This window comes from Zingiber officinale, chromosome 5A, assembly GCF_018446385.1.
Source record: "Zingiber officinale cultivar Zhangliang chromosome 5A, Zo_v1.1, whole genome shotgun sequence".
NCBI lineage: Eukaryota > Viridiplantae > Streptophyta > Magnoliopsida > Zingiberales > Zingiberaceae > Zingiber > Zingiber officinale.
In genome coordinates this window covers 45,139,100-45,283,278 of record NC_055994.1, presented here as the reverse complement: position 1 = coordinate 45,283,278, position 144,179 = coordinate 45,139,100, and the positions used below count along the sequence as shown (strand labels likewise).

Genomic DNA, 144,179 nt, shown 5'->3' with positions numbered 1-144,179 from the left:
GTTCGTATTGATTACATCAATCAATTTGGGACCATTGAGTGCTTGCGATGATTAGCTACCAATCGATTGATAAACACATCAACTGATTTCAATTAATTACCTCATGCCAGAAATCTCCTATTCCCTTGACTTTATACATGGAGTTTCCTCATCTTCGAGTTTTCATCTACCCTAGAACCCAATATGCTCGGGTTCCTATTATTTTTCAAGAATCTGGTCCTTGATCTTCTTGGACTTCTCTTGCCTTGCATTTAGTCTTCCAACCTGCAAGGACTTCATCTTGCCAAGGTCCTTGACCTTCTTAGACTTCTCTTACCTTACATCTCGTTTTCTAATCTATAAGGACATCGTCTTGCCAAGAATCTAGCCCTTGACCTTCTTGGGCTTCTCTTATCCTATAAACTTATAACTCAGGTTAAATCCTAGATCTACATCCAACACGTAATTTCAAACCCCAAGAATCACTCATCTTTTTCTCCTTCTTCTTCCTCAAGATCTACCTCTTTTAATAAGATCTCTCCTCCTTTTTCTTCAATCAATCACTTTCCCACACTTATCTTGCCATCATGTCTCATCTTTTGAAAAGAATCTGACGAGGAAGTGGCAGATCTCACAGAGGAAAAGAATTGGGAGGGGATAAAGGCAAAGGAAAAACTTCATCAAAGGGCAAAGGCATGAGGATTACACGCGACGAAGGTCACGATAATAAGTATTATATTATTTTTTGAAATAAAGAGCATAAATCTAGATATAATTCTCTTATTGTTAGAAAAATTGTGTGCACTAAATATATGAATCCAACTACCATGGATATTTTAGATATTAGGGATGATATAAATTGGATGATTGACGCTCTTGATTGGAATGATATGATGTACACACATCTACCAGCATATTCTCACCTTGTCCTTGAGTTTTTAAGTTCAATTGATGTCCACTTCTCTTTTGAAGATGATTATATTGACAATATCAACTTTAGACTAATGAACAAAGAATTTCAATAGATATTTAGTGAGTTTAATAATTATTTTGGCTTATCTACCGGTGGTGCTCGAAGATTTAATCCAAATTTTAATTGGAATGGGGTTTGGACATCTATTATTTGATCAAAGAATCGTTTGAGCCCTTTGAGATAAACCTTCCCACATGTAAAACCCCATATTCAGATACCTACACCGTGTTATGAGTAAAATTATTTTTGATAGAAGGGATAGTGATGGGGTAGTTAGAAAGATGGAACTTTACTCTCTTTGGGCTATGCTCAATAAAGTTGATTTTGATTCTAATTTCTATTTTTTGCAAAACCTTGTGAGAGTCGGGAAAGCATCCTCGGGGTTGATTATTTTTGGCAGCTTGATCACCCAAATATCTATAAATCTAGGTTGTGAACTTGATGAGTTAGAAGTCATTTATGGCAAAAACATGATCGATATCGATGCTTGTCTTGCCATAAAGATGATTTACCAGGATGAGAATGAGTTTGTCTTTCCTAGAAAGGATGGTTTTTCGATACCTCTACCTTATCTTGAGCGTACCTCAATTTGCAACCTCGCTAATTGGGTTATTACTGACGTAGCTCTTGAGTTTGTTCCCCCATTGGTAGAAGACACCGAGCTCCACCTTGAGCCCTCATCATCTAGACACCCGCAGTCATTCGAATATCTAGAACCTGCTAGATATTCTTTTGCTTATAGTACGGGTCCTTCCAGATTTGACTTTTTTAACTTTCTTGCCTCTTTGTATTCGCTTCATGAGAAGCATAGTGTCCAATAACATAGGTTGGAGGGTCGCTTCAAATTTTTCAGATGACTAGTTTCAAGAGGTACGTGACCATTTCCAATTCACGAGGAACTTCCAAGGTCAGGTGGCCAAGTTTGTTCAGGATTATTATATTGACCAGGCAGGAATTAGAGAGTTTATGGACATTACTAGACAGGTAGACACTCTTTTCCACTACCATGAGTACCTTGGCCAGATCCCTGGTTTCCCTTCTAGGCGACTAGGGTGAGGATCTCTCTTTCCCCCACCTCCTCTACCATATTGATTTCATCAGGATAATGAAAATTTTAAGTTTGGGGGGGGGGGGGTTGCACATCCTGAGTCCTTTGCATTTTCCTTCCTTTTTCAGTCCTATGCTACACCTTTACTTACCTTCTTGTATTGCTTGCTTTGCTTATCTTTATTCATTTGTTTTGATCATCGCTTTGACTATCTTTTAAATTATTTTGTGACATATTAAGAACATCATTCCTTACTTACTACCAACTTGTCTAATAGTAAAATGGTTAGCACGTTCATATCTTGATTCATGTTGTTGTGGATATAGTGCTAGTATATTTAGTGTATCTCTTTTCTCTATCTCTAGTAGTATGAAATGAGCTAAGTATATTGTACGGAGATAAGTTTAAGTTTTGGCCTAACCTTAAGGATCTTACCTTCACTTTACTTAAGCTTGAATAATAGATATCATTGGAATAGTCATGATTCATCCTATTTGTTTAGTACTTTGGTTTCTATGGTGATTTCTTGGATTGCATTTTGGTTACTGGATGACCTCGGATCATGTCAACTCATTTGAAAAAAATTAAAATCCCAACATTTGTATTATACTTGTATTTGTGTTAGTGCTACACCTTTAAATCCTCACAAAAAATATATATGAATAAGGGATAAAAAAATAGTTGTCGTGAGTGGAAACTAATAATTTGCCCCTTTGAGACCGAGTTAGGTTACTAAAAAAATAAATGTTATGTTTCACTTGATTCCAAGTAGTCCTTCGAAACCTTGTGTGATTTAAGGAATATGAACTAAGTGTGTGGCAGGTAAGTGTCTATCACGGGGAATATTAGGAACTCAATTGGATATAACTTGACTAGGATAAGGATTGATGCTTGAAGAGTTTAAGTCATTTATTGCAATGTGCACAAGAACTTATGCTTAGGACATACTTAGTTTACTCCACAATCATGATCACCAATAAAACTAATTGATAAAGTCAGAAAAGTGCACTAAGGATTATGATACACTATAGGAGCACATGAATATAGATTGCGACATTTTACTTGAGGACAAGCAAAGATTCAAGTCTAGTGGTGCGATGTGCATAGATTATATATACTTTTATGCATGCTTTGACGCACATTCACGTACTTTACTTATGTTTGATCTGTGTATTTTTACACCTCTTATCATGTTTTCAGTATAATTACTCTTCTTTGTCGGAGATCTACTCTTTGTGTGTTTTTCTACTTACAGGAGTTATTTTGGTGGCAAAAACTGTGCTTGTAGATGATCTGGAGAGCAAGTGAAGGTAAAAGACACTGGTCGTGTGAATCCACATGATGTGTCAAAGAAATAGAGGAGAAGATGGTCATGGCCGTGTGGCCTAACCAGAGAAGAAGTAGATCATGGACATGTGAGTCCACACGATTGTGCATCCGTCCAGAGACAAAGAAGAACACAGTCGTGTGGAACCATACGACCGTGCATCAGTCTAGAGACAAAGAAGAACATGGTCGTGTGGAACCACACGACCGTGTCACTTGACCGATAGCTAAGAAGAAGCTGGCCATGTGGATTTCACAAGGTCGTGGTATGGGTCATGTTAGGCTCGTGCCCTGCACTATATAAGGGGATCTTTCCCCCTTTTTAAAGAGAGTAATGTTCATGGAAGGTTCCTTCGGGAGCTTGGAAAGCGCCTTTAGTCGAATAAATTAGAAGACTTCAGCGATGATAAGAAGCTAAAATTGTGGGATAACTTTTGGGGTTAAAGGCGCCTTCGGTGCTATGAAAGGCACCTTCAACATTCAATAAAAGAGCATCTCGACCAACATCTCAGACACAACTCTTCTACCATCATCTATGTGTCTGTTTGACGTTCCGACTACTCTAGCTTCGTGTTGCAGCTCTGCTATGACACTACTACACCTGACTACTATTGAGGAGGTCCAATATCAAGTCTGATTCGAATATCTTCGAAGGTGTTGGGTAACAAAGTTCTTTTTTGAACTTAATTTCTACAGAGAAGGAAAGTATAATGTGTTACGCTTGTCCTAATTTTTTATTGTATTCGATTCACTCTTTTGACGATTTCAGAAGAGGTTATTAGTGGATTACTCATCGATAGGTTCGCGGGACCTGAGTCTTGGAGTAGGAGTCGCTGAAGGCTCCGAACCAAGTAAAACTGACCAAGTTTTTTTTTCGTGCTTAATTTTCCTCTCCACACCTTATCTTTATAAAATTAAAAAAAAAAGATGTTTTTAAAACCACGTGATTCACCCCCCCCCCCTCACACGTACTTCTCGATCTAACAAGAGTGCCCCGAGTGGGTGCTTGACAAGGCACCCGAACGGTCCAATGCTCGGAGTTGCTCTAGGCGCCTGGACCAGCCAAAATCAATCTTCTTCCTACGGTGGTATGCTTCAACTAGCTGACCCACGTCACTAGTCCAGATGACCGGACCAGTCCGGGCGCCCAAAGATGGATCAATTTCACCAAATAAAGTTTTGACAAGGCACTACCATGTCAGCCCTATGGGGGCATCCGAGAGGGGATCCAAGCACCCGGAGTGAGCTATAAATACTTGTTAGGATGTATACTAAAATCCTAAGCTTTTGGTATAAACATTTATCTAGAAATAAGAATCACATTGGTCAAATATCTACATTTATGATAAATGTAGTTGTTCAATTAATTTATATTGTAGATAACATGGTGTGTGGTGTCATACACAGAGGATCATGTTATCAGTACCTTATAAATTATAAATAGTAGTTCACGATCAAGATGGAAAGGAACAAACCATTGGAAGATCGTAGTATAATAAGATATTAGTTTGTCTTAACTATATAATTACACTAGTACACTTAGAGTGTATTGAGTAGGACTATTAGAGGTCGTCTCTTTTATACTGACTTTATAAAGGGACAAAGACCTCAGTTATTATGGAAGTGTGTGCTTTTAATCCTAATATAATAACAAGCACATATATTTGATATTTATTTCTTTAATTTATCAATGGGTGAGATTTAGTTTGATAAATCAATAAGCCTGATAAGTTGGGAAATGATATCACTTATAGTATGTGTTGTTGATTATAGAAGGAAACTGTGTCCTAGTAATTTAGATTGATAATGTCCCCAAGAGGAGCTCATAAGGATTGTTATGTTAAACCCTACAGGTGGACTTAGTCCGACATGACGATGATATTGAGTGGTACTACTCTTGGACTAAGATATTAATTAAGTGAGTTGTCAGTAACTCATTTAATTAGTGGACATTCGACATCTTAAACACAGGGAGACTGACACACTCATAATAAGAAGGAGCCAAAAATATAATTTGGGATTGATGCAATAGTTCAATAATAGTTCTTTAGTGGAATAAATTATTATTGATGAAATTAAGTTGTGTGTTCGGGGCGAACACGGGAAGCTTAATTTCATCGGGAGACCAAAACCAATTCCTCCTCTCAGTCCCTATCATAGCCTCTTGTATATAGAGATTTATACCCACCACATACCCACCTTCTTACCCATCCAATGGGGCCAACCAAACTAGCTTGGAACCCAAGCTAGGGCCGGCCAAGACCAAGTGGATGAGCCAAGTTGGTGGCCGGCCAAAGCTTGGGTTCCAAGCTTAGGTGGCTGGCCACTAGAATATTAAAAAAAAAATTTATTAAAATTATTTCTTATGTGGATATCATGTTTTTAAAAGAGAGTTTAAAAAATTAAAAATTTTCTTTTATAGCTTTCTACAAAAGATTAAGAGAAGAGATTAATCTCTTTCCTTATTTGTAGATTAAAAGGATGGTTTTAATTTTTTGGTAAAAACTTTCCTTATTTGTAAATTATCCACATGTTTAAAAGAGAGTTTAAAATTTGAAATCTTTCCTTATTTGTTGAAAAGGTGGATTTTAAATTTTAAGAAAACTTTCCTTTTTTAACCATGTTCATGATTTAAAAGAGAGTTTAAAAAATTAAATATTCTCTTTTATAAGTTTCTACAAAAGATTAAGAAAAGATTTGATATCTTTCCTTATTTGTAGATTAAAAGAGATTTTAATTTTTAGAGATAACTTTCTTTTTATCCACATGTTAAAAGAAAAGATTTTAATTTATAAAATTTCCTTTTTAACCAATCATGAAGGGATGAAAATTATTGGAGAAATTTTTTAAATTTCCGGAAGTTTTAATTAATTAAAACTCTCCTTGTTTGTAGCTTTAATATGGTCGGCCAATATAATTGATGAGAAGAAAATTGTTTTTAATTAAATAAAATTTTCTTTTCAATGGCAAAAGAATTAAGGAAGTTTTTATTAAATTTTCTTTATTTGCCAAGACCAAAGATTATAAAAGAGGGGGTAGAGGAGGCTTCATGGCTAACGACTCTATTCTATTTTCTCCCTCTTTTCTTCCTTGGTGTGGCCGGCCCTTCTCCTTTTCTCTCTTCCTCTTGTGTGGCCGAAATCCTTTATCTCTTGGAGCTTGGAGGAGGTGGCTGGATCTAGCTTGAGGAAGAAGGAGAGAAAGCTTGCATCCCTTGGAGCTTGGTTGGTGAAAAAAAAGTTCTTCATCCTTTAGAAGATATGCTTGGCCGAAACTTGAAGGAAGGAAGAAGAAGGTGCCTTGGTGGTTCTCGTCTCGGAAGATCGTTGCCCACACAACGTCCGGGATAAGAAGAGGAATACGGTAGAAGACCTAGAGGTTTTTGTTTGCAAAAGAAAAGGTATACTAGTATTTAATTTCCGCATCATACTAGTTTTATTTCTTTGTAAAAATACTAAATACAAGAGGCATGCGATTCTAGTATTTCGAATTAGTTTTCGATGTTGTGTTCTTTTATTTTTCTTTTCCTTGTGATTTGATTGTTCTTTTTGGTTGACCTAAAGTTATTTAAGGAAATTAAATATTAGCTTTCCTTAAAAGGCTTTGTCTAGGCGGTGGTGGTTGTTCCCATATCCAAGAAGGTCATGTGCCTCGTCATGCAGTCCTAGAAGCCAATTTTGAAAATTAATATTTAATGGAATTAATAACCTAGGTGATTTGGATCGAACGTGTTAAGTTTCACAGGAGATCCAAGTCTAAACCTAAAAGAACAAATAAATTAAACTTTGGATCAAACGTGTTAAGTTTCACAGGCGATCCAAGTTTAATTTAAAAGAACACATGGTAGCTAGGAAAAGGTTCAGACCTTTGTATAAAATTTTTGTACAGTAGAACCATTAGGTTTTCCGAGTAGCAACCAACAATTGGTATCAGAGCTAGGGTTTTGCCTCTGTGTATTTGGTATTAGTTTAATTATGCACATGTCATATATAATTTAGGCAGGATAATAGTAGGATGTGCTAACTTTGTGGATGCAGGATCCAACTATTATGGCTTATAGATATTGTGTGTGTGATTGGACCCTTGGACATGTCAAGGGCATTTTATTGTGTGTGCATGATTGTATTATAAAATACAGCAGGAGCTGTATTTAGTTTTATTAAGATTTTATTTTTTGATCTAGTTACATGTACATTCCTTTTATGGAATATAGGATCGATGGATGTAAATTTTATTTTATGTTTGATCTAGTTTACATGTACATTCCTTCGAGGAATATAGGATCAAAAAATGTAAAATTCTATTTATGTCGCGGATCGAATCTTGCAAGGCGTGGAACCTTTTGAGGACCAGAGGCACAGCGGAACAAGGAGCAAGATGGATTCGATAACTAGACCCGGTGGCGGTGGCCAAAGATGGCAGCATCTAGGGTTGGCGACACACGGAGGATAGCAATAGATAAAAGTCATAATAGTTGAAAATTAGTTTTTCTATTTATTGCTTTTTATGCTGTGCTGCGTATGCTTGTTAGTATGCATGTTAAGTAGGCTAGCATAGTCAAAATTCCTCACTTTAAATAACTAAGAGGGAGAGGGATTTATTTTTAAATAAATTCCACGGTCTCCATTACTGGTTTATAAGTGATGCAATAAGCTTGCGCGTTGGCTCTGAGTGCCTTCCTCCATATCGGATGAGCTTGTTTGCGGATCACTAGATTAAACTTCCATTTTGGATGACTATAGGAAGTTAATTTAAGAGCGTGTGATCTTCCCCATCGGAAGGGGCACAATCTTATTAATGGACTTAGTGTCAAGTAATGGTATACACTTAGGCACGTCTAATAGTATCCTCCCCATCGGAGTCACTGCTATTATTTGTGTGACCGAAGAAAACCAACTATTAATTTGTCAAATAAATAGGTTGACAAGATAATAAAATTAAAAACTCCTCTTACAAATGTTTGATTTTGTATACATCCACACTATCGTGGCATACAAAATTCACGGTGTTTGAGGTAATTTTATTTTGTCATAAAAATTTATTGACAAGATAATTAATGGGTAAAACCCTCCTCTTACAAATGTTTAAATTTTATATACGTCCACACTATCGTGGCATGCAAAGTTCATGGTGTTTGAGGTGTTGGTGAATTTAAATAATATTGTTTGAGGAATCAATGTTATTTTAAATTCAAAAGTTTTGACCAAATATTTGATTAAAGACAGATCAACTATTAATTTTATTCGTCATAAAGTAAAGTTGACGAGATAATAAAATTAATGGATAAAATCTCCTTTCTGATTTTATATACGTCCACACTATCGTGGCATACAAAATTCATGGGGATTTTAAGAAATTGATCTTGACCAAATATTTTTGTGATTCTTAGGATTTAAAATGTTTGTCAATTCCCTAGTTGTTATACTATAGAAAAGACTTAGTAGTCCCAATTGTAATGATTGGAAATAGGACTTGGACATTAAGGTAGATTGTCTTCATAGAACTAAGAACAATATAGGTGTATTTAATTCATTAGTTGAAACATGTTTATTGGTGTTATCTACCAGAACTTGGAGTGTAGATACAGATGTCATTAATCATGTCCGCAATTCATTGCAGGGTTCCAGGAAACCCGACAACTAAATGAAAATAAAAACACCGTCCACATGGGCACTACTATAAAAGTGGCAACTTTTGCAGTGGGAGATGTTTATCCTTTGATAAGAATAAAATATGGATTTTAAGTAATTTTCTTTACGTACCAAGTTTAGAAAGAACTAGTTTTCAGTTTCTAAAATATTCAAAGAACTTGATATTCTACCTCTTTTAAAGTTGTTATTAAGAAAAATAGAGAAGTTATCTATTCTGGTACGTTGGTTGGAAATTTATAAATCCAATAACTCCCACGATGCAACAAATGGAAATTAGTAACACATCTTCTAACTTTAAGAGAAAACAACCTTCGAAAATGAACCAATTATATCTTTGGCATCTAAGGCTAGGTTATATTAACTTGAGTAGGATTCATTGGTAGCTGATGAACTTTTGGGTTCATTAGTAGTGGAAATCTTTCAAACCTGCGAGTCTTACTTGGAATGAAAAATAACCAAGAAGTTTTTAAGTCTAAGGGGTATGGAGCCAAAGATATGTTGGAATTGATTCATTCTGATTTATGTGATCCTATGACTATCCAGACAAGAGGTAGTATCGAATATTTCGTCTATTTTATAGACAACTATTCAAGATACAAATACATTTACTTAATGTGCCGCAAGACTAAGTGCTTTGATAAGTTCACAGAGTACAAGGCTGATGCGGAGAAACGTTAAAGTAAAAGTATCAAGTCACTATGGTAAGATCGTAGTGGCAAGTACCTCTTGGGACAATTTGGGAGTTACTTATCAAAAGTAGGGATTCAATCTCAACTAACTACACCTGGTACACCCCAACAGAATGGTGTAGTAGAAAGAAGGTATATGACTCTTATGGAAATAATTAGATTGATGATGAGTTATTCAGAAAATTACCAAGTTCGTTTTAAGGATATACTCTGAAAAAGAAAGTGAACATAGTACCTTCCAAAGTTAGAACTCTCTACTCATATAGAATTACTGAATAGGTGTAAGCCTATTTTGAAGCATATTCGGATTCGGGTAGTTCAGCACATATGCTGAAGAGAGACAATGATAAGTTGGATAGGAATTCACTTGTTTAGAGAAACGAAAGTATGTTTATAGTCTTAAAAATCAGAAGGTCATTGTTAGCACCAATGACTGATTTTTAGAAAAGGATTATATAATGAACCACAAGCCCATAAGTAAGTTTGTTCTTAATAAAGCACACGTCTAATCTAGTACCAACTGTACAAGATGAAATATCACAAGAAATTGTAACACGTATCACAATTGATACACAATTATAGACAGTGCATAATCGTAGTGGGAGGGTTGTCAAACAACCTAAAACATTCATGTTTTGGGAGAGTCTTTTGGACTTGATCCCAAATAAACATGAGCCTGATCCCGGACATATGATAAAGCACTCCAAGATAAAGATGCAGCATCTTGGCAAAGAGTAATGAATAACAGAATTAGAATATATGTATTCTAATAAAATCTGGAAGCTTGTAGAACCACCAGATGGTGTAAAAGTCATTGGGTGTAAAAAGGTCTATAATAGGAAAAGAGGGATAGACAGGAAGGTAGAAACTTTCAAAGCAAGGCTTGTTGAAAAATGAAACCTTTTCACCGGTAGCCATGCTTAAGTCTATCCGGATTCTTTTATCTATTTGGCAAGTGGATGTCAAGACAGCATTCCTAAATGAAAGTCTTGAAGAAAGCATCCATATAAAGCAACCAGAAGGGTTCATTGCAAAGGGCAAAGAACATCTTGTATGCAAGCTCAATCAGTCTATGGACTGAGGCAAAGCTTCAAGGTCTTGGAACATCCGGTTCATCAAAGTAATCCAGACCTATGGATTTATTTAGTAATCAGATAAGTCTTGTGTATACAAAAAGTGTGATGAAAACGTGGTGGTACTTCTTGTACTATACGTAGATAACATTTTTGGTAGTTGGAAACAATATCAAAGTGTTATCAGAAGTAGGGGTATGGTTGTCCAAACAATTTGATATGAAGGACTTGGGAGAATGTATATATTCTTGGGATCAAAGTAATAAGGGATCGCAAGAAAAGAATATTTTACTTATCCCAAGCTTCATATATCGAAAAAATCCTTGCTCGTTTTAAGCATGCAAAACTCCAAGAAAGGTTTCTTACCTTTTTAGCATGGAGTAACTTTATCTAAAGAGATGTCTTCGTAGACATCAAAGTAGATAGAGGAAATGAAGGCAGTTCTTTATGCTTCGGCTGTCGGAAGCCTAATGTATGCTATGCACGAGATCAGAAATCTGTTTTGCCAAGGGCATAGTTAGCAGATATCAAAGTAACCCTGGACGAGAACATTGGACTGCAGTAAAGCATATATTGAAGTACCTTAGAAGCACTAGAGATTGTATGCTAGCTTACAAGGCAGTTAATTTGGTCCATGTGGGTTGCACGGATTTTGACTTCCAATCGGATAGGGACAATAGTAAGTCAACCTCAGGGTTTTATATTTACTTTAGGAGGTAAAGTCATAACTATGGAAGAGTGATAAGCATAGGTGTTTTCTGGACTCCACCATAGAAGCTGAGTATATGGCAAGCCTCTGAGGTAATCATAAAAGCTGAATGACTCAATAACCTCAAGATGGACTTAGATATGATTTCTGGTTTATCCAAAGATTATTACAATTTTTTGTAATAATAGTGGTGCAGTTGCAAACTCGAAGAAACCATGAGTCCATAAGGCAAGTAAAACACAATAGAGCACAAGTACTACCCAATACGAGAAATCGTATAACGAGGAGAAGTTGTTGCTTCTTAGATTGCATCAAGTGATAACCTGGAAGATCCTTTCACTAAGGCTCTTAAGGCAAGAGTTTTTGATAGGTGTGTTGAAGGGTTGAATCAGATGTATGGTAGCAGATAAGGCAGCTTAGTCTTTTAGTATAAGTGGGAGATTGTTAGGATGTATACTAAAAGCCTAAGCTTTTGGTATAAACATTTATCTAGAAATAAGAATCACATTGGTCAAATATCTACATTTATGATAAATGTAGTTGTTCAATTAATTTATATTGTAGATAACATAGTGTGTGGCGTCACACACAAAGGATCATGTTATCAGTACCTTATAAATTATAAACAGTAGCTCACGATCAAGATGGAAAGGAACAAACCATTGGAAGATCGTAGTGTAATTAGGTATTAGTTTGTCTTAACTATATAATTACACTAGTACACTTAGAGTATATTGAGTAGGACCATTAGAGGTCATCTCTTTTATACTGACTTTATAAAGGGACAAAGACCTCAGTTATTATGGAAGTGTGTGCTTTTAATCCTAATATAATAACAAGCACATATATTTGATATTTATTTCTTTAATTTATCAATAGGTGAGATTTAGTTCGATAAATCAATAAGCCCGATAAGTTGGGAAATGATATCACTTATAGTGTGTGTTGTTGATTATAGAAGGAAACAGTATCTTAGTAATCTAGGTTGATAATGTCCCCAAGAGGAGCTCATAAGGATTGTTATGTTAAACCCTACAGGTGGACTTAATCCGACATGACGATGATGTTGAGTGGTACTACTCTTGGACTAAGATATTAATTAAGTGAGTTGTCAGTAACTCATTTAATTAGTGGACATTCGACATCTTAAACACAGGGAGGCTGACACACTCATAATAAGAAGGATCCCAAAATGTAATTTGGAATTGGTGCGGTAGTTCAATAATAGTTCTTTAGTGGAATAAATTATTATTGATGAAATTAAGTTATGTGTTCGGGGCGAACACGAGAAGCTTAATTTCATCGGGAGACCAAAACCAATTCCTCCTCTCGGTCCTTATCGTAGCCTCTTGTATATAGAGATTTATACCCACCACATACCCACCTTCTTACCCATCCAATGGGGCCGACCAAACTAGCTTGGAACCCAAGCTAGGGCCGGCCAAGACCAAGTGGATGAGCCAAGTTGGTGGCCGGCCAAAGCTTGGGTTCCAAGCTTAGGTGGCTGGCCACTAGAATATTAAAAAAGATTTTTATTAAAATTATTTCTTATGTGGATATCATGTTTTTAAAAGAGAGTTTAAAAAATTAAAAATTTCCTTTTATATCTTTCTACAAAAGATTAAGAGAAGAGATTAATCTCTTTCCTTATTTGTAGATTAAAAGGATGGTTTTAATTTTTTGGTAAAAACTTTCCTTATTTGTAAATTATCCACATGTTTAAAAGAGAGTTTAAAATTTGAAATCTTTCCTTATATGCTGAAAAGGTGGATTTTAAATTTTAAGAAAACTTTCCTTTTTTAACCATGTTCATGATTTAAAATAGAGTTTAAAAAATTAAATATTCTCTTTTATAAGTTTCTACAAAAGATTAAGAAAAGATTTGATATCTTTCCTTATTTGTAGATTAAAAGAGATTTTAATTTTTAGAGATAACTTTCTGTTGGAACTCCAAGGTTGTTTTGGTGTGATCAACAAGTTAAGTTAGGTCCTGTTTGTTTCTAACCTTGTGTCTAAGTGTGCAGGAGCTTAGGAACACAGGTAGTCGAGCGGAAAACGCAGCTAGCGAGAAGGACGGCAGTCCGAGGGACGAGGTGCTGCGGAAGAGTACCCCGGCGGACGAGAAGGAAGCGTGCGGTGGTTCCGAGGGTCGAAAGCCGGAGCGGAAGATTGCTCGGGGAGAAAGAGACGCAGCTAGTTAGAAGGTCGGCACGCGGTGCGACTGAGGGACGAAGACTGCGGATGAGTACGCTAGTGGACGAGAAGGAAACACGCAGCGATTCCGAGGGACAAGAAGCCGGAGCGGAAGGCTGCTCGAGAAGACCGGAAGTTGGGTTCGGGTGAGCCCTTTTCCGGATGGCAGAGATCACCCAAGTGAGCGGATCCGGAGGAGAAGAACCGAACCGAGGCGGGACTGAACCAGAGAAGAAGTCCCGGACGAAAAAGTCAACAACTGTTGACTTTGGGCTCCGGGGCGCCCGGAGCAGTCCGGGGCGCCCGAAACCCTCCGGGGCGCCCTGAGCAGTAAAATTGACCAGATCGAGTTTTGACTCTATCTGAACATTAGGGGATAAGTTTTATCCCCCCCAGGGCGCCCGGAACCCTTCCAGGCGCCCCGACCAAGGCTATAAATATAGCCTTGGTCCAGAAGCTTAAAAATCAACTCAGTAATTAGCATTCCAAACACTTGTGTGATCGCTGTTCTAGTTTAACTTCTATTTTTGTGCTTTCACCGGTGTAAGAGGCTTCTCCGCCCGAAGGAGTTTTTAGTGTGATCACTTTCCTTGGATTAACAACCTCCCCGGTTGTAACCAAGTCAAACACGGTGCCTCGTTTCTTTCTTGTATTTCTGCTTAGCTAATTTTATACATGTGTTAGTTTAAGAGTTTGAGAAGGGTTGCATTTGTTTTTTTTATAGGGCTATTAAACCCCCCTTCTAGTCGGCCCAACGGTCCTACAAGTGGTATCAGAGCCAAGGCGCTTCAGGAGGACTAACCGCCGAACGAAGCAACGAGATGGCCGGACCAAGCATTCACCCGCCGAAATTCGAAGGGGATTTTGCCACTTAGAAAAAACATATGCAGGTATTTCTTACAACAGATATTGAATTATTTTTAACAATGAAACTTGGCTTTCAAGCTCCAGAGGACAAGGAAATAGATAAATGGACAAAAAAAGGAGCAGGCCGACTTCGTGGCGAACGACAAAGCAGAGTACCATCTGCTAAGCGTTCTTCCGCCTCAAGAAGTCAACAGGATCGGTAAATACAACTCTGCAAAGGAACTTTGGGAGAAGTTCCTCGAGCTGCACGAAGGAACGTCCGAAGCCAAGCTCGCCAGAAGAGATCTGCTTAGCAATCAGCTCACTAGCCTGCGACTTGGGGAAGACGAGTCAGTCGCGCATATGCACTCGAGAATAAAAGAAATCATCATTGGACTTTCGAATCTCGGAGAAAAGGTAAGTAACCGAGATTCGCTCAGGTACGCTTTAAATTCCTTTCCTAGAAATACTAAATGGGCATCATTAGTAGATGCATTTTACATTTCTAAAGATTTAGAAAAGATTTCATTAGAAGAATTCTTTTCAACATTTGAAGTGCATGAGTCAAGATGTGCAGGAATAAAGGAGCCTAAAAACAACGTCGCCCTCAAAGCCTCGAGAGATGAACCAGAATCGGAATCCTCTCTCGACGACGAGGAAATGGTAATGATGGTAAGAAGATTCAAGAAACTTTGTAAATCTAGATCTACTAACCATCTGCAGGGGAAAAAGAAAAGGACAATCCGCTGCTACCACTGCGACGAAGAAGGGCATGTCAAGGACAACTGCCCCAAGCTGAAGAACAAAGACAAGGATAAGGGTAAGAAGCCTATCCAAAAACGAAAGGCCCTGAAGGTGACATGGGACGATACGTCGTCCGAATCGGAAGTCGAAGCATTCTCCGGACTCGCACTAATGGCGAGTCATCAAGACGACGACGATTCAACCTCTTCCGAAATGAGCATCGAGAGCATCGATGAAGGGGGAGACACGTCAGAAGAAAGCAGCAACTCAGGGGGAGAAACGGACAACGAGATCGACAAGGTAAGTCAGGTACGATCTCTTCCTCCCGTTAAAATGTTTAAATTCGTTAAACTTTTAACAAAAGATTGCTGTAAATTAGAAAGTGAAAATAAAAATTTAAAAGTAATTCTAGCTAAGTCTTGTCCCTTAGAAGAATTAGATAAATTAAAACTAGCAAATGAAAATTTGAAACTTGAAAATGATGATTTGAAAATTCAAGTAGATAACTTGAAAAACTATGCATGTTCATCTAAAACCAATTTTAGAAGATTTAATAATTTAAATTGGTACTTTAAATATCACTCGGGACAAATTAAGAACATTTCAAGAAAATATGTCCCTAAAAATTTTTTGGTTAATCCAGTAGGCTGGAACCTATATTGGGTTCTGAAGTCATGCTTAAATTAATTTTAAAATTAAAATTAGCGCTTTAAGTGAGAAAATTAAACAAAGAATTTTTTTATGAGGCTTTGTCTAAGGAAGTGGTTGTTGCTCCAATAACCAAGAAGGCCTAGTGCCTCGCCACGACCTAGAAGCCAAAATAATTGAAATAAATATTTAATTAACTTACTAATGAAGCATTAATACAAGAATTAATTAGTGTTTTAAAAAGGGTTATTCAAAACATTTTATTTCAATTTAGAAATCTACTTACTTAGAAATTTTTAATTGACTAAGTCATTTGTATTAAAAATGTGCTTAAGAAATTCTTAAAAATCATTCTTTCTTAAGTTAAAAGATTTTCTGAAATTAGAAATTTATGCTCAAATTACTTAGAAATTTTTTTTCCTAAGTCAGATTTTTTTTAAAACTTTACTTAGAAATTTTTTTAGAAATATTTCTCAAAATAATTCTTGCAAAAACTTAAAATAGTTTTTATGAATTTCTTTTAAATATTTTTTCAAATTTACTAAATCTTTAACCCTTAGATTTGTTTTTTTGGAACCCCATTTTTTTGTGATCAAAGGGGGAGAAGGGAAAATATAAGTCTAGGGGGAGGTAGATAGATTTAATTTGATTTTATCTTTTCTATCTTTTTGCACTTAAATTAAAAATTAAGTTAATTTACTTAATGTTATTTAATGTCCATTTTAACCCTAGCTTAATTTGGGTTGATCACACCAAAAAGGGGGAGATTGTTGGAACCCCAAGGTTATTTTGGTGTGATCAACAAGTTAAGTTAGGTCCTGTTTGTTTCTAACCTTGTGTCTAAGTGTGCAGGAGCTTAGGAACACAGGTAGTCGAGCGGAAGACGCAACTAGCGAGAAGGAAGGCGGTCCGAGGGACGAGGTGCTGCGGAAGAGTACCCCGGCGGATGAGAAGGAAGCGTGCGGTGGTTCCGAGGGTCGAAAGCCTGAGCGGAAGATTGCTCGGGGAGCAAGAGACGCAGCTAGCGAGAAGGTCGGCACGCGGTGCGACCGAGGGACGAAGACTGCGGATGAGTACGCTGGTGGACGAAAAGGAAACACGCAGCGATTCCGAGGGACGAGAAGCCGGAGCGGAAGGCTGCTCGAGAAGACCGGAAGTTGGGTTCGGGTGAGCCCTTTTCCGGATGGCAGAGATCACCCAAGCGAGCGGATCCGGAGGAGAAGAACCGGACCGAGACGGGACTAAACCAGAGAAGAAGTCCCGGACAAAAAAGTCAATAACTGTTGACTTTGGGCTCCGGGGCGCCCGGAACCCTCTGGGGCGCCCAGAGCAGTAAAATTGACCAGATCGAGTTTTGACTCGATCTGAACGTGGGGAGATAAGTTTTATCCTCCCAGGGCGCCCGGAACCCTTCCAGGCGCCCCGACCAAGGCTATAAATATAGCTTTGGTCCAGAAGCTTAAAAATCAACTTAGTAATTAGCATTCCAAACACTTATGTGATCACTGTTCTAGTTTAGCTTCTATTTTTGTGCTTTCACCGGTGTAAGAGGCTTCTCCGCCCGAAGGAGTTTTTAGTGCGATCACTTTCCTTGGATTAACAACCTCCCCGGTTGTAACCAAGTCAAACACGGTGCCTCGTTTCTTTCTTGTATTTCTGCTTAGCTAATTTTATACAAGTGTTAGTTTAAGAGTTCGAGAAGGGTTGCTTTTATTTTTTTTTACAGGGCTATTCAACCCCCCTTCTAGCCGGCCCAACGGTCCTACACTTTCTTTTTATCCACATGTTAAAAAGAAAAGATTTTAATTTATAAAATTTCCTTTTTAACCAATCATGAAGGGACGAAAATTATTGGAGAAATTTTTTAAATTTTCGGAAGTTTTAATTAATTAAAACTCTCCTTGTTTGTAGCTTTAATATGGCCGGCCATTATAATTGATGAGAAGAAAATTATTTTTAATTAAATAAATTTTCCTTTTCAATGGCAAAAGAATTAAGGAAGTTTTTATTAAATTTTCCTTATTTGCCAAGACCACGGATTATAAAAGAGGGGGTAGAGGAGATTTCATGGCTAACGACTCTATTCTATTTTCTCCCTCTTTTCTTCCTTGGTGTGGCCGGCCCTTCTCCTTTTCTCTCTTCCTCTTGTGTGGCCGAAATCCTTTATCTCTTGGAGCTTGGAGGAGGTGGCCGGATCTAGCTTGAGGAAGAAGGAGAGAAAGCTTGCATCCCTTGGAGCTTGGTTGGTGAAAAAAAAGTTCTTCATCCTTTAGAAGATATGCTTGGCCGAAACTTGAAGGAAGGAAGAAGAAGGTGCCTTGGTGGTTCTCCTCTCGGAAGATCGTTGCCCACACAACGTCCGGGATTAGAAGAGGAATACGGTAGAAGACCTAGATGTTTTTGTTTGCAAAAGAAAATGTATACTAGTATTTAATTTCCGCATCATACTAGTTTTATTTCTTTGTAAAAATATCAAATACAAGAGGCATGCGATTCTAGTATTTCGAATTAGTTTTCGATGTTGTGTTCTTTTATTTTTCTTTTCCTTGTGATTTGATTGTTCTTTTTGGTTGACCTAAAGCTATTTAAGGAAATTAAATATTAGCTTTCCTTAAAAGGCTTTGTCTAGGTGGTGGTGGTTGTTCCCATATCCAAGAAGGTCATGTGCCTCGCCATGCAGTCCTGGAAGCTAATTTTGAAAATTAATATTTAATGGAATTAATAACCTAGGTGATTTGGATCGAACGTGTTAAGTTTCGCAGGAGATCCAAGTCTAAACCTAAAAGAACAAATAAATTAAACTTTGGATCAAACGTATTAAGTTCCGCAGGCGATCCAAGTTTAATTTAAAAGAACACATGGTAGCTAGGAAAAGGTTCAGACCTTTGTATAAAATTTTTGTACAGTGGAACCATTAGGTTTTCCGAGTAGCAACCAACAATACCAGCATCTCAAAGACATCAATTAAACAACTTCTGCTTTTGCACACTGCTCTGAAAATGTCTGTTTAATGCCTGGAAGCTGCTCTGACAATAACTGCGCTAAAAATCTCTTCCTCTAAGTTATCGGTATTTCTTTTATTGTTCAAGTTACTTGTACTTAAATTAAATTGTATTTGTAACTTTTTGATTAATTAGTGATTGTCCAACGAAAGCACTCTTATGTGTATGCCTTGGAGTAGGAGTCGTCACAGGTTCCGAACCAAGTAAAACTTGGCGTTGTGTTAGCTTTGTTTACCTTTCTCTTCTATCTTTATTCAGCTACTTTTTACTCGATCGTATTTTAAACGAACATGAAAGCCACGAGCACTATTCACCCCCTTCTAGCGCAATGATCCTACACAAAGTTCCTTAACATTTTTTTATCTAAGTTGTAATCATCTATTGTGTGCTTCATTCATAGTAGTTGATTCATACATCCACCCATTGCAAAGCCTTTTTAACTTTAAATATGTGATTAGGATAACAATGATCTTCACAATTTGAAGGTTGTTCAATATAGACTTCTTCTTTTATGAACCCATCTAAGAATATGGACTTGATATTCATTTAATATGGCTTGAATCTCTTATGAGTTATATATTTTGTTTTCAAGAGGAGATACACCATAACACTAGTAGTATGCCTAGATAGATTTGGATGAATTGTTGGGTTACATGCAAACAAACTCAAGTCCAAAATCTATCTAGCTAGAGTGGATGAACATACAAGAAGGAGGCTAATGGATATCATGGAATTCCAAGAAGGATAAATGCTTTTTAGATACTTGGGAATTTCAGTAGCTTTAGCAAAGTTTAGAGCCTTAGACTATAACCCGCACCTAAATTCACTTATTAGAAGAATTAACTTCTAGCAAACAAATACATTCAGAAAAATCCAACTTATCATTTTAGTGCTTCGGGCGGAATGCTTGTAGCTCTTTGTTGATAATTAATATAATCACCCCTACTAGCTTCTCTATCAATCCCAACACATCTCAACTAGGATCTTGGGGAAGGGTTTCTATATACTTGGTAAATATCTTTTATGAAAATATGAGTATGAGTTCCCATGTAATTTGGGACAATCTAGGGCTATATTATGTTTAGACTAAAGCCTTAGAAGTGACTTAGTCAATGCTCTAGTTGACTAGAACTTGCTATTAATTGTCGAATGATACTTGAGCCAATTGGGTAGCCAACTCAAGATAAAGGGAAAGAGAACAAAAGATTGTAGTTCTCCTCTGCTCATGTACTAATAACTAGTTGATTGTCATAACAAAATAGTTAATTTGTTATGCAAATGACTAATGGTATCTTGAGTCGGCTAATGGATCGATTGAACAATTGCAATGAAACGATTAGCTATTATATTGGTGGATCAAAAGCTTTATTGGAAAGTAATCTACTGATGGTAGGTAAGAAGTCAATTGAAATAACTAAAAAAGTAGTTGTGCACCAAAGACCAATCAACTAATGACAATGAGCAATCAACTGATCCATAACATAATGGAAGAGTTTAGAGACAACTTTGGGGCTTGGGTGAAAGTTTTTAATATGGGTCATGTGAGCTACAACATATACATCAATTCACAACATTAATTGCCAAATTATCCACTCTCTCTACTCTCTCTCATCTCTTCTATAACCTCTCTTCTGTCCCCGAGGCTATAGTGCCACGATAGGATATTCAAGTTGTCACCTAGGCACCCACAGTTTGATCCCTAGCTATGACATATTTGTAAAAAAAATTCATCCAAATGGAGGATGCAATTAAAGGATGTTGGACTTTTGGGTTGGCCGCAATGTGCGCTTCTCAATTTACCCTGATAGCTGGTGGAAAATTTCCATGGAGTTGGGTCGGTCACCCTAGGGATAGTTAATGAGACTAACTGCGATTATTATTATTATTTTTCTGTAACCTCTCTTCTACTTTCAAGTGATTACTTGTAATAAGGCTTTATAAGATGCTTTTTCACCTCTAGAAGGTTTATGAGAAGAAGAAAGTTAGTAGAATTCATGGAGTGACTTGTCAAAAGGTCATAAACCATGAAGTAGGAGCCCAGAGGCTATTGAACCATGTAAATCCTTGAGTTTGTATCTTTATCTTTCGCACTTTTGCACTATTTTGATTTGTGTTTTAGTATTGTGTTTTCTTTTTGTCTATACTTGTGTTTACTATGAATTAACCTTCGTCTACGGTTTAAAGAAAGGTTATTCATTGCTTACTACGAATTAACCTTCGTCTACAATTTAAAGAAAGGTTATTCATCCCCACTCTAGATTTTCCTCTTGAATCCTAAATTTACCTTTTAGAATACTGGTCATCCATCACATTTAGTCTCAATAGAAATGTGAGTTACCCCTCAAAATCATTATATGTAAGTTATTTTTCTAAAGATAGAGTAACCTTGTACAAATTATCTCTTTTACTAGATAGGAAATGAGTGTGAAAGAGAAGTTATAGAGTAAACTAAAATCTGTCTGCAGAAGTGTCCCTTTATCTATGTCAGTTGTAGCATTGTCAATTGTTACCTTGTACACCTTGAGATGATTTCAATCATCTCAAGGTGTGATTTGAATCTTATCTTGTAAACACAAAGTCATACAACTATTTTGGTTGATTCAAATTCAAGTTACATAAATAATTGATTCAGGCAACTTTAGTAGACTAGTTAATCTACCATTCAATTGATTCAAGACAAGTGACACATTTTGTTCACCATGCAGCAACACGCCAATGCCAACAATCTATCACAAAGTTGACTCGATTATTTAACCGACTTGAAAACAATCCAATAGATTAAACTACTCAACCTCGAACTCTTTTGACTTTAGTTACAACATATATTTTTTTTGATCGAGTACAACCTAAGTAAAAAAACATGCGCATTTTCTCATGATCCCTTAAGACATGACCTCTCATTCTCTAGCTGTCCTAAGTGTGACAATTCTATCTTCTCTGGTTTACTTAAAATGTACGTTACAACAGTAAATATATTTGCTGCTGTCTACAAATAGATGCCAACACCCCACCAGCGCAGATCTAGCTCATCTCTTAATTTCCCACCATATTACAAGATCTCATTAGTAAAAGGGGATCGATCATCACTGAGAAGCTACCACTAGATCTGAGAAATCATCAAATTGGTACAGGTTGATAAGCTTCCTATTGATTGATAGAGAGAAAAATTAGTCATGAAAGATCATCAGGTTTTGGGTTCAGTATGCAAATGTGCCTGATTTTCCTACTTAGCAAGCTTTCTGTGAACCATATTTCCTTTTTTCATAATAGCTCTGATGAGCATATCCTGCTAAGAACAACATCACGATGCGGTGGTCACAAAAGCTGAATTCATTCAAGGTATCGTTTGTCTTAAAAGAAATAAAGATCGTTCTTCTTTCATAGATCTTACAATACTATGCAAACCCTAAATTTCATAGTCGAGTTGCTTATTTTTTCCGAGTAGATGTTATCGGATAAAATTTGTTGCGGTCAAAGCTCTTAACTTTGTTTCAAGAGCTTCGATAACTCCATGGAAGCTACTAAACTTGGAACTGACTACGTCCACGCGAACGCCAAATCTCTCCACGCCTTTGCAAGTCACCGGGCCGTGCGCACAAATCAGCATCCCCGGCCAGCGCCGGCGAACCTTCTCCCAATCCCACCCTAATGCGTCTAATCCTTTCATCAGGCCCTCCACCTCCGCCGTGCTCGTGAAGATTAGAGCGTCCACTTCCGCCTCCGACGCCACTAATCCTTTGGCGCAGAGCGGCCCCGCCCACAGAGTCTCGTACGCAGATGCCCTCTCAGGGACCCAACCGCGCGCCTCCAGAGCTCTCAGGAAATCTGGAACCACCGGCGGTTCTTCCAGATCGACGACGGTGGGGACAGGACAGAGCACTCTCCTGCCTGATCCGACCCCAATCGCCTTCACTAGGCCCTCCGGGGACGCGATCTCCGGCACCAGAACTCGGATCCGACTGGAGTTCCTGCAGAGTCGCGATAGGAGCCCTTCCTCGTGGAGGAGCTCGGCGTCCTTTCCTAGGGCAGCGATGGTGAAAGCCTCGCCCTCGTAGGAGAGCGGCACGAAACAATCCCGATCTGCGAGGGCGAGGGAGAAGGCGGCGATGCCAGTGCGAGAGGTGAAGGCGAGAACGGAGAAGGAATCTAGGGCTCCGTCGGAGAGGTAGAGGCTGAGGGAAGCGATCGTGCGACAGGTTGTATTCACGACGACAGTGGGAAGGTGCAGCGGCACGGCGCCGCGTAGCTCAAGGAGACGAGAGAGCCGCACAGCGTAAGTGAGCGGAGTGGTAAAGGCCACGAGTCGTCCGGAGAGTGGAGGATTCTGGAGGACCGACAGAAAGGGTCCTGCAGCCATCACCAGCGCCGACGTCGGTGCAGTAGCTGCCATTCCCATTTCTCCACTATTAGACACGGGAAGATGATAAATCTGTCGACAAATCGGATAAGGTTTAGGACAAAATATACGATGAGCAAAAATTTTAATAATCCGACAATTCGAATCGATTAATTCCAAATTTTTTTATTGATTTTCTTATTAAAGTAAAAAAAAAAAAAAAAAATAAAAAAAAAGAGGATAAATTCGTTATCTTAGCGACCTCTTTAATACCGATTCCACATATATGGAAGGAGGTCCATACAAGTACATAAGCCATAGACACACGATGGAATAAACCCCAGGTCGTCAGTTCTTGAAAATCAATCCTTGACCATTACGTCAAAAATATCATACACCCACTATTTACGCTACGTTCTGAAAACAACTTTTATTAAAGTACTAAAGATCCTACACAAAATTACATTTATCGATCTAAATAATATTTTATCATTCATTTTTGCTTGAGTTTCAATAATCTCTAGTATTTTCATGTATATGTTATAATTCTGGTAGATAACTGATTTTCTTATTTTACTTTAAGGTCTTCTTGTTTTCAATATCTTTTTAGTCCCTATTTTATGATTTTCTTTTTGACAATTTTTTGTAGGGCACACCTAAAGTTTGACATTGCTCAAAAGACACACCCAAAAGGCGCAGCAACTTTATGATTGTCAAAAAGACACACTTTATTCCGATTTTATCCCTCTATGTTGGCTCACTTCGATCGTGTTTTTGTTGGTTTGGATGCATGAAGTAACATTTAGCCACGTGATTACCTTACATATTCATATTTTATATGCAATTGTTCCATTACATTCCGACCAGATTTCAACTAAGGAAAAATACCGACGGGAAGAATAACCCTAAAAGGTAATTTTAAACGTTTGCTCCATTGAAACTTTGAACAGTTAGTGTTCTCCAAAGAAGACTCATCAATGTTTCAACATAACAACTCCTTCGATATTTTTTCATCGATTTTTTTCAAATTTTCTCATTATTACGAACAGCAAGTGCACATTACATCATCAATAATACAAAAGATATCGAACTCATAGGGACTATTGATTAATCACTAGTTCACTTCACATGACGAGCTATCTAGACAAATGAAAGATTGGTTGAGAAAGAGAGAGTAAGAGAAAGACTAAGGAGAAAGAGATAGAGAAGGGTAAGAGGTGATCATGGAATGGGATGGATGATAGATTCTAGGATTTCGGTTTCGTTATGATACTAGTTAATGTCTCTATACATTGTTCATTTACCTAACTCCATGTTATACTCATGTAAAGATTCTAACTAAAGTCTGGTACAACCCCGCAAAAGTCACACTGGAGAGTCTACCCAAATTCTAACGTCATTAAGTAAAGAAGCAACTCTAGAAAGTTCGGTTAAAGAATTACCCTCTGTCACAAACCCCCCCCCCCCTCTCGGTCATACATTCCTAGAGTTATCTAATGTACTTCCTAGCGATAGCACTAGAGTATCAACTCCAATTAGAACACACTAACAAGGATTAGTCCCTATGTTAAGATCTTTTGACTATAAAAAGTGGGTACATATCGATGCCCTCTCTCACTAAGGGCATATATGTCTGGTTGAATAGATATCCTCGGTCACTAAGGATCCCCTGCTTATCCAGTCTAGTAGTAACCTTAACATAGAGATAAATCCCTTACATTTACATAAATTAGCCTCACACATATTTCGTCAAACATATATAAGGCACAACACACATAGAACATGATATAAACACATAATTACATAGGAAAATGTTTAAATACATAGTTCATACATCACATCATATCATAGTTACTTTCTACATCCTAGATTTGGAGAATCTACTCTATTACAAGGGATTACAATCCAAAGACGAATAAAAAAACAAACTACAACTCAATACATGGAAATAAAGAGAAGAGATATTTATCTTTGAAGTATAGTGTCCTTGGAAACACTCCCTTACTCCTGAGATGGATGGATCGACGAAGAAAATGTAAGATCTAGGGTTCCCCCAAGGGGGAGAACCCTTCTCCAAGGAATGGGGACGAGCCCCAAGCCAAAGATTCCCTAAAAAGGGGAGAACTTTAAATAGAGCAGGGCACAAGCCTGGCACGACCCATGCCACGGTCATGTGACATCCACACGGTCGGATCCTTCTTGGTCTCGACCTGAGTGACACGGGTGTGTGGTTTCACACGATCGTATCCTACTTTATCTTTGGAAGAGTTGCATAGTCATGTGAGATCACACAACCGTGCTCTGCTTACTTGTTGGATGGGTGACACGACCATGTGGGATCATACAGTCATTCCTTGCTTCTTCTCTGGTGAGGCCAGACGGCCATGTGGCTTCACATGGCCATGGTCTACTTCTACTCTAGAAATTCCACACGACAGTGTGGATTCACACGGTCGTAATCTTTTTCTTTTTGATGTGTGGTACGGTCATGTGAGTTTACACAGCTAAAGATTGCTTTGCCACGGGCAAGACTATATGGTCGTGTGGTTCCATATGGCCCGAGCTTTATCTTCTCTAGTTGCTCCAATGTGCGTCTTTTGCTCTGTTTTCACTCCAAATCATGTCCTATCAATCAAAACAAGCAAAGAACATATCTCCGAATAGAATATAATGAAAGTATGATATTATAATGAAATAGGGTGCAATAAACATAAATTATACTCATGAAATATAAGTAGATGTACGTTAAAATATGCATAAAAGTGTATATAATCTACGCACATCACTCATCGATAATCTTCAAAAAAAAAATTCATGTATGTATTATCGAATAATGTTCTTAGCGTTATTTCATGTCAAATTTTCAAAAAATCCAAATCCCTAACTCCATCAATGAGTTTGATTCTAAACTACTGATGGACTTAATAAAGTTTGATCAGACCCATTTTAAGTTTTGTTGGTTTCTTCATTACTTCTCAATCTAAATGTGTTCTCATCTATCATATCAAAGCATTCCCAACACTAATCAAAAGATTTTTAAGCTTTCAGAACATAATGGTGTTGGTTTGAGAAGATTAACATCATAAACACCTTAAGGGAATTGTCACATATGTTGGGATTGCAAGGTTGCAAACATAGTCCCATATTGGAAACACATGGGAAAGATCATGGGTTTATAAGAGAAAAGATATCTCCATTGGCATGAGGCCTTTTGGGGAGAGCCCAAGAGCAAAGCCATGAGGGTCTAGGCCCAAAGTGGACAATATCATGCTATTGTGGAGATATCTAAATTCTTTTCGATCCAACAAGTGGTATCAGAGCGAGGCGCGCTCTTCGTCGGATTAACACCCGTGGGAGCACAAGCTAGAGAATGGATCGACTCGGAGAAGACATCACGTTTTCACCCTTCTACGAGTGCTGCGACTTCGCGTATTGGAAGGTAAGAATGAGGTATTTTCTTATGACTAACCTTGAAAATTGGAGTTGTGTTCAATTAGGTTTCAAGCCTCCTATGGACAAGAAAGGAGAAACCCTAGAGAAGAAGGAGTGGACCAAGGAGCAAATCCACCAATCAACCATCAATGATGAGGTAACGAAAATCATTGAATTCTCTTTACCTAATGATGTTTTGTGTAGGATAGGTGGATATAACGATGCCAAGGAGTTGTGGAATAACTTGGCAAAGTTCCATGAGGAGAACTCCACTTCAAGTCATGAAGAGGAGTCAAGTGAGCCAAGGAGTTCACATCATGGAGGAATGGATTTAGAAGTTGAGGGCCACTCAACATCTAAAGAAGAAGAGGAGAGTTCTTCTTCAAGTTCGGAGCAAGAAGAAGAAGCTTCTACCTCCGGAAGGGATGAAGGAGAGAGCGTTCATCCATCCTCAAACCTAGGTAACTCAAGCATTTTAATTTCTAGCAAATTACACATAATGTGCTTTGAGTGTAGGGAATTTGGGCACTACAAGAGTAAGTGTCCAAGAGGTTAGGAAGACTCCACCGGCGCCAAAGGTCAAGAAAGCCGGAGTCCCGATACGCAAGGAGCACGTGGTGTGCTTTCAATGCAAGCGAAGGGGACATTATCGGAGTCAATGTCCGAGGGGGAGGCAATCTCACAAGGACAAGAGACCGAGCACGTCGATAGGGGGAGCTAAGGCAAACCCTAAGGTAACATTTAAGGCACATTCTTGCAATAATAATAAGACTCATGCTAGTAGTTTTATTGCAATTGTCAAGAATGATAAGCATGATAATCTTAGGAATCAATATATGTGCTTAGGAGCCAAACATGTAAACCTAGATAAGGATAACACTAGGAAAGTCAACCCTAGAATTAACTCATCTAAGGCTAAGGAAAACCTAGGTAGGAATCCCAAATCAACTAGACATATGCCTAGGAATGCCTCAAAGAACAATGACAAATTAAAACTTGATGTATTAGAGAAGGAGAATCAAGTCTTGAGGTCAAGACTTGATACTTTGGAAAAGGCTCTTAAGAACTTGGAGAAGTCATCTCTAGGGTTTAAGGGTCAAAAACCAATGTCCAAGGACAAGAAATGTTTGGGTCACAAACCTAAGTCCCAAGTGGTCAAGCCCACTTATCATAATGTTCCATTCGATTATGGAACAAAATCTAGGGCTAGGAAGACCATCACCAAGGTCACAAGGGGAGTCACCCCTAGAGTTGATCTTGATGAGTCCCAAATGACCAAGGCTTTAAAGCCTAAGAGGGTCATTAGGAGGGTTGCTAGGGAAGTTATCCCTAGTGAATATTTAGTGAACCCAATGAGCTCAAATAGGTATTGGGTTCCTAGGAGCATCTTCTCTACCCCATAGATGGGTTAGAGAGTGTCAACTCCGATTAGAAGGGTAGTTAACCCAACTTTGAGGAAATTGACACTCAAGGAGCATTTTCAAGGTTTTTGGGAACCTTTGAAAATGAAATGGAATATTTACTCCTTGGAAGAGTAAAATGTGCCATCATGGAAAATGATGATGTTAATTTCAATTGGCACAATTTGGGAAAATCTAGAGAACTCTTGAGGAAAAATGAAACATGCCAAGATTTGAGGATAAATTTGATCTTTAAGTGGCATGGATGAATCTAGAGTTCAAGAAGTGTCAAAATTAGGATTTTGGCATATTAGGGCAATCAAGGGTTAAAGCTTAAGTATTAGCTAAGGCTAAGGATACTTAGATAGGTAATCTAGGTATGTCTTATTCATGCTAAATCTTGCCATGATTATTTGCCCTCACATGTCATGACATCATGTTTAATTTTATCATTTGATATGTCATGATAAAGCTTAGGTTCTTTATATGCCATGCTTTAGTTAAGTTTCATACTTTATGCCATGTGATCCGGCGGTAAGAATGGGGGATCCACTTCCTGAAGGGTCTCAGCTTGAAGACAGGTGGAGGGCTGACTAAGCGGTTAATGGCCGCGCCGAGCGGCTGAGTAGGTCCGAGCAGAACTAAAGATAACCCAGCCATGGGCTTGGGTTTCCGACGCCAAGGCGGGAGAACCAAATGGCCGAGCGGGACTTCTGCCCGGCTGGGACCGAAGGGCCGAGCGGGTGGTCCGTTCGGCCAGGATAAGGGCGAGGGTACGAGGGTTAGCCGAGTGGCCTATTCGTTCGGCTCAGGATAGGGGATGTCAGTAAAGGCATGTCTGATGATTACGCCGTACACAAAAGTGCACGATGGAGGATCTCGCCGTCACATCATGGAGAGGTTGATACAGTAGCGGTATGGCCTTATGGACGTCTTTCTGACAGACCCATACCTGGGCATGGTCGAAAGCAGGTGATTGCTTTGATTGGCGCGCCCAGGCTCCTTCTAGAGGTCTATATAAGGTCTCCATTTCTTCACCAGAGGTACGCGAATCTAGATCCTGAGGCCACCTTTTTGTTATTCCTCGCCTGACTCGAGCGTCGGAGGGCCGTCGCCGGGACACCCCTCCCCGCTCGGTTTTGCTGCAGGTTCGCCGGAGCACTCGAGGATCCAGCAAGAAGCGTCACACCCCCAGCTTCCGTTGACTCCTGGTTCGGACAGGATCACCATGACATCATGACATTGGCATATGTTTTCATTTATGATATTATTTCATGTCATGTCATCATCTCTTGCATTAATAATCAATGAAATTGATTTAAGGATAAAAGCATATTTTGATATTGAGATCAAATTGGTGTTTAGAAAATGCATGAGAACTTAGCCTAAGTTGACCTAAACCCATATCTCACATCAAAATTGACTTCAATATGTTTGATACACCTTAGATGTGTGTGAGATATTAGGATGATGAGTTAGGATCAAGGTGCATAGTTCTTGTACCTAGATGAACCTAATTCAAAATTGGGGGATCATAGGGAAAGCTTATGTACAAGTCATGTACATTTAGCCCTAAGATTATGGTCATAAATTAAAAGGTTTAAAATCATTTTGAAATTAATTTGAAAAACCTTGATGAAGCTTTTCTAGTGATAGCATTCATCATTGAACAAAGTGATACAAAGTTTTTGAAACTTTGAGCTATTTCAAAACTTTTCGAACTTTGTATCAAGATTTGAAAATGGAAGTTATTTTCATAGAAAACTAGTTTTCCTTGATAGTATATGTTATGAGGAATATATCCTCAAAATTTTATAATTTTTGGAATTTTCTGGAATTTGTTGTGAGTTTCTAAATTTCGGGAGAAGGAAATCAGAACTCGAGTCTGTCCAAGGCTGGATCGGTCACTGGACCGATCCAAGGAAGGCTGGATCGGTCTGGGGACCGATCCAGAGGGGTTCTGATCGGTCCGGTGACCGATCAGGCGTGCTGAATTTGCTGAATTTCGACTGTGGTCTGAAATTTCAGCTGTGGGAGTTGAGTTTCGGGTTTCTAAAGGTTTGAAACTCTCCAAGACATTGTTGGTGCAATGGTCAAGGGGGAGTTGACCTTTAGGGAGAGTCTTAACTAATTGTCAAGGGGGAGTTGACTTTTAGGGGGAGTTTTTTTTACTCCTTAAGACTTTTGAGGATTAGTGATATGGGATTGTCACTAAGTTAAGTGTTGAGTTTAGTATCAAGGGGGAAATTAAGGGTTTCAATGAAAGGTATGGGACTTTCATTAGGAAGAAACTCTTGACCTTGATTCCCTTTTTTTGATGTGTGTCAAAAAGGGGGAGAGATGTCCCAAGGGGGAGAGTGTAGGTTTTGGAAGAATGTATGTCCCAAGGGGGAGAGTGTAGGTTTTGGAAGAATGTTCAAGGAAGAACATTGGAAAACCTAAGTTAGGTTATCGGGTTAACCTAACTTGATTTTGGATTTTGTCAAACATCAAAAAGGGGGAGATTGTTGGTGCAACCTTAGGTCAAGGTTGACCTGACTTGAGTTGACCTGACTCGAGTTGTGTTTTGATGTTTGACGATGTTTGACGAGAAGAGAAGTTCTATTCTTGATGTTTGACGAGAATAGGTGTTTGGGAGATTGTAGGTGCAACCTTAGGTCAAGGTTGATCTGGTTGACCTGATTCGGGAAAAGTCCAAGTATGGAGACTTGGCAATGGAAAAGTCCAAGTACGGAGACTTGGCACGGGGAAAAGTCCAAGCAGGTAGCTTGGCACGCGGAAAGTCCAGGTATGGAGACTTGGCACGGGGAAAGTCCAAACAGGGAGTTTGGCACGGGGAAAAGTCCTGGTGAGTGAAGCCAGGCAGTCGGGAAATCCTGGTGAGTGAAGCCAGGTGAAAATCCTAGTGAGTGAAGCTAGGTGAAGGTGAAAGTCCTGGTGAGTGAAGCCAGGCATTCGGGAAAGTCCTGGTGAGTGAAGCCAGGCAAGGGAAAGTCCTGGTGAGTGAAGCCAGGCAGATTGGAAATCCTGGTGAGTGAAGTCAGGTGAAAACCCTAGTGAGTGAAGCTAGGTGAAAGTCCTGGTGAGTTAAGCCGGGCAAGGGAAAATCCAGATGGATCAAGGGTGATCGGACATCTGGTGTTGGGAAGTCCAAGTAGATCAAGGGAGTGATCGGATACTTGGCACGAAGAGGAAAGTCCAAGTGGGTGAAGGTTGACCGAACACGGTGGAGAATTCTAGCAGTCGAGGGTGACCGGATGCTAGGAATGATGAACCAACGGTCAAGGTTGGCCGGATGTTGGTGTAAAGCACGAGGTTTAGGGTGGGGAGTTTGGATCGATGCGGGGACCGATCGATGACTCTGGATAGCACGATCGGTCACCGATCGGTAACCATCGATAGCCTCATAGGTTATCGATCGATGCGGAGATCGATCGGACAGCGATCGAGGCGTAAAGAAGTTCGGGAGAAGAAGCGATCGGTCTACGGACGATCGGAGATTCTGATCGATGCGTGGACCGATCGAGGAGGTTCTGATCGGTCCATGGACGATCGTGGATCGGTCCATGGACCGATCGGAGACAGAAGCGAAGGCTAGGGAATGGATCGGTCTTTGGACCGATCCATGGAACTGATCGGTCCATAGATCGATCGAGCACTAGCGATGCGACGCATGGCTAGATTTCTTCATGTTTCTTCTTTCTTTATTATTATAATAGTGATGATAACCAGCCTTCTTTCTTCTTCTTCTTCTTGGGATTCTTACATTCCGTGCTCCAGGTTACGAGCTTTGTTGAGCTCGCTTCCGAAGCTTCGTGTGAGCTTCCAGTCGTCGATCAGCTGTTGCGTTTGGGTTGTGAAGTTGCTGCTTCATCGCCTCCGATCGACAGAGAAGGCAAGCGAGTGTTGCATTCATTTTGTTGTCTATATTTGCTTCTTGCTTTCCTTGTACTCCTTTCTTGTTGTTACAAGTATTGTGGCGAGGTTTCTCCACCCACAAGAAGCATTTATTAGCCGGTTCTCCGGGGACTCATCCACCGACGGATTGATAGGCTTCGTCCACCTTACGGACACGCCGAGGAGTAGGAGTTTATCTCCGAACCTCGTTACATCAGTTTGTTTGAGGTTTGTCTTCTTTCCCTTTCGTTTCTGTGTTTATTTTCCGCTGCGCTAACACGTTTTATAGAAACGCGACGATTTGGGGTCGGCTATTCACGCCCCCCTCTCTAGCCTCCGTACGAAGGATCCAAACAATAGTCAAGTCCTTCAACTTGACTAAACCCCTTAGCGATTAGCCTAATCTTATTTCTAGTGATTTCCCCAGTTTCACTTAGTTTATTTCTAAATACCCATTTTGTTTCTATTACTTTTTTATTTTTGGGTGGTGGTACCAAGTCCCAAACCTCATTTCGCTCAAATTGAGCTAGTTCCTCCTGCATAGCTATGACCCAGTCTGGGTAAAGTAAGGATTCAGTTATGGTCTTAGGTTCGATTTTTGAAATTAAAGAAATTTGACTTAGGTTCCTAAAGGATGACCTAGTCTGTACCCTTAGGTCTGGATCACTAATTATCTGATCAGTTGGATGATTTAGGTTGACTCTTATGGTTCTAAGAGGTTGGTTTTCTTGAGTTCTTTCTTCGTCTTCATGATTTAAGTCTTGATTGGTTCCTTCTTGATTACTACTACATTGAATGAACTCAATTGGCTAAAGTTGGGTTTAATCTAAGTTTAGCTCGGATTCCTCAAATTTTACATTGGTGGTTTCTTCAATTCTTAATGTAACCTTATTATATATTCTGTATCCCCTACTGTTGAGTGAATATCCTACAAAAATTCCATTTTCTACTTTAGAACTAAATTTTCCTAAATGTTCCCTTGTGTTTAAGATGAAGGCTAGGCACCCAAATACTTTAAAATATTTTATATTGGGTTGTTTATTATAATAAATTTTGAAAAAGGTTTTATTATGTACTTTATTTAGGGTTGTTCTATTTTGCATGTAGCAAGCTGTACTAACAGCTTCTGCCCAAAAATATTTGGGAAGATTATATTCATTTAACATAGTTCTAGATGCTTCAAGTAACGTTCTATTTTTTCTTTCCACGATTCCATTTTGTTGAAGAGTTTTAGGACACGAAAATTCATGATGATATCCATTTTCAAGATAGAATTTATTAAAATTATGATTTTTAAATTTTCCCCCATTATCACTTCTAATTCTCTTAATTTTAAGATCTTTTTCGTTTTCAACTTGTTTACAGAAGTTTAGAAAAGTTTCAAAGGTTTCATCCTTATTTTTTAAGAATTTTACCCAAGTGAACCTAGAGAAGTCATCTATTACTACTAGACAATATAAACTACTGTTTATTGATTTGACACCGTGGGAGTCAAACAGGTCTAGATGTAAAAGTTATAGTATTGAATTAGTTTGAGATTGATTAATTGGTTTGTGGGTAGATTTTGTTTGTTTGCCTTATTGACAAGCATTACATATGGTTGAGTCTAAGTTAGGTAATTTTGGTAAGCCTCTAACTAATCCATTTAGTTTGCTTATGTTTCTGAAATTCGTGTGTGACATTCTTCTATGTCATAACCATGTTTCTTCTTTTTGTGTTAAATAACACTTAATTGAAGAAGTGGTTAAGTTAATTGCATAGATGTTATCTTTTCTAAACCCTTTTAAGTTAATTAAAGTTTTTAAAAGAATTTTTGAAAGAATTTTTTAAAGTTGAATTTTTTAAGGTTTTTAAAAGAATTTTTAAAGTTTTTAAAAGATTTTTCAAAAGAATTTTTTAAAGTTGAATTTTAAAAGATTTTTTTTTTAAGTTTTTAAAAGAATTTTTTAAAGTTTTTAAAAGAATTTTTAAAATTTTTTAAAAGAATTTTTAAAAGTTGTTTAAAAAAAATATTTTTAAAATTAATTTAATTTATTTTAATTTAATTTAATTTAATTTATTTTAATTTAATTTAATTTAATTTAATTTGATTTATTTTTTAATTTAATTTAATTTAAATTTAATTTAATTTAATTTAATTTAATTTATATTATATTATATTATTTTATTTTAATTAAATTAAATTAAATTAAATTAAATTTAATTATAATTTTAATTGAGTTCTTAGTTATCTCACCCGATCTACGTTTTCAATCTGAAAATCCTATAATTTTGTGAGATGAATTAGGTTCAATTTTAGGGTTTGGTCTAACTTTGTGTTAGATTCAGATTTAGCTTTGAGTCCAACAGATAGGCATTCTCTGGATAAACTTCTGGGCTATGGTGAGTCACTTGGATATCATTAGAGTAACCATGCCTTCGAGGTTTTCCAAATAGTCTTATCCACTGGACTTAGTATAAAACCTTAGTCTAACTGGTTAGGATCCATAAAGGGTAGCTTCGGTCAGTTCCACTTAGCCAAATGCATCAGGTCGAAGCCATATCTTCCTAAACATGCATAGACTAAGCTTCCCTAACGTACTATCATCCAAAACTTCACTAGTACCATAGGTCAAGTTAAACTTGAATCCTTTCTAATTAGTCCTAATTACCCTGCCGGGAGGATTAGTTTGGGTTACCCTGTCGGGTAGGTTAGTTTGGATTACCCTGCCGGGTAGGTTAGTTTTGGAGGTGCCAACTATTCTGGAGCCTCCCCTTGAATTATTGACTTTTATTTTTTATTTTTAGTTCTTGGTTTATGTCTGTTCTTTTTATAGTTATAATTTATTTGATGATAGTCTAAGTCTTGGTGGGGTTTAAAATATTTGGTTTTTGAATTTGTTGGTGTAGGTTTGTATTTTATTTTTTAATTTGATTTTATATAATGTATTTTTTTCTTTGGGTATGCAGTATTGGTTGAGTCCTACTTGCGTGATTAAGCACACTTTCGGAACCCAAGCTTTACTTGATTGTTTGTGTTGAGTTATTAATGATTTAAATGTTTTATTTGAACTTGACTTGTAGCCAAGTCCGATTTTGTTGTAAGTTGCTTTTTGATTATTTAATATTAGATCTAAATTCTTAGATCTAGTTGTAAATTTTTCTAACATTTCTTTTAATTTGTTAATTTCTAGTTTTAGTAATAAATTTTCCTCCTCAAGTGTTGTGTCTTGAGTTGGATTTGGATTTTTGATTTGTTCCTTGAGATTTTGATTTTCCTCAAGGAGCAATTTATTTTCTTTTTCTAGTTTAACTAATTTACTATTCAAGCATGAAATAATTTTAAAAAAATTTCTATTTAAAATAAAATTTACCTCGTCGAGACCTTCGGAAACGAGTATAGACTCGTCACTCGATTCGGGATCGGACCCGTCTTCCGATTCTTCGTCCGATTCTTCTTCGAGGGCCATCAGCACGAGGTGGCTATGGTGCTTCTGATCTTCGGCCTCCGATTAGTCCGAGGAGGAGTCGTCCCAAGTCGCTTTGAGAGCCTTCTTCTTTGATGCCTTTGTCTTATCGCTCTTCAGTTTCGGACAGTCGTTCTTGTAGTGTCCCTTCTTGTTGCATCTGAAGCACGTTACGTTCTTTGGTTCGGGGGAGTTGATCTTCTGCAGGTCCTTCTTGCTGAAGCTGTTCTTTCTCCTGGTGAACATCTTCCTTACCAGGTTCACCAGGTACTCTTCATCTTCAGGCTCCTGATCCGACTCTTCTTCGGGTTCAGGCTTGTTTTTAGATCTCTCCTTGGAAGAACCTACAAACAAAGCTACACCTTTCTCGGTCCTGACGTTAGTTTGCTCAAACAATTCTAATTCACAAAAATGCTCATCTAATTTTAGTTTAGATAAATTTTTAGATATTTTGTAGGCATCCACGATAGATGCCCACAAATTGTTGCGTGGAAACGCGTTTAAGGCATACCTTATTAAGTCTCTGTTCTCCATTTGATGTCCTATTGCGTGGAGACCGTTGAGGATGTCATTGATCCTCGCGTGAAGCTGACTTGCCGATTCTCCTTCCTACATTTTAATGTCAAATAACTTATTTAATAACAAGTCGCGTTTCGTTACCTTTGTGTCGCTTGTTCCTTCGTGTAGCTCGATCAATTTGTCCTAAAGTTCTTTCGCATTCTGGTGCGGTCCTACGTGGTTCAATTCTTCCTTAGTTAGTCCGCACTGGAGCGTGTTGAGTGCTTTGAATTCCGTTGAAGCTTTCTTCTTCATATCCGGAGTCCACTGTTCTGGGTCCAGTGGGATTCCGGAGTTGTCGATCGACATCTTATAGCCTCTTGTGACGCTGAATCATTGGTCGAAGTCTGTCTTCAGGTAGACTTCCATCCGCTTCTTCAAGTATAAAAAGTCATCCCCGTTGAACAGGGGAGGACGCAATGTGCTGAAGCCTTCAAATTGAGACATCCTGCACACAAGTAAAGAAAAAGACAAACAGAGTCCCAATACTAGGTCTTGGATTAGTAGTGCGAGATTAAAATAAAAATAAACTGAAAAACTGATTTGGTGTTGCACTAAATCAGATTAATAGCAACGAAAAGAGTTCCCAAAAAGGTAATAATACCAGTTTGGGATAAAGACGAAAAACTGAAAATCGGAAAAAAAAAAAAACAAAATTACACCCCCTGTCTGATTGGTGGTTGCACCAAATCAGAGCGGTACCTGCTCTGATACCACTTGTTGGATCGTAGAGTTCGATAAAGAGGGGGGTGAATCTCGATTAAAAAAATTCGTAAAGTAAGTACAACGGAAAAACAAGCCAAAGAGAACACGAGGATTTACTTGGTTCGGAGCCTTTGACGACTCCTACTCCAAGGCCCGCACACAAGGGTGCTTTCGATGGGCAATCACTAATAATTCGGTAACTTATTACAAGTTAAGTACAGGAATTATGTAGTAAACAAAAAAATCGACAATTATGAAAATAAGACAGGAAAGAAAACAAAACTTTGTCGGAGATCTTTTCGCAGCGTCACAGGAGCACAAGAGAGTAGATTCTGAGTTGTTGTTGGAGCTTCAGCCTTGACCCTCCTTATATAAGAGGTTCGGGGCGCCTGGAACCTTCAGGGCGCCCTGAACATGACGTAGCCGAGCCAACCAGGGCGCTCCACGTGGCGAGGTGACGCTGAGGATAAGTTTTCACCTCCGAGCGCCCGGATCCCTCCCGGGTGCCCGGATCCGTCTCGGGCGTCCGAACCCCAGTTTTCCAGCAGCTTCCTTCCTGTAAGAAAATGTTAGTGCGGAGGTAAATATATAATACATATATCCTGCAAAACAAAGTATTAACACAGTTCAAATTTAACAAGTAGAGTATTAATTAGATTCCGTCTCTCCGAGACCGGAATCTAGCCAAGATCTCGACTTAGAGTTCTGAAATGGTTCTAAGTCGGATTGGTGCCTAAGTTCCCTTCCTGAGAACGCGTCCTCACAGTCACTCCCCTCTAGTGACTTACCTTCATTTACCTGCCAGACTTCTGGTCAGCCCGTTGACCCGTCTGGGCTTTGTGCCAGCTATCTGATCAACCCGTCGACCTAGCTGGACTTAGTGTCAAATGTCCGGTCAACCCGTCGACCCGTTTGGACTTTGTGCCAACTATCCGGTCAGCCCGTCGACCTAGCTAGACTTCGTGCCAGACATCAGGTCAGCCCGTCGACCTGTTTGGACTTCTCTTGCACACTCGATCAGAGTGTTAGATAACAACGAAACTAACTTAACCTATTTTGTCATTCATCAAAACTTGAGTTAGACCGTTAGTGCTAACCGCATCAACACATGTTATCTACAATATAAATTAATTGAACAACTACACTTAGGATATAAATGTAGACATTTGACCAATGCGATTTTTTATTTCAAAAATAAATGTTTACAAAAAGTTAGGCTTTTAGTATACACTCTAACATCACCTAGTGTCCTCAAGCCTAAGATTTTTACTTGATGTTTTCAGCCTGCTGAGACTTCATCTAGTACCATAGATTAGGACTTCCTTTCCTTACTACAACTAGGACTTGCAAATTACTTAAGATCACTTAAGACTTTCCTACACATTTGATCAGACTTGTTAGAACAACGACAAACCTTAACTTTAAATCATTTGTCATTATCACAATTTAAGTTCAATCATCTAGTGTTTCATGCACTAATAATTTGGACTCTGGTGCATCTAATAAAACTACTAGAGTTGAAATGAGTACAATATGAAATGGCCATGTCCATTAATGGGTTTAACAAAAATCTATTGATGGACATAAGGGACTTGAATTTCTGATAAGTTGACATATAATGGAGGAGATGAGTGTGTTGAAGGCATTTACGGTGTCTATCCATGATTCTGACATTCCAAGAATATGTTATGTGTATGTTGTTGGTGCAACCTTAGGTCAAGGTTAACCTGGTTGACCTGACTCGAGTTGACCTGACTCGAGTTGTGTTTTGATGTTTGACGATGTTTGACGAGAAGAGAAGTTCTATTCTTGATGTTTGATAAGAATAGATGTTTGGGAGATTGTTGGTGCAACCGTAGGTCAAGGTTGACCTGGTTGACCTGATTCGGTGAAAAGTCCAAGTATGGAGACTTGGCACTGTAAAAGTCCAAGTATGGAGACTTGGCACGGGGAAAAGTCCAAGCAGGTAGCTTGGCACGCGGAAAGTCCAAGTATGGAGACTTGGCACGGGAAAAATCCAAACAGGGAGTTTGGCACAGGTAAAAGTCCTGGTAAGTGAAGCCAGGCAGTCGGGAAATCCTGGTGAGTGAAGCCAGGTGAAAATCCTAGTAAGTGAAGCTAGGTGAAGGTGAAAGTCCTGGTGAGTGAAGCCAGGCATTCGGGAAAGTCCTGGTGAGTGAAGCCAGGCAAGGGAAAGTCCTGGTGAGTGAAGCCAGGCAGATTGGAAATCCTGGTGAGTGAAGCCAGGTGAAAACCCTAGTGAGTGAAGCTAGGTGAAAGTCCTGGTGAGTTAAGCCGGGCAAGGGAAAATCCAGATGGATCAAGGGTGATCAGACATCTGGTGTTGGGAAGTCCGTAGATCGAAGGGTGATGGATGCTTGGCACGAAGAAAGCCAAGTGGGTCAAAGGTTGACCGAACACTTTGTGGAGAATTCTAGCAGGTCGGGAGTGACCAAATGCTAGGAATGATGAACCAATAGGTCAAGGTTGGCCGGATGTTGGTGTAGAAACACGAGGTTTAGGGTGGGAGTTTGGATCGGTGCGAGGACCGATCGATGACTCTCTGGATAGCTGATCGGTCACCGGCCGATCGGTAACCATCGATAGCCTCATGGGTTATCGATCGGTGCGGAGACCGATCGGACAACGATCGAGGCGAAGTTCGGGAGAAGAAGCTGATCGGTCTACGGACCGATCGGAGGTTCTGATCGATGCGTGGACCGATCGAGAGCGAAACGAGCGAAGGCTGGGAATGGATCGATGCGTGGACGATCCACATAAATCGATCGGTCCACGGACCGATCCAGTGATACTTAAGTTGCGGCTAGATTTCTTCTGTGTTTCTTCGCTTTCTTCGCAGGTTATAAAAGGAGGGCTGCTGCTGCGAGCCTTCTTCCTTGCTTCTTCTTCTTCTTCCTTGGATTGAAGCTTCTGCTTCTGTGCTATGAGGTTCTGAGCTTTGTTGAGCTCGCTTCCGAAGCTTCGCGTGAGCTTCCAGTCGTCGATCAGCTGCTGCGTTTGGGTTGTGAAGTTGCTGCTTCATCGCCTCCGATCGACAGAGAAGGCAAGCGAGTGTTGCATTCATTTTGTTGTCTGTATTTGCTTCTTGCTTTCCTTGTACTCCTTTCTTGTTGTTACAAGTATTGTGGCGAGGTTTCTCCACCCACAAGGAGCATTTATTAGCCGGTTCTCCGGGGACTCATCCACCGACGGATTGATAGGCTTCGTCCACCTTACGGACACGCCGAGGAGTAGGAGTTTATCTCTGAACCTCGTTACATCAGTTTGTTTAAGGTTTGTCTTCTTTCCCTTTCGTTTCTGTGTTTATTTTTCGCTGCGCTAACACGTTTTGTAGAAACACGACGATTTGGGGTCGGCTATTCACACCCCCCTCTCTAGCCTCCGTACGAAGGATCCCAACAAGTGGTATCAGAGCCCGGACTGCCAGAAGGTTTAACCACCGACTGTGCACAAGAGCTATGGTCTGATTGAACCATGTGGGTACAATATTGACCTCGAACAAAGAAAGTGGGGGTTCCTATGTTCGGATCAAGAGGACCAGACACCAGGCAGGAAGTCCTAGTTGCGACTAGGCAAGGAAGTCCTAGTAGGTCGGTTGGACCGAGGGGCAGGAAGACCTGGTGGGTCGAGGATCGGACGTGAGAAGCCTATGGTCCTTTGTTTGAGGGGGGGATTGTTGGGGTTGCAAGGTTGCAAACATAGTCCCATATTAGAAACACATGGGAAAGATCATGGGTTTATAAGAGAAAAGATATCTCCATTGGCATGAGGCCTTTTGGGGAGAGCCCAAGAGCAAAGCCATGAGGGTCTAGGCCCAAAGTGGACAATATCATGCTATTGTGGAGATATCTAAATTCTTTTCGATCCTACAACTATGATGAAACCTATGCCCCAGTAGCTAGACTAGAGTCCATTAGAATGTTACTCAGCTATGCAGCCCATAAAAGATTTAGACTATATCAAATGGACGTCAAGTCAGCATTTCTAAATAGATTAATAAAAAAAGAAGTCTATGTAGGACAACCACCTGAGTTTGAAAGTCTAGAACATCCTGACTATGTATTTAAATTAAAGAAAGCTTTATATGGACTAAAGCAAGCACCTAGGGCATGGTATAAAAGACTCACCTCTTACCTAATATCCAAAGGATTCAATCAAGGTTAAATTGACCCAACCCTATTCGTTAAGCTAATAAAAGAGGATATTTTTATAGTGCAAATCTATGTAGATGACATAATTTTTTATTCAACTAATTCAGAATTTTTAGATGAATTTACAAATCTAATGGAACAAGAATTTGAAATGAGTCTAGTAGGCAAATTAACTTACTTTTTAGGATTATAAATCAAACAAACAAATGAAGGTAATTATATTTATCAACAAAAATACACTAAAGAATTACTTAAAAAATTTAGAATGGAAAACACTAAAGAAATAAAAACGCCTATGGCAGTAAACACAATCCTAGATGACGACGTCAATGGAAAACCAGTTGACTTAAAATACTATAGGAGTGTCATAGGTAGCCTACTCTACTTAACTGCAAGTCGACCCGATATTTTATTTGCAGTTAGTATGTGTGTTAGATACCAAACCTGAGCTAAAGAATCCCATTTGACTCAAGTCAAAAGAATCTTTAGATACCTTAAAGGAACAACAAATGTAGGTATCTGGTATCCTAGAACTAATAATTTTGAATTAATGGGATATTCTGACTCGATTATTTTGGGTGCAAATTAGACCGCAAAAGCACAAGCGGTGGATGTCAATTACTAGGTCCATTACTCGTTAGCTGGTTTAGTAGAAAGCAACCTGTGTTGCTTTATTTACAATGAGTCAGAATATATAGTCATAGGAGAATGCATTGCACAACTATTATGGATGATGCACACTTTAAAAGATTTTAACCTAAATCTTACAAATGTAAAAGTATTAATTGACAATATTAGTTCAATCAATTTGACAAAAAATCCAGTGCATCATTCCAAAACCAAACACATTGAAATTAGACATCACTTTATCAGGGATCATGTCACTAAAGGAGACATTGAACTCAAGTGCATTGAGTCAAAATCTAATTTAGCTGAGATATTTACTAAACCCTCCCTGAAAGTGAGTTTAGCAATCTATATAGAAAATTAGGGATGTGTCTAATAGATTAGGAATTTTTAAAAATTGTTTTCAAAAATGGTAATTTTCAAATTCTAAGGTAAAATGGTTTTATGTTTTCAAAATTTTCTATTTTTAGAATTTCAAAATAGTTTTAGCCTTAGACTAGAATAATTCTTTAGAAATCATGTTCCCCTAGGACTAGTACTTGAGCATCTCACCAACACCTTAGGATTCCCTTATTTGTGATTGTCAAACATAGAAGGGGTGAGATGCATAGGCAGATTGCCTGGACTTAAGATGCTTATGTCAGTGCATCGATATAAGTCTGAGCGTTAAATACCAAATAGATATTAATCAAGTTAAGTCATTTAGTTTAGTCAAACACTAGCTGATGCTTAGACTTAACTTGACTAACCAAGCGAAAACTGTTATCCTCTAATAGTCAGTAAGTAGCTAACTGGTTAAACAGATTTTGTAATGACAGGTTCAGGGGGAGGTTAATTATTTTTATACTTATTAATTTATTTTTTTGAAAACACCTTCTTTTTAAATCAAACAAAACCTAAGTGTTAATTTTGAATTTTTCAAAATTAGTTGTTTTAAATTAGTTTTATGCTTTTAAACTTTTTAAATTCTTGAAAATGACAACTTCTAAACTTGGTTTCTGGTTTAAACCTTCCAAACTTAATCTTAAAAGTTGATTTTGAAAATTAGATTCTTCAGTTTTTGAAAATCATATTGGGATTTCAAAACATATTTTTGAGAATTTATCTAAAAGGGTACAAAATCAAATTTTATATTGTACTTAGTTAAGTTTTTACAAACTTAAACTTATTTTACTTAGTTAAGTTTTTACAAAATCAAACGTATTTTACTTAGTTTAAAAACTTGACTTGTAAATTGAACTTAACCTTAATATTTTTGTACTATTTTTACAAATCATCTTTCCAAATTGCAAAACTATTTTTGAAAGATTAAAGTTACAATTACAATTATCTTCTTGAAAAATTAAACATAGCTTTTTTTTAAAAAAAAGGTATAAGTTAAAAACTTAAGTCATTTTTCTATGTTATACTCCCCCAAGATAAACTGACTTACAAATTCACCTTGCATTTTTTTTAAGTTACCTTGTTGTTCTATGTTATTTTGATGAATACCAAAGGGGGAGGGTTAGGTGGTTAAGTTAGTTAAACAAACAAAAACATAATAAAATTCAAAAACTTAACAACCTTATGTTGGTTAGGTGGTTAAGTTAGTTAAACAAACAGAAACAGAACAAAATCTAAAAGCTAACTTAACAACTTATGCTTGTTTCTTACATGCATATTTATCACTAACTTAACCAGATTGTCGTTGCATCAAAAAGGGGGAGATTGCTGGTGCGATTAGCATTAACGATCTAACTCAAGTTTTGATGAATGATAAAATAAGTTAAGTTAGTTTTGTTGTTATCTAACACTCTGATCGAGTGTGCAGGAGAAGTCCAGACAGGTCGACGGGCTGACCTGATATCTGTCACAAAGTCCAACTAGGTCGACAGGCCGACCGGATAGCTGGCACAAAGTCCAAACGGGTCGACGGGCTGACCGGATGTTTGGCACGAAGTCCAACTAGGTCGACGGGTTGACCGGATAGCGGGCACGAAGCCCAGACGGGTCGAAGGGCTGACCAGACGTCTGGCAGGTAAGTGAAGGTAAGTCACTAGAGGGGAGTGACTGTGAGGACGCGTTCCCGGGAAGGGAACTTAGGCGCCGATCCGACTTAGAACTATTTCGGAACTCTAAGTCAAGATCTTGACTAATTTCCTATTTTTAGAATTTTAAAATAGTTTTAGCCTTAGAATAGAATAATTCCTTAGAAATCATGTTCCTCTAGGACTAGTACTTAAACATCTCACCAACACCTTAGGATTCCCTTGTTTGTGATTGTCAAACATAGAAAGGGGTGAGATGCATAGGCGAATTGCATGGACTTAAGATGCTTATGTCAGTGCATCGATATAAGTCTAGGCGTTAAATACCAAACAGATATTAATCCAGTTAAGTCATTCAGTTTAGTCAAATACTAACTGATACTTAGACTTAACTTGACTAACCAAGTGAAAGCTGCTATCCTCTGAATAGTCAGTAAGTAGCTAACCGGTTAGACAGATTTTGTAATGTCAGGTTGAGGGGGAGGTTAATTATTTTTTAGTTTAAAAATAAGTTTTGCAAAATATTTTTTTATCAAATCAAAACTAAGTACTTTAACAATTTCTTTGGATTTTTCAAAATTAGTTTTGAAAGTTAAAATTATTTTTTGAAAATTTACTTTATTCTAAACTCGGTTTCTGATTTAAACCTTCCAAACTTAGTTTTTAAAAGTTGGTTTTGAATATTAGATTCTTCAGTTTTGAAAATTAATCCTAATATTTTTGCAAATTATGTTTCCAAATTGCAAAACCCTTATTTGAAAGATTAAGTTAAAATTACAATTATCTTGTTAAAAAATTAATAGCGGCTATTTTTTAAACTTAAATCATTTTTTTATGTTATACTCCCCCAAACTAATCTGACTTACATTTCTAAATTTCGTTTACCTTACATTTTTTTAAGTTATCTTGTTGTTCTATGTTATTTTTTGATGAATGTCAAAGGGGAGGGTTAGGTGGTTAAGTTAGTTAAACAAACAAAAACAGAACAAAATCTAAAAGCTAACTTAACAACTTATGATTGTTTCTTACATGTATATTTATCACTAACTTAACCAGATTGTCATTGCATCAAAAAAGGAGAGATTGTTGGTGCAGTTAGCACTAACAGTCTAACTCAAGTTTTGATGAATAACAAAATAGGTTAAGTTAGTTTCGGTGTTATCTAACACTCTAATCGAGTGTGCAGGAGAAGTCCAGACAGGTCGATGGGCTGACCTGATGTCTAGCACAAAGTCCAGCTAGGTCGACGGGATGACTGGATAGCTGGCACGAAGTCCAAATGGGTCGACGGGTTGACCGGACGTTTGGCACGAAGTCCAGCTAGGTCGACGGGCTGACTAGATAGCTAGCACGAAGCTCAAACGGGTCGAAAGGCTGACCGAACGTCTGGCAGGTAAGTGAAGGTAAGTCACTAGAAGGGAGTGACTGTGAGGGCGCGTTCCCGGGAAGGGAACTTAGGCACCGATCTGACTTTGAACTATTTCGGAACTCTAAGTCGAGATCTTAACTAGATTACGGTCTCAGAGAGACGGAATCTAATTAATACTCTACTTGTTAAACTTGAACTGTGCTAACACTTTGTTTTACAGGATATATGTATTATATATTTGCCTCCACACTAACATTTTCTTACAGGAAGGAAGCTGCTGGAAAACTGGGGTTCGGGCGGGGACGGATCCGAGCGTCCGGGAGGGATCCGGGTGCCCGGAGGGAAAACTTAAACTCGGCGTCACCTCGCCACAGGGAGCGTCCTGGTTGGCTCGGTTACGTCATAATCAGGGCGCCCTGAAGGTACCAGGTGCCCCGAACCGCCTATATAAGGAGGGTCAAGACTGAAGCTCCAACAACAATTCAGAATGTACTCTCTTGTGCTCCTGCGACGCTGCGAAAAGATCTCCGACAAAGTTTTGTTTCTTTCCTGACTTATTTTCATAATTGTCGATTTTTCTTTTACTACATAATTCCTGTACTTTCTTTGTAATTCTCATTTTGAATTATTAGTGATTGCCCATCGAAAGCACCCTTGTGTGCGGGCCTTGGAGTAGGAGTCGTCAAAGGCTCCGAACCAAGTAAATCCTCGTGTTCTCTTTGGCTTGTTTTTCCGTTGTACTTACTTTACGAATTTTTTTTAATCGATATTCACCCCCCCCCCCTCTACCACACTCTATGATCCAACAACATGGTGTATGGTGTCATACACAGAAGATCATATTATCAGTTCCTTATAAATTATAAATAGTAGCTCACGACTAAGATGGATAGGAACAAACCATTGGAATTGTCATAGTGTAATTTGATATTAGTTTATCTTGACTATAAAATTACACTAGTACACTCTGAGTATATTAAATAGGAATTTGAGGTAGTATCTTTTTATACGGACTATATAAAAGAACAATACCTCTGTTATTATGAAAGTGTGTACTCTTAATCATGATATAATAACAAACACATATACTTAATATTTATTTCTTTAATTTATCAAAGGGTACGATTTAGCTCGCTAAATTAATTGTAACGCCCGAAAATTCTCGAAACTACATTATAAATATTCTATGATTTTTCTGGAATTTTTAGATATTTTTCCGGAATTTTCTGAGTAGCGGAAGCAGCAAAAATAATTAGAACCGCAAAATAGCTTAGGCGGGAATCGAACCCGGAACCTCTCGGATCCGATAACTTTTAGTTAGCCTTAGTAACCGGTGAACCCAGCAGGGCCGTGCTAAAAGAAAGAGGAATCAATTATATTTATACTATAGTTGGGTTCAATTATCCACTTAATATAAATAGAAGAGTTAGGTTGGGTTTGGTTTATTTTAGAATTTGGTTCGGCAAACTCCCTCTCCTTACCCTAGCCTCACGCCGCCCCTCTCCTTTCCTCCTCCTTCTCTCGACGCACCAAGCCAAGGGCCATAGGAGCATCTTCCAGCAACATCAAGGATACGAGGACGCTCCTCTCCGCGAGAAGAACGCTTAGACGCGAGAAGATCGTCGAGAAGTCGTCTCCACCGGAATTCTAGCGAATAGAATTGTAAGGAAATTAGCGTACGAGGTAAGAAACCCCTCACCTGCAGTATAAGTAGCTTTCGTTTGATTGCATGCCTTTAGTTTAGCTATATGCAGATTTTTTGGCACTCAGGGTGTGTTTAAACCCTCCTCGCAGATTAGGGATCTAGTTGAGCACCTCTAGATGGGCCAAACACGTTGTTCTCCTTCAGTTGGAGGCTCTAGACATTGTCGGGTGCCTAGAGGTGGTCTCCCTATTAGAGGGGAGAGTTGGAGCACACCAAGTGTTCGACAAAATGATTAGTGTAGCTAAATATTACCTCAGATATTTTTAACAGCTCAGTTAAACGCATTAGTAGCATTTAAATCAGTATATTAGTCTAGTTTCAGCTTACATGGGACTACGGTCCAATGGGTGGGCTCCCACAGTTGCCTCTAGGTTTAGATAACCTAGCTCTAGGTTCAGATAACCTAGAAACAGCAAAATAAGAAATTAGTAGCTATATTCAGTATTTTATTTTCAGTGGCACTGTACTGGATTAGATATCCATTGGGCTGGGCTCCCATAGTCGATCCCTAAGTTTAGATAACCTAGTAAACCCTACTAAATGCGGGACTTGCAAACTCGGGTCTAGTTAGGGACGCGCGCATAGCACGTACAGTTGCCGGGCCCAAACAGTAGCATGTTTATGTATTTTCACCTATTATGTATGTAGTTTTAAACTCTCACAAAATAGTTAGGTGAAATCAGTGTAGTTTCAGCATTAGCTAGAATTAGCTCAGTTTATGCTTCAGTTCAGGCATTTTTTATGGTTATGTATGATAACACTATGCTCAGCTTTTGGTTACACAAGCTTTGGATGTTAGTATGCCATGTTTAGCTTTTGATTTCCATATATTGGTTGATAGCATGCCATGTTTTAGTTTAATCAGCACATATTTCAAATAGCATGTTTTAAAAGCATAAATGCATCGTATGCATGTTTTTGTGAGGTAGATGGTTTCTTACTAAGCTTTAAGCTTACAGATATTATTTTCCCTTATACTACAGATAAAGGTAAAGGGAAGATGGACTAGCAGAGGAAGCTTGAGTTCAATGCAGAGATGGTGTGTGTGGCAGGAATTTGGAATAAAAGATCCTTAGGGGATCTAGCAAGCTTAAACAAATGAACCTTTAGTATTTCTATTTTCACGCACTTTTAATTGTTAAATGCTATGAACTAGTAAACCATGCTTTATATCCAGTTTAGAATGCTAGCTTTATGTCATTAGAATATATTCTATGGATTGTATAAGTGAAATGTGAGATTTTGGCATGAACAAGTGCTGAAATCAGAGTTTCAGTGCGAAATCAGAAACTCCGATCGATCTACGGATCGATCAGAGTTGAGTTGTGCCACTGGATCGGTCAGCTGACCGATCCAGTCGGGTACAGAGAGTTTAAGGATCGGTCAGCCGACCGATCCAAATGCGAACAGAGGGTGCAGCAACTCACTGATCGGTCAGCCGACCGATCAGTGAGCCACTGGATCGGTCTACCGACCGATCAGTGCACTCCTGGATCGGTCGGTAGACCGATCCAGCCGCATACAGCAGCGAGATGGCTTGCTGATCGGTCAGCCGACCGATCCAGAGTCTTCTTTCATGCCAGTGTCAAGTTGGATCGATCACTGGATCGATCCGACAGCCCAATCGATCCATGGGTCGATTGAAATGCCTGATTACAGCTAGCAGGTCATCCAAGAGGCATAGATTACCTTCCCTAGCATGTGTACAACTCCTAGGTACACCTAGAATATTAAGTTCAGATTTTACAGTAGTCAGTTTAGTCAAATTTTAATCAATCCAGATTTCCGCAATAGTAATTTAGCACAGCATTACATAACGATCGGCCTCGCAGCCTAGTCAGTAGGAGGCGGGTCGTTACATCAATAGGCCCGATAAGTTGAGAAATGATATTTTTATATGGTGTATTGTTGTTTATAGAATGAAACTGTGTCCTAGTAATCTAGGTTGATAGTGCCCCCTTGAGGAGCTCATAAGCATTGTCATGTAAACCATGCAGGTGGACTTAGTCCGACATGATGATAAGGTTGAGTGGTACTATTCTTGGAGCTAGATATTAATTAAATGAGTTGTCAGTAACTCATTTAATTAGTGGACATTCTATTTCTTAAACACAGGGAGACTAACACATTCATGATAAGAAGGAGCTCATATAGTAATATGGGATTGGTGCGGTAGTTCAATAATAACTTTTTAGTGGTATGAGTTATTATTGATGAACTCGAGTTGGGTGTTCAGGGTGAACACGGGAAGCTCAAGTTCATCGGGAGACCAAAACCAATTCCTCCTCTCGGTCCCTGTCGTAGCCTCTTAGTTATAAAATCTTATACCCACCTAAACTCAACTTCCTACCCACCTTAAGGTGGCCGCCCAAGCCTAGCTTGGAGCCCAAGCTAAGGCCAGCTAAACCAAGGAGAGATGGGTTCAAGTAGGTGGTCGGCCCTAGCTTGGAGCCCAAGAAAGTGGCCGGCCAAAATAAAATAAAAGGGATTTTAATTTTAAAATCTTTTCTTATGTGGAAGTCATGATTTAAAAGAGAGTTTTAAAATTAAAATTTTCCTTTTATAGTTTCTACAAAGGATTAAGAGAAAGGTTTGATATCTTTCCTTATTTGTAGTTAAAAGGAAGATTTTAATTTTGGAGAAAACTTTCCTTTTTGTAATCATCCATATGTTTTAATAGAGAGATTTTAATTTATAGAAGTTTCCTTTTATAATCAACCATGAAGGGAATTTTAAAAGAGACATTTTTATTTTAAAAATTTCCGGGAATAAATTACGAAGTTTTAATTTTATGTTTAAAACTTTCCTTGTTTGGAGGGCATGTAGGGGCCGACCATTAAAAGAATAAAAGAAGTAATAAATGAATAAATCGATAGGTTCATAAGTCGATTTGACTTTATTGTTGGATTAAACTAGTTCTTGGTTTTACTTCATATTCTATACTTGTAGGATTTGAGCTCGAGGTAGATTTTGTAGGGACTGTTAGTGGCCGACTATCGGAGGGGTTGAATAGCCCTGCACAAATTAAACCAAAATACCCTTCTCGGACTTTTAAAAGAACACTTGCATAAATAATTAAATAAATAAACTAAAAAGACAAGGCTCACAGATTTGACTTCGTTATAACCGGAAAGGTTGTTAATCCAAGGAAGTTGAAGTACAATAAAGATCTCCTTTAGGCGGAGAAGTCTCATACAACATTCAAGCATAGAAAATGAGAAACTAAACAAGAGAAGTGTACAAGTGTTGAATATCAAATTGCTTGTTCTATTTAGCTTCTTGGACCAGGGCTATATTTATAGCCTTGGTTGGGGCGCCTGGAGGATTCCAAGCGACTGAAAGGGGATAAAACTTTATCCCCTTCACAACGTATCACGGTTAAACGTGATCTAGTTAAAGTCGCATTTCGAGTGCCCGGATCCTTAAAGTCAACATTGTTGACTTTTTACGGTTCAGGCTCTCTGCTTCGGTTCTGCTCGCCTCGGTCCAGATCTTCTGCTCTGTTTGCTTGGGTAATTTCGGCCAACTGAAATAAGACTCACCTGAATCCAATTTTGGCCTTCCCGAGCAGGCTTTCGCTCCAGCTTCTCGTCCCTCAGAATCGTCGCATGCTTCCTTCTTGTCCGCCAGTGTACTCATCCACAGCTCTTCGTCCCTCAAACACACTGAGCCCGTCGGCTCTCTCCCGTGTCGACCTTCTCGTTGGCTGCGTCTTTTGCTCCTCGAGCAATCTTTTGCTCCAGCTTCTCGTCCCTTGGAGACACCGCACACTCTCTTCTCGTCCATCGGTGTACTCTTCCGCAGCGCCTCGTCCCTCAGACGCACCGAGCCCGTCGGCTCTCTCTCGTGCCATCTTTCTTGCTAGCTGCGTCTTCCGCTCGACTTCCTGTGCTCCTAAGTTCCTACACACTTAGACACAGGGTCAAAACACCATAGGACATAACTTAACTTGTTTGATCACATCAAAACAACTTTGGGTTCCAACAATCTCTCCCTTTTTGATGTGAGCATTATCTAATTTCAATTTAATACTTTATCAGTTAGTTAATTAAACACTTTATTTCAATATTTGGCTTCTAGGCTGTGACGAGGCACTAGGCCTTCTTGGTTATTGGATCATCAACCACTTCTAGACAAAGCCTCATAAGGAAATTAACTGTTTAATTTTTTCGCTGAAAGAGCTAAGTCTAAATTAAGGTTTAAGTAAGACAAGACTTAGGAGCCCAATATAAGTTCCAGCTAACTGGATTAATTAAATATTTCTTAGGGGCATATTTCTTTGAAATATTTCTAATTTGTCCATTATGGTATCTAAGGTACCAATTTAATCCATAAAATTTTCTAATATGTTAATTATTTGAACATGCATGATTTTTCAAAATATCTACTTGCAGTTTCAAATTTAAATTTATCATTTTCTACTTCTAATCTTTTAAGATCTTCCGACAAACAAGATTTATCTAAAGTTAATTTTTATTTTCTTTTTCTAGCATGCAATAATCTTTAGTTAATAATTTAACAAATTTAAACATTTGGTCAGGTGGTAGAGACCGTACCTGACTTACCTTGTCGATCTTTGATCCTCCCCCTGTAGAGATGCTTTCCTCCGAAGACTCTCCCCCTTCATCGATGCTCATCTGAGATGAGCTTTCTGTGTCCTCGGGAAGAATTCGACTATAAGGGTTGTCTCGACAATTTTTTCAGTCTCAGATTCTTCTGACGACGACTCGGTGTCCATCGAGGAGTCAGATTCGGCTTCAATCAGTTCTTCATGAAGCTTCAAGAATTTTTTCCAGAGTTCTTTTGCACTTTGATAGTTGTTGATCCTGTTGAGATCCTCCACCTGTAGTACACTTATGAGATGATATTTAGCCTTACCGTTTGACATGAAATCGTCGCGCTGCTTTTTGGTCGAGAGGCGTTTTCTAATTTCTTCTCCGTTTGCATTCTTTGGTGCTTCATAATTATATTTCATTATTAGTAAAATACCGAAATCTGTTTTAAGAAAAACCTCCATTCGTCGCTTCCAAAATGTGAACTCCCCCTCGAACGTTGGTGGATAGATGTTAGCTTCGACCATCTCGTTGCTTCAGTCGACGGTTAGTCCTTCTGAGACGTCCTGGCTCTGATACCACTTGTAGGGACCGTTAGTGGCCGACTATCAGAGGGGTTGAATAGCCTTGCACAAATTAAACCAAAATACTCTTCTCGAACTTTTAAAAGAACACTTGCATAAATAATTAAAGAAATAAACTAAAAAGATGAGGCTCACGGATTTGACTTGGTTACAATCGGGGAGGTTGTTAATTCAAGAAAGTTGAAGCGCAATAAAGATCTCCTTTAGGCGGAGAAGCCTCTTACAACATTCAAGCACAGAAAATGAGAAACTAAACTAAACAAGAGAAGCGTACAATTGTTGAATATCAAATTGCTTGTTCTATTTAGCTTCTTGGACCAGAGCTATATTTATAGCCTTGGTCGGGGTGCCTGGAAGGGGATAAAACTTTATCCCCTTCGAACAGATCATGGTCAAACATGATCTGGTCAAAGTTGCATTCCGGGCGCCCAGACTCTTAAAGTCAACATTGTTGACTTTTTGCGGTCCGGACTCTCTGCTCTGGTTTTGCTCGCCTCGATTCAGATCTTCTGCTCTATTTGCGTGGGTGATTTCGTCCAACCGAAATAAGGCTTATCCAAACCCAATTTCGGCCTTCCCGAGCAGGCTTCCACTCCGGCTTCTCATCCCTCGGAATCGTCACATGCTTCTTTCTCGTCCATTAGCGTACTCATCCATAGCTCTTCGTCCCTCGGAGGCACCGAGCCCGTCGGCTCTCTCCCGTGCCGACCTTCTCGCTAGCTGCATCTCTTGCTCCTCAAGCAATCTTCTGCTCCGACTTCTCGTCCCTCGAAAACACTGCACGCTCCTTCCTCATCCGCCGATGTACTCTTCCGCAGCGCCTCGTCCCTCAGATGCACCGAGCCCGTCAGCTTTCTCCCATGTCGTCCTTCTCGCTAGCTGAGTCTTCCGCTCGACTTCATGTGATCTTAAATTCCTGCACACTTAGACATAGGGTAAAAACACCACAGGACCTAATTTAACTTATTTAATCACATCAAAACAACTTGGGGTTCCAACAGATTTGACTAGAAGACAATTAGAACGATCTACAATAGAGGTAGGTAGTTCGTTCTTTAACCTCTATAGTTCTCTTGATCTTAGTGCATGATTCTGTTATCTATATTCCATACATAATGGTTACTTGTGTTATCTTGACTCCACTCTATATATTCCCTGAGTTGACCTTTATTACTTGCACTTGTTTTAGTCCATTTTGATATTCATGTAATCTCGTTGTTATCCATGTTAATTATGGCCATTTATGGTTGTACTTTTAGGCTAGTGATACTATACCATAGAATAGCGCAGAATATTAAACTATGTTACCAGATTGATATTTATTCATGCATGTGTATTAGTAAGATCATACTGTAGTATAGGATATCGAATATCCTATTAGATTCTAATTTGTTATTTAGTCTCATGCCTATATATTAGTAAGATTATACCGTAGTATAGGATATCTAGTATCCTACTAGACCTTTTTTATTATTTAGGCAAAGCCCTATACATTAGTAAGATTGTATCATAGTGTAGGATATTGAGTATCCTACTAGATGGAGTATAGAGAAAATTGTTATGAAGCCTTGAAACTCAAGGTTTCTTTTATACATCTCTAGAAACCGTTTAACCAACTGAAACTTATTAGTCAATTGAATATCTATCTGGTAGCTGGTCCTTACTCCTTTTCCTTTTTTACTCAGATCTAATTTGATCGATCCTTTGAAATCTAAGTTTTCGGTCGGCTGAACCTCGTTCAGTCAACTTTCTCAGGGGGTTTTCTTCCCTGCGATAATTCGATCATATCTGAAATATCTTTCAAATGGTGTTCGACTGACTGATCCCCTTGATTAGTCAACTGAACCAAGCTTTCCTTCTTTGCAACATTTCAAATCTCTTTGTGTTTATCCACCTGAATCAGTCGACTGAACCTCCCTATTCAGTTGACTGAACTCCTCGATCGATGAAAACTTTACTTTTCTACAAAATAAAGTTAGCACAGCAATACAAGTAATGATCTTGCAAAATGGAATTAGAAACATATAGAAATGTATAGAAATGCATGAATAAGATAGACAGATAAGACTATCTTAATCTTAACTTAGACATCTCCATTGATTTCTTTAGTCGGATCAATGTATAAGGTTTGTCCTGACAGGGACAAGACCTTACTGTTCTTCTTTTAAGAAGAACCACTCCACTCAGAAGCTTACCTCAACTTATCCACTAAATATCTGATCATCTATACATGTTTAAACTTCACTGCTCAGCATTTGATTAGTTTGTTAGGGCTTTCTCTTGATTCGATATTTGGTCCTCTCTCACCTATCGAATCCATCTTGCCAGATGTCTAGTCTACTTGACCCATCTAGAATTCTTGCCTAGTGTTCACGATTTGTCAAGACTTCCATTGCCAAGTATTTGATCCAGCTAACCTATTAGAGCATTCCAAGTTGAGCTTGTACACTTGATCAATCCATTAGATCACAATAAAATTTAACTTGGAACCTTTGACAATATCAAAATATAGATTCAATTTTAGTGCACCTTATACCAACACTACGTGGGGAATTCTTCACAAAATCCTCTTTTATAGACTTTAAGTAATGACTAGCAATAGTTTCTTGACTCAGTTGATTACTCCACTATTGATTCAAATATTGCTTTAGGATGTTAACCCAATGGCTCAATCCAGCTCAACAACAGTTTGCTACTCCTCTCCATTAGTTGATTGTTGATGATAAGTCGAGTTCGAAATATTGGTGTAATCGACCTCCAAGGTTTTAATGTCCGACAAATATGTTTAATGGAGCTTGAACAAGGGAAGTCCTAGTCGCGGCTAGGCAAGGGTAAGAAGTCAGCCCAGTGACTAGTCCTAACTGCGGTTAGGTAAGAGAAGTCCTAGTGGCAGCTAGGCAAGGGAAATCTTGGTAGATCGTGGAAGCCAGGTGGATTCGATAGGTCTGGAGGACCCAATATCGAATCTCTAGTGGGCCGATCCAATGCTCAGTCTTGGTGAGTGAAGCTAGGTGGAGAAAACCCTAGAGGGAGACAACTTTAGGTTATGGTGAGTGAAGCTAGATGGAGAAAATCCTAGGGGAGGTAACATTCCGTAACGGGAAGTCTTGGAGGAGTGAACTCTAAGCAAGGTTGATCGGATGGTTTCCAGTCGACCGCGTACGGTCGACCGGACCAGCAGATCTTGGTAAATCTAAGTTTAGTTTTACTATAATGTTATGTATTACTATTATTGTTGTTGGCTAATATAGTATTGCAGGAAAAATCTTAGTGGATCAAAGATCAGACACTGAGCAGAGAAAGTTTAAATAGGTTTGGAGGACCATGTTTGGCAGGTAAGTTGAGGTAAGCAATTGGAGAAGAGTGACAGTGAGGTCATGTTCCAGAAAGGAACAAACCCTAGGTCACTGATCCAATTGAAGAAACTAGGAAGGTTTCCAAGTTGAGATCAGAACAGTTCTATTGTCAAATATTACTCATGGATCTTACTACTCATATATTATACTGCGCTAATTTTGTTTTACAGGGATATTCTGTTTAAGTCTATTTTACATGAATTGGCCTTATCAGTCGACCAAACCCAGGGATTGGTCGACCGAACTAGGTCGACTCAGATAAGAATTCAAACTAAAGCAGAGTCCGGTCAGATAACTGATCGGTCGACCGAACCATGTATCGGTCGACCGAACATTAAATGCAATTAAAGCTCATTAATGGAGGATCTCGATGAATTGGGAAACTAGACTGATTGGTCGAACGATCAAGGAGATCAGCCGGTCGAACCATTAAAGCTCATTAATGTGCGAAGATCGAATCTCAACGAAGAAGGAAAACCCACGGTTCAGTCAACCAATAGGAGGTTAGGTCGACCAAATGGATCAGTCAACTGATGAGTTTATCAGTCGATCGAACCATGTTTATAAAAAGGAAGCTTGAGGTCCAAGGCAGTGACGAAGTTTTCTGTTCATCTCTGTGCAAAGTATCTATTTGTGCTACTGCTCTACTTCTCATCTTCAAGCAAGCTACTCCATCCAAAAGTGCCGACCGAACTTCATCTTCTATTCTTGTCGGTATATTTATATTTAAGCTTGCATTGTATTTAACTTGAAAGAAGATAGTAGTCTATTACTATCTTCTACTTGTATTTGTACGCATTTCTTTTTTCTGAAGTTTTTGGAAAGAAAAATCATAGTAGATTGTCCAACGGTGTGATCAAAGATCACAGGTCTTGGAGTAGGAGTCGACGTAGGCTCCGAACCAAGTAACCAACTTGTGCTATCTGTATTGTTTTATTTTTCGCTACTCATTCTGATTTGTCTTAAAAGCAAAAGAAAGTTTTTAAAGTGCGATATTCACCCCCTCTATCACACTCTTCGATCCTTCACGAAATATTATATTTGCTCCAATAGTGCTCAACTAATGAATCAGTCGATTGCTGAAACACATTAATCGATTGATCACACCATAAACCTTCTTAAACTCCTTCAAACTTTGAACTCATGGTTTAGGGTTCATTAGTTGATTGTTATCACTCATTAGTTGATTGCTCACACCACAACAACACCCACAACCCCCTTAAACCTTATATTTGTGATTTTGGGTCATTAGTTGATTGTCATTCCTATAACAGTCGACTGATACATCTGATTCAGCCTTACCAAGCAATCAGACAGGTAGATTAACTCAGAGCATCAATCATATGCTGATGTGGTGTACACGTGGCATAGATAAACTTTGGGTTAGGGGTGATAAAGTGATCAAGTAACTAGAAGATCTAGTCAACGAAGGATGCATTGCGTATCTGGATGAGAAGTTGATGTGGAGGGAGTTCGATCTACTGAAAATAGTCTTCGGACGACTAAAAACTAGATAATAGTTGAAGAATGGTCATGAGATAACAATTGATTCGCTCGACTAGAACACTTATTTGGTCAAAGAAACATAACTACAAAAAGGGAGCTTACACAGCAAAATACAACTCAATTATCAATCCTATTCTTTGACTACTCTAAAAAAAAAATCTCCCAATACGTTGTTATTCCTTTGATTAGAAGGTGATAGGTTAACGTATTCAAGGCTTCTATAAATGATGACATTCTTTTGTGTAATTTTTATTTATTACTTTATATTTATTTTATTATATGACAAAAGATGATATTATATTTATTTTGTTCAAGGCTTCTAACACATATGAAGTAAATTACGGATGACTACTATCTATTAGTAGTATTATGTGATTGTAAGAATATGAATTTATCAGAGATTTTTTTATTTATAAAAAAATTATCCTAAAAAGGTATATTAGACTTGTAATGATGCATAAAAAAACTATGAAGTAGGTAATATTGAATCAGGGACTTTTGATATGGTTCTATGAAGATTTTATATCGACCGCTAAGATAAATTAAGAAGTGTTCATGACAGATGGTCTAGAAGCCCTGTATTCTATAGTTACATATTCTATTTAAAGGAAAAATCTTTATAAATATATCATAGCTAGAGATTGAATCATAAATACCTGAATAATAATTTTACGCGCACGTTAGTCTTCACACCCACATTAGTCTGAGGCTCTAGTGAGACAAGACCTTTCCTAATCAAATACAAATTGATATTACTATATATATTTTATAGTTTTACTGTATATTAAATTTATATACAAGTACAATCGATAAAACTTGAAGCCTAGTCGTCCCTCTTTAGAGGGCATCGTAATAATATTTTATTTTTACTAGATAAAGAATGCCGTTTATATATAAAAAAATATAAATAAAAAATAAGAAATCCTTTTGAACATTTTGGATTATGAAAAAGGAGTGGAATTGAAATGAGGAGGGGCTATTGCCCTTGCTACTTTCTGTCCAAATCGTCATGATTGCCAGCTTGGCAGCAACTTAGAGTTGCGACTCGTCGTGTCTATTCCCTTCCGCCACTTCCAACCTCGTTCGTTTCTCCGCAAGGAATTCATCGCTCCGTTCCCTTTTTTTCCCCTAGCTAAGAATTGGGACGCCAATTTCCTTGGTCTTGATTGACTCCGATTCCAAGGCTTTCTCTAGGAGATGGAGGGCGGAGGCAGCGGCGAAGCCTTCGGTTCCTCCACCGCCCCGCTCACCTGGCACGATTTCTTGGAGCGGATGCGCCACCCATCGGCGGCAGATTTCGTCAAATCGATCAAGAGGTCAGCTTCCCTCACTTAGTTCCTCTATTCTTTCGTTTTCCTCTGGATCTTTAACATGTTGGCCTTTCTCGATATGACGATTTACTTTTTGGATCTTAAATTTGTGGCCTTTCTCGATGTAATTCTAGCTGGAGGATTTACATGTCCCCTGCTTTCAATTTTCTAGCCGCTTTTCAATCCTATGCTCAATGCTGGCTTACCTAATTCAGTCTCCTCGTTACTAGACTCTGTGATGATCGCGTGTAGATGATGCTTTCTAATTCTAAGTAAAATATTCTTGTTAATCGTCCTTGCTGATTCTCTCGCAGGACTTTTACTTTCTGTTTATAACCTTGGAGAAGGTAGAAAAACCTGGAAGTTGAAAACTCTGTGGAATTTACCTAGTCTCTCAGGAATGATGAATAATTTACTTTCTCCGAAATGATGTTGCATTTTGTCGATGATAATTGTTTCTTGCTCTCACTTTAAATCAAAGTTTTACTCTATGTTCTAAGATCATTTGTCCAAGTTATTGATTGGTTGGATCACTGCAATGGGATTTAATAAATTAATTGAGTTCGTAGGAATGTATTTAATTTCCCCTGATTCTTTCATAGTTTTGGGAGGTCTTTCTCATTATTTCTTATGGCTAGCATGTACAACTGTAGGTTAATTTAAGTTTAGGGAGACTGTAAACAACGAGCCACCTACACATTATCATCTTCATCCAGAAAACATTCATTTAAGTTTGAAGTTCCAAGATATATATTTGGTTGGGGCATCAAAAGTTTGTCTTGAAGTGATTCCTGCTGAAAGGAAAAAAATCAATTTGATATTATAAAAGAACTATTAAGAATTTTAATTCTGTTTCTTACGTTTCAATTTAAGTAAGTGATAATAAAGAATTGCATTTCATTCTTATGCTTGGAATCTAGATTTATGTAGTGTTATATGGTAGAGTTCTTTAGTCTCATCAATTTCTGAGTATTTTCAATCATAAATCTGACCAATTTTAAGATTACAAATCCAAAAATTTGGAACAATGATATTATATTTATGTTTTTTTTACCCAGCACAAGAATCTTGTAAAAAAAGAGAAATAGAATTGCAATTCCATATTATTTGGTTGCCAATCTTAGTATGTATATCAAATAATCAAAGCAACTACCATAAAAAAGTACAAAATATTTACTATACCTACAAGTGATGCAACACCAAAATTGAACCGTTGAACTGTCCAGGAATTTAGAGCAAAATTGATGCAGCGAATAAGGAAATAATTTCACCCAGAGGAAACACTTCCAAATGGAAAAGTCAAATTGAAAATTGTATTAGTTCAAAAATAATTGAAATACACAACTCTGGACCTCTTTTATAGGCATAACTCAACAACAAATACAAATATAAATATTCTAAATAAAGAAAATATGCTAATCTTAATAGGGATTATAATTATTCCTCATTTATTACCAAAATAAAAATATTAATGATCAAATAACAAAAAGCAAAACTCTAATTTATTGTTGCCGATATTGAGTATTTTTCAATTTATTTTCATTTATTGTAGATGCACCCATCTTGAATATTTCTTAATCTTAAAGTTTTTCCAATTTCTTTCCTTTTATATCGGAAGAGCCAATTTGAAATTTATCTTCAATTTATTTTCTTCAAAATTATTTTATTTTTCATGATATTTGTTTCCTTGCTTGTATTATTTTTCCCTATTGAAACTTGACTCTTGACAAGTTGTCGACTTCTCTTCTTAGGTCATGGTTTCCAAGCATAAGGAATAATTGCTTCAATAACTCTATTTGGCAATGTTTTTTTTATTTTTTGGACGTCTCTTTCAATGAGAAAGAAATTAATGCACTTTGATTCTCTTTTTGCACTTTGATTTTGAGAAATTCTTTTTTGGTTGTCCTTTTCAATGAATACGAAAATGTTTGAGTTTGTTGTATGACGAGAATAATATTTATGCCTTCAATGAAATTTTGTGGCATGAACACAACAATGATGAGGATTTCAGAAAGCTTGTAATAAGATCAGCATACGAAGATGAACCCTCAAACTTCTCGTTGAATGCCCTCTTTAAAAATTGAACTTGTGTTTGAATAAGTTAGAAAGATAAATGAATAAGTATTGTAATCAAAATTTTTCACAATATGACCAAATAAAGTGGATATGTATGATATGAATGCACCTAATGTAGATGTGATGAGGAAATTTGAATTTAAAAATGCTATAAGGAAATTTACAGTACCATTAAATATTTTATAATAATCATTATTCACTATAGTTTCCAAGATTGTATAGCCGATATATGTTTTGGTATATAGAAGAAAATAATACATTTAATTCAATTGGTTGACAAATATCAAAGATATAAGTAAATATTGAAGGGTTGTACAAAGTGATTTGCAAATTTTTAAGTTGGTATATTGCATTACTTGATCATAATGCTTGTTTTGTTTAGCTTTCTCATTTGGTTCCTTTTGATAACATGAATGAGATAAGATTTGAGAGTCTAAGTCATGGTTAGTGTTGAGTTGATTAGTCTCTAAAGAGGTCAAAGTCAACATTTTTTTTTTATATTACATTGTTAAGAGACTCATCTAAGGTGTCTTTGAAGTACTCTTCTAAATTGTCATTAGAAAGTTGTTTTACTAAAGTAGAGTTATCAAAAGGTTTATTGGAGCATAACTCTTTCATTTTAATTAGAAGTTTATGGATTGTAAGAGAACTAATATTTTATGGCAATGTTTGCGAGTTCAGTTACTTGAGAAAGGTTGTTTTATTTTTTTTACATATTTGTTATACAATCATCTCCTAAAGTTTAGTAAGCCTTATCATTTCAATAATTTTCTCTTCATTTGTGCTAATGTGTGATGGGTTTCTGTTCATCTTGTTCTCTAATGATTTAGACACATCACTAATAGTTTTTAGCGGGTTCACTAAGTGTGAATTTGGAAAATCATACTTGTTTGATGGAGGTTAAATTATGTTGGTCAAAATAATTTTCAATATTGTCTAACTAATCAAGAAACACATTAGGATCTGTAGTTCTATCAAATATAGGGGCATTTGTCCTAACACATGATTTAAAAAAATAATGAATTTTTTTTAGACATTGACGATGTGATTATGATTTTTTATTTAGCAATGTACAAAGAATAACCATTATATGCTTTAAGTTCACCATTCACAAGGGGCACACGTTCCTAAAATCTAAATCTTACATATATTTAGTGGTAGGTGTGGTGTTTTTTCTCATCAAGATAAATCAAATATTGATAAGTAATGATACTTATAAAATAATAATGTTATAAATTAAATGAGATATAGAAGAATTTAATCAATTGCTAACATGCAAGTATGATAATTAAATCAATGATGATATTGTATTGATGGACGATAACTAAACTGAATAATAAATATTTTATTAGATGGATGATGATTAAACGAAATAAAAAATATATTTTTTTGATGGATGATAATTTAACTATATGGAATATATTTTTTTTCATGAATGATGTCTAAACTAAATTGGAAAAAAATGATGATATTTTTGATTTTTATGAATAAGATGCTAATAAGCATGAATTTATTAGAAAAAATTAAACGCGAGCAATTTAGAATTATCAACTGAATAAACAAAAATCAGTTTTAGGAAAGAGAAACTGGGTTTGTGCCTTGTTGTGAATGAGCCGTGGATAAGGGTGGAACTAACTTTTGAAGATGTGGATCAAGGTTTAAAATTTCGACCTGTGTTGAGGTTTCGGTTCTGGACCGGAACGATATGGTTTCGGTATCGTATCGTGCCGTGCCGATATAGTTTCAGTATTTTATAAATATAAAATATATTAGTTAAAAAATAAAATATTTAACATAAATATTTAAAAAATAAACAATATAAAAAATAATCTTAAAAAAAGAAGAGATATGAAAATAGATAAATAAATAAATAAAAATTTTATTATAATTTTTAAATTAAAATAAATGAAATATAAAATTAATTAGATAATTTTATTAGGGTTTAATAAAGCTTTTTGATTATCTCCATCATAGCTAGGAGTTGATTAAAATAATTAACCTAAATTTAATTAAAAAATTTTGAAATCCTACACCACTCGCGAGCTCACGCGACTTCGGCGTTGCCGCAGAGTTGCATGACTCCTCAACCATGGCCGCGGGGATTGCGTGACTCCTCTGGTACGACTACGGTGGTCCCTTTGCAGCGGCCGTAGGGTCGCACCTTCGCGGAGGCAGCAGAAGGGTTACTGCTGTTGTGGGGTCGAGCAACCCCTCCGCTATGACCACGGGGTCGCGCAACATGTCACAGCTATTGCAGGTCTGGTGCCGAGGTCGTGCCGGTGTCGGTCGCCGAGCGGAACGGGATATTTCGCCCGTTTCGACTGTCTCGGCACGACACTTTAAACCATGATGTGGATGATGGAGATAATTAGCACCAAAACTGAACCACCAGGTTTCACCGTTTTAGCTTTGATACTAATTGATGCAGCACCAAAATCAAACCATAGAACCACTTAGAAATTTAGAACAAAATTAATGAAGCGAATAAGGAAATAACCTCGATCAGTGGAAAAACTTACACAGAGAAGTTAAATTGGAAATTGTATTACTTTACAGATAATAAAAATACACTGCTCTGGACTTCTTTTATATACTTAACAACAAAAATAGAAATAAGTATTCTAAATTAGGAAAATATGCTAATCTATATAGAATTATAATTATTCTCTATTTATTACCAAACTAAAAATATTAATTATCAAATAACAAAATTCTAATTTATTGTAGATCTGTTAATTTTGAATGTTTTGAATTTATTTTCATTTGTTGCTTTTCTGATCTTGAAGCCTTTTATCACAGATGAACTAGTTTGAAATTTAGCTTCAATTATTTCCACGAATTTTATTTCTTTGTCTGCATTAATAAGTGGGAGTACATGAAAGCAAATTAGTGAATTGCACATATTAAGGATAAAATTGTTTCAAATGCAGTTCAAATGACCTGCTCTTTGACTAACAATCAATCTATCTTGCATTATCCATCATTGTATTAATTCTTAGCATTCAGAGTTTGTTTAATCTTCCTTCCAATATCAACTACTTCCCACGAGTTATAGATGTCCTAAAATTCGATGTTCATACATCCCGTAATTAGTCAAATCATTGAACCAAAAAAACATGGTTAGCTTTTAAATTTCCAATTGTCCAAATGTCACAATAGACACATCCCTTTTTATACACAAGCTGATCTTCATTCTTATATTCTTTTAGTTTGGATTAAATCATTGTTACCCATCCCTTAAAAGCCGGTTTCCATAGAAAGACCACATCAGCCTCTTTCTGTGAATTCCTTGGAAACAAAGGGTGCACTATTCTTTAGTTTGTTTGCCACTTATGTTCTTTCAACCATCTCCTGGTCAAGTTCTTGTGATAAGAAACTATTTGTAGTTTAAAGCAAATATGCTTACACATCCTGGTTGCAAGTTGCAACTGCATGTAGCTCCACAACAGTGCTTAAATTTGACTATATTGACATGGCAGCTTCATTGTATCCTTTTCAAATCGAGCTCCTGATCCAGAAAAAGACAGTGCTTCTGTACAGGAGTTCCTTTCCAACATGGAAGAGGCCTTTAGGGCTCATACACTTTGGGCTGGTAGTTCAGAAGAAGAACTGGAAAGTGCTGGGGAGGTGAGCTATTACACTTCCATATTTTCATTTATGCTAATATATAAAACTTTTCATCCTGGATTACATGCTTGTTCCTGAAATGGAGATGTAAGAGATAATGTAACACTTCTAATAACATCTGAATGTCACAAATCTTAAAATCATTGTGTATTAATATCATAGGGCCTGACTAATTGGCCGTACAGCTTATGTCTATTTAAGCTTTATCTTTTACATCTGTTCATACTTGGTTATTATGAGTTAATATTTGTTCTGTGTTAGAGATTTGTTCTTCGATTGAAAGTATGGTTTCAGTAACATGCTATGCCGACACTTGGCATGCTTTAAGGCAAGCTGAGATCACTTAAATTTTCACTACCTAGGTGATTTCCTATCTTGATATGTGGGATGGAATCCATCTACCATCATTATAATCCCATTGACATCCTCTATGCTAGTTGTCAATCTGCACTATAAAATGCATTCACACTTTATGACCAAAAGCTAAATACAAATCATAAAACATGTAGAAAAGACTATAATAAACATGATTAAAATAAATAAAATATGTTTAGAAATAACTGAAAACCAATAATAAAAAAAATAACTTATGAAGATAAATTAGAATAAGTGACACCCTTATCTTGCTGCAAATAATTCTTTGAAAACGTCCGGTAAAAGAGTTTGTCTAAGATCAACCTGATATCCTAGTTTGATACCCTCAGTGCTTGCCTTTGGTAATACCACTAATTGGGAAAGACAATAATCTCAATAAAGTCTTGTGTGTAGGATTGAACGTATGCTGGGGGGTGAATAGCGTGTTCTCTTTTTTTTTTTCGGTATTGTTCTCTTTCATTAGTACGCGGCAGAATAATAAAATAAAAACAAGAAAGAAAATAAGAACAAATACACACCGGTTTTTTACTTGGTTTATAACCCCTCAGGGTTGCTACATCCAAGGCTTTGTCTCATTGAGCACTACTGCTTTCTCTTTTCTAGACACCTTTCGGCAAGGGAGAAACCTCTTACAATTTTGGTCAAACACAAACAAAATAATCAATAATAAAAGGAATAAGTAACACAGAAATAAAAGAGGACCGAATCTCTTCTGGAAGCCCTAAATGTGGCGACACTCTTCCTAGCACTTCCTGGATCGCACGAGCTGAACTTGAAGGACACAAAATATGAGTATTAGATGAATTGATTTGATTTATGAATCCTCAAGGATCTACCCTCCTTTCATAGAACTCTATTGAGTTGTTGACGTGACACTTTTCCGCTCGCTTGGAAGCCTGCCGGGTGTCTGGACCTCTGTTGACTTAACTCTCAATCTAATCCTCGCGAACTCTGGATCTGCTGACGTGGCAACTTCCGGTCGCTTGAAACACATCTAGTCGCTTGGAGCTTAATCAAATCTAATCCATTGACCGCCTCACTTGGATATGATCTTTCCTTTCCGGTCGATCGAACTTGCTCTGGTGACATTGTCGGATATGTTTCGATCTTCCAAGTCTTCGTCCAGCTCCTTCAAGACAGAATAATAAACAATATACAAATCTAATACTTTGTCTACCTTACCTATTAAGTTTACTTGCTTAGAGTTCACTCTTCCAAGACTTCTCACTTGCTTGGAGTTTACTCCTCCAAAACTTCTTACTATTTAGGGTTCACTCCTAGGATTTTCCCTTTACTCAGAATTCATTCCTCTAGTCTTCTTATTACTTAAGGTTCATTCTCCTGGGGCTTCTTCTTTGCTAAGCATTCGGTTATGACCTGCTTGGTTTCTTTCCTTGATAGACATCTAGTCACCCCTTGACTTGTCTGGACTTTCTCTGTCTTATTAGTTCGAGTTTCATAAACAACCTCTTGCAAAGTAGGGTTAGATTGCGTAGGATAGATCCTTTCCTGAGACCTGCATTGGCGGGAGCTTTGTGCATCAAATTGACATTTTTTTCTTTTATTCAAGAAATGTGTATAATAAATTAATAACATAATTAGAGAAAAGTACTATTATAGTATGATAATGAGTTTAACAAAGCTAAGCATATATCACGCGATTATAGTATGAAAGTAGCATTAACCAATCAATAAGAGAGAAATGAATTATGTTAGCATAATACATATGTTTAACAGGGATCCTTGGCGCAATGGTAAAGTTGCTACCATGTGATTTGGCGGTCACGAGTTCGAATCGTAGAAACAACCTCTTGCAAAATACAAAATAAGGTTACGTACAATAAACCTAATGTGGTCTAATCCTTCTTGGGACATACTATCGGGAGCTTAGTATACTAGGCTACCCTTTAATACATATGTTTCGAGGAAATAACATAAGAATCAAATTTTAATGAAATAACAAAATAGATAAGAGTGATAAGGTTCCAAAAGAGGTTCAATAGCATCTATTAAGCCCTAAATGTTAACATAGCTTAACCTATCTTGATATCAACTAAGCAATCTTTCTCTTTAAATCTTCAGCAAATTACTGAACCACGTAGCTGAAGTTGTCGAATACCCAAATCATGTAGGTAAGTTTCAAAATTATCAAATCATGTACCCAATTCCGTTTTTTCCCCTCCCATTCGATTGCTACAGTTGATTTGGGACCATACTGTGCTGATGAACATTGTTGAATCAATTGCTACATTGTAGCAATGGATTAAAAAATTTAATTCATGTTTAAAAAATTATCGCTCTCAATATGGAGTATGAAAATGATATTTGAGGGCATGAATATAATCAAGAGAATTAGACAAACACATAATACTTAGTTCCATTTTATTCCGAGTTCTCTAGGTCCATCTGTCGGTTTAGACCTGAGCCAAAATTGACTGACCTAGAGAGCTCAGAATGAAATTGAATGAACAATGTCTGAATTAGGGTAGGTGTGAGTGAATGCGGAGGGGTAAAAGTAGAATTGGGTATATGATTTGGTAATTTTGAAACTTACCTACATGATTTGGGTATTCAGCAATTTTGGCTACGTGGTTGAGTAATTTGTCATTAAATCTTTGAATCACCATTTAAGAATTAAGTTCAATAACTAAAATATCAATTTTTGCTTAGTGGTAGCATGTTATAGTTGTTAATGAACATTACCATAAATATAACTAGCAACATATATGCCCTTAAGTTTATTGCCCATTTTTAGATATTAGTTTCAAGGTAAAATATAGCAAGATAATATCTTTAAGTTTTAGTGGTTGTATAAAATTTTGTTAATTGGTAAGAGAATCTCTATTTGATTCCACAAATACACCCGAGATCAAGAAACAACCTTATGACTACTATTGTCCTATGGATAAAGACTTGATTTATCTCCCTTAAGTAAAACCCTTCGTTTGACTACATACCGATATGCAACTATAAGCAATGACAATTTCGTAACGTAGGATATCTTAAAGCAATTATCTTTGTAAGGAACCTCAACGATGACTCTTATTTAAAAGAGACAATTCCACATTGCAAAGACAAGAACCTTATCCTAAGTGATGGTCACCCACAAAATTTGACTTAGTGCTAATTCAGCTTCAATGCGTAGAGGTTTTACTATCCAACATGCATTGATATGTGAGGGAGTTATTTGGTAATACACAAAAGAACATTCATCTTAATTCAACACACCTTTGAATACACATTAGGAGGTGGTATCCACTACACATGGCTCAGATGAAGGTAGGGGAAGGGGTTGCAGCCGTGCACACAAATTAATTTGCATGAGCTTCCTTTGGTTTGTTACATGCTCACAAATGAATGTCTCTCACTGACAACATTATTGTTCGCATGAGGAATGACAAATCTCAACTCTTTTACTATGATTAGGAGTGTTGCTAACTACGTTTAAAGGAGGAGGGCTATTAAGGTCCTTAGAGAGGGAAGCATGATCCAAGCTCAAATCTATAAGGAAAGGGGGTTTAGACGCGGTTTCTCGAAGTTGAGGGAATTGATTTTACAGAGAGGGCAAAGGGGGAAAAAGGCACTTGAGGAGGAGTGTTGCTGTTAATTAGTGGAAAGGGTGGTGATGGTTGGAGCATGGGCGACAAGGAATAGTGGTAAGGGTTCCAGTTTGGATGTAAAGGGTGGTGGAGGCATAAATCTAGAGGGAGATGATGGCAATAGTTAAAGGTAATCTCCTTTAACATGTGCCCATTTACTGCTCAAAGTTTAAAATTTTGAGTCATGCAAGAGTTTCCAACCTAGAAAGAGATTAAAACTTAAGTTGTGCCCCAAATAACGTTTGAAATACTGAGCCGTCCGCTCAAAACAAGAGACTAAACTAGCACGAGGTTGCCTCAAGGTCGCGAATGGTGCTGCAACCCCACCATTGCCCTCCACGACGTTGTGACATGATTTTTTTTTTGGTTCAAATTTTTATTTTTAAATATGTATTTTTATTATAAATAAACTATAAAATATTAAAAATGATCTTAAAATTTATAAATAATTTCAAAAATTAATAAAATATTTTATAAAAAAATAAATGATTTTTTTAATATATTAAAAGTTGAATATAAATTTAAAATATATATTTTTAAAATATAATTCTTAAACATTTCAAATAAATTAATAAAATTTAAAATTTACAAATGCATTCAAAAAATAATTTAAGACCTTCAAATAATTTTATAATTATCTTTTTTTTTTAAATAATTTTTATAAAAAATTAATTGACATTATTTATGAGAAAATATTGAAAACACCTCAAAATATAACACCAAGGAGCATAGTTAATAATAAAATATTAATAAAATTAACATACTCTTATATTTAAAATTTAAAAAGTATCAAAACTATATCGAAATCGTATCGTTTCGGACCTGAAACTTCAGCACCGATCGAAATTTTGAACCATGGTCCCAAATAACTTGTATAGTGCTCAGAAACTTTACGGGTCTAAGACTATAGATGTGACAACCTTGTCGTCTGACAATGTTCTAACTTGGCTATTTGCTATGCGCTATTAATTTTGTTACATTGAATAAAATATGCATCTTCAAAAATTGGTCACTACTAAAATGGAGTCGTGCTTCACTTAGTTCTGGGTAAATCTAAACAAAGTCTATGCTATCTCTTTCTGTCTTTTTAAGATTTATAAGGAATTAGCAATGGCGTGTGTAAAGGCCTATTGTTGCTTAGTTGCCTTAGGCATCTACATGTGTCATATTGTGATAAAACCCTTGAAATACCCTGTCACAAATTGATCCAGAAGAATATAAATTATCTTATCTTTCTTAAAGCGTCCAACTAGACCACCTTGTTGGAACCGGTGTAGTGCGATTGCCGGATGAAGCTAGTAGAGGGTTAATAGCTCTTATACCTACAATTATAAAGTTATATTACTCTTGCTAGTGCAGTGGAAATAAGAGACTAAAAGACAATTATATACATATTGCTAACAAAGACATATAATGTAGTTGTTCCTACTTCACAACTATGACTTGGTATGTCACTCTTGGAAGTCCAATGTCTTTCTCCTTCGCAGTTCTGTAGGTAGAGAAACTTCTTAAATGATTGTAAGAAGATTAAGAGAACAACTTAAAGGGTTACAAGATGAGACTTAATATGATGTGACTAATCACTATTTTGCTAGCCTTTAAATGTCCACCTTGCCCCCCTTTATATAACCTTCAGTCCCTTCAATCTTCACTTGCTATTTAGTTGACTTGTCGCCGATGAGTCGAATGACTTCCGGATCTCTTTAACCTTAGTCTACCAATAACTACTTAGTTGATTAGATTCCACTATTAATCGAATGCTCACTGTAGCTCTTAAGTCATCTGATTGTTGCAGTGCAAAATTATCTGATCAATGACTCCTTTTGTTGTTCCTAGTGTAGCATTAGTTGATTGAAAGTCTTAATCAGTCAACTAATCACAAGTAGACTCATCCCCAAATAGAAACATTTTATTAATTGGCTAATCAGGCTGAGTTGATTCCTTAGTCGGCTCAACTCACTAGTCGATTGAGCTTAACTCTATTACTCGAACTTGAACTCTGACTCTAATCTTCCTAATAATCGAGTAGATATTCTCTCCAAGAGTATAAGTTTCTAACTCTCATAGCTCATAACCACAACTTACCTTACATTGCTACCAAGGCCGTTTCCATTAATTTCTTCATTCCTCGAGTGCATCAAGTCCCATGTGCTATGTTTAACACTTCATCTATGTAGTTCACTTTGTCTCCGACTATTGTCAACTTTGTGCTTTAATACTTCTTGTCCTGCAGTACATCTGTCTCCATTCTCCAATGGACCTCAAGCTATGAAGCTGTGAACTTGATTGTGCCAAGCTATGCTTACATAAAACCAATATAAAATTCCAAGTACAATAGAGAAATTAATTTTTTAAAATAAAAAAGAAAAACAAATAAAGCAAGCACTTGTTCATCCAAGAAGTATTATATCTATACAATATGTACATTATCACTAATTTAAAGCCATCACCCCCCTCATCCCTTTATTATACAATAAAAATTTAATTTTATCTGTATTTTTTATTTAAATTTAGATGATGCTTTTATATATTCTCAAAATATAGAAAGTATAGTAAATTTTATAATTTGAATTTGAAATATTCAAATAAATGTAATATAAGCAATGCCCATAATCATCAAAAGTCTAAACTTGTGATTTGAATTCACTATTTATATGAAGATGTCGAGCTTGGAGACCAATCTTCATCAGCATTCTATATGCAAGACTTGATGTTTTTGCAATAAAAAGTGAGTAAAACAATTTAATTATGTACAAAAAATAATAAAAATATATATTTTGAATTTATATGATAGCTGTTGTAAAAGTTTAATAAACATCAAAAGCTTAAACCTTGTTCCATAGTAACTCATTTGAATATTTTTCCTTTAGAAAAAACAACCAAACTCATCAAATTGGTATCTCATAAGTTTTAAACTCTCATAGCCCCTTTTGTGTTTCAAGATCCACATCTTATGTTATTTAACTAAAATTTCCAGCAAGTACACAGAACAGGAAGGCTTCCATCTAACCAGGATTTATATCTTAATTACTCACCCAAGCCCCCAAGGGGCATCTCGTCATTTTCTTTACACCCATTAGTCGCCTTTTTGTTTTTATGTTTCAAAGGTCAATATTAATTAATGAAAGAACTTTAATGAGTATCATGGTATCATTTGGTATGAATAAGTTTCCCTTGCTAGTCTTGAAATTTCATCTTAATCACAAATTAGTATCTGTTCCAATTGCAAAAGTTAAATCATGCATTATAAAGGTAAATTCAAGAGACAATAGGAGGATTTGCCTCCCTTAGTTAGACCAATCACAAATGATTTGACACAAACTCTCCCTAACTTTTGCTGTTCCAATTGCAAAAGTTAAATCATGCATTATAAAGGTAAATTCAAGAGACAATAGGAGGATTTGCCTCCCTTAGTTAGACCAACCACAAATGATTTGACACAAACTCTCCCCAAGCCAGGGATGTGCTGATATTTTCATGCTTTTGCTGTCCCATAGTCAAACTGCCCCTTTAGGCCATCTGAAGAATGAAAAAACAACCCATTCAACTCTCGCAGAACATGCTAGGGTACTAGGTCATCCTTAGAGTCTTCAATCCAAAGTGAAAGAAGATCAAATAAAGCCCTTGCCTCACCTTGAAGAGGGGTTTCTATTTGGTTCCACCCCTAGGAGTATGGCTTCCACTTCTTAAACAAAGAAGGTTGCCAATATCAAGAGTATAAATTAGGGCCAATGATCAAATTTTGTGAAGAGAAAGAAGAAAAAGAAAGATCTTACTAGTTTATATAATATCTTTATCATGCCATCTTCAAATTGAAGAGAGTACTCATTGATGGCTTCTTTGGTTGTCCAAAGTTGGCTGCCACCTCTAACTCACTGCTGTCCCTCCCACAAAATTAACTAGAGTAGCCAACTTTTATGAAAAAGAATAGTAAGAAGGGAAGTAGAATCATACCTAGTGTCCTCAGGGAAAAAAAGAAGAGGAAGGAGAGAAGATTAGTCATATAAAAGAAGTGGTGTATGGTGGAAAGGGAGATCACATGAAGGAAAAACAAGAGGGGTTTTTGGCCCAACTCAAAAGTACCCTACAGTCAAGTTTTATCTCCTCACTGAGGCAAACTAAAATGAGTGTGGGTAATTCAACCATAACCAATCAAACTGCAAACCATGTCAAACTTCAATCTCAAAAATATCTTGATTTTTGAACTCAACACGAGTTCAAAAATTTCACTAATAAATCTATCTATAACAATTTGGTAAAACAGCCTTAAAATTCCATAATAAATTCAAATAAATGTCGGTTGAGTATTTAAATAGATATTAAATATTAATTATTAAATGCATAAAAAATTGGAAATATACTCCAAGTTGTTTGGGAATCTCATCATGCTGTCAATGTGGATTTTGAGGTACAATCAAGACATGTAGGATGATCCACAAAGAAAATTAGTATTGACTTTCAGAGATTATCTGATAGGCATTTTTTAGAATTTCCACAAGTTTTATATCGTTGAATAAAACTAATCATCGGAGATTGGCACCTTCATTGTTGTTAGTTTTGGATTTGCCCTTTTTATTAATCTCTTGTGAATGTTCTCTTAGGAGTCAATGACTAGGGATAAGCACTCAGTTATTTTCTGTAAATTCATCATTATCTCTGTCAATGAGTGTAGATATTTAGGGATAGTGGAAGGGCATTTCTTAGTATATATCATTTAAAGATAAGCTCATCAATCTTACTGATGTTTAGAATCTTTGCACACTCATATCAAAACAAAAAAAAATTCCTCTAATTACTTCTGGATATCTTAAATTGTGCTTACTGAATTACAAAGACAAAAAGTCATTGTCCCTTAGATGGCTGACAATTAATATCCAAGTTTCCATATTGCTTTCCATGACTCTTTTAACTTCCAAAAATTATCTGTGAGTCACAAACTATATATCTCATCTTCCTTCTTTTATTTGACTATCTTTATTATATACGTAAATAGGTTGTTGGTTGCTACTCGGAATATTGTACTGAAAAATTTTGTACAAGTCCTGAACCATTCCTAACAACCTATTGTGTTCTTTAGAAATTAAATTTGGAATTGCAAACAGAACTTAACATTATTGATTCCAAATTCAACTTATTTGTTCTTAGAGGTTTAGACTTGGATTGCAAACGATGCTTAACATTATTAATCCAAATCCACCCATGTTACAAATTCGATTAAATATTTATTTCAGAGATCGACTTCCAGGTTAAACATGGCGAGACAGTAGACCTTCTTGGGTATGGGATCATCCACCACTTCCTAGACAAAGCCTTTCAACGAAATTCAATATTTAATCTCCTTATAGTAACCCTAGGTTTAACCATTAAGAATAATCGAATCACAAGATCGAAAAATAAAAAAACACAAACTCGAATCATTAATTTGAAATCTAGAATTGTTAGCCTCTTGTGTTTGGTATTTCAAAATCCATACAAAAAAATTAGTATGATGCGGAATAAAACTACTAGTTATACCTTTCTTTATAAGCAACAACCTCTTGATCTTCTATTGTATTCCTCTTCTTTTCTTGGATGTCGTGTGAGCGACGATCTACCAAGAAGAAAACCACCAAAGCCTTCCTTGCTTCCAAGTTTCGGCCACCACCACAATGCTCCAAGGGATGCTAGAAAACAATGCCTCCTTTCTCTACTTCTTCACCTCCAAGCTACCGGCCACCAAGAGCTCCACAAGAGATGATGCCGCCGACCACAATGAAGAAGAGAAAGAGGAGGTTGGGCCGACCACCAAGGATGGAGGAGAGGAACAATAGAATAAGTTGTGTGTCTCATGAAGGCACCTTCTCCCCCTCTTTTATATTCCTTGGTGAATCAAAAAAGGAAAGTTTTATAACAAAAATAAAACTTCCGTTTATTCCTCTCTATGGCCGGCCACACCTTGTTTAATCATACAAGGAAAGATTTTAAACAAAAATTAAAATCTCTCTTTTATAAATCCCTTTTGTGGTTGGCTATAAAAGGAGTATTTTATAAATTAAAATATCTCTCTTTTAAATCCTTTTATGGATATCTATAAAATATAAGATTTAAAAATAAAATTCCTTTTATATCATGGTTATAAAAAAAGGAAAGTTTTGTCAAAAAATTAAAATCTTTCTTTCACATTATAGATAACTACAAATAAGGAAAGATATCTAATATCTCTTTTAATCCTTTGTAGAAAATCTATAAAAGGAAAGATTTTAAAATTTAAAACTCTCTTTTAAAACCATGTGGATAAAAACATAAAAGGAAAGATTTTATCAAAATTTTTTTTTTAATAAAACCCTCGTCCCTTTTCATACTTGGCCGACCCCTTGCTTGGGCACCAAGCAAGGCTTGGCCGGCCCTAGCCTTAGCTCCAAGCTTGGCTTGGCCAACCCCCTTGCTTGGGCTCCAAGCAAGGATAGGGGCCGGCCCCTAGCATGGGCTAAGAGGCTAGGCTTTGGGTGGATATAATGCTATATATAAGAGGCTACAATAGGGACCGAGAGGAGGAATTGGTTTTGGTCTCCCGATGAACTTGAGCTTCCCGTGTTCACTTCGAACACCCAACTCGAGTTCATCAATAATAACTCATACCACTAAAGAGTTATTATTGCACTATCGCACCAATCCCATATTACTATATGGGCTCCTTATCATGAGTGTGTTAGTCTCCCTGTGTTTAAGATATTGAATGCCCACTAATTAAATGAGTTACTGACAACTCACTTAATTAATATCTAACTCCAAGAGTAGTACCACTCAACCTTATCGTCATGTCGGACTAAGTCCACCTGCAGGGTTTACATGACAATACTTATGAGCTCCTCAAGGGGACATTATCAACCTAGATTATTAGGACACAGTTTCATTCTATAATCAACAACACACCATATAAATAATATCATTTCCCAACTTATCGGGCTTATTGATTTAACAAGCTAAATCACACCTTTTGATAAATCAAAGAAATAAATACTAAGTATATGTGCTTGTTATTATATCATGATTAAGAGTACACACTTTTATAATAACAGAGGTATTGTTCTTTTATATAGTCAGTATAAAAAGATACTACCTCAATTGGTCCTGCTCAATACACTCGTAGTGTACTAGTGTAATTTATTAGTTAAGATAAACTAATACCTAATTACACTACAACCACTCCAATGGTTTGTCCCATTCCATATTGGTTGTGAGCAACTGTTTATAATTTATAAGGATCTGATAACATGATCTTCTGTGTGTGACACCACACACCATGTTATCTACAATATAAATTAATTGAACAACTACACTTAGCATATAAATGTAGACATTTGACCAATGTGATTTTTTATTTCAAAATAAATATTTACAAAAAGCTAGACTTTTAGTATACACTCTAACATAGGTGACATATATGCTTCTTATCTTGTAGTTGCTCTCTTTCTTTCTAAACTTATTTTGAGCTTACCAGCAGTTGTGGACTTCAATTTGCCAACATTTACAGGGTCTGGAGAAATATGTCATGACAAAACTTTTTAATCGAGTATTTGCATCAGTTCCAGAAGATGTCAACAGTGACGGGGAGCTTTATGAGAAGATGGCTTTACTACAACATTTTATACGACCTGAAAATCTGGACATCAAACCAGCTTTCCAAAATGAAACATCATGGCTGGTGAGTTCACTACGTCAGCTACTAAAGACTATCTACACTATTTATCTACTTGAAATGTTACATTAATCCTTTTCAGTGTTTAATTTTAGGAACTTTCTTTATCTCCTTTCTTGGTCTATCTGATTATGTACAATTCATGAATTGTGATATCCAACCTACACTATTTTTTGCAAACTAGGGAAGCTCATGACTCCTTGATAGTTTTTTTTTTAAAAAAAAAATTCTACTTTGAGGTTGATTTGTTAAATAAGGTATTGTTAGGAGTAGGCATGGAGCTTTTAGTGTGTAATTATTTATTTAAGTGGCAACGGTTTTGATAATATGGTGATAACAAAAGCTATATATTTTATAAGTTTAATGGTTACTTCCTGTATTTCATTTCAGACTATTTAGAGAGAATTTTTATTATGAAAATATTTCCCAGTTATTGTATAACTGCTAAAAAAATGTAGAACATTCAAACTTCATTGAATCAATCTCAGTGAGACAGAAAGATATTCTTAATCCTGGGGTTGATAATAACTTCTGAGCTTAAACTAGTATATGCTGAAGGATGAAATGCAGTATAGAGCATGCTTTTGCAGTTGAGTGTTTTTTTGGGATATTCTTAGTGTTTTAGTTATTGATGTTATAGTTCTTCAGATGCATAATGTTCCACTTATAACATTTAAACTTTTTCCTACATATTTGAGTTTGTATTGGCTATAAAATCTTGATGATGCAAACTTAAACTGATGCAAATCGTTAGACCATTTCTGAATCTAAGCCATGCCCCAATTTCTATTTTGTTCTTTCTATTTTAATCTTTAAATTAGCATTGTTCTATTTTGTTGAGATTGTACTAGTTTTGATTTATTTTATTTCAATTATAAAAACTTGTGGGAGGCATAAAAATATTGTTTCAAAAATTTCAGATTTTGCCCCCCAAAAAAAAAATCCTCTTGTCCTCTTGTCCTCTTCTTCAAGGGATATCAGAGCTACATATTGCAAGACAATTGTTTGAGGTATTCAATTATTGCTTTCCATCTCCCTTCGATCCTCTCTTTCTTAAGAAAGGCTCTTTATTCCCGTAACCTCTTAATCAATTGCCATCATCTACATCACCATCCATCACCGCTCCCACAAGATCTTTTTCGTCTGCTCTTCCTATCAGCTACCATCATTTCTGCTTTGCAACTTTTATTTTCGTATATTTTCATGGCACTCTTCACCTTTATGTTTAACCTCAATAAAGTATATTAGTTGAAGCTACTAGACTTGCAGTTTAACATTTCATTTCTGGTTGACCTCATTGTGGTTGGCACAGGCAATATGCCATCCAGTTCACTCATTGAAATTGAAATGGATTGGCATGAGTGAAATTATATTTTACTCTGCTTTTCTAGTTCATTGTGCCACCTCCATGTATTATTGCTACTGTGCTACTACGAACATCAGTTTCAACTTTTACTTGGATGAACTTAGATCATATGTAATCCTATTTTTAAGTCATTAACCCCAAGTTAAACCTTATTTAGATTTATTTTCCAATGATTACTTGATTAAACATACAATTATATATATATATATATATATATATATATATATATATATTGGCATGAGTGAAATTATATTTTACTCTACTTTTCTAGTTCATTGTGCCACCTCCATGTATTATTGATACTGTGCCAATACAAACATCAGTTTCAACTTTTACTTGGATGAACTTAGATCATATGTAATCCTATTTTTAAGTCATTAACCCCAAGTTAAACCTTATTTAGATTTATTTTCCAATGATTACTTGATTAAACATACAATTTTAGTTATATATATATATATATACAACAACAACCAAGCTTTATCTTCCTATATATATCAATAGCTATATAATAATATTAAGTAAAATCATATAATGTAACTTCATATATCAGTATAGTTTGAGACCTTAGTGATCAATAAAGCCATGACAGTGCTCATATTAAAGCATGATTGAAATTCATCATACCTGGTCATCCTACTACAATGGTTTTGACATTGTATGGTTAGCTTCACAGCCATCCAAGAGGCAATATCACAACAAAATATATCATTCATGTATGCAAATATAAAACTAATACTCCTACAATTTTAGCAAAGTCACAACAAAATGTTAACAGCGGAAATCAAACTAAAAGCAGAAACACGTACATGATACAAATAAAGGCTTTTAACATGCTTCTACAACTCTGAGTCTCCTACTCCACATCCCACTTTCAGAATCCTCTATACTTTCTCTTTCTTAGCAATATCGAAGGTGGAAAAACCTTTTACAGGATGTTACTCACATACAGAGGATTACAATAGAGGTGTTAGGGTTTACAATAAGGGTTAATGAAATAACATATATTAGTGTGTAAAAGTAAATTTGTTGTTCTGTTGATTTGTTGCCTTTGGATCCCTTATAATAGCCTCTTGCTCGAATTGTTTCGCTGACACAATATTCCTAATCTAATACCCATCTTAATTTAGTCGATTGGTTTACGCCATTAATCACGACATTCTTGATCACCTTTGACCGTTTCCCATTGATCATAAATGTTTCCTTCGGTAATAGATTCATTTGGGCTCAACTAGTCATCAATTGATTGGACGATTACTAGTTGACTGGGTAGTCAATTGTCAATTATCTCAAAAACATACCATATTATTTGTTGTGAGTCGATTTGTATGTTGACTACGATCAATCTAATAATCGAGTCCACCTAAGTTAAGATCTACTCTTGTCTCAACTCACCATATAGTTGTCTCCATCATCGGGCCATCTCTCGTCATCTCTCAGCTTACTCATCATATTATCTTTCATGCTCCACTTACGTAGTCCACCTCGGTCATCTCCCTTCAAGCTTCTTATCCCTTGAATACACCAAGCCATCGGTTTTCTCCCTATGCCATCATTCATGCTCCACTTACATAGTTTGAGTTAGGCACAGTTGCACTCAAATGCTCCTCTTGCGATCCCTCGGATGTTTTATATCACCAAGGTTCTAAAATTCGCTAGGCGCTAGTCGGGCGGCAGACCAACGCCTAGTGCCTAGGCGGGGACTAGGTGCCGCTAGGTGGATTCCTCGATATCCCTTGTTTTATGTGGACTATAAACAATGTCATATGTAAATCTAAATGTTGTCTTAAACAATTTCATAGCAATGGAAATCTAATTATGTATGCTGAAATAAATGCATACTTTCCAATACCAAAAAATGAAAAATTATAAAAGAAAACTAACAGTTTTGTGCAAAGGAAATATATTAGACTCAGTAAATACGAGTAAAAGAAATAGTTGAATAGTAGAACATGTAGTAAGTTATCATAATCATGTAGTAAACAGTAGAACATATATCCAACTCAAATTTTAAAACCTTGCTATAAGCTTAAACAACTTTAGTGGTGGAAAACATTATAAAATAGTAGCAATAGTTCAATTTAAGATTACATCATTGTGAACCAGTAACCACTAAGCAAAATATAATTGTTGAATAACATAATGTCTTAACAAAATGAGTTCAAAATTATACAACTAATAATATTTCATAGACTCATATTTATTCTATTTCTTCTCCGTAATTTTCAATAACTTATTTTTCATCGGACACAAACTCAATATCATTATTGTGATCCTCCTCTTCTTCTTCGGATGCAAAATCATCTTCATGAAGTTCTCTCACTCTAGAGCTTCTTCGGGTTGTAGATTTTCATCTGCTCCACTTGCTTCATCAACCATTTGCCAAGTGAGCCTGGAACCTAGTTCAACTTCATCATCTTCCTCACCATCCACAATCCAACCTTATGCATTTGAAGCATCTTTTGCAAGAAGGACATCGATATTTCTTTCTTTTTCTCTTTTTTGTTTGTTCAATAATATAGCATTAAATTGGACAAATACTAGATTGTTCAACCTGTTGGCATCTAACCTATTTCTTTTCTTTGTATGAATCTAAAAAAAACAGAGAAAGTAAATATTATAGTTAGTACCTGAATAGAGTATAGACGTTAAAAATTATAGCTAATTTAATTAAAGACTGAAAGTTTAAAACTTACTCCTTCAAATGTACTCTAATTTTTTTCACACCCAGATGAACTTGTAGTTAATGAAAGTATCCTCAATGCCACCCTTAGCAAGTTAGGTGTGTGAGCACCGTATGTACTCCACCATGCACATGGATCAAATGTATCATCATTTTTTTCACATGCTTTTGCTGTCAATGTTTTTCCAAATAACCTAGTCTTATCTCTATATTTTGAAAATTTCTTTTAATAATTGTATCTTGTAGATCTAACTCATTGGCATGTAAGTTTCCATGCATTCAAAAATCCCCGTCGTGACCTCCTCATAAAGAGCAATAGAATTATTTTTATAATAAAAATAAGGATTCAACAAAAAAACAGTGGTATGCAATGATGTATCAAGTCTATCCTTCATTTTTTGACTCACTAATGACTATGATAGGCTGATAATTTGATTCCACGTTGTTCAGACCCACCTTGATGTCTTCTTTAGCTTGAAGAAACTCCCCATAATGAAACCCCATCGATGACTTTCTATCTCCATTTGCCAATTGAAGAACTCTTACCAAAGGAGCAAATATTTTCAAACAGAGTGTCACATCATTCCAAAAACTCATGCTCATCACTATAGAGTAAGCCAATTTTTCTTTGTTTGTTTTTGACCATTTACATTTCTCCCACATATCACTTGTAAACATGACCCTTAAACTAGCTTTTTTTTTTTCAATCAAACTTTGCAATGTGAGGAAATTTGATGCAAATCTGGTAACTCCTGGTCGGACTATGTCTCTCTTCTTCGTGAAACTTCTCATTAATGACAAAGTCTTATGGTGAGCATAGATGAAAATGGTAAAAGACTTGGATTGCTCAATAACCTTTTTATATTGTGGAAGTTGGCCAATACTTTCAAGCATGAGATTAACCGTGTGAGTTGCACATGAACTCCAAAAAATCCGAGGTCGCTTTTCTCTCATCAATTTAGCTGCAGCCATATTGTTGGTGGCATTGTCTGTTACAATCTGAACAATATTCTGAGCTCCTACTTGTTCAACACACTTGTCAACATACTCAAAAATAAGTTCAGCTGTATGCGCCTCATCTGAAGACTCCTTAGACTCTAAAAATGTAGTACCCTCCTTGCAATTAACATATAAATTTAAGATGCTTCTTCTTTTTCTATCATTCTATGCATTTGTCATGATCGAGTATCCATTCTTTGCCCATTTTTCTTCATGTTTCTTCAGCAATTGTTTTGTTCTTTCAACTTCGTCTTTCAACAATGACTCCCTAAGTTGATATTGAGTTGAAGGCTTGAATCCTGGTCCAAATTGACCCACTGCCTCCATTAGTTGCTTAAAGCTATCATTATCAACAACATTGAATGAGATTCCATTGTCATAAATCCATCTCCCAACATATTGTTCAACTTGTTGAGTTCTCTCTTTGAAAAGAGCCTCATTTATATTTTTTCGGCGAAGCACTTTACTTCCACTGGAGTTTGTATTTTCTGGAGCAATTGCCAATGCATATCTATTCATGGGGCCAAGTGGAAGTGAGTTTTTAATTCCATCCATCCCTTCAATTTCAAGACTTTCTTCGTCTAGAGAAATAACCACCTCTGCTCTACAACTTTGTTCTTCCATTATGTTATTCTTCTTTCTGTTACTCCCTTCATAATAGTCTGTTTGTACTCATTTTTATCTTCTTGAGATGCTTTTCGACAACTAGATACATTTCCAGGTATATTTCCAATGTGCTCCTTTATCCTATACACTCCCTCTGACATTGTTTTTTCACATAACTTGCATTTAATTTTGTCGAGGTTCTTAGGATCAATCAATATCCCAAACTTCCATTCGATGTCATTTGACTTTCTTCTAAGAATCCTGGATTCGGGTTGAGTGACAGATGCTGTCAAAGATGGATTGCTTGCCATTATGATAACAGATAAAAAAAAGGCAACCCGGTGCACGAAGCTCCTGCCATGCGGGGTCCCGGGGAAGGATCCATTGTACGCAGCCTTACCCTGCTTTTTGCAAAAGGCTGTTTTTAGGATTCGAACCCGTGACCTTTTGGTCACATGACAACAATTTTACCGTTGCGCGAACGTTCCTCTTCTCCATTATGATAACAGATAACCTGAAAAAATTATATATAACAACATAACATGATAATAAAATTTAATTATACTGTATGATACAAAATAATGAAATATAACATTAACAAGTCTGAGAATATTTTTTTATATATCTTAATCTAATTAATAAAATTTATTAAATGTTTATTTAAAAAAAATAAATTTTAAATAATTTTTTTATATTTTTAAATCTGTTTTATATATAAATTAATAATATTTATTGGAATTTTTTAAATTTTAATTTAATTTTTATATTTTTAAAACTGATTTATATAAATTAATAATATTTATTAGAATTTTTAAAATTTTAATATAATTTTAAATTTGTAATATTTATAAATCTGATTAATATAAAATTATAAATTAATAATATATTAAACTTATAAATATGATTTATATAAATTAATAATATGTATTATAAATTTTTAAATTTTAAATATTTTTAAATCTTATAAATGATAATATTTATTATAATTTTTTAAATATAATTTTTTAAATCTGTTATATCAATTAATATTTAATAATATTTATTAAAAAAATTAAATATATTATTTATATATATAATTAGATTTATATAAATTAATAATGTTTATTAAAATTTTATATATTAAAATTTGTTTTATATAAATTAATAATATTTATTATAAAAAATTTAAATTTTATATATATTTAATTGGGATCCTAATTTAATTAGGCTTTATGAACTCTATTATTGAAATTATCATAGTTAGGAAAATAAAAAAACGCGCTGTCGCGCCTCGCACGGCCGCCACCGGTCGCCACCGGATGCCACCGGCGCCTCGCGAGAGGCCTCCGACGCCGCCGGAAGCGTCGCCGAACGAGTTCGGTGCGTCTGGTGAAGTCCGGCGTTGCTTCCAGTGGCGCCGGTAACGTCGTGGAAATCTTTCGGTGTAGCTGAAAGCATTGCGACGCTACCGGCGTTGCTAGAAGCAACGCCGGACTTCGCCGGACGCGTCCGACAACGCTTCCGACGACGTCTGACGCCCTGCGATGCGTCCAGCGTTGCCAGAGAGTTGCAAGAATCATGAGAAACAAAAAAAATAAATTAACAGAAACTTACCGGAAGCAAGCTGCGATGAGAGAAGACGAAGAGTCGGCGATGAGAGAACACGAAGCGCCTCGGCAAATCCGATTTAGTATTAAAAACCCTAAAATATGCCTAAAATACCTAGGCCCGCCGAACCCCGCGATGACCGCCAAAGCCCGCCGAGGACCGCCTAGGCGGCCCAACTGCCTAGGTCATCCGCCTGGCTAGTTTCCGGTGCATCCTGCTGCCACACAACGCCTAGGCGGCCGCCTAGGGCGTTTTTTCGGACAGAGTATATCACGCTTCTCCAATCTCTACAAAATCGAGCCATCTAGTTAGCATGACCTTGATAACACTACATCGTCTCAATGTATATCCACTTGCACACTTGAAGACATAAAATTACAAGGCAAGGTGTAACAGAAACTCTTTACGCAAATATTATTCATATCAAACCACTTGAGGGATGATTGCATCAACAGATACCAACCATTACTTAGGCTTATGAAATATATAGATTTATATTATCTAGGAAAGGCAAAAGGAAAAAACTAAATGTAACAAACAAAATGAGCTATTAATGGAAGATATCAAACTTAAAAATTTGCAAATTGCGTCATGGTATAAAATATCGAGTCATACCGATTAGCACGGGCAAAATTTACCATTTTGTTTGCTGACTGACATGGTATAGGTTCACGTCTCGCTGTGGCCTCACGAGGTTGCAGAGGCAGCGACGTCCTCTATGAGGTCGCGAAGAAGGCGCCCATGACCTCATGAGTTTGCAAAGGTTATATTTTATTTTATTATTATTTTATATTATTTTTTAATCAATTAATTCTAATTCCTTTCCCTCTCAATTTGTTTTCCTTGATCCTTTAAGTTTTTTCTCTCTTCCATTGTTAATTTTTTTCCTTCCATTTGTCCACTAGAGTAAACAACGAGAAAAAAATCTCTTGTAGGATGGTTAATTCTTGTCCTCATTCATCCGTCCACGAGATAAATAATAAATACAAAAACCTAATTTTTTAACTTCACCCATGGCGAATTCTCTATCATGGCCTATCCCAAGCTTAGATAAAGGAGGAGGGTTGTGTTAGGGTGCCATCTAGTGTTAAAACTTAGGCAATTATTATGTATAAAGCTATCAAACTATTGCGCTAATATAAGGTTGTTCTCTGGAAGTTTGTATTATAAGGTTTAACTGCAATATCTTGGCAAAGACCGCTATTTTGCTATGAGAACTTGAGTGCACTGTTAAATATGTAAAAGTTTTTACATCCTACGTTAGATAAGAATAGACATTATAAGAATATTGATTGTCTTAGATTTGGAACATGGAACGTAGGAACACTCATCAATAAAACAATGAAGGTTGTAGATATAATGATTAAAAGAAAAATCAATATATATATGTTTACAAGAAATAAAATGGGTAGGGGAGAAAGCAAAAAATGATAGAGAACTGTTATAATACATAGAAAAGAGTAAAACGAGAAATGAAATAGGTATTATTGTAGAAAGTTTATTAATGGATGAAGTAATAGGAGTAGTGAGAAAAGAGAATAGGATAATAACTCTTAAGATAGTTGTAGCAAAAGAAACTATTAATGTAATTAATATATATGCCCCTCAAGTAGTTAGCATATATGCTCCTCAAGTAGAATTAAATGAAGACACTAAACATTGGTTTTGTGAAGACTTAAATAAGGTAGTACAAAAAATTCGGACACACAACGAGATGATTTTTATAGGAAACGATCTAAATGTGTATGTAGGAGTAAGAAACAAGGAATATGATAGGATGGTGCATGGGGCTATGATTTTAAAATAAGAAATGGAGGAAAAGCTATATTTGATTTCACAATAGCATTTGAACTTATTATAGTTAGTACATTTTTTTAAGAAGAGAGAAGAACACCTATTTACTTTTAAAAGTGGAAACAATAAGTCAACTTTCTTATGGTTAGAAAGAGAGAAATTTATAAAGATAGCAAGGTGATCCTTAAAAAAAAATTCAACCATCCAACATAGGTTATTGGTGTTAAATGTACACATCCAATATAGGTTCGTAGTGTTAGATATGCGTCTCAAGCATAGTATGAATAGAACAAAAGTGTATTTCTCCTAGGATCAAGTGATGGAAGTTAAAGGACGGAAAATAAAGTATCTTTAAGGTGAGAGTTGAAGCTAAAGTATTAGGAAAAATACATAGCGATTTAAATAGGTATGGGATAAGATCAAGGTTTAAAATTTCGACCCGTGCCGAGGTTTCAGTCTCAGACCGGAACGATACGGTTTCGGTATCATATCGTGCCATGCCGATACAGTTTCGATATTTTTTTATTAATATATAGTAATTATTAGATAGATATGTTTATTGTATATAATTTTAAAATAAATTATATATTGATTTTATATAAATTGCTTGAACAACTTAATATGGTTAAAAAAAATAATTAAATATAATTTTCTTTAAAAATGTATTAATTACTCGAATTGAAATTGATACATCATAATTATATAAATTAATTATTTATTCATTTAATTAAATATTAATTTAAATCTTATATATTTAAAATGGTAAAAAAAATTAAAATATAAATTAAACAGCAAAAAAATAATAATAAATTATTAGAATATAAATATGATTTATTAGATTTTTTATTTTTTTTAAAAAAATTTAAAACAGTATAAAGATTTTTTTTAATATCAATTAATTTTTTTATTTTTTTTTAAAAATTTTAAATATATTTTATAGGGATAATTTAATTAGGGTTTATAAGAGCCTATTCAAAATATCACACTTAGGAATTGTTTAATTAATTTAAAAAATTTCGTTTTTTAATTAATTAAAAAAATTTCGTTTGTCTCGTGATCGCGTCGCGCGGAGCGCGACGCCTCTGCCGGCAGTGGAGGCATCGCGCGAAGCTTCCGACTCCGGCGGAGGCACCGCGCGATGCTTTCGGTGTCGGCGGAGGCGTCGCGCGACGCTTCCGCCGCCGCGGGAAGCGTTGCGCGACGCCTCCACCGCCACCGGAAGAGACCTGCGACGCTTCTAGTGGCAGCGAAATTTGTTCTCCTACTGTGCCGGTTTCGGTTCGCCACCGGAACGGTAAATTTCGACTGTTTCGGGCGGCACGGCTCGACACTTCAAACCTTGGATAAGATTATGTCAAAATTAAGAGAAAGTATAAGAGAATCTTGGTGGTGGAATGAGAAAGTATAAGAGAAATTGAAGGAAAAAAGAATGACCTATAAGTTATTGTACACTTGTAAGAATGAAGAGAACTTTAAAAAGTACGTAGTAGTCAAGAATGAGGTTAAGAAAGTAGTGAGTGAAGCTAAAAATAAAAACTTTCAAACACTTGTATTGATAATTTCATACAAAAGAAGGGGAAAATGATATTTATAGTTAAAGCAAGAGAGAGGAGGAAATAAAGGAATAATGAAAGAGGTATTTTTATCAACTTTTTAATTAGGGGTTAGATGACCAACTTAACTTAGCTTATGAAATTTAGTAGGTCAGAGGAGCATAGAAATTTAAAATCTTATTTGAGAATTTAAATTTCAAAAGTATAATAGGTGTTAAATGGGATGAAAAATTAAAAAGCAATTGAATTAAGATGATATTTTAATAGACGTATGAAAGCAGGAAGTAAGGTATTGAATGACTTATGAAATTATTGAACTTGATATTGAAAATGAAGAAATTTGTGCGAATTATAAGGGCATTAAGCTAATGGGTTGTACCATGAAGATTTGGGAAAATGTTATAGAAAAAGATTAAGGAAGGAGAACAAGGTGATTGAAATTCAATTTAGATCTATGCTTGAAAGATCAATGATATAAGCTATATATCTTTTTAGACAATTGATTTAAAAGTATTGAGAAAAGAAGAAACACTTACACATGATATTTATTGACTTAATGTATGACAGTCTCGAGAGAAATTATATGGATAATTGTTAGTAAAGAAAGGTATTAACGTAGTGTATATTGAGACAATTAATGATTTGTATAATTATGTAATGACAAGTGAAGATTCCAGGCTGATTAACCGAAGTATTTCTTATAAAAATAAGGATCAACTTTAAGGCCATATTATTTTACACCAGTTATGGATCCAAGATAAGTTACCATTGTGCATGTTGTTTATAGATGACTTTGTTTTAGTCAATGAGTCTCGTGAAGTAATAAATGCTATGTTCAATCTTGGAAGTAGAAAAAAAGTTAAAGGTTTTGGATTTAGTAAAGATATAATATATGAAATTTAAGTTTAATAATAGTAGTAGACGTAGCACGATAATTAAGATATGACATGATGAATTACCTGTAATTGAAAAATTTAAATATCTAAGATTGTTTTTGTAAAAGAATAGAAGGGCTGATAGAGTTATATGAGATACAAGTAAGATAATTGAAATGGAGGAAGCTGTCAAATATTTTTTTTATATTCGTAGTATACCTCTAAAGCTTCTATAAAGTAGTTAGACTTGCTATATTATATAGAGTATAATATTTGACTATAAAGGAGTACACGAGTAGAAGATAAGAGTTGTAGAGATGAGAATGTTAAGGTGGATATGCAGACATACGAGGATAGACAGATAAGAAATGGAAATATTAGAGAAAAAGTTGAGGTTGTACTTATTGAGGAAAAAGTATGAGAGATTTGTTTAAGATGGTGTAAATATGTATTTATTAGGCGATGTGAGATTATGACAAATATATACATTAATGGAGGAAGAGGGACACTAAAGAAAACTTGGCTAATAATGATAAAATAAAATAATTATTTTAAATATAGATGATGTAAACAAATCTAGATAACCCATCCCACTTAGTTGGATAAAGATTTGGTTGTTGTTGTCTCTATTCATGAGGTAAACAAAGAAAAAAAAACGAATTGTTAGGAAAAATAAAAAATATAATATAATATAATTTCTAATCTTATAAAACATACTATTTTTAATAAATTATTGTATATATAAATTTGGTTTAATTTTAAATTGATCAACATGATGATCTTCATCTAACTCTAAATTGACTTTTTTCTTAATAAATATCAAACATTTTAGGAGATAATAATTTAAACTCAACATTCAACATTTCAAATATAATTCAATAGTAAACACATATAACACTCAAATATTAATAAAATCATTTCTCAATTAACATATTTATATTTAAAAAGTATCAAAATTGTATCAGCATGACACGATATGATATCGAAACCGTATCATATTTCGGTCATAAACTAAAACTTTAGCACAACTCAAAATTTTAAATCTCGAATTGCCAATTGAGTTATTTTCTTATGTGCTATCTACAAAATCTTAGAACTTCACTTATGAGTCAGATCTGTTGAAATAAAGAATGAAATTCTATTGAGTAATTATTATTATCAAGTGTTTAGTAATATGATAAATTTTCATATTACGTACATAATTTATGAATTTTAATTTTCTTATAACATCTAGTGTATTTATATTCTTCATGTTTACCTTTTTTTTTTTTTTATCATATTGTGAGAAAAATTGGTCATTATGCATGTTTATTTAATTTGTTCAACTTATCTAAACACAAGTTCAATTTCTAAATTAGAGAATATGCTAATTTGGTAGGAGAAATTTAAGCGTTCGTTCATATGTTGGCTTTGCTATAATTCATATTGTTGATTTTGTTATAGGTGATGCGGATTTATCCTCATCATTTAAGCCTTCATGCCCTATGATTTTAGTGAAGGTTTGTATAGCATTTTCACCCATAACAGTATAACATTTTCTCCAAATAACAAAGTTAGATATTTTCTTATTGATTAGAAAAAGCAATCAAAATGAATACCACAAATTAAAGCACAAAAAGAGGTGTAATAAAGTGCATTCATTTCTTGCCTATTGAAAGGGATGTCCAAAGAAAAAGAATAATAAAGGAATGTTGTTAAATAGAGGTAGCAAAACAATTGTTCCTTATGCTTGGAAATGATAAGCCAAGAAAATAATTTGATAACTTGCCTTAAGTCGAGTTCTTTGCAGTGGGAAAAAAATATGCAATCAAGATTTTCAAATACTATTTAAATTTTTTGAAAATTTCAAATTATCTAGGTCATTTAAAATTGCCAGAAAATTAAAAGAGCATCTTTTTATCTATATTGTCAAAAGAGCGTCCTTCTTTCAAAAATTACTGCACCACCTTAGAGTTGCTTACAAAGCACCACCTTGAAACTGCTTTGTACAAAGAAACACCATCTTGGGTTCATGTCCCCGTGGTTGGATCAGTCAAGAACAAAGGGATATTATTGGGGTGCCCTTTTGATAAATTTTGAAAGGACACCTTTTTGATTATATGAATAAAAAAGATGTTCTTTTGATTTTATGCCTTTAAAATTTGTATAGTTTGTTATATTTTTAGTAAATAGTGGTAGAATTTTTATTTTAGTTTTTAGAAAAAGTCAATCAAAGATTTTATTAAAATTAACTAAGTCTTATGATTAGATCTAATTGTTAGTGTAAAAAGAGGTTAGAATCCTAAGTACTATATACTAGGATAGTTTTGAATTAATAAATTTGCCTTTGATTTTTTGTGTGAGATGAGTGAGAGATATTCGTCTAACCAGGTTTTTTTGTGTGTGTGATATATTTATTCCATTAGATTCATCAATTTTGTCCCAATTTAATGGGTGATTTGAGTGTTCAAAACTTAGTGTTGTGTTAAAATCTTTGCTATAATTAATAAATTTACTAAATTTAATTTAATTAGTATGAAACTCTCATATTCTTGTTTTTGGAAGCAAAAAAAACCAACGAGGAGAGGATCAAAAGCTTGAACCTTGTCGAAGACCAAATTTCCATTGTCTGCATCATTCCAATCCATGAGGAGTGTCAACATTAATCAACACCTAGACATTGGAAACCTAGACGGTAACCATGCCAGGTTAATACCAAATGTGGCACCAATGTTACTGCTCAGAACTTTTCCATATGATAGAAAGACTATGTTCTTTTTCAAAACTTCTCTGAAAGTTTCTTGTAAGCCAGTTAGATTTATTTCACTTTTTAGGCATAAGCTCATATTATTATGAAGCGGATTTAAGGCTAGCACCTGTTTAGCCCAACAAAATTAATGTTACTCTAATTCAATTTGAAGACGTCCTATCCATAGATTTCAAGTCTATCTACATTCATGATTTAAAGTGCCGTGCTGAGACGGTTGAAACGGGCAAAACATCTCGTTCCGCTCGGCGACCAGCACCGACACCGGCACGACCTCGGCACCAGACCTGCTATGACATGTTGCGCGACTCTGTGGCCGCAGCAAAGGGGTTGCTCGACCCCACAACAGTGGCGGAGGGTCGCATAACCCTTCTGCTACCTCTGCGGAGGAATCGCGCGACCTTGCGGCCGCTGTAAAGGGACCACCGCGATCGCACTAGAGGAGTCATGCGATCCCCGCGGCCATCGTTGAGGGGTCGTGCAACCCTGCAACAGCACCGAAGTCGCGCAAGCTTGTGAGTGGTGTCGGATTTCAAATTTTTTTAATTAAATTTAGGTTAATTATTTTAATCAATTCCAAACTATGATGGAGATAATCTAAAAAGACTTTATTAAATCCTAATAAAATTATTTAATTAATTTTATATTTTAATTTAAAAATTATAATAAATTATTTATTTATCTATTTTCATATCTTTTTCTTTTTTAAAAGATTATTTTTTTGTATTGTTTATTTTTTAAATATTTATGTTAAATATTTTAATTTTTTAATTAATATATTTTATATTTAGAAAATATTGAAATTATATCAGCACGACACGATACGGTACCGAAACCGTATCGTTTCGGTCCAGAACCGAAACTTCGACACGGGTTGAAATTTTAAACCTTGTCTATATTTATTTTTCGTTTTTGGTTTTCCAATTTATACACCAACCTCTACTCTAGGATTGATAATTTTACTAATAATATCCACTTTTGTCCAGAGTTCAGCACCTCTTCTTGTGAGTGTCCTACCCTGAAGGAAAGTGTTATAGTACTATTATTGAACATCTATTATTGATGGACAAGGGCAATTTAATGCATGAACGATTTATGACAAATTTAACTTATTTATGCAAGGAATGTGAAGATAGTGAGAAGTGCAAAAATGATGGCTCTTCTAATGATATTTGCTGCACTTACAGTTGGATATCCATTTAAACTCGTTGGATTGAATTTCTTCCTCATAGAGGAGAATGATGCAAAAAATTTAGCTGAAAGATACAAGCTAATTTTGGATCTAAATTGCATACAGATTTATTTATTATTATTTTATTTTTAAAATATTTTTTTTCTAAATTGTCGTGGTTGTAATTATATAGTTGGTATATTTTTATTTGGATTGTAAAAGTCTATATATTATTGGGGTTGTAATTATACACTTGGTATATTTTTATTTTGATTGTAAAAGCCTATATATAAGGTGAGGATTGTTTGGCGAAACTTAAATTATTGAATATGATTTTCTTGTTATGTCCTCTGCTTCCTCTCTTCCTTGCGCGCTAGGGTGACAGTAATGATGCAGTGGTTAGACCCTTCAAGTGATTAATTAGGCATCTAACGGTCGAATCCTAGCTGCGGCACATTGCAGGGATTTTCCACTAGTGGGATGACAACTCTAAGAATGTTGGCCGCTTTGATGGGCCTCCGCAAGTGCTTCCCGATTTACCTTGGTAGCTATTGGGAAACTTTCGTGGGGTCAGACCTAGGCAGGTTAGGTTACCTCCAGGATTAGTCGGTTCGAAGAATTGGATAGGATTACCAAGAAAAAAATTAATTTGCAGATTGAGGGTATGTGAGGTCTAGTATTCTTCATTAAACCAAGTTTTTTTATTAGAATTTATTTTTCTTTGTCTATTGAACTAATCCTTATTTGAATGTGGAATGCTTGAGATTTTGAAAATTTTGGTCGTATTTGTTTATATATTTTTTTGTTTCTTAGTTTCTTTTTCAAATAAAAGGAAAACTTCTCTTGATAAATATATTTGATGGTATTTTATCTCATGTTTCAAGAGGGAAATTTCCATAGGGTTGGACAATTAGGTTACCCCAGAATTAGTTGGTTTGAAGAATTGGATATCCGGATTATCAAAAAAAAATTTACAGATTGAGGGTATGTGAGGTCTAGTATTCCTCATTAAACCAAGTTTTTTATTAGAATTTATTTTTCTTTGTCAATTGAACTAATTCTTATTTGAATGTTGAATGCTTGAGATCCTGAAAATTTTGGTTGTATTTGTTTATATATTTTTTTTGTTTCTTAGTTTCTTTTTCAAATAAAAGGAAAACTTCTCTTGATAAATATATTTGATGGTATTTTATCTTATGTTTCAAGAAGATGGAACATGATAAATAAATTTGTGTATCAAAAAGTTCAAAGAAATGATAAAAGGTCCTTTTTGTTTGGCTTTTATTTTCTACTCATTTTTTTCCTTTGTAAAATGGAAAACTGGAATTTTTTCCTAGAAGGAAGGACACCCTTATTGTGTTAAAATAAATGAGGTCTTAAAAGAATTTGGGCTAACTCAGTTATTTATTATTTTCCTTGGTTAGATGATCTTATTCAAATCTGAACATCTGAATGTTTGAAGACTTGTTATAGTGTTTCCAATAGCCAGAAAGTGAATGTTGTGTAACTTTGATGGGACATCAAGAATTTCTCTGCCTAATGCAGTTATTTGTTTCTGTCACAGTAAGTATTCCTTGTCTTTGGGGGGGATATCTGAATGCCAACATCCATATTGGTCTATAAACCTTTTCCTTAACATATAGTGTTGGCTTATAACAGTTGCCATATTACCTACTTTTATTCTAATAAAGTATATCAATTATTCTTTTACCAAACCCCAAATGGGAGTTGACTTTACTGACATCTTCTTGATATGTGTAGCTTGCTCAGAAGGAACTGCAAAAGATTAATATGTACAAGGCTCCTAGAGACAAACTCGTTTGTATACTCAATTGTTGTAAAGTTATAAATAACTTACTAATAAATGCATCAATTGCATCAAATGAGAACCCTCCAGGAGCAGATGAATTCCTTCCTGTCCTTATTTATGTTACTATAAAGGTATAATTTTCACACAATATTCATTGATGAGTACCAATTGCCTTTAGTTGTTTTTTCTTTCCTTTCTTTTAACAACTGCAATAGAAGTGGGTAAATTTTTCCACCATATTTCATTTATATTGGCAATTAACAACAAACATTGTTAAAAAAAAGAGATAAAAACAATAGTTGCATGTTAAAGTAATTGCTTCATGCTTATTTGTGGTATCCCAGTAGACTTGAATGAGTATAAGAATAGGCATACTACCATTTCACCTTGCAGTTACATGCCAACTAAATCTGTAGAATATCTTCTGATCATAGATAGGGGCTTTATGTCCAAAAATAGTGCTCAAGATTACTTGACTAGGAGAGCATATTGAATATATCCAAGGGTTCATAACATTCATGAAGGTGATGGGAGGAACAAGGGACAGAAACATAAGTGATACCATGTACTTATTCACTCAATAACCCAGATAGTATGTGGCTTTATTGTGGTACGGATAGTTAAGCTTGATTCCTGCCAACATATTCTGTATACAGATAGTCCACATTCTATACCGGACAGATTATAGGCATTACTATCTTGATGTATGGTTCTCAAGCTTTGGTCCTTGTCAAAGCTCAATGCAAACACAATCCTTAGTGGGCAATTCACAATTCTTATGATTGTATCTTCAAACTATGGATTGTTACAGTACGATCACAGATAAACTTTTCTTGCTTAGGACTACCTTCCCACAGCTGAGTTGCTCAGTCTCCGAGAAACTTGTATACCAACATAACATACTCATGTTATTAGGGAAAAGTGAAATTAATATTTGTAGAATGGAACACTAATGAAGTATTGTTGAAGAAAAGGTTTTATGCATTTTCATATTGTTTATGTCAATGCACATCAATGCCATGAATCTTTTTCACTCTACCTCATTGTACTTTGCTTTGCAAGTCTTCAAACAACTTGTCTCTTCCATTGACACTGCCAATTTAAGTATGAAATAGCAAATCTTTCTAAAGCATCTGAAAAATTCCCATCATGTAGGCAATGAATTCTACAGGTAAAAATCTATCTTGGTTTTCAGCTTGTGTTGCAGTTCCTGCTTAAAAGCACAAAAATGTTTACTATGTTTTGCAGGCAAACCCACCGCAGTTGCATTCAAACTTGCTTTACATTCAGCGTTATAGGCGTCAATCACGATTAGTCTCTGAAGCTGCATACTTCTTTACAAATATCCTATCTGCAGAATCTTTCATTTGGAATATTGATGCACAAGCAGTTTCAATGGAAGAAAAGGAGTTTCTGAACAAAATGGAATCAGCCAGAGCCCATCTAATGGGCACATCGACTAGTGGAGAAGATCAGCAAACTGAAACGAATCTGGATGCCCTTGAACAAAGGTCGGGGGTACTAAAAGCTAACAGAGAACTGGACAACTCGGTGTCAGTTCATGGGCACCATGTTCCAAGCCAATCATATGACGCCAACAAAGATGTAAATGAAAAGGCACTCACTAATATGTTATCAATTTCTGATCTGGAAAAAAAAGGAGCTGCTGACCTTTTGGAGGAAAACACAAGCAAATATTTTCAGGATTATCCTTTCTTATTTGCTAATGCTGGTGATCTAACCATCCAGGATGTTCACAGCCTTCTAAATTGCTACAAGAAACTTGTTCTTAAGTATGTTGCTCTTTCTAAAGGAATGGGCATTCATAAGGAATCTGTTCCACTAAGTACTGAATCATCATCGGCACTGCAAACTGTCAAAGAACATGAATATTTAGCAGATTTAGAACTTAAGAATGGCAATGCTGAAGTTAGTAAGAAAAATTCCTACTCCACTGTGGATTTGATTTTGCAAATGGATGAGATGGAATCCAAGAAATCCATAGAAGGGTCAAATGCTGAAACAAATGAATAAAGTAATCAGTGAAAATCTTTAGTTTTTCTGGATCGTTTACTTTGTGCGCTCAAGTCAGAAATATTCTCACTTTTTCTATGAGCAAGCATAGAGAGTTCCATCTGTATTGCAACTGTAGCTTATTTTTATCATGGTGGAAGGGTTGAAGTTCTAAATGGGAAAGGAAACTGAATACTTGCAAGCTAGGAGGTCAAATATTTTCCCAGGCTCATACTATGAGTAAAATTACATTAATCATGTCTGTTGGCCAAAGGATTTGTCGCTTTTACTTCAAAATAGCAGACACTCATTCAAAGTACTAGTTGGATTGTGATGCCTCAGTCCTTATGGCAAATACAACTGAAGCGCCCTTGATTGTGATCACTCTTCCTCATGACTAGTGAAACTACAGTGCCCAAGGGTAATGTGTTGTGTTAATTATATCTTTAGAGAGGTGATGTGTTGGGCGTCCACCGGGCGTGCCAATTCTGGGAGCCCGAGTGCAGCGGAGTGCCTAGAGCACTTTCAGGTGCCTTGCATGCACTCAGGCTTCCAGCATGGGCGCGCATGGTGAGCACCCTGTATGTTAAGGGCCTATATCTTTATATGCTAAAGAAAGGGTGCCAAACATCATGCAAGAAATCAGACACCAAGAAGGGTGTCTGGGACACACGGGCAAGGCATGACTTTAGTTTGAATCGGAATCTGTTCGGGTTTGGACTTGTCATGCTTGCTCACACAAGTTCAAGTGGTTCTATTGTCAGTTGATTCACTTGACTTACCAGATTATATATAATGGAGACGCCTCTCTCTCTCTATCTCTCTCTCTCTCTCTATATATATATATATAGACACACACATGGGGCGCCCTGACATGGTCTAGGTGCCCGGATCTGTGAGTGTTACTCATCATGGTCGATTATGATGAGTGCATGGTAAAAAATTTTCGATGTGATTTGGACGTCCTGACACCATAGAGTCATAGGATGTGTAGAGATGTGTATTGTAAAAATCTCTTTTTATATATATATATATATATATATACAGATTTGATACTGCGCGCGACGGCACAGTGCGCGACTGTGCGCGTCAAATTAAAAAATTTTTTTACGATTTTATTTATAGGGTTCAGGCTTTGGGTATAGTGTTAAAACTATTTTTTTTTTTAGATTTTAACTATAGAGTTTAGGCTTTCTAATTAGGTTATAGTGTTTGGTTTAAAAAAAAAATTAAAATAAAATTAATTTAAGTATTTATTGAATATTGTAATATGTTTAGGGGATATATTTATATATTAAATTTTAAATAAGGAAATGTTGAATTTTTAAAATTCAAAAAATAAAAAAAAATAAAAAAAATAAAAAAGCGCTGTTACTGTGCGCGACGCTCACAGTCGCGTACTGTGCGGTCGCGCACAGTAACAAAACTCTATATATATATATATATATATATATATATAGAGGGTGCCCTGATGTGGTCTAGGCATCCGGACTTGTAGTGTCGAAATTCTTGATGTGATTTGAACGTCCGGACACCAGAGAGTCATAAGATGTGCAGAGATGTGTATTGTAAAAATCTCTTTTATATATATACATGGGGTGTCCTGATGTTGTCTAGGTGTCCGGATTTGTGAGTGTTGTTCATTATGGTCGACTATGATGAGTGCATGGTAAAAAATTCCCGATGTGATTTGGATGTCGGACACTGAAGAGTCATAGAATGTGCAGAGATATGTATTGTAAAAATCTTTATATATATATATATTGTTATGGTGCACATCTAGGCTCAGCTAGTGTAAATTATTTTTATTATTATTTTATTATTTTTTGTTTTTTCACTTCCTCTAGTTTAAATACTATATTATAAATTCTAAGTCTTAAAAAAAATCATACTGCGTGAATACGGAATGCTCATTATAAAGTAGGTAGCATATTAAAAAGGCCTATAAAATAAATATTATATAAAAATTAATTTTAAAAATCATTTTCTTTAAAAAAACAATGGAGAACACTTTGGGGAGCATCTGTGTATGCTTTCTGGATTTCCTTCTAGTATAGAAGGATGGGATACCTTCCTATGTAATATTGAACCGGTTCAAAGAGCATGTCAAAATCTTTTGGTCTACTTTGTATAGATTAAAAGATAGTTTATAATATAATTATGGTTGGATCATGATTGTAATTTGATTATAATTAGTTATGATTCCTTTTTGAGTTTATTTTCTCATCCAGATTATAGTTTGGATCAGGGTGGACGATCGGAGGTTGCCCCTAGGTTGCCGGCAATGGGCGGATGATCGGACTGCCAGGGGCCGAGCGGGGGATAGCTTTTGGCCGCTTACGCCGTCCAAAGCTATAACTTGGATAGAAAAGTGAACTCAAGGAAGGATTGCAACTAATTGCGGTTGAATTGTGGACGCGGTTCGACAGTAATTGCATTGTGGACCATCCCCTGGTCCACAAAAAGTAGACCAAAGGATTCGGTCTCCTCCCATGTCTTGACCATATATATTAATAGCTAGTAGTCATTTATGATTTACCTCCTCCGTGTTGGTCTAAGGAGGGATTGACGGGGCATTGGAGGCGAGCGAATCACCTTTTGCTATATAATAAATGTTGGAGCAATCTCAATGGTCTGTGCGACCATGTGTTTTGGTGTTTGGGCAAAGAGTTTAAGTTAGGTTTATCCTTGTATTTGATATGTGTATGTGAGTGTGCAGGTTTGCAGGATACATATATGACTCAGCTTGATGGCTTCGGGTCTGGTGAATGGAGCATCCGAGGGACCGTGGATAAGGTAGCAAGGACAAGGGCTAAGGGAAGCGACTTCGAGGCATACATGAAAGATGACATTGGGGGCAAGCCGCGAGCTTGAATGCATCTGAGGGACGAGAGCCGAAGGAAGTAGGCTTGAAGGCAAGAGGTCAATGCTGTAACGAAGAAAAGTCAAATGAGTTGTAAGGGTGAAGGTCTGAGTGCTAAGAGACTGTACTCGGGGTACCAATCGACTGATAGAAATGACAGTCAATTGGTGCAGTCGACTGGGCAGTCGACTAAGAGCGAACAGAATGTTTCTGTTCGCTCGGTCAGTGTGGAGCAGGGTATCGAGCCGTTGGGTTGTAACGGTCGAATCTCCACGGAGGACAGTCGACTAGTACTTTCATCAGTCGACTGGTAGGCGGGATTTTCCAACCCGTGGCTTATATAACTAAGGTTTGAAAGTTTGGTTAAGCTTGACGAAATAGAGATGGTTAACCCTTATTAGTAGTCTACCAGTGCCCTAGCTTCTCAAGAGTTTTTGTGAGAGTTGTGGTGAAGTTTCTCCACATACAAGGAGTTACGTAAGCTAGCCGGAGTTTGCCAGGGACTAATCCACCGACGGATTGAGAGATTGTCCACCTTACGGATGGTCGTAGAGTAGGAGCCTTATCTCCAAACCACGTTAAACAATGTGCAACGATTTGCTTGTTTTTTCCTTATCTTTAGCTTTCGTATTTGTGTTTGTTTTATTTGTATTCCGCTGTGCTAATAAATACATAGGAAGTGATCGATTTGGGCTACCGACTATTCAACCCCCTTCTAGCTAATCATAAAAGATCCCCAACGATAAACTAGTTCACAAAGTTAAATATTTGAATTATTAAAAAAAATAATAATAATAAATAAAAACCCTACAACATAGATTCTCATTTTATCATGTTTATCTTGAAGGATGGAATGAATGGAATGAATCCTGCGGCAATGTTGATGCTGTCCTCCTACTGTGCCCTCTCTCTTGCAAACAATTTGGTGTTTGTATCAATGCTTGAGATAAGATAATCATCTCCATTGTTGGCTTGGTGTAACTTACTCATTCTTTTCCAACACTTTTATTACTTACAATGAAACATGATTTTGATGCTATTCTAGACTTCATAAGCATTTGCATATCATTTAGCTACGAGGACAAAGCAAGGTACGTTGTGATCTGTCTTTTAACTTAATCTAAAACATCTAAAGCTGATATGTGAATAATTGAACTATGTATATTAAAAAAAAAATTAATCATGCTGGTAGCCTGGTAACATCGAGTTTGGGATGGCTGATTCGGCTTTATAAAAATTTTCAACTAGCTATTCAGGGTAAATCGGGAAGTACTTGTGACGGACGGCCCAGAAGTTCAATATCCTTTAATTATAAGTTTTATTCGGAGAAAAAAATTCTTACAAATACGTTCTAGTTGGGAATCGAACCATAAATATTGGAAGATAACTTAGCGCTCTTATCATTACATCATAGTCTCAAAGACTGACTATCTATATTAAAGACTCTAGAAGATGATGTTTAGGTCTTCTAACTATCCAAACATTAGCATACCTCTCACATATTTTCATATCTTCTTTAATACTTAAGAATATTAAAACTATATATAACGTTGATATGTTGCGCACCACACAGTGTGTGACTGTGCGTGTGCAGCATATCAACGGTGGATTTTCTTAATTTTTTTTAAACTTTGGGTTTGAAAAAAAATATACACATTGTAAATATCATACTCTAAACTTTAAACCCAAAGGTTAAAAGAATTTTTTTTAAAAAAATTTAGCCTAAATACTATATCCTAAACCCAAAGCTTAAAAAAGTATTTTTTTTTTTAACTTAAACACTATATCCTAAACCTAAACCTTAAATAAAATATTTTTTTTTAGTCTAAATACTATACTCTAAACCCAAAATCCTAAATCAAAAGCTTAAAAAAAATCCAAAAAAATACGCACTTGATATGTTGCACGCATACAGTCGCGTACTATGTATATATATTAACACACACACGATTTTGATATGGTGCCTTGTTTTCATGCCCGACTTAGTATGTGGGGCACCCAAAAATGATTCAGACGACCGAATGTATGTGAGAGTCACGGACGAGAGTTAGTCATCGTCTTTCTCTAGAGAGAGAAAAGTTATCCTACACATCTGGTTGTGCACGACTGAGAGCTAGGGTGTCCAGAACATATCCGAACACCCCACACTCTCAGTTGTTGATGCGAGCACCCTGTATGTTGTACTATTTGTATATCAAATTACAATTAATATACCAAATCTCTTTTACACTAAGGTGGTATAGAGATGACTTAGATCTGTTAGGATCGGTTGAGCTAGAGGGGGGGGGGGTGAATGACTCACTTCTTTTGCTGACCAACTTTGTTTTGCACAGTGGAAATCTGAAGGCAATGCTAACACCAGTATTTACTTGGTATCCACCTCCTCAAGGAGGTGACTAGTCCAAGGATCCACACCACTCACACTCTTTCACTATCAAAAACCCTCCTTCTCGGAATCACACCGAAGGTGGAGAAACCTTAACAGAAAAATAACTCTCCCTTCTCTTCAAAGTAAATATCACAAATGCTACAACGAAGAAGTAGAGAAGAATTACAAGCTTTAACCAGATTCTTCTTTGCAGGTGAGATTTCAGTACGTAGTGGAGAGGAGCTTGAACCCTTTGCTTTGAATCTTGATCACTTGAGAGCTTTCAAAAGGCTTGGAAAGCAATGGAACAGTATGTTTTTCGTTGTTGTTCATTTCCCAATTTCTTCCCATGTTTTATACGTTGAGAAAACTAGCCGTTTCTCACGCCGCCGTCGCCGTGAATCGATTGAGATTATATCCCAATCGATTCACAACTATCCGTTGGAAGTCATCGCATCAAAATCAACGGTGCAGATTCTTTTATTTGACTTGGATCGATTGGGGCATCGTTTGAATCGATTCAGCCGCTTGCTTCATGAGATCGCAGCTTCGTGAATCGATCGACCGATCGATTCAATACCTTGAATCGATCGGCTGATCGATTCAGAACGATTCTGTGCTTCGCACAGAATGTTCACGGATCGATCGGCCGATCGATTCAGTACCTTGAATCGATCGGTTGATCGATTCAGAACGATTCTGTGCTTCGCACAGAATGTTCACGGATCGATCGGCCGATCGATTCAGTACCTTGAATCGATCGGCTGATCGATCCAGACGCATTCTGTGCTGCGCAGAACTTTACCAATCGATCAGCCAATCGATTGCCTTACTTTCAATCGATCGGTTGATCGATTCAGAGGCAATCTGCCGCACAACCATGTCTGAATCAATTTACCAGTCGATCTCTGACAGTGAGCCTATCACACACATAATCTTGTGACTTGCAGGAGCTTCTCTTGCCAAGAATCCGGTCCCCGACCTTCTTGGACTTCTCTTGCCTTGCATCTGGTCTTCTGACCTGCAAGAACTCTTTTTACCAAGAATCCAGTCCTCGACCTTCTTGGACTTCTCTTGCATCCGGTCTTCTGACCTGCAAGAAACTCCTCCTGCAAACTCACAATGCATGTTAGTTCCACCGTATTAACCTAAACTTAAATAATTATCAACACATTGAAACTTCCAGGGCATGATTGCACCAACAATCTCCCCCTTTTTGATGTTTGACAATTTATTTAAGTTTAGGCTAATTTCCAATACAATGATAAATAATGATTGTAGCTTGCTGAAATAATAATTGCATAATTGCAGTAAGCTTGATTTTAATTTACTGAGATAAGCATAAACACTAAGTATGAATTTCAACATAGATCTCCCCCTTTGTCAAAAATCAAAAGCAAATAACTCTCCCTCAATAAGTGCACAAAGCAAATATGATAAATCCGAGGAATGCTCCCCCTAAAACACACATATATCAACATAACATAACAATACTGAAATGTAGAATCAAAAAGAGAGCTGAGCATAAAAGTATATCATACATTCAAAATGGAAAGAGAGTTCACAAAAAGGACTCTAGAACAACAATCCATACAACAAAATAAAAATACATCACATAGGAACATAAAACTCGATAAACTCGTCTCCAGGAGGAGTGGGATCAGTATCAGCAGCTGGAGCAGACGTAGTAGCCGAAGCAGGAACCGCCGCAGAGTCAGGATCAGGGGCATCCGCAGCAGGGGGAACAGTGGCGGTGGATGGACCAGACTGAGACGGGTTAACCGTCACCCACGAGCCCACTAAGTCCACTAGTGTATCCAGAGTCCGCTGCATCGAAGTCTGCTGCTGGACCACGGTATCCAACGTGGTACGCAGGCTGGCTACCTCCAGGGTCAGCTCCTCAAGGCGAGTGAAAACCGTCTCCTCAAAACTCGGAGAAGCTGGCCCATGGAACTCCTCCTCAGCCTCATCCTCCACAGGAGCCAAGGCCTGTGCCTCCCCCCTTTGGCGAGCTCGGGGTCCCTCCCCAAAAGCACGGCCATCGATCCATCTAACTCCAGCTGGACCACCAATAAGACCCGACTTCTTGAAAGAGCGTGAAGAAATCCGAGAATAAGCCACGGTCATGTGCTCCAAACGTCCCTGGGAGACATCAATCTTCTGGGACTCCAGCCAATCTGTGATAAGATGCCCGAAAGGCATATGTATCGTCTGCTGCACGGGCTGGGTGAAATGGATGATGCAATGAAAGATATTCAGAGGGATCTTGATGTTGAGGGAATGACGAATGGCATAGAGGGCAAACATATGAGGCGGTCGTAGAGCGGCTAGAGCACGAGAGACAATCGGGAAAAGACAATTGATGATCACTTTAAACAAAGCGACATTTTCAGCCGATAACTCAAGAGAAGAGAACTTAGTGATATGAGCATCTGGCTCATCCGGACGCGGACGACCAAAGAGAAATTGATGCATGGATGCGATGTTAATACGCTCAAAAGGTGGAGGGAGCTCATCGGGAAGAGTGGGATAAAAGACAAAATCATTATTTGAAGGTAGACAGTCAAGATAAGATTGAAGAATCTCATAAGAGAAGTCTAGGCTCCGTTTTGCTACACGAGTACGATAATTTACACCATCTGAAGTGTGTAAATTATTATAAAATTCGGAGACTAGACCTATATTGATGTCCCTCTCACAAGTCAACAAGGAGTCAAGTTTATAATGTTTGAACCTATTATAGGTATCAAAACAAGATGATCTATAATATTGCAAATCCACTGATCTAGGGGGAATAAGTTTGAAAGTGTTTTTGGTGAAGGCTTGTTGCATTGTAGCATTTGGAAACCTAGGGTCAGTGGGAGGTTGAGGACGTGAGGAAGGGACAGACGACCCTTCACTCGATTCACCGACCTTTTGTTTCTTTCTGTGGGATAGAAAAACAAATGCACGAGATGCACACGGTTTGACAGTGAACGGGAAGAAATGCAAGTAATGCAAAGATTCAAGGGTAATGCAAGTAATGCAATGCATGAGGGATAATGCAATGCACAAAGACACACAAAAAAAACATACAGATTAGGTCAAAAATAGGAGCAAAAAGAACAACAAGGAGTAGAGCAAAGAGTGTTACCTAGGGTTAGGGTTTGGAGTCCGCATCTTGTGTGAGGACGCGGAGACGAGGAAGGGAGCTGCCTAGTGCGTCGAGAGAGAGCTGGAAGAGAAGTGGAATAGCTCCTCTTCGCCGGAGAAGCACGCCGGAGTGACGAACGAGACAGAGGAAAACGTCGCCTGGGAAGTCGCCTAGGCAAGACCGCGTCGAGAGAGAGAAAAGAGGAAAAAGAGTGAGGGGATCGATTCGGATCTAAGGGTTTAAGACGGGTTTTAGGATCTCGATCGATCGACCGATCGATTGAGAGTAAGTGAATCGATCGGTCGATCGATTCACAATGCTTCTGTGAAAATCGAACAGACGGCTGAATCGATCCATAGATCGATTCAGACGCCTTCTGTGGAAAACCGAAAGGGCGTCTCAATCGATCCATTGATCGATCGAGTTTCTCGGAATCAATCCATGGATCGATTCAGATGCCTTCTGTGGCCAAGTGCGAGCCTCCCAATCGATTGACCAATCGATTGGGAAGCCTGATATTTCTGCACGTCTGAAAAACTTTCAGAACCAAGATTTGGAAAAGCACAACTAATTGTACACTACTCCAAAAATCATGAAATTTTGCATAGACACTATATGTATGTCCCAAATTATAGAAAAAATAAAGTTTAATAAAAATGAACTCGCCTTAGTGAAAACTTACACAAAACCACAAAATATTGAAAACTTGTTATTGAAAACTTCAAAGATATGAGGAAGTTTGTATCTACCTGTTTCATAATAATCCCCATCCAATAACACACTTGAACCAATGTTTTAGAAGTGAGTTGTTATATGGTCAATTGAAAATTTCCAATCATAATCGTAGGGCAACGGGCACATGAGTTGTACACTTGCTTTCCCTATGATTGGACAAATGAATGTTTCATGTGAAAATCATTTTTCTTGGCCAACTTAATGCATCATAACAAGCATTATGACCAAGATAAATGTTCCTAACCTCTCACCCCCATCTAAATCACACAAAGAAGATAACCCTATGTGTTTGTGAGAGGCAAAAATTAAGGTGAAGAACCTAAAAGCTTTACCTATAAAGTGACCATGGAGGATTTGATTTAATCAATACAACACATTCCCAATTCTCTTCTAAGAAAGCTAAATTCAACTTCGGGAAGAGGTTTGGTGAAGATATTGGCTAAGTTTGATTTTGATCCAACATAATTTAAAATGATATCACCTCGAGTTACATGATCACGGATAAAATGATGTTTAACCTCTATGTGTTTCGTTCTTGAATGATGAACGGGATTTTTGGTTAAGTTGATTGTACTCACATTATCACAAAGTACTTGAACATTGTTATAGGTAAGTTTATAGTCTTCTAGAGTATGAGTCATCCATAATAATTGTGATACACACTCTCCCATGGCAATATATTCCGCTTCGATTGTGGAGAGAGCTACACAATGTTGTTTTCTACTTGACCAACTTACTAAAGAGGACCCTAGAAATTGACAGCTACCACTAGTGCTTTTACGATACAACTTGCATCCGGCATAATCGGAATCGGTATAGCCCACTAGGTCAAAAGTTTCGGTTCTAGGATATCAAAGACCAACATTTTGAGTCCCCTTGAGATAACGAAGAATTCGCTCGACACTCAAATGTGACTCCTTAGCACAAGATTGATACCTAGCACATATACCTACGGCGAAAAGTATATCCGGTCTACTAGCCGTGAGATAGAGAAGACTTCCTATAGCACTACGATACACTTTGGAGTCAACTTCTTTCCCCTTAATGTCTTTATCCAACTTAGTATTTGTGGCCATGGGGGTAGATATTTCCTTTGCGTTTTCCATTCCAAATTTCTTAAATAGCTCTTTGACATATTTGGATTGATGAATGTAAATGCCTTCTTTTGTTTGCTTAATTTGTAATCCTAGGAAAAATGTCAACTCACCAACCAAACTCATTTCGAATTCACTCTCCATGTGATTAATGAATTCATTTAAAAAATCTTTATTTGTGGAACCACAAATAATGTCATATACATATACTTGGGCCACAAACAAATCATTACCATTATTTTTCAAGAATAAAGTAGGATCAATTTTTCCTCTATGAAACCCTTTTGATATTAGAAATGTTGACAATCGTTCATACCAAGCCCGAGGAGCTTGTTTTAGTCCATATAAGGCCTTTTTAAGTTTATATACATGGGTTGGACACTCCAAATTTTCAAATCCCGGTGGTTGCTCAACATATACTTGTTCTTTTATTACACCATTTAAAAATGCTGATTTTACATCCATTTGGTACAATTTGAAACCCTTGCGGGCGGCAAAGGCCAACATCATTCTAATTGACTCCAATCTTACTACGGGTGCATAAGTTTCATCATAGTCCAACCCTTCTACTTGATTGAAACCCCTAGCGACCAATCTAGCTTTGTTTCTCACCACTATCCCTTTATCATCAAGTTTGTTCCTAAAAACCCATTTTGTATCAATAATTGATTTGTTGTTAGGCCTAGGAACTAAATCCCAAACTTGACTTCTCTCAAATTGAGATAATTCATCTTGCATTGCTAAAATCCAATCCGGATCAAACAATGCATCATCAATGGTTTTTGGTTCTATTTGAGATATTAAGGCAACTTGACTTCCTTCATTTCTAAAGTAAGATCGAGTTCTTACTCCTTAAGTAATGTCTCCTACTACTTGATCTAAGGGATGATTTACATGAGTCCTAGTAGGTCTTGAGTCTTGATTTGTTATAATTTCGGGTTCAAGTGGCAAAGGTTCATTTTTCTCACCATCATTTTCTTGATTTCCTTCTCCTTGATGATTTACCTCATTTAGTGTTAGTTTTTCTAACTCAAATTGTAATTCTTCATCGTTTGTTCTTATAGAGTTTAAAGAGGGATTTTCTTCAAATACAACATTTAGTGATTCTTCAACTTGTTTTGATCTTTTGTTGTAAATTCGATATGCCTTGCTATGACTTGAGTAACCTACAAGAATCCCCTCATCCGCCTTAGCGGAAAACTTTCCCAAGTGATCCTTGGTGTTTAGAATATAGACCTTACACCCAAATACTCTAAGATGCTTAATTGTAGGTTGTTTACCAAACCACAATTCATGAGGTGTTTTTCCTAGAAACCTATGTATTAAAGTTCGATTTTGGACATAACAAGCCGTATTGATTGCTTCGGCCCATAGGAAGCTATGTAGTGAATATTCATTTAACATGCTCCTAGCGGCCTCTTGTAACACCCTATTTTTCCTCTCAACAACTCCATTTTGTTGAGGTGTTCTAGGGGTTGAAAACTCATGTTTGTAGCCTTTTTCCATACAAAAACTTGTGAATCTATCATTTTCAAACTCACCTCCATGATCACTTCTTATTTTGTTTATCTTATGAGCCTTTTCATTTTCTACTCTATTACAAAAAGCAATCAAGGTATCTAGAGTTTGATCCTTATGTTTCAAGAAAAACACCCATGTATATCTAGTGTAATCATCCACAATCACAAAGCAATATCTACTACCATTTAAAGAAATATATTTGCTACTATCAAATAAATCCATGTGAATGAGCTCTAAAGCATTTGAAGTACTTACAACATTTTTACCTTTATGAGTAGCTTTGGTTTGCTTACCCATTTGACATGCATCACATATTTTGTCCTTTTGAAACTTCAACTTTGGCAATCCGTGCACCAACTCCTTTTTTGAGAGATTTTTGATATTCTTCATGTTGGTGTGAGCGAGTCTCCGGTGCCAAAGCCACGTCTCCTCTTCTTTGGACATGAGACACTTAGCAAACACATTAGTAGCACCAAATAGTTCAACTTGATAAATATTTTCTTTTCTATGGCCTATGAGAACATTGGTGTTTAGTTCACTATGTTTGACTAGGCATTGAGATGAGTTGAACTCAACTCTATACCCCGAGTCACATAGTTGACTAACACTCAAGAGATTAAAAGCCATGCCTTTTACTAGTAACACATTTTTTATCACAAATTTCTCGGAAATTCTAATATCTCCAATTCCTATAACTTTTAGCTCACCACTATTACCAAAAGAAACGGTACCTTTACTTTTGTGTCTAAATGATGAAAATTTTGATGAGTCTCCCGTCATATGCTTAGAGCATCCACTATCTACGAACCATGTTGTTGGATGCTCCCCCTTTGCGCATGCCTGTTTAAACACGATGAACCAAATGTTTTGGTACCCACACTTTGGGTCCGGTAGCATCAATAACAAATTGCTTGGGTACCCAAGCTTGAACAACCTTAACCCTTGAAGCATGGTTTCTACTAATTAGGGACATGAATTTAACTTCCTTATCTTGAGATTTAAAACCTAGTCCCGCTTTATTGTACACGCCTCTTTGAGCTCCTAGAATCATGTCTAAGTATTTTGAGCTTGAAGTAAATTTTACTAGAACACATCTAAGATCATCAACTTGTGATTTCAATGATACATTTTCTTTTTCAAGATCATCAACATCATTTTTGTCATTTTCATGAAGCATGCAACTTTCACATGGCACAATTTCATTTTTGAGTGATTTCAATTCATTTTGCAATCTTTTAACCTTCCCTTTTGATTTAGCTAGTGCATTGCTTAAGCATGCAATGGTGGCATACATCTTATCAAGCTTGGGGGAAATTACCTCATCATCACTAGAAGATGACTCACTTGAAGACTCCACATCTTCTTCATGACTATCTTCATCTTCACTATCTTCTACATGACTTAAGGCCATGAGAGCCATGTGCTTTGAGCTGTTCCTTTCATCTTCTTCCGATGAGCTTGATGATAAGTCATCCCATGTGGCTTTCAACGCCTTCTTCTTTTTCTTGATCTTTTCCTCTTGCTTCTTCAACTTTGGACACTCCGTTTTGTAGTGCCCCTTTTTCTTACATTCATAGCAAATTACATCAGTTTTATTCTTAGAATCCACAAGAGATTTACCTTTTCTTTTCTCATCATTGAAGATTTTCTTAACATCCTTCTTGTCAAACTTCCTTGAATGTCTCATTCTTCGAACGAAGTTTGCCATTTCACTTGATGATAGCTCTTCATCACTATCACTATCACTATCTTGTTCGGATTCTGAAGATGACTCCTTCTTCTCCTTTTTCTTTTCCTTGTGCTTCTTTTTGCTCTTTTCACCTGCAACCAAGGCTATACCTTTCTCCTTATGGCTTGTGTTAGCTTGCTCATGCAATTCAAGTTCACAAAATAATTCATCCAATTTCACTATTGACAAATCCCTTGAAACCTTATAAGCATCCACCATGGATGACCATAAAGAGTTTCTTGGGAAAGATTTTAAAGCATACCTTATGAGATCTCGGTTCTCCACACTCTCTCCAACTGAATGAAGACCATTTAGGAGTTCCTTGAATCTCCCATGTAGTGAGCTTACCGTTTCTCCATCCTTCATGGTGAAGTTTTGAAGTTGATTTATCAACAAGTCCCTCTTTGCAATTCTTGAATCCTTGGTGCCTTCATTTAGTTCAATAAGCTTATCCCACAAATCCTTGGCACTCTTAAAGGGTCCAACTTTGTTGAGTTGTTCCGAGCTTAATCCACATTGAAGAGTCACAATCGCCTTTGCATTTGCTTGAGCCTTCATTTTTTGTTCAACAGTCCACCTTGATGACTCAAGCATTTTTCCATTTTCAGTTGGCGCCATGAATCCCTCCGTGATTGAGAACCACATATCAATTTCGGTCATGAGATAGTGTTCCATGCGGCTCTTCCAATAAGCAAAATTGCTGCATTCATAGAATGATGGTCGTGAAGTACTATGTCCCTCCTTCATTGACATCTTGTTGCTCTTTAACTTGTGCTTTCTTGACGATGAATCCTCAAAAGCAAACCAATGCTCTGATAACACTTGTTAGGATCGGTTGAGCTAGAAGGGGGGGGGTGAATGACTCACTTCTTTTGCTGACCAACTTTGTTTTGCACAGCGGAAATCTGAAGGCAATGCTAACACCGGTATTTACTTGGTATCCACCTCCTCAAGGAGGTGACTAGTCCAAGGATCCACACCACTCACACTCTTTCACTATCAAAAACCCTCATTCTCGGAATCACACCGAAGGTGGAGAAACCTTAACAGAAAAATAACTCTCCCTTCTCTTCAAAGTAAATATCACTAATGCTACAACGAAGAAGTAGAGAAGAATTACAAGCTTTAACCAAATTCTTCTTTGCAGGTGAGATTTCAGTACGTAGTGGAGAGGAGCTTGAACCCTTTGCTTTGAATCTTGATCACTTAAGAGCTTTCAAAAGGCTTGGAGAGCAATGGAACAGTATATTTTTCGTTGTTGTTCATTTCCCAGTTTCTTCCCATGTTTTATACGTTGAGAAAACTAGCCGTTTCTCACGCCGCCATCGCCGTGAATCGATTGAGATTATATCCCAATCGATTCACAACTATCCGTTGGAAGTCATCGCGTCAAAATCAACGGTGCAGATTCTTTTATTTGACTTGGATCGATTGGGGCATCGTTTGAATCGATTCAGCCGCTTGCTTCATGAGATCGCAACTTCGTGAATCGATCGGCCGATCGATTCAATACCTTGAATCGATCGGCTGATCGATTTAGAACGATTCTGTGCTTCGCACAGAATGTTCACGGATCGATCAGCCGATCGATTCAGTACCTTGAATCGATCGGCTGATCGATTCAGAACGATTCTATGCTTCGCACAGAATGTTCATGGATCGATCGGCCGATCGATTCAGTACCTTGAATCGATCGGCTGATCGATCCAGACGCATTCTGTGCTGCGCAGAACTTTACCAATCGATCAGCCAATCGATTGCCTTACCTTCAATCGATCGGCTGATCGATTCAGAGGCAATCTGCCGCACTGCCATGTCTGAATCGATTTACCAGTCGATCTCTGACAGTGAGCCTATCACACACATAATCTTGTGACTTGTAGGAGCTTCTCTTGCCAAGAATCCGGTCCTCGACCTTCTTGGACTTCTCTTGCCTTGCATCTGGTCTTCTGACCTGCAAGAACTCTTTTTACCAAGAATCCAGTCCTCGACCTTCTTGGACTTCTCTTGCATCTGGTCTTATGACCTGCAAGAAACTCCTCCTGCAAACTCACAATGCATGTTAGTTCCACCATATTAACCTAAACTTAAATAATTATCAACACATTGAAACTTCCAGGGCATGATTGCACCAACAAGATCATTTCTTCCAAGGAATGTAACAATAGAGTGATAATCTTAGGATGCAATTGTTATTGCTTATGATTTTTGATCTAAAATGGGAGGTTTGGATTTGAGTGCTAAAACTAAGAAATGAAATAACAATACAGATAATAAAATTTAATCCTAATAAATGAAAGGCACGGTAAGTAAAGAAATCTAATTTAACCTAAACTATGAGAATAAGAAAATGGAAAGCAACATAAAGTAAACATTTAAATAATGAAGCATGAATGAAACATAACCTAATCTAATTGCATTAAACGAAAGACACAAATATAACCAACATTCAAATGAACTAAAGCATGACAATAATAAGTTCCCAGGGCGTAGCGCAGACGGTGGGCGCATGGTATCTCTGGCGTAATGGCCAGGGGTCGATTCTCAGGAACTGACGACCTGAGGTTTACCCCGCCATGCGCCTATGGCCTGTGTACCTGCATGAACCTCCCTCCATATCCGTGGGGCTGGCACTAGGGGGGCCACTAAGGTAGCGGATCTACCTTTTTAAAGCATGACAATAATAAGCATGGCAAAAAGTTTAACAAACTTAAATGCGATAACTAAAGTAATAGAAGCGGTTGGGACATTTCATCGAACATGTGGCATGCATAAATCAAATTAGACCGAATGTGTGCAATCTAAACATGAGGATCACTCCAATATAAGTTTCCACATTGGTAAGTTATTAAAAAAGGTAAATTGTTTTTCCCCCCCTCCTGATGTGACACCAAACCCCTCTCCCCTCCTTTCTCTCCCTATCAAATGACAGTTCTACCCTTTCTTTTTTCTTTATTTTTTCAATTTTATTTAATTTTATTTTTTAAAATAATTTTATTTATTATTTTTTCATCAATATTTATATATTTTTTAATTTTATTTAATTTTATTTTTAATTAATTTTGTTTATTATTTTTAAATTTAATTTAATTTTTTAAATTAATTTAGTTTATTATTTTTTATCAATACTTATATATTTTTTAATTTTATTTAATTTTTATTTAATTTTATTTTTTAATTAATTTTAATTATTATTTTTTAAATTTTTATTTAATTTTATTTTTTAATCAATTTTATTTATTTATTTTATATTTTTTTTATATTTTTTCAAAACACCCTCTCCCTTTAAATTATGTATCTTTAACTTCCTTTACACATGTCAAAATCTTTCATCTCTTTAAATTACTCTACTTCCAACCCTTGATATATATTAAAAATCTTTCAGTCCCCTCGGATGGGTCTAGTGTCTAGCGCATGAGATGTTACCACAATGAGGTCTGAGGTTCGAATCTCGACAAAGCCGAGGTAAATACCTCCCTTATATGCTAGTCACTATTCCAAAGGCTAGTAGCCGTCCGTGATTTACCTCCTCCGTGTTGGCCTTGGAACGGGTTGGCGGGGGCGCTGGGGCCGAGCGTATTCACCTTTTGCCACAATAAAATCTTTCATCCCTTTAAATTATCCCACTTCCAACTCTTGACATATGTCAAAATTCCTCATTCTCTTTAAATTACCTACCCTCCAAACTTTGACACATGTCAAACACCTCTCTCCCTTTAAATTATCCCCTCTAACGCTTGACACATGTCAAAATCTCCCCTTCCCTTAAATTACCCATCCTTCGTGCTTCGAGTGTTGATAACTCCTAAAATTTATAACTAAAAATAGACAAAAGATTATAAATATATAATAAAAAATTATTAAAAAATAAATTGATAAAAATTAGAAAAACAGATTAAAAAATCAAAAACTAAAATAAAAGGTGTATATGGATTAGTGAAAACACATAGAGTGCGTTTGGTTCGGGGTTATTCTTGATAATCTTGGTTATCCATCCAAGGTTATCAATAAAAACCTTGTTTGGTTTAGGTATTCGATGATTCCCAAGTAATATTCCATTCCCGACACGTCAGCAAAAGGGTCATGCAGCCCGGAATCGAAAAACCTTAGAAAACTAAGGTTTTTCTTGATTTCGGGGTTAACGAATTTTTTTTAACCAAAAATACCCTCCGATAAGAAAAAATATTAAAAAAAGAGAAAAAATGTAAAAAAATATTAAATATGTAAAAAAATAAAAAAATGTTTTAAAAAATTTAAAATTTAAAAATTTATTTAAAAAAAATAAAAAAAAATATAAATTTTAAAATTTAAAAAAAAAATTTTAAAATTTTTAAAAATGTTAAAAATTTTTAATTTTTTTTTTAAAAAATAAAAAATTTATAATTTTTTTTTAAAAAATAAAAAATTTATAAAAATTTTTAAATTTTTAAATTTTTTTTTTTAAAAAAATTAAAAATAAAATAAATTAATTAAAATTAAAAATAAAAAAATGTAAAAATTAAAAATATATAAATATAAATAATATAAAAACATTAAAAAATAAAAAAACACATAAAAAAGTAAAAAAAATACAGGAAAAAGAAAAGTAAAAAACATTAAAAAATAAATAAATTAATAATAATATTATGTATAGTTGGTTTTGTAATTGAGGGTAATACGGTAAAATATTAAACTAGGGTATTCATTAAAACCTTCAAACAAATAAGTTTTTATTGTATTACCTAGGTTGAACCAAAGAACATTTGATTATGTTTTATTTTCTATAATCTTGGTTATATGATTACCTGATAATCATATAACTAAGGTTATACATGATGACTTGAACCAAACATATCTATAAAGTGATTGAAAATAATAATGAAAAGAAGGGATGGAAATGATATAAATGGAAGAAGATTAAAATAGAAAGTGAGGCCGGACGGAGGGGTATGTCAAGGGCTGCGAAAAACAGTCCTCCTAAAAAAGTGACATGATGTTAATGCCAACGTGGCTTTGAATACGTTCAAGCAATTGAATGCGTTTAAAGCATTTGTTTATATAAAAAAAACAAATGCCATCGACAACTCCTCGGCGACTTCCATCTCGCCGCCTCCACCGCCACTGACAACTCCTCCTCTACCACCACAGACAAGTCCTCCAGCAAGTGGACCTGAGCGCAGCTAGACATCTGCACTTTTCTTCTCTTCTATCTGCCTTTGTTGATTTTGTTTAGCTAGGTGGTGGATTTGATAGTGGCGATGGGGTTCTTCAGCACGGTGTTAGGTTTCTTTGGATTTGGATGGGGGATCACTCTCATCTTGGTCATAGGTTCTACCTATAAATCTTCTCCCAGCCCGCCGACATCAAGGTGATGATTTTGGTTCCTCTCTGAATGATTTCTTTCACTTCTTCCATATCCTGGTATATGCTGTGGTCCTGAATATCAGGTACCATATTTTCTTTTATTTACAATTTTAAAGTTAGCATTTGCATCAATAAATGTAGTAGAGAAGTGATTAGTATATGGGATTCGACTGAGTCAATGTTCAAATCTCATATTGATGCTGGTAAAGTGCCACAAAAGGTAATTTCTATTAAAAATTTTATTATCTGAAGGATATGAGTAGATTGATGATGTACTAGAAGGCATTGGAACATTCAGGAGTAACCAAACCTTCCTATTCTATTGGTGTTGAACAGGAAGATTTGATCAAGCCAGGGGAAATTGCAAAGAGTCTTGAGGTTGCACTTCTACAAGCATTGCTAGCTAGTATCTTTGAAATCTTAATGGAATAACTAAGCTACTATGGTTTGCTTCAGTTAGTTGAAGTGCTGCTTCATTTTTCATTGTTCAATGGTATAAAAGTTCCTTATGCAAAAAATTTCTTAGGTGATTTTCTTTAGCATGTAGGATATAGCTAGCAAATATCCAAAGATATTCTTTGTTGCAGAAATTGTTAGAGAGGAAATATTCATGCAATATGGAAATGAAGTTTCATACGCATGCCAGGTCTGTTTCCAAGGTTCTGAGATCATATACAAGCTATTTCTTTTTTCTTGACAATAATAAATGAATAGATTGCACTTGGTGAAGGTCAATGTTCTGAACTACATTAGTAGATCTACATCTAAAGACTTCATTCAAATTGAAATTGTTGTCGAGAAGGATTCACTAAAGATAATACTCATTGGCAAGTGCTTTTAGTGTGTTTGGTGCACTCATGATTTTGTAGAATACTTCTTATTCGTTAATTGGTTTGATAAATTGGAAGGATAGAACTGGATTGAATATTTGATGCAATATATTTCAAATATTTAATGCAAGCATCAGATGTGTGCCCATTGCATACTTGCTTTGTGCTGCCATGGCAAGCCCTACTCCATAACCTTGTGCTTGCCATCACCTGTCTGTCCCATTTACCGCAGTAAAATTTCAAAGCTGGTGATGACCATGACAACACCTCAAAGACCTCAAAGTACGACAAAGAGGAGGACCCAAAATTGCATCGAGGGAAGTAGTATCTTCAAAGATCTCTCTTCAGCTATGAGATCACTTGGGAAAATAGGAATAACTGATACCAGTGACATTATGGACAAGCTTTTGGTCTATTGCAGTTCAAAATGATGCAAACAAGTTGTTCTGAAATTTGAATCAAAAGTAGAAGAAATATAGAAACCAGTCTAACAGTTTTTGTTTGGTAATGCCAACTATTCTAAAGAACAGTGTTGATGCATTCTTATCCTATAGTAAAAACCAGTACAAGCCATGAGTGTGCTGCAAGAGGAAAGAACTGATACAATTGGTGATTCAGTGTCCGAGTGCACATTGATTGAGGAATCTTTGGGCGTTGGATATCATCATGTTTTTTCTGTAATGCTGAGCATGGCAGATGGGCCTATTGTCTCACTATTGTTTTTTCAATTACTTAAGCTTATTGACAATTGTCATATGTTCTTTCACCTCTGTTTTTTCTTCCAGTGGAATAAAAAGATTGGATACAATGTAAACGGCTAGTAAATTCATACAACGGCTAGTTAAGGTTTATTTTAATAAAAAAAGTTAAAATTTTATCTATAAATACTCATCATCTTACAAAACTTCTTTCAATTATACAAATACCGAAGTCCTTCGAAAAATCTTCTCTCTACTATTTTCCTTCAAAATGGATGAAAATAATCGAGGATTATTTTAAGAAATTTTTTAGAAAATGTTTTTTTCCAAAATTTTCAAATTTCACTAAATTATTCATATTTTTCATATCTACCAAATTATTCACATAATACATACCCACCAAATAATTAATATGGTCAATATCTACCAAATTATTCATATCTACAAAATTATTCATTTACTCCACATACAACTGGTATATCTTTTACATCTCTGATAGAAAATGAACCATTTACTCTGACTTTTGTTCCAGAGACTCAACTGTCTGGTCGTGAATTCCCAATTAAACTCGTAAATTTGGAGAAGGTGGATTCTAGCACTGCAGATAGAAGAAAGTGGTCAACATGAAGTAAGGTTGAAGATGAGGTTTTAGGGAGATCATTTGTCACTATCAACGATGATCCAATCATTGGAAATGATTAGAAGGTGAATGTTTTCTAGGGACGTGCTGAAAGTTAGTACAATGAGAATCATCCTCCAGGCACACCTAGTAGAATTGCAACTGTTATACGATCGTATTGGCACAATACCATTCAAAAAAGGTATATTGTTTCAATGCAAATTATAATAGTATTTATAGTGCATATAGTGTTGGTGCAGAAAGCACCAGATGATCAAACCTAAATTTTGATTATGGCAAAGGGTTCAAAGTTAAGCTATCTTATTATCTAATAAAGTTGAACTAAGTGTGCAGGAAAGTCCTAAGTGATTTTAGGAAAAGAAAAGTCCTAACTACGGTTAGGCAACGAAGTCCTGGTCTTGGGGACTGGGCGAAGTCTTGGCAGGTCGAGGACTTTGGGTGAAATCCTAGAGTCGAGGACTCTAGGTGAAAATCCTGGGGGTCATGGACGTCAAGTGGAAGACTGGACAGGTCATAGAGTGGACGTCTAGTATGAAGTCCTGAAGTCTAGGATGCTGAGAAAAAATCCAGATGGTCTGGAGGACCGGTCTGACAAAAGGTAATTTCTCCTTTGAGGAGTAGGTGAGGACGCATTCCCCAAGAGGGGATAGTAGGTGTCGGTCCAACCTAGGGTTTATGCAAAACAAGTTAGGACCGGACAATCCGAAGACTATCAAAACTTGTCATTCTTTAAATATTATTTGCTTGGACTAACCTTGTTTTGCAGAAAATAGAAGTGCAGAAAATGTTGGTCCGGGCGCCCGGGCTTTGGGCGCCCAAAGCTGCTCCAGGTGCTCGAGATGACTTTACCGAGTAGTAGGGTGCCTGGCCAGGCGGCCTCACGGTCTGAGTGCTCGGAGTTGTTCTAAGCGCTTGGACGACCAAAAATTGATCTTTCCAGCGAGATGGAGCACGATAATTGGTGGACCTACGTCACGATCCAGGCGCCCGGGGTGGTCCGGGCGCTCGGAGATGGATAACTTATGCCAGATCGAGTTTCGACGAGAGCACACCATGTCAACCCTATGGGGGCGCTCGGGGGAGGTTCTAGGGGCCAATAGCGGACTATAAAAGGAGGATTCGACCAACACTTTATAACAACATTATGAACAAGTTTCTCTCTTGCGCGCTACTCTAGAAAAGTCTCGACAACGCCTAAACGCTGCTTCGACAACCAAAGTCAAGAATCTTCAAAATCTGTAGTTGTCAGTAACTTATAATATTTACATCTATATTATAATTCAACTATTCTTGTAATATTCGAATTGATAGTGAATTGCCCAACGAAAGTGATCGACGATCATGAGTCTTGGAGTAGGAGTCGTCACATTCTCCGAACCAAGTAAAACCAACACTGGTTAACGTTTGTTTTATCTTGCTTTTTATCCACTATGTTTATTCTGTGTTTTTTGAAAAGTGTGAAAAAACCACGAGCGCTATTTACCTCCCTCTAGTGCAACGATCCTACTATTGGTATCAAAGCAGGGCCACTTGGAATCGGTGAAACCACCATTCAAGCAACTTTTTCGTCATTTAGTTTTTAAATTTTTTTAGAGTCGATTGGAATCGGTATTGATCCTGCCTGAGAAATTGAACAAAACGGAAAGCTGGGAAGAAAACTTACTATTGATGAAGAAGAATACCTGAGGACTTTCGATCTGAGAAAACCAAAGCGAATCCAGAAGAATAAAGTTACAGAACATCTCCTTGTGCAAAGACCCAAGGACAGAAGGAAAGATCCTCTGAGGAATACCAAGATCTGGAGCTTTAACGACCTCCTGCGCACAAGAGACCAGCCAACACTATTGTTAGTGACCTAAGACCAGGGTGAGAATCCTTGGCTAGGCCCTCCGACGCTCCCGTCAGTGATCTCTCTTGGTGTCGAAGGAAAAAGATGAACAGTAACTGAACTAGAATGATTATGAGTGTTGTAAGCGTGAGCATACCTGACCAACAGAGAGGATTCCCCTTTTTATACCACTTCATATAACCTTCGTAATCATGAAGTGGATCCCGGTTTGTTAGAGTTTGTAATGAAGTGACGTAAGCCAGGTACTTGCAGAAAATAGTTTTTAAGGAATCTTTTTTATACCCCAGATGTACCCTTTTTGTCGCTTAGTACCTGTAGAAGAGTCTAGAAACATTCTTCCCGCCAAATTAGTCAACCTGTTATGCAATCACATGCGACAGATATTTTCATAAGCTATTTATGAATATTTCTGCAATATCTATCCTCGCCCTGTCTTATAAGTTATATTGAGGTATATTTATCCCCCAGGCTTGCTTATCCTGTTTTTACTATGTTATAGACAGCTCGGTATTATACTATGATTTGTATCAGACGGAATTGAACATAATTTATGTCCGGGCGGGTTATTAATATTGTTCAACATATGTCCTTAATCGTCTGATAATATACCCTAAATCCTGTAAGGCCTTGTATCTTTATATACCTGGGCGATCATATACGCCCAACCAATACTAGTCTATATCCAGATGTGCAAATTCAGATAATCTTGGTTTATCTATCTTAAACATGTATACCCGGCCGATATTGGTAGATCTTTCTTAAGGTATTATACCGACCGATATTGACCTATTTTCTTAAGCATATTACCCCGACTGGTATTCATGCTTGTTTAATCCTGCTATCTCTTTTCTCCTTCTCACCGGGGACCTACTAAACTTAACCTATATCAGGTATAATGGCCCCTTTCGATCATTCATTCTCACAATAAATTTTTTCTTGAATTTGGTGCAACACCACTTGAGTTCTTTAGTATTTTTTTTTCCTTTATACCACATTGCTAATCTAAGACTAAGTCTTGGGACAAGTTTTCGTATTTTATTATGCGCAAGATTTGCTTTTCAAATGACCTACCAAGAAGGTTATAGCATCGCATGCCCACCACTCTTCCTCGGTGAAGATTTCGGCTATTGGAAGAGCTGAATGGAATATCATCTCAAAACACAAGTCGAGATGTGGATCATCATCGAAATCGACTTCGTACTTCCACTCGACGACATTAGAAAACCAGTATCCTATGAAAATTAGGACCAAAGTGTAATGAAGAAGATTGAAGCTGATGCGAAAGCAACCTAGACCCTTCAATGTGGCTTAACCAAAGAGGAATTAAATCGGGTCGACCCCTTTAACAGTGCCAAGGAATTATGGAAAAAGTTAATCGAGCTTCACGAGAGCACCTCCGACACTAAGGTGAGCAAACAAAACTTCATTTTAAATAAATTATACAATATTAAGATGTAGGATGGTGAGTTAGCAAATCAACTCCACGCTCAGATCCAAGAACTGCTTAACGGACTCAACGCAATTAGACAAAAAGTAGAGAATCGCGACTATAGGATCATTGTGCTAGAGAGGGGGGGGGGGGGTTGAATAGCGCTCGCAGCTTTCATGTTCATTCAAAATCGATCAAGTAAAATTACAGTGGAATAAATACAGAAAGAAAGAAAGAGATAATGTTAACACACCAAGAGTTACTTGGTTCAGAGCCTGTGGTGATTCCTACTCTAAGACTCACACGTGAGAGTGCTTTCGATGGGACAATACTAATCAATCTGATGATTACAAGAATAATTACAACTTTAGTATAAGTAATTTGAATAACAACGATACCAATGACTTGGAGAATAAAATCTTAAGCGCAGTCGTCATTGGAGCAGCTTTCGGGTGTCGAGGAGCCGTTTTCTGAGCAGCATGCAAAATCAGAAGTTGTTCAGAATATTGTTCTTGAGGTGCTGGTCAAATCCGGGAGCCCCACTTCGGGAGCTTGGAACCTCCCCCGAGCGCCTCCACAGGCCTGATGTGGCTTGCTCTCATTGAAACTCAATCTGCAAAAGTTATCCACCTCCAAGCTCCCGGACCACCCCTGGGCGCTCAGACCTTGACGTAGTTCCCCCAATTAGTGCGCTCCAGCTCACCGCATAGATAGGTTTTGGTCGTCCGGGCGCCTAGAGCAACTCCGGGCACCCAGACCGTTAAGGCGCTTGGCCAGGCACACTACTTTAGGCAAATCCAGTCCGGGCGCTCTGAGTCAAGGCACTCGGACCATCATTTTCATAATTTTATTTGTTGGGTTTTTCGGGCCACGAAAACCGCTTTTTCGCGTCGCGGAAATCCCGAATCACCCATGCCACTGGATCTCGTGCGAAGAAAAATTTTGAAAACATGAATACGAGTTTTAAACAACGATCTACAGTAGATCTACAAAGGAGAAACATTTTACCTTCGAAGCGTGCCCTCGCAAATCCCGCTCGTCCAACGGTACGCCAGATCTCGAAGTTGTCAACGTAGACAACTCTCTAGTGATATCCACACGAACAAGAGGTGTTCTCTAACACTCAAGGATGGAGAAGAGAGCACCCAAGTGTGCTAGCACTTTCTAGGGCTCTCGGGTAGGATTTAAAAGGAAGAAAAGAAAGGATGCAAAAGGGAATGTCATACACTCAAGAAGTAGTGTCCCTCCTTTGTGACCTTCACTCTTCCTTTGTGTTGGAACCCACTCAACCACCTTCTCTTTTCATCAAAAGCTCTCGGCAACCACAAGAGAAGAGAAGGAAGAAGCAAGGAAGAAGATGAGACAATTACCACACATCAATGCCACTAATTGCCACAAAATAAAATCCCCTCTTCACATTAGTGTGGCCGGCCACACAATGTAACCCCCTCATTTAATGTGGCCGGCCACATTAAATGGAATGGGAGGTGTTGTAACCTCCATGAGGTGGCACACCTCATGAGGTGGAGATGATGTGGCTGCCATGTAGGATGAGTCATCCTCCATGAAGTGGCAATTTATCAAGTCAAACTTGATGTTTCAACTTCCCATTTTGGTCAAGTCAAAATTGACCAAATCTCTTCCATGTTGAGTTGAATTCATTCTTTGATTCAAGCCAATTTCAATCTAATGAATCTCAATTCATTAATATAAATTGACTTAATAAATCAAATTTAAATTAGACTCATTCAACAATTGAATCTAATTGAGTCTAACTCAATAAGTCTAATTTAAATCAATCCGAATCCAATTGGTTCATCATATGAACCTAATCCAATTGGTTCATCATATGAACCTAATCTCCATCCACTTGTTCTTTGTGTGTGACCCAATAGGTTCTTGTAACGTTGGCAATGTTTCTAAACTCCTTTAAAACATAAGCAATGAGCGGCATCTAGCAATACATCATTGCTACCCAAGTTACAAGAAATGTTGAGATCCAACATCACCTTGTGACTATTAATTGTGACTCCTCACAATATATGACAAGTGTCCTTCTATCCTAGACATCTAGATTGATCAATGTGAGGCATAGATGTTCCTCTCCGCAATCTAAATCTCGCAAGTAGATATAAAAGATGATCATATCTCATATTGACTGAATAGGCATGGCCATGCACTTCGTGGTCTCACTCTATCAAGAATATCGATGTCTCTCCCGTCATATAGGAGGGATAGATCCCATCTACATCACTCACATCCCTCTGCATAATTTGTTATATACCCAGTAATCGCCTTTATAGTCCACCCAGTTACGGGTGACGTTTGACGAAATCAAAGTATATAACTCCTTATGTAGGGATCTATGGTGACTTCAGGTCTAAGGACTAGTAGTCATACTAATAGCCACATGAGAAAATATATGACACTCATATAACGATCCATGATACTTTCTCATGGCGGGTCATTCAGTATACATTCTTTAATGTATACCCATGTGTCAACTTGATATCTCTATATCCATGACTTGTGAGATCAAGTCATCGAGTTGACCTACATGCTAGTCTTATTGCATTAACATTGTCCTTGAATGTTAATACTCGACTAGAAATTATTAAGAGTAGTGTTCCCTATATCATCTCACTATCGATTCAACCAATCGATTGATATAGGTAAGAACCTTCTACTCAAGGACGTTATTATACTTAGTTTATTTGGCACCAATACAAGTAAGTATAATAACCAAAAACCAAATACCTTTATTTATATAGAATATGATACAACAAGTCCAAAATATAATCATCAAATGATTGGCTCTAGTGCTCTAGCTAACAATCTCCCACTAGCACTAATGCCAATCAGTGTAGGCTCTAAGCCCCAATGACCTAGTGTGACCATCATGCTTCCTCCGTGCCAAAGCCTTGGTCAAGGGATCTGCGATGTTAGCCTCTTTAGGTACTCTGCAAATCTTCACATCTCCTCTCTCGATGATCTCTCGAATGAGATGGAAGCGCCGTAGTATGTGTTTGGTCCGCTGGTGTGAGCGAGGTTCCTTCGCCTATGCTATACCTCCATTGTTGTCACAATAGAGCTCAATAGGGTCAGCAATGCTAGGAACCACCCCAAGTTCAGTGATGAACTTGCGAATCCAAACTGCCTCCTTTGCTGCCTCTGATGCAGCAATATACTCGGCCTCTGTCGTAGAATCAGCTACTGTGTCCTGCTTCGAACTCTTCCAGCTCACAGCACCACCATTTATGCAAAACACGAACCTTGACTACGATAGATAATCATCCTGGTCGGTCTGGAAGCTAGCATCACTGTAACCCTTTACAGCTAGCTCATCATCGCCTCCATATGTTAAGAAATATTCTTTAGTCCTTCTTAAGTACTTAAGAATATTCTTGACCGCTATCCAGTGACTTTCACCTGGATCTGACTGGTATCTGCTCGTCATGCTCAAAGCATACGAGACATCAGGTCGAGTACATAGCATGGCGTACATGATAGATCCTATGACTGAAGCATAAGGGATCTGATCCATGCAGTCTCTCTCCTCTCTAGAAGAGGGGCCCTGAGTCTTCGAAAGACTCACGCCATGTGACATCGGCAGAAATCCCTTCTTGGAGTTCTGCATGGCAAACCGAAGGAGTACCTTGTCAATATATGTACTCTGACTTAGGCCAAGCAATCTCTTAGATCTATCTCTATAGATCTGTATCCCTAAAATGCGGGATGCCTCACCTAAGTCCTTCATTGAGAAGCAACTCCCTAGCCAGGTCTTGACAGACTGAAGCATAGGGATGCCCTTCCCAATGAGTAGTATGTCATCCACATACAATATGAGGAAGACAACTATATCCCCTACAACCTTCTTGTAGACCCAAGGCTCATATTCGTTCTTGATGAAATCAAACTATTTGATTGCATCATCGAATCGAAGATTCCAACTCCGAGAAGCTTGCTTTAGTCCATAAATGGACCTATGCAGCTTGCATACTTTGCTAGTATGCTGTGGATCTACAAAACCCTCAGGTTGTGTCATGTATACATCCTCGAGCAGGTTTTCATTCAGAAATACGGTTTTGACATCCATCTGGCATATCTCATAGTCATGGTAAGCTACAATAACAAGCATGATCCGAATAGACTTAAACATCGCTACTGGAGAAAAGGTTTCATCATAGTCAATACCATGAATCTGCTTGAAACCTTTAGCTACTAAGCGACCCTTATAAATAAGTCCATCCATGTCAGTCTTTCTCTTAAAGACCCACTTACACCCAATGGGCTTTACCCCTTCAGGTGGATCAACCAATGTCCATACTTAGTTGGTGTACATGGATTCCATTTCGGATCTCATGGCCTCTAGCCATTTCTCGGAATCTGGTCTCATCACAGCTTCCTGATAGGTGGTAGACTCATCATCTATGAGCACAACGTCATCATGGTCAGACAAGAGAAATGAGTATCTCTCAGGCTGACGACGTACCCTATCAGACCTGCGAAGAGGTATGCCTACTTGAACTGGTTGTTCCTCAACTCTTTGTGGAACAACATCATCCACAACACTTTGTGGTTCCAGTTCAACTTCCATCGAGGCATCAGTACTATTGTTCGCTTCTTGAACTTCTTCAAGATCGAACGTGCTCCCACTAGTCTTTCTAGAAACAAAGTCCCTTTCTAGAAAGACCCCAGTCTTTGCCACAACTACCTTGTGCTGACTGGGAATGTAGAAGTAATATCCATTAGTTTCCTTGGGATATCCAATGAAATAGCACTTGTCGGATTTGGGTCCTAACTTGTCTGAGACTTGACGTCGAACGTAAGCCTCACAACCCCAAATCCTCATGAAAGACACCTGGGCATCTCTCCCAGTCCACATCCTATATGGTGTCTTTATCACGGCCTTGGATGGAACTCGGTTGAGTATAAAAGCTGTCGTGTCTAGAGCATAGCCTCAAAGGAATGCCGGAATATCTGTGTGACTCACCATATCTAATAAGGTATGATTCCTCTTTTCGGATACACCATTCCACTGTGGTGTTCCAGGAGGAGTGAGTTGGGATAGAATCCGACACTCAGCTAGATAGTCACGGAACTCATGGCTAAGGTATTCTCCACCTCGATCGGATCGAAGTATCTTAATACTCTTGCCAAGCTGGTTCTGTACTTCATTCTTGAATTCTTTGAACTTTTCAAAGGATTCAGACTTATGTGTCATCAAGTACACATAACCATATCTACTGAAGTCATCAGTAAATGTGATGAAGTACCTATAACCACCTCTAGCAGCGACATTGAAAGGGCCACATACATCACTATGTATAAGTCCTAACAAATCAGTCGCTCTCTCGCTGTGCCCACTAAAGGGAGTCTTGGTCATCTTGCCTCGTAGGCATGACTCGCATATCTCATATGATTCAAAATCAAATGAGTCTAGCAAACCATCCTTATAGAGTTGGGATAAGCGCTTGTCATTTATATGACCTAAGCGACAGTGCCAGAGGTAGGTTTGGTTCATGTCATTTGACTTGAACCTCTTGGTATTTATGTTATAGATAGGGCTCTCAAGGTATAGAATATAGAGTCCGTTTATCAGAGGTGCACTATAATAGAACATATCGTTTAAATAGATGGAACAACATTTGTTCTTTATTGTAAACGAGAAACCTTTCTTGTCCAAACAAGAAACTGATATAATGTTCTTAGTTAATGTAGGCACATAACAACAATTGACTAACTCTAGTACAAGCCTAGAGGGCAGAGATAGAAAGTAAGTCCCTACAGCAATAGCAGCAACCCGTGCTCCATTGTCTACTCGTAGGTCCAGTTCGCCCTTTGTCAATGCCCTGCTATTTCTCAGCGCCTGCACATCAGTACAAATGTGAGAAGCACATCCAGTATCTAATACCCATGATGTAGAAATAGATAGATTGACTTCTATAACATATATACCTGAAGTGGAAGTCTCACTTCGCTTCTTCTTAATATCCTCTAAGTATACCTTGCAGTGCCCGGTCTGACCGCAGTGGAAGCAGGTAGCATCCTTGGCGACCCCTCCTTTAGGCTTTAGTGCCTTGCCTTTGCCCTTGGCTTGGGACTTTCCCTTGCCTTTGGGCTTGCCCTTGCCCTTATGTTTCTGAACCATCAGAACAGTGTTGGGCTTAGCCTTCTTAAGGTTCATCTTAGCAGTTCGCAACATACTAAGCAGCTCGGGCAGTGACTTGTCAATCTCGTTCATATTGTAGTTTAGAACGAATTGACTGTAGCTATCCGGCAAGGATTGCAAGATCAGGTCAGTAGCAAGCTCTTGGCCAAGTGGGAACCCCAACCTTTGTAGGTTCTTTATGTACCCAATCATTTTGAGTACATATGGGCCTATAGGAGCCCCGTCTGACATCTTGCACTGAAATAGTGACCTTGAGATCTCAAATCTCTCATGCCTCGCTTGACCTTGATACAGTTGACGAAGATGTTCAACCATATCGTAAGCGCCCATTAACTCGTGTTGATTCTGAAGCTCAGAGTTCATGGTCGCGAGCATTAGACAAGACACATCTAATGCATCATCTTGATGCTTCTTGAAATCATCTCGGTCAGCTTGCGGGGCAGTGGTAGGAGGAGCTTCCGGAATGGGCTGCTCCAGAACGTACAGTTTACGTTCCTGAGTGAGAACTATTCTCAGGTTCCTGTACTAGTCCAGGAAGTTTGCTCCGTTGAGCTTGTCCTTCTCGAGGACAGATCGCAGGGAGAAGGTGTTCGTATTCGACGTCATGGTAATCTACAACAGAAATAAATGCAGATATAAGTATCATATTCTTAATCATTTAATTAGACCTTTAACTAAATGATGCTCCCACTGAATTCTATAATTCATGTGGGACAAGATCCACATCATACTAACCCTTGAGTTAGCTTTGACTAATACGCCCAAGACTTAGTATGATCGGTAGGTAACAATTACCAATTACATCTCTATACAACTCTTGTTTTTAATATCAAAATCCGCATTTATATTAAAACTCGAGTTAGCTTTGGCTAATACGCCCAAGAGTTAATATAAACGTGATTTTGACCTATCTACCAACCATTGGATAATGCCTATAGTTAAACAAAATCCAATTGAGTTAACTAGTTACTCAATCTAATTGAGCTGTACTCACCCATGCGTTGATAGGCGGGACCAAAAGTGTCCCTCCGTACCCTACCAAGATAGTATGTGTTGCTCTGCTTTGGCAGATTCAACAACAACATGCGATCGAGGTAGTGGTAGGTATCACGGCATGGTAGGCATTACGAGTTGACGCGATTTAGATCTAATCTAAACGATGATGCGTATCATATACACGATAGATCTAATCTAATCGAAGGGTGTATCATGTGCACGACTTAGATCTAATCTAATCGTTAGGCACTAATTAATTACTTAATTAACTAGCATGCATCACATACACACAAAAACAATTAATTAAATAATTTTGTGATTATGTCATGGACCTACTACGATCTACTCAAGCCAATGAGAAGATCAGATGGTCAACCTAAGGTCAACAACTTCTCAAGCTCCTTCCTTTGACCACCTCGTGTTGCTCGCGCCCTCCTCGTAACTCCGTCTCGAGTGGACCTTCCATCGCTTCAAAATTTACATTACATTTTGAAACTCGAGTTATATTCGAGTCTAAATCTAATTTACAACAAGAATAAAAGAGAAATACACGACGCGCAGGTTGCAAAAAAAAAAAAAAAATACAACACGCACATTACATCACGGCACGCAGGCCGTATTATGAATTACAACACAAATTATCCAATCGAATTGAGTCTTTGGGCCATGAATATCACAAAAATAATATATAATTCAAAATTATATATTTATATAATTTTTTGTAATTTTTCTATAATTTTTATAATTTTTTTACGAGTACAATTTCCCGGCGGTTCCGTTTAGCGATTTTCGGGGGCAATCGCGGAACAAATCCCCTTGCGGGGCCAGGGGCACGCCCATACCCGCAATCTAACCATCGCGAGGGTTCCATTGCGATCTAACAGTGCCTTAGACCGATGTCTCAAAAAGTTTTGGGGTGAAACTTGGCCGTTTTGGAAAATTCTTCTCGGTAGTCGAAGCCTACAAGTATCGAAACACTTGTGCTTCGCTTCTACGAGAAAAATACCCATAAAAACTATAAAAATAATAAATTTACAGAATATTACAGAACTGAAAATTTTTCATAAAACACAAAATAAACTCATATTCGTCTTCGCACGTGGCTCTGATACCATTGTTGGGTTTTTCGGGCTGCGAAAACTGCGTTTTCACATCGCGGAAACCCCGAAAGCCCCAAAGCCAACGGATCCGTGCAAAGAAAATTTTTGAAAAAACTACAAATACGAGTTTCTACCGAGATCTACTCCTAGATCTACATGGAAAAGGGTTATACCTTTGAAGCGAAGCCCTTCGCGTTCCCGCTCGTCCAAACGGTGCCAGATCTCAAGAGTATCAAAATAGATACTCCTCTAGAAGTATCCACATGAACTAATTAGGTGGAGAAGGCCTAAACGAAGGTGTGCTAGCACCTTGATAGGTCACGGCAAGAGAGGAGAAGAGGGAGAGGGAGAGCTTGAGAGGAAGAAGAAAGAGTGAATGCACACATGAATGAAAAATTCATTCCACACCACACCATAGTGGCCAGCCACATTCAAAGGAATGTAACTCCCATTTTGCATTAAGTGCAATTAATGTGTACCCATTAAAGTGAAGAATTGTAACCTCCATGAGGTGGCATCTCACTTAATTAATCATGATGATGTGGAGCATCATCATTGGTTCACATCTTGCCAACTCACTAATGATGTGGCAAAAAGTCAAGTCAAACTTGACTCTTTCTCTTCCTCTCAAGTCAAGTCAAACTTGACTTGATCTCTCTCATGGTTGATCTAATCCAACAATTTAATTCAAGCCAATTTAATATAATGAATCTAATTCATTTAATTAAATTGATTCAATGAGTCATAATCTAAATTAGACTCATTGAACACATGAATCAACTTGAGTCCAACTCAAGTTAGCCTAATTAGGATTACTCTTAATCCAATTTGATTCATCAAATGAATCTAATCCTCTTGGTTCATCATATGAACCTAATCTCCATATAATTGTCCTTAGTGTGCGACCCTATAGGTTCTTGTAACGTTGGTAATGCCCCTAAACCTATTTAGGAGCATAAGTAATGAGCGGTATCTAGCAACACATCATTACTACCCAAGTTACAAGAATGTTGAGATCCAACATCACCCTGTGACTATTAATTGTGACTCCTCACAAAATATGATAAGTGTCCTTCTATCCTAGACATCTAGATTGATCAATGTGAGGCATAGACCATGTCATCCTCTGATCAATCTAAATCTTGAACTCCAAGTAGACTCACTAAAACAAATGAGCTCAATATCTCATATTGACTCATTTGGGCATGGCCATGCACTTCGTGGTCTCACTCTATCAAGAATACCGATGTCTCTCTCGTCATATAGGAGGGATATATCCCATCTACATCACTCACATCCCTCTGTATAATTCGTTACATACCCAGTAATCTCCTTTATAGTCCACCCAGTTACGGGTGATGTTTGACGAAACCAAAGTACATAACTCCTTATGTAGGGAACCATGGTGACTTCAGGTCTAAGGACTAGTAGTCATACTAATAGCCACATGAGAAAGTATATGACACTCATATAACGATCCATGATACTTTCTCATGGCGGGTCATTCAGTATACATTCTCTAATGCATACCCATGTGTCAACTTGATATCTCTATATCCATGACTTGTGAGATCAAGTCATCGAGTTGACTTACATGCTAGTCTTATTGCATTAACATTGTCCCTGAATGTTAATACTCGACTAGGAATGATTAAGAGTAGTGTTCCCTATATCATCTCACTATCGATTCAACCAATCAATTGATATAGGTAAGAACCTTCTACTCAAGGACGTTATTATACTTAGTTTATTTGGCACCAATACAAGTAAGTATAATAACCAAAAACCAAATGCCTTTATTTATATAGAATATGATACAACAAGTCCAAAATACAATCATCAAATGATTGGCTCTAGGGCTCTAGCTAACATGAACTAGGTTCTTAGTTGATCGATTCATTAGAGACAAGTAAGATTTGAATCGATGTCTAGCCTTGTACCCAAGTCTGGTTTGGTTATATACGACCTTTTGTTTTCTAAGAATCAGATCAAGGTTCTTGGAACCCAAGGTGAACTATTCTAACGTGTCCTTAAGTCCTTTGACTTGAGTTTTAAAATTAGAATTTTCTTCCTCAAGTTGTTGGACTTGGGTTGAATTTTCACTTTGAACTGTCTTAGTCAAAGGACTTGGGTTAATCTCCTCCTTAAGGGGTTCAATCTCCTTTTGGAGTGTCTTGACCTGGATATTGGGCTTAGCTAATTTTCTAGACAAGTATGAAATTAAATTATGGATCTAATTAAAGAGATACTTATAGTAGATTGGGAATCTTCTTAACTAGATACGGATCAGTGGCTTCACTCAGACTCAACTTCTGATTCTGTCATGGACTCGGATTTAGACTTGACAACATGAGCTTGTACTGGTAGAGCAAGGAAACTTGCTATCTCATGTTCTTCATCGGAGTCTTTCGAGGATTCAGACCACGTGGCTTTCAGAGCTAGCTTTCCTTCTTCTTTACTTATGATTTGAACAGTCAGGCCTGATATGTTCCTTCTTGTTGCAGCCGTAGCATGTGACTTTAGACTTGGTCTTTGTGTTTGACTGAGTTACCTTCTTGATCTCACATTTTATAAAGCCTTTCTTTTTCTTGTACAGTTTTCGTATCAGTTTCACAAGTTTGGCGGTAATTTTGTCATCTTCTTCTGTGTTGGATTCATCTTGGGACTCAGGTTCGGTTTGACACTTGTTCCTAGACTCCTTGGTCTTGCTTGTACCTGCAACCAACGTAATACCTTTTTCGACTGGAAGTGCATTAGTCTATTCATGCAATTCAAATTCTAAAATAGCTTGTCTAGTCTAATTAAAGAAATCTCCTTGGATACTTTGTAAGCATTTACCATCGATGCCCATAAGGTATTCATTGAAAAAGCATTTAATGCATACCTTATTATATCACGATTCTCTACCTTCTGGCCGATTGCGTGTAGTCCTTTAAGCAGGTCTTGGATCCGAGCATGGAGTTGACTTATCCTGCATTTTAATATTGCATAATTTATTTAGAATTAAGTCTCATTTACTTACCTTAGTGTTAGAGGTGCCCTCGTGCAGCTCGATTAGAATTTCCCACAATTCCTTGGCGCCGTTAAAGGGGCCAACCTAGTTCAACTCTTCTTTGGTTAAGCCACATTGGAGAGTTTGTGTGGTTTTCACATCAGCCTCAATCTTCCTCTTTGTTGGTTCATCCCACTTGTCACAGGCTATGAGTACTCCGTCTTATGTGGGAAATGTGAATCCGATTTGGATTATGATCCACATTTCCACTTGGGTCTTGAGATGGTACTCCATTTGACCTTTCTAGTGTCCGAAGTCCTCGATGGAGAAAAGAGGTGGGCGAGTGGTATTGTAGCCTTTTTGGTCGCCATTGTAGTTAAGATCTTGCATCGACAAAAATAATAAAACTTGTTCCAAGACTTAGTCTTGGATTAGTAATGTAGTATAAAGGAGAGAAGATGAAAAAATGGCTTAACTAGTGTTGCATCAATTTTGAGAAAAAATTTAACAAATTGATAAATTAATCAGGAGAGGTTATTAGGCCAATCCTGACTTATGTCAAAAATTTGATACAAAAAAATGGATGAAAAAGAAATGAAAAAGAATACTCAAACAGTAGTTGCACCGATTCAGAGCGACTCTGCTCTAATACCAATTGTAGGGTCATTGCATTAGGAGGGGGGGGGGGTGAATAGTGCTCACGGTTTTCACGTTCATTAAAATCAATTGAGTAAAATGGCATTGGAATAAAGACAGAAAGAAAGAAAGAAAGAGACAACGCTAACACACCAAGAGTTACTTGGTTCGAAACCTGTGACGACTCCTACTCCAAGGCTAGCCCACGCATAAGAGTGCTTTTGATGGGAAAATACTAATCAATCTAATGATTACAAGAATAATTATAACTTTAGTATAAGTAATTTGAATAATAACAATACCAACGACTTGAAAAATCAAATCTTAAGCACAGTCATCATCGGAGTAGCTTACGGGCGTCGAGGAGGTGTTTTCTGAGCAGCACGCAGAAGCGGAAGTTGTTCGAAATATTGTGCTTGAGGTGCTGGTCAAATCCTCCTTTTATAGCCCACTCTGGGTGCATAGAACCTCCCCTAGGCCCCACAGGGCTGACGTGGCATACTCACGTCGAAACTCAATATGCAAAAGTTATCCACCTCCGGGATCCCGACCCCACCCTAGGCGCTTGAACCGTGACGTAGGTCCCCCAATCAGCGTGCTCCAACTCGCCACACAGATAGGTTTTTGTCCATCCGAGTGCCTAGAGCAGCTCCGGGTGCTCGGACCACGAGGGTGCTTGGCCAGACACCCTGCTCTAGGAAAAGCCAGTCCGAGCGCTCGAACTCCCTTTGAGCACCTAGACCACCATTTTCACGATTTTTTTTCCTGTAAAATTAGGTTAGTCTAAGAAAATAACATGTAAAGAATGATAGATTTGACTACCTTCGGACTATCCGATCCTGACTTTGAGTTTCGCTAAAACTCTAGGTGGACCGATGCCTACTTTTACATCTTCAGGGAATGCGTCCTCACCTACTTCTCTCAGGAGAAATTACCTTTTGTCAGATTAGTCCTCCAGATCATTTGGACTTTTGCTCAACATCCGAGGCTTTAGGACTTTTCCATTGGATGATCTATCCTTGACCCATCCAATCTTCCTCTTGGTGTCCGTGACCCCCAGGACTTCCACCTAGAATTCGCGACCCTAGGATTTTGCCTGATGTCCTCAACCTGCCAAGGCTTTTCCCAATCCTCTGGACTACGACTTTATTGCCTAACCACAGCTAGGACTTTTCACCTTTCTAATCGTAACTAGGACTTTCCTACACAATTAGTCACACTTGTTAGATCACAAGATAACTTAACTTTGAACCCCTTAGCCATTATCAAAATACAGGTTCGATCGTTTGGTGTTCCCTGCACCAACAGCTGCATTATCAGATATGCCCTTAACGCTTGTCCAAGGAATACATTATGGGAATCGATGGTAGATGCTTACAAGGTATCTAAGGACCTTTTTTTTAATTAGACTAGATGAGTTATTTTCAGAATTTGAACTTCACGAACAGACTAATGCATGTTTGGTCGAGAAAGGTATTGCATTAATTATAGGTATAAGCAAGATAAAAAGGGGGGGGGGGTGGATATGGGCCTCCTGAAGGACATGACAAGGGAATAGAGGCAATCTAGGTATGGTGCCAATATGCTCATGATACTGATAGATTGTGGACAGCTGCTACCTAGTAATATGGAGTGCCTGAATTCCTTCATTCTCCTTTGGTCATCATTATAATCTCCAATGAAAACTGACACTTGATCCTAAAAGTCCCTCATATATTGGATGTGATCCCGCACCTCTTGAAACGGGTCATAACTCAGTTTAAAGTGGTCCTCTAACAATCATTGTTGGGCACTATGCTTCTCATGAAGTGAATCTAAGGAGGAGTGAAAATATGAAAAATCAAATCTAGAGGGACTTGTGTCATAGGCGAATGAATGCCGACCTGACTCTAGATGGAAGAGTGGCTCCGGGTCTCTAGATGACGAGGGCTCAAGATGAACTACGGGAGTAGGAGAACCCTCGGGAACTGTATCTATAATAACCCAATTTGCTGAAAAGGGAACTATGGTGCGATTGAGATTAGGAAGAGGGAGTGGAAATCATTTCCATCCCTCCTTAAGAAGGCAAAGCCGTTCTCATCCCAAATGATTCATAGCAAGACATGTGTCAATATAGATTTTCATATTTCCATGAGTGATATGCGTAGATTATATACACTTACTTAGCATGTTTTAACATATATTCCTATATTTTACGCATGCTTTGTCTATGCACTTTCATACTCTTAGTCTTACTTTCAGTATAATTATTCTTTTTTATTCGGAGATCTGCTCTTGTGTACTTTCTGCTTATAGGAGTCGAATGTGGAGAGGAAACGATGTTCGTGGTCAATCCTGTCTATTAGAATGTATACTAAAAGCCTAGCTTTTTGTATAAACATTTATTTTGAAATAAGAATCACGTTGGTCAAATATCTTCATTTATGTTAAATGTAGTTGTTCATTTAATTTATATTATAGATAACATGGTGTGTGGTGTCACAGAGAAGATTATGTTATCAGTTCCTTATAAATTATAAATAGTAGCTCACGACCAAAATGGATAGGGACAAACCATTGGAATGGTCGTAGTGTGATTTAGTATTAGTTTATCTTAACTATAAAATTATACTAGTACACTCTGAGTGTATTGAGTAGGACCATTTGAGGTTATTCTTTTTATACTAATTGCATAAAGGGCAGTTAGATGGAGATTAGGTTCATATGATGGACCAAGAGGATTAGGTTCATGTGATGAACCAAATTGGATTTAGAGTAATCCAAATTAGACTAATTGAGTTGGACTCAATTTGATTCATGTGTCGAATGAGTCTAATTTAGACTATGATTCATTGAGTTAATTTAAACCAATGAATAGAGACTCATTAAATTAAATTAATTTGAATCAAAGGGTATATTTGATCAACTATGGGAGATAAGAGGTCAAGTTTAACCTGACTTGAGAGGGAAGATGAAGGGTCAAGTTTGACTTGACCAAATGCCACTTCATTGTGACTTGGCATGGGCCAGCCAATGATGATGATCCACATCATCAAGGCTACATCATTGTATGCCATCTCATGAGGAAGACCAAGAGCCATGACTCTTGGTATTACATAGAGGTATTAAATCCTCTATCAAGTGGTCGGCCACACACATGAAGATGGTTGTGTGCTCATTCAAGGCATCTTCTTCCTCCCCTCTTCTTTTTCTCTCCTTCTCCTCCATTGTCGAGACCTCTAAGAGTGCTAGCACACTCTAAGTAGTTTTCTCCACCTTTTGTTCGTGTGGATACGTGTAGAGGAGTGTACACTTGACACTCTACGAGATCTGACAACCATTTGGACAAGCGGGATAAGCGAAGGGCATCGCTACAAGGGTAATACTTCTTTTCATGTAGATCTAAGGTAGATCTAGTGTAGACAAACGTGTACATGAATATTTTTATTTATCTTCGCACGGATCTGTGGCTAGCTTCGAGGTTTCCACAACGCAAAAAGCGATTTTTGTGGCTCGAAAGTCTTACAGTGGTATCAGAGCCACGTGCGAAGCTTGTACATGTTTGTATTTGTTATTTCGAAAAGGTTTCAGATATGTAAGTTTCTATAATTTTTCTACTTTTATAGATTTTGTGAATATTTTTCTTGTTGAGGCGAAGCAACAAGTGCTTGGACACTTGTAGGCTTCAAATATCTAGAAAAACCTTCCGAAACGGCAAGGTCTCGCCCAAACCAAATTATTTTTTTTTGGACAGCGACTTAAGGTGCTATTAGATCAGTTTTGTTAGTTAGAGCCCTAGAGCCAATCATTTGATGATTGTATGGACTCATGTATATCATATTCTTAATAAAGGCATTGGTTTTTGGTTATTATGCTTATTTGTATTAGTGTAAGATAAAATAAGTATAGTAACGTCTTTGAGTAGAACGTTCATACCTATATCAATCGATTAGTTGAATCGATAGTGAGATGATATAGGGAACACTACTCTAAATCATTCCTAGTCGAGTATTAACATTCAGGGACAATGTTAATACAATAAGACTAGCATGTAGGTTAGCTCGATGACTTGATCTCACAAGTCATGGATATAGAGATATCAAGCTGACACATGGGTATGCATTAGAGAATGTATACTGAATGACCCGCCGTGAGAAAGTATCATAGATTGTTATATGAGTGTCATATACTTTCTCATATGACTATTAGTATGACTATTAGTCCTTAGACCTGAAGTCACCATGGATCCCTACATAAGGAGTTATGTACTTTAGTTTCGTCAAACGTCACCCGTAACTGGGTGGACTATAAAGGCGATTACTGGGTATGTAACGAATTATGCAGAGGGATGTGAGTGATGTAGAAGGGATCTATCCCTCCCATATGACGGGAGCGACATCGCTATTCTTGATAGAGTGAGACCACTAAGCGCATGGCCATGCCCAAATGAGTCAACATTAGATGTTGAGCTCATTTGATCGAGTGAGTCTACTTGGAGTTTAAGATTTAGATTGATTGGAGGATGACACGGTCTATGCCTCACATTGATCAATCTAGATGTCTAGGATAGAAGGACAATTTCTCATATTGTGAGGAGTCACAATTAGTAGTCACAAGGTGATGTCGGATCTCGACATTCTTGTAACTTGGGTAGTAATGATGTGTTGCTAGATACCGCTCATTACTTATGCTCCTAAATGGGTTTAGGGGCATTGCCAACATTACAAGAACCTATAGGGTCACACACTAAGGGCAAACAGATGGAGACTAGGTTCATTTGATGAACCTAAATGATTAGGTTCATATGATGAACCAAATTGGATTAAGAGTAATCCAAAGTAGGATAATTGAGTTGGACTCTAGTTGGTTCATGTGTTAAGTGAGTCTAATTTGGACTTAGACTCATTTAATTAATTTAATTCAATGAATAGAGATTCATTAAATTAAAATTGGCTTGAACCAATGGTTAGATTAGATCAACCAAGGGATAGAAGTGGTCAAGTTTGACTTGACTTAAGTAGGAAGATGAAGAGTCATGTTTTTGACTTGACTTTAACTTGACCAATGCCACATCATCAAGGCCTCTTCATTTGGTCAAGTTTGACTTGACCAAATGCCACCTCATGGGAGTTACCAAGAGTTGTAACTCTTGATATTCCATGGGGGTTACAAGGTTTAATGTGGCCGGCCACTTTGAGTGTAAAATGAATGTTTTATTTTTCATTCAAGGCTAATTGATTTCATCTTCTTCCTCTTGCTCACAATTCTTCTCTCCCTCTTCTCCTTCTTGCCGAGACCTTGCTTGAGTGCTAGCACACTCTAAGGTTTCTTCTCCATCTCTTGCTTGTGTGGATACAAATAGAGAAGTGTCTACTTTGACACTTTTGAGATCCGGCGAACCAAGGACAAGCGAAGGGCTTCGCTACAAAGGTATAAATGGTTTATCCTTATGTAGATCTACTGTAGATTAAAGTTTTCAAACTCGTACTCGTATTTTCGTTCAGTTTTACCTTGCACGAGATCCGTGGCTTGGGCGATTCGGGGTTTCCGCGACGCGAAAACCAACAGTGGTATCAAAGCCACGTGCAAGGCTTGTACGAGTTTGTTTTTATTTTTATGAAAAATAAAACCTTCTGTGATTTTCTGTAAAAATTAGTTTTTTATGATTTTATGGGTAATTTTTCCGTAGAAGCGAAGCACAAGTGTCTCGGCACTTGTAGGCTTCGGCTACCGGAAAGATCTTTCAAAACCGGCTTCGTTTTGCCCCAAATCCATTTGGGACAGCGGGCTTGGGTGCCATTAGATCGCAAAGAAGCAACTCACGATGGTTAGATCGTGGGTAGGGGTACTGCCCCTAACCCCGCAAGGGGATTTGCTCCGCGATTGCACCCGAAATCGCTAAAAACGAACCCGCCGGGAAGATTTTTCCGAAACGGCAATGTCTCGGCCCAAATCGTTTTGGGACAGCGGGTTTAGGCGCTGTTGGATCGCAAAGGAACCCTCGCGATGGTTAGATCGCGGGTAGGGGCGATGCCCCTGGGCCCCGCAAGGGATTGCGCCCGAAACCGCTAAACGGGACCGCCGGGAAATTTTATTCTTAAAAATTGTAAAAATTAATTTTAAAATTATAGAAAATTATGAAAATATATAATTTTGAATTATATATTAATTTTGTGATAGTCATGGCCCAAAGCCCAATATGATTGGTTGTGTTGTAATTCATAATACGGCCTGCGTGCCGTTATGTGTTTGCGAGTGTTGTATTATATTCGCGACCTGCGCATCGTGCCTTCTCTTATTTTCTTGTTGTAAATTAGATTTAGACTCGAATGTAACTCGAGTTTCAAATTGTAATGTACAAATTGGAGCGGTGGAGGGTCCACACGAGACGGAGTTCCGAGGCGGGCACGAGCAACACAAGGTGGTCAAAGGGAGGAGCTTGGAGAAGTTGTTGACCCTAGGTTGACCAATCGATCTTCTCATTGGCTTGAGAAGATCGTAGTAGGGCCATGACTAAATCACAAATAGATTACTTAATTGCTTGTGTATGTGATGCATATTTAATAAGTAGTTAATTAATTAGTGCCTAACGATTATATTAGATCTAAGTCGTGCACATGATGCACCCTTGCGATTAGATTAAATCTAAGTCGTGCACAAGATGCATCCCTTCTCGATTAGATTAGATCTCAATCGACTCAACTCTAATGCCTAACCGTGCCGTGATACCTATCACTACCTCGATCACATGTATTGTTGAATCTGCCAAAGCAGAGCAATGCATATTATCTTGGTAGGATACGGAGGGACAATTATGGTCCCGTCTATCAACGCATGGGTGAATACAAACTCAATTAGATTGAGTATTCATAGTTACTCGGTTGGATCGAGTCAACTATAGGCATTCTTCCAATAGTTGGAAAGATAGGTCAATATCACATCTATATTAACTCTCGGGCGTATTAGCCAAAGCTAACTCGAGTTTTAATATAAATGCGGATATTGATTCTATAAACAGGAGTTACATAGAGATGTAATTGGTAATTGTTACCTACCGATCATACTAAGCCTTGGGCGTATTAGCCAAAGCTAACTCAAGGGTTAATATGATGTGGATCTTGTCCCACGAGAATTATAGAATTCAGTGGGAGCATCATTTAATTAAAAGGCCTAATTAAATGATTTTTAAAAGGAATATGATATTTATTTCTGCAAATTTTTCTGTTGTAGATAACCATGACGTCGAACACGAATTCCTTCTCCCTGCGATTTGTCCTTGAGAAGGACAAGCTCAACGGAGCGAATTTCCTGGACTGGTACAGGAACCTGAGAATAGTTCTCACCCAGGAGCGTAAGCTGTACGTTCTGGAGCAGCCCATTCCGGAGGCTCCTCCTGCCAATGCCCCGCGAGCAGACAAAGATGCTTACAAGAAGCATCAAGACGACGCATTAGATGTGTCTTGTCTAATGCTCGCGACCATGAACTCTGAGCTTCAGAAGCAACATGAGTTAATGGGCGCTTACGATATAGTTGAGCATCTTCGCCAACTATATCAAGGACAAGCGAGGCATGAGAGATTTGAGATCTCTAAGGCACTGTTTCAGTGCAAGATGTCAGACGGGGCTCCTGTAGGTCCTTATGTACTCAAGATGATTGGGTACATAGAGAACCTACAAAGACTGGGGTTCCCACTTGGCCAAGAGCTGGCCACTGACTTGATCTTGCAGTCCTTGCCGAATAGCTATAGTCAATTCGTTCTCAACTATAACATGAACGAGATTGACAAGCCACTGCCCGAGCTACTTAGTATGTTACGAACTGCTGAGATTAACCTTAAGAAGGTTAAGCCCATTCTGATGGTCCAGAAGCACAAGGGCAAGGGCAAGCCCAAAGGTAAGGGAAAGTCCCAAACCAAGGGCAAAGGCAAGGCACTGAAGCCTAAAGGAGGGGTCGCCAAGGATGCTACCTGCTTCCACTGCGGTCAGACCGGGCACTGGAAGAGGAACTGCAAGGTATACTTGAAGAAGAAGCGAAGTGAGACTTCCACTTCAGGTATATATGTTATAGAAGTCAATCTATCTATTTCTACATCATGGGTATTAGATACTGGATGTGCTTCTCACATTTGTACTGATGTGCAGGCGCTGAGAAATAGCAGAGCATTGGCAAAGGGCGAGGTGGACCTATGAGTAGGCAATGGATCACGGGTTGCTGTTGTTGCTGTAGGAACTTATCAGCTATCTCTGTCCTCTGGGCTTGTACTAGATTTAGATGATTGTTGTTATGTGCCTGCTCTTACTAAGAACATAGTTTCAGTTTCTTGTTTAGACAAGAAAGGATACTCTTTTATAATAAAACACAAATGTTGCTCTGTTTATTTAAAAGATATGTTCTATTGTAGTGCACCACTAATAAACGGACTCTATATTCTAGACCTTGAGAGCCCTATCTATAACATTAGTACCAAGAAGTTCAAGTCAAATGACATGAACCAAACATACCTCTGGCACTGTCGCTTAGGTCATATAAATGACAAACGCTTATCCCAGCTCCATAAGGATGGTTTGCTGGACTCATTTGATTTAGAATCATATGAGATATGCGAGTCATGCCTACGAGGCAAGATGACCAAGAAGCCCTTTAGTGGGCATAGCGAGAGAGCAACTGATTTGTTAGGACTCATACATAGTGATGTATGTGGCCCTTTCAATGTTGCTGCTAGAGGCGGTTATAGGTACTTCATCACATTTACTGATGATTTCAGAAGATACGGTTATGTGTACTTGATGACACATAAGTCTGAATCCTTTGAAAAGTTCAAAGAATTCAAGAATGAAGTACAGAACCAGCTTGGCAAGAGCATTAAAGTACTTCGATCAGATCGAGGTGGTGAATACTTAAGCCATGAGTTTCGTGACTACTTAGCTGAGTGTGGGATTTTATCTAAACTCACTCCTCCTGGAACACCACAGTGGAATGGTGTATCCGAAAGGAGGAATCGTACCTTATTAGATATGGTACGATCTATGATGAGTCACACAGATCTTCCGACATATCTATGGGGATATGCTCTAGACACGGCAGCTTTCATACTCAACCGAGTTCCATCAAAGGCCGTGATAAAGACACCATATATGATATGGACTGGGAGAGATGCCCAGGTGTCTTTCATGAGGATTTGGGGTTGTGAGGTTTACGTACGACGTCAAGTCTCAGACAAATTAGGACCCAAATCCGACAAGTGCTATTTCATCGGATATCCCAAGGAAACTAAGGGATATTACTTCTACATTCCCAGTCAGCACAAGGTAGTTGTAGCAAAGACTGGGGTCTTTCTAGAAAGGGACTTTGTTTCTAGAAAGACTAGTGGGAGCGCGTTCGATCTTGAAGAAATTCAAGATGCGAACAATAGCACTAATGCCACGATGGAAATTGAACTGGAACCACAAAGTGTTGTGGATGATGTTGTTCCACAAGGAGTTGAGGAACAACAACCGGTTCATGTAGACATACCTCTTCGCAGGTCTGATAGGGTACGTCGTCAGCCTGAGAGATACTCATTTCTCTTGTCTGACCATGATGACATTGTGCTCATAGAGGATGAGCCTACCACCTATCAAGAAGCTGTGATGAGACCAGATTATGAGAAATGGCTAGAAGCCATGAGATCCGAGATAGAATCCATGTACACCAACCAAGTATGGACTTTGGTTGATCCACCTGAAGGGGTAAAACCCATTGGGTGCAAGTGGGTCTTTAAGAGAAAGACTGACATGGATGGACTTATCTATAAGGGTCGCTTGGTAGCTAAAGGTTTCAAGCAGATTCATGGTATTGACTATGATGAAACCTTTTCTCCAGTGGCGATGTTTAAGTCCATTCGGATCATGCTTGCTATTGCAGCCTACCATGACTATGAGATATGGCAGATGGATGTCAAAACCGTGTTTCTGAATGAAAACCTACTCGAGGATGTGTACATGACACAACCTGAGGGTTTTGTAGATCCACAGCATACTAGTAGAGTATGCAAGCTGCATAGGTCCATATATGGACTAAAGCAAGCTTCTCGGAGTTGGAATCTTCGATTCGATGATGCGATCAAACAGTTTGGTTTCATCAAGAACGAAGATGAGCCTTGTGTCTACAAGAAGGTTGTAGGGGACATAGTTGTTTTCCTCATATTGTATGTGGATGACATACTACTCATTGGGAAGGACATCCCTATGCTTCAGTCTGTCAAGACCTGGCTAGGGAGTTGCTTCTCAATGAAGGACTTAGGTGAGGCATCCCGCATTCTAGGGATACAGATCTATAGAGATAGATCTAAGAGATTGCTTGGCCTAAGTCAGAGTACATACATTGACAAGATACTCCTTCGGTTTGCCATGCAGAATTCCAAGAAGGGATTTCTGCCGATGTCACATGGCGTGAGTCTTTCGAAGACTCAAGGTCCCTCTTCTAGAGAGGAGAGAGATCGCATGGATAAGATCCCTTATGCCTCAGCCATAGGATCGATCATGTACGCCATGCTATGTACTCGACCTGATGTCTCGTATGCTTTGAGCATGACGAGCAGATACCAGTCAGATCCAGGTGAAAGTCACTGGATAGCGGTCAAGAATATTCTTAAGTACTTAAGAAGGACTAAAGAATATTTCTTGATATATGGAGGCAATGATGAGCTAACTGTAAAGGGTTACAGTGATGCTAGCTTCCAGACCGACCAGGATGACTATAGATCGCAGTCGGGGTTCGTATTTTGCATTAATGGTGGCGCTGTCAGATACAGTAGCTGATTCTACAACAGAAGCCGAGTACATTGCTGCATCAGAGGCAGCAAAGGAGGCAGTTTGGATCCGCAAGTTCATCACTAAACTTGGGGTGGTTCCCAGCATTGCTGACCCCATTGAGCTCTATTGTGACAACAATGGAGCTATAACACAGGAGAAGGAACCTCGCTCACACCAGCGGACCAAGCATATACTATGGCGCTTCCATCTCATTCGAGAGATTATCGATAGAGGAGATGTGAAGATTTGCAGAGTACCTACAGAGGCTAACATCGCAGATCCCTTGACCAAGGCTTTGGCACAGAGGAAGCATGATGGTCACACTAGGTCTTTAGGCCTTAGAGCCTATACTGATTGGCACTAGTGCTAGTGGGAGATTGTTAGTTAGAGCCCTAGAGCCAATCATTTGATGATTGTATGGACTCATGTATATCATATTCTTAATAAAGGCATTGGTTTTTGGTTATTATGCTTATTTGTATTAGTGTAAGATAAAATAAGTATAGTAACGTCTTTGAGTAGAACGTTCATACCTATATCAATCGATTAGTTGAATCGATAGTGAGATGATATAGGGAACACTACTCTAAATCATTCCTAGTCGAGTATTAACATTCAGGGACAATGTTAATACAATAAGACTAGCATGTAGGTTAGCTCGATGACTTGATCTCACAAGTCATGGATATAGAGATATCAAGCTGACACATGGGTATGCATTAGAGAATGTATACTGAATGACCCGCCGTGAGAAAGTATCATGGATTGTTATATGAGTGTCATATACTTTCTCATATGACTATTAGTATGACTATTAGTCCTTAGACCTGAAGTCACCATGGATCCCTACATAAGGAGTTATGTACTTTAGTTTCGTCAAACGTCACCCGTAACTGGGTGGACTATAAAGGCGATTACTGGGTATGTAACGAATTATGCAGAGGGATGTGAGTGATGTAGAAGGGATCTATCCCTCCCATATGACGGGAGCGACATCGCTATTCTTGATAGAGTGAGACCACTAAGCGCATGGCCATGCCCAAATGAGTCAACATTAGATGTTGAGCTCATTTGATCGAGTGAGTCTACTTGGAGTTTAAGATTTAGATTGATTGGAGGATGACACGGTCTATGCCTCACATTGATCAATCTAGATGTCTAGGATAGAAGGACAATTTCTCATATTGTGAGGAGTCACAATTAGTAGTCACAAGGTGATGTCGGATCTCGACATTCTTGTAACTTGGGTAGTAATGATGTGTTGCTAGATACCGCTCATTACTTATGCTCCTAAATGGGTTTAGGGGCATTGCCAACATTACAAGAACCTATAGGGTCACACACTAAGGGCAAACAGATGGAGACTAGGTTCATTTGATGAACCTAAATGATTAGGTTCATATGATGAACCAAATTGGATTAAGAGTAATCCAAAGTAGGATAATTGAGTTGGACTCTAGTTGGTTCATGTGTTAAGTGAGTCTAATTTGGACTTAGACTCATTTAATTAATTTAATTCAATGAATAGAGATTCATTAAATTAAAATTGGCTTGAACCAATGGTTAGATTAGATCAACCAAGGGATAGAAGTGGTCAAGTTTGACTTGACTTAAGTAGGAAGATGAAGAGTCATGTTTTTGACTTGACTTTGACTTGACCAATGCCACATCATCAAGGCCTCTTCATTTGGTCAAGTTTGACTTGACCAAATGCCACCTCATGGGAGTTACCAAGAGTTGTGACTCTTGATATTCCATGGGGGTTACAAGGTTTAATGTGGCCGGCCACTTTGAGTGTAAAATGAATGTTTTATTTTTCATTCAAGGCTAATTGATTTCATCTTCTTCCTCTTGCTCACAATTCTTCTCTCCCTCTTCTCCTTCTTGCCGAGACCTTGCTTGAGTGCTAGAACACTCTAAGGTTTCTTCTCCATCTCTTGCTTGTGTGGATACAAATAGAGAAGTGTCTACTTTGACACTGTTGAGATCCGGCGAACCAAGGACAAGCGGGATTGCGAAGGGCTTTGCTACAAAGGTATAAATGGTTTATCCTTATGTAGATCTACTGTAGATTAAAGTTTTCAAACTCGTACTCGTATTTTCGTTCAGTTTTACCTTGCACGAGATCCGTGGCTTGGGCGATTCGGGATTTTCGCGACGCGGAAAGCGGTTTTCGCGGCCCGAAAAACCCAACAAGTTTGGTAGACTCGCGATATTCATTTCGCGAGAAGGAGCACTACCCCTAACCCCGTAAGGGGCATTGTCTCGTGATCGCGCCCGAAAATCGCTTAACGGGACCGTCGAGGAGTTGTGACTCATAAAATTGATAAAACAATAGTAAAATTATAGAAATTTTTGTAAAATATATAATTTATAATTATGTATGATATTGCAATGGTCATGGCCCAAAAACCCCAATGTGATTGGTTAAAATTGTGTTTTAATTCATAATATGGCCTGCGCGCCATTTTTGTATTGAGCGTGTTGTATATGATATGCGACTTGCGCGTCGTACCTCCCTTATTATGTTCCTGTTGTAAATAGATTTTAGACTCGAATGTAACTTGAGTTTCATATTTGTAATGTACAAAATGAAGCAGTGGAAGGTCCACTCAAGAAGGAGTTACGAAGAGGGTGCTGTCAACACATGACAGTCAAAAGGAGGTGCTTGAAGAGGCCGTTAACCCTAGGTTGACCGTTCGATCTTTTCATTGGCTTGAGAAGATCGTAGTAGGGCCATGACCTCATCACAAATTAATTAATCAGTATATATGTATATATATATATATATATATATATATATATATATATATATATATATATATATATATATATATATATATATATATATATATA

The 144,179-nt window shown here is 37.4% G+C and overlaps 3 protein-coding genes across 7 annotated transcripts; 2 read left to right on the top strand and 1 right to left on the bottom strand.

The window, feature by feature from the left end:
- Window positions 1–22,193: 22,193 nt before the first annotated feature.
- LOC121982797 lies at window positions 22,194–23,330 on the bottom strand. Its single transcript, XM_042535861.1, has one exon. The coding sequence runs from the start codon at window positions 23,275–23,277 to the stop codon at window positions 22,330–22,332; it is 948 nt and encodes a 315-aa protein (XP_042391795.1). The 5' UTR covers window positions 23,278–23,330; the 3' UTR covers window positions 22,194–22,329.
- Window positions 23,331–57,584: 34,254 nt separating this feature from the next.
- On the top strand, window positions 57,585–94,860 carry LOC121980467 (vacuolar protein sorting-associated protein 9A-like). Its single transcript, XM_042532517.1, has 5 exons — window positions 57,585–57,870; window positions 63,420–63,567; window positions 75,055–75,225; window positions 92,361–92,540; window positions 93,658–94,860. Exons 1-5 carry the CDS (start codon window positions 57,752–57,754, stop codon window positions 94,441–94,443), a joined length of 1,404 nt encoding a protein of 467 aa, XP_042388451.1. The 5' UTR covers window positions 57,585–57,751; the 3' UTR covers window positions 94,444–94,860.
- Window positions 94,861–112,875: 18,015 nt separating this feature from the next.
- On the top strand, window positions 112,876–114,837 carry LOC121980466. 5 transcript variants are annotated; one of them, XM_042532516.1, is made up of 3 exons: window positions 112,878–113,212; window positions 113,353–113,428; window positions 113,545–114,837. In XM_042532516.1, exons 1-3 carry the CDS (start codon window positions 113,103–113,105, stop codon window positions 113,638–113,640), a joined length of 282 nt encoding a protein of 93 aa, XP_042388450.1. In that variant the 5' UTR covers window positions 112,878–113,102; the 3' UTR covers window positions 113,641–114,837. The 5 variants fall into 5 exon arrangements, 3 of the variants coding, with proteins under 3 accessions (XP_042388450.1, XP_042388449.1, XP_042388448.1); XM_042532515.1 differs by having other exon boundaries at window positions 112,879–113,212; window positions 113,350–113,428; XR_006111542.1 differs by lacking the exon at window positions 113,353–113,428 and having other exon boundaries at window positions 112,876–113,212.
- The last annotated feature ends 29,342 nt before the right edge of the window (window positions 114,838–144,179 follow it).

Bases quoted from the DNA above. Each gene is read 5' to 3' on its own strand.
- LOC121980466 (XM_042532514.1), top strand. From the start codon at position 113,103: ATGGGGTTCTTCAGCACGGTGTTAGGTTTCTTTGGATTTGGATGGGGG. The intron at 113,213-114,270 runs GTGATGATTTTG...CATTTACCGCAG, and splicing joins CCCAGCCCGCCGACATCAAG to TAAAATTTCAAAGCTGGTGA.
- LOC121982797 (XM_042535861.1), bottom strand. From the start codon at position 23,277: ATGGGAATGGCAGCTACTGCACCGACGTCGGCGCTGGTGATGGCTGCA.
- LOC121980467 (XM_042532517.1), top strand. From the start codon at position 57,752: ATGGAGGGCGGAGGCAGCGGCGAAGCCTTCGGTTCCTCCACCGCCCCG. The intron at 63,568-75,054 runs GTGAGCTATTAC...CAACATTTACAG, and splicing joins AACTGGAAAGTGCTGGGGAG to GGTCTGGAGAAATATGTCAT. The intron at 92,541-93,657 runs GTATAATTTTCA...TATGTTTTGCAG, and splicing joins TTATTTATGTTACTATAAAG to GCAAACCCACCGCAGTTGCA.